At 39.4% G+C, this 136,244-nt stretch overlaps 1 protein-coding gene and 3 pseudogenes across 1 annotated transcript; all 4 read right to left on the bottom strand.

The window, feature by feature from the left end:
* Nucleotides 1-41,897: 41,897 nt before the first annotated feature.
* On the bottom strand, nt 41,898-87,341 carry LOC110214275 (butyrophilin-like protein 2). Its single transcript, XM_078151806.1, is given in 10 exon segments — nt 41,898-41,911; nt 42,484-42,825; nt 43,193-43,285; nt 73,176-73,283; nt 76,299-76,401; nt 76,403-76,641; nt 77,025-77,117; nt 77,475-77,498; nt 77,501-77,535; nt 87,286-87,341. Coding segments are annotated over 10 exon segments (1,107 nt in total).
* Nucleotides 87,342-87,659: 318 nt separating this feature from the next.
* On the bottom strand, nt 87,660-94,341 carry LOC110214276 (large ribosomal subunit protein uL30 pseudogene; annotated as a pseudogene).
* Nucleotides 94,342-99,766: 5,425 nt separating this feature from the next.
* Nucleotides 99,767-100,296, bottom strand: LOC110214388 (ADP-ribosylation factor 1 pseudogene; annotated as a pseudogene).
* A 28,199-nt stretch (nt 100,297-128,495) lies between these two features.
* The window catches only part of LOC144456587 (myelin-oligodendrocyte glycoprotein-like), a 16,916-nt pseudogene continuing 9,167 nt past the window's right edge, over nt 128,496-136,244 (bottom strand).

The raw sequence follows: 136,244 nt of genomic DNA, 5'->3' as shown, positions 1-136,244 counted from the left end.
TCTTGTTAATTGAAGAATAAAATAAAACGGAAGTATAAGCCTCATATAAAGCAGTTTGCAGGACTAGTAGTGAGACATTTTACACTTTACACTGGCTCGGCACTATCCAAACGACTCCTGATAAAATATCCAGTGTTGGGCCATTTTTTTGGTTTTTTGGTTTTTTGCCAATGGCTATCTGCTCCAAGTGTGCTGAAATAATTTCCAGGGATTCCTTTCCTGACAGCATTTAGTTCTGCCTCAATGGAATCCAAGAAGAAAGGAAAGAAGGGAGGAAGGAAGGATGGAAGGGAGGGATGGAGGCAGAGAGGGAAGAAATGGGATTTATTAAGTACTTATATTTTCATTTTATTTTATTTTTCAATTAACAAGAATTTGTTTTTTCTCCCTCTCATCCTTCCCAATATAAAGGGAAAAAAACTTTAACAAATATACATAGTCAAGCAAAACAAGTTCCCTCATCGTCCATGTCAAAAAATAGATGTTTCGTTCTGCACCTTGAATCCATTTGATGAGGTTTAAAGACCAGCTTCAAAGCAGATTGGAATATGTTATCATACTTTCCTGAGTCTTCTCTAAGCTAAACACTACCAGTACCTTGAAGTAGTCACCACATGACATAGATTCAAGGCTCTTCATTAACCTGGTTGCATTTTTCAATGTACATCTTAACCCACATTGTCCAGAATTGAACATACAACATTCCAGATGACATCTAACCAGGGCAGAGTACGGAGAGGCCTCTCTATTCCTAGAAGCCACGTCTCTCTAAATACAGCCCAGGATCACATTAGCTGCAACATTAATGACTATATGTATATATATATATGTATATGTATATGTATGTATGTATGTATGTATGTACGTATGTATGTATACACACACACACATATATAGCTTGCAATTCACTCAGATTCCTAGGTCTTTTTTTCAGTTAAACTTGATAACTCCTAGTCATCTCATACTTGGGAAGTTCATTTTTTAAAAATCCAGACCAGGTTTAGCTCCCTCTCTGGGGGAGCTTAGGATCAGGTCTGTTCCTCCAAGGGTCCTTCCAACAATAGCCTTGGGATGGGAAAAGGACATGGCTAGAACTAGGGTTTGAAGGAGACCTTGTGTCAACAAGTACAGCTTCCTCCCCCTCTCAATCTGATTCAACTTTGACTTGCTGCAGATTAAAGCCTTCTGTTTGGCCATTTCCTTAGCTATAAGAATGAAATTCTTGCAGCAGAGGCTGCATGATGTCTCCAGAGATATAGGATTAGGGATAGTCACTGGAAAATGCAACCAATGTCCCCTGCAGCAGGTTCCCACCCCTGATGGCCCTGCTTCTCTTAGCATTCATAACTCTTCCTGGTTAACTCCCATCAGCACATATGACCATATGCCAAAATTAGAATTAAAGGAAGGAGGAGGGTGGGGGCAATTGCTGCAGCTGAGCTGTGGGAAGAGGGTGGGGTGCTGTGTCAGTGGGTTGGTTTCTGTGGTGGTAACTTCTAGCAGATAAGAACAAGATAGGACTCCCCCACTTATACTGTAGTTTCTAGGTAAGATGGAGGAGCTGGTGAATACATGGGATGGGAGGCATGGGACACTTACCTATGATTCCATAGTTCCATGGGGTAGAGTGAAACTGAGGTCACTATGAATAACTGGCATTGTCTCAGTCATCAAAGGCTCATGATGGGTTATTTCAAGGTCTAAGTTACAGTTCCACCTCCCTTTTTACTCAGGCTCAGGCTGAGGAAGCACATGTCAGGGGTTCAGAAACCAAAGTTATTCTCCTTTCCTTCTCAACCTATGCGATATTGCCTCCTTTAGAAAGAGAGGCTCTAGGGACAGAGAGAAGGCCAAAGAGACTAAGAGATAGGCAAGAGATTGGGAGAAGAATTAGAGAGTCTGTGGGGACAGAGAAACGATTATGATGGAGGGGAAGCTGAGGAAAGGCTGGTCAGGAAGAAGGAAATCTTAAGGAACAGAGAAGAGACCAAAGCAGAGGGAAGTCTGAGAGATGTGACATGAAGAGGGAGGCTTTGGAGATGAAGTGTAGCCTGAAGGGACAGATAAGACCAGGCTACTAGGAAGGCTGAGAGAAATTGAGGGAAGCCAGGGGAATATATGGGTGTCTGAAGGATCATAGAACAGACAGGGAAGGCTGGGGCAGCTGACAGAAGGTCTACAGAATTCAGGGATAGCCTGAGGGAACAGAGAGGAACCAAAGGTGAAAGGGAGGTCAAGACAGCCAGATGGTAAGAAACAATGAATATGAAAAATACAGAGATGCATGGGAAGACCTGTATGCATAACAAATAAACTACAGGGGATATTGACAAGGAGTGAGGGGTGTAGTGGGGAGTCATCCTTATATCCTCACTCCCACTATCATGTCAAGTCCCCCAGAAGGCAGTTATCCATTCCTCAAGGTTCTAGGGATAATTCTGAGAAGATGGAGTATATAATGCTTTTGGCTCAAGCCCTCATTTTTTTTTAAACATGTGCCCTTTCATTTAACTTGTTTTAAGTCTGTGTACAGGTAAAGCTCCTCCCCTACCCCAGGTATTGCCACCAATCTCGCAGAACTACCAGGGAGACTATAAAAAGCATTCCTTCACATCTATACTTGGGTGTAAGGGGAGAATTGTTGTTCAGTCGTTTTCAGTTGTGTCCAACTCTTCATGACCCCATTTGAGGTTTTCTTGGCAAAGATACTAGAGTGGTTTGCCATTTCTTTCTTCAGCTCATTTACAGATGAGGAAAATGAGGCAAACAAGGTTAAATTACTTGCTCAGGGTCACACAGCTAATAAATGTTTGAGACCGGATTTGAACTCAGGAAGAGGCAGTCTTCCTGAATCCAGGCCCAGTACTCTATCCACTGTACCACCTAGCTGCCAGCAGGGTGTGTGTGTGTGTGTGTTGAAAGATTATTTAATTTACATGTAAGCAATATTACTACCTCCTCTCTCTTCCCCTCCCTCGTCTGGATTTATGTTAAGTAGTTTCTGTGTATAGAGGAGGGCAGCCTTCATAGAGGCAAGTGACTCCCTATAACAATGCTAAATCTTACGTGACTCTGACTGTGGCTCCTCAGTATTTGAATTCTTTCTGGCTATGTACAGTATTTTTCCTTTGATCTGGAAACTTGAATTTTGGCTATGACTTTTCTGGGAGTTTCAATTTTAGGGTTTCTTTCAGGAGGTAATTATACAATATTTAGAATGACTACTTTATTTAGGCAATTGGGGTTAAGTGACTTGCCCAGGGTCACACAGCAAGTAAGTGTCTGGTCTGAGGCCAGATTTGAACTCAGGTCCTCCTGACTTCAGGGTCAGTGCTCTATCCACTGTGCCACCTAGCTTCCCCTTAGAATGACCATTTAAAAAATGTACAGAATGTACAACTAAAGTCCTGAAGACACACTGTAGAACTTTGGAGATGTTTGTTTCCAACAGACTTAGACTGTTCCAGTTTTTATATCCTGAGTCAAGTGCCAAAATAAATAAATAAAGTCATACCAGTCTCCTCTCTTTTTTGAGGGCAATTATCATGTCACTCCCTTTGACAAAAAACCAACAACAACAAAAAACACAAACAGTTCATTTAAGAACCATTTGCTGTAGACAATGGAGAGACTCTGTTTATCATGCTTCTGCTTACTTATCCACATCTACTGGAAGGTAGAAAGAGAAACCAGGATGAAGTCTCCAATCCAGAAACTTGGATGGGGCAATGATCTTAACTTTTATTGTACTGAGGGCTAAGGCTATAATCTTTTCCATCCTGTCAGTAATGCCTGGGTATATGCATGGTGGTACCTCCAGACAATATGGAATTGGCCTATAAATCCTTTTGGATGCCAACGTCTCAGTTCATGACTGAGTTGAAAGTAGTTTCATGGATTTCATAGGATTCCATTCCTAAGAAATTAGGTTGGAAGAGAGCTTCTGGGCACTTGAATCTCTCATCGCCAATGGTGATAGCATGACTACCAGGGAGCTCATTGCTCACTTCCAGAGAAGACCTAGATGCAGTGGTGGCCATTATCTGCTCAAAGTCTAGGGCTATGTAATCCAGCTTCTTGATGTCACACACAATTTCCCTCTCAGCTGTGGTAGTGAAACTATATTGTCTCTTTGTCAGAATCTTCATGAGGTAGTTTGTCAGATCATGGCCAGCAAGACCCAGATGAAGGAAGGCATGGGGAAGGGCCTAACTTTCATAGATTGGGACAGAATGGGTCACACCATCACTAGATTCCATCATAATACCAGTGGCATGACCTGAGTCATATAAGGTCAGCACATCCTAGATGGCAACATACATGGCTGGGGTGTTGAAGGTCTCAAACATAATATGTGTTATCTTTGGTCTATTGGCTTTTGGATTCAGGGGTGCTTCTGTGAGAAGCACAGCGTTCTCTTCAGGGGTCACACAGAGCTCATTTTAGAAAGTATGGTTCCAGATCTTCTCCATGTAATACCTCTCTTGCTTTGGGCCTCATCCCTCATGTAGCTATATATCTGACCATATCCACTATCATATCCTGATGTCTGGGGTGCCTGGCAATGGAAGAGAAGACAGCCCAAGGGACATCATCTCCTGCAAAGTCAGCTTTGCATGTTACAGAGCCATTATCAATGCTAAGGGCAACAATATCATCATCCATGGTGAACTTTGAAGTGGCAAGTTTAAACCCTTAAGAAAGAGAGGAGGTGGTGCTGTACCTAGAGGAAGGGGAAGGCAAGTGCACACTGGGTGGAAGAGATCATAGTTCTCAAGCTCTCATTGCTCTAGGATTCAGTGTCTTGTTAACTGGGTAGACCAGAGTGACCTGCTTAGTCCATCTCACAGATTAAGCAGGTCACTCTGTTGAAGCAGGCTCACCTGCCAGGAAACTTCAATATGGACTCCAAGTCTTGGGTCTCTGGTGCTCTCCTGACCTTTTGAAGTTAGCAAAGTCATAGCTAGTGCATTCTATTTCCACCTAAGAGCAGGTAAGAATGAAACATGAGAGACAGAAAAACAGTTGCACTATACACACACAAATAGACCTGGTAGGGATAGTAAGCTCACAGCTCTCAAGCCCTCATTTTGATGCATTCTCCCCAATATCAATTACTAAGGTCAGATAATGTCTCTTCAGTACTGTTGATACAGCTATCTGTTCAATCAGTTCACATAAATGAGCTTTTACCAGGAGATATTTCCTGAAAAGATATACTAAAAACAGAAAAAAACCACAAATGCATCCCCTGAGCCAGAGTCACACCCTTTCCTCTACCACCTCAGTCCCTGAGGAGAGTGGGCTCAAACTTAAAGCAATTGCTATAAAACATTTGACCCAGCAAACTCAATTCCAAAAGCAGCAGCTACTGGACAAGCTGCTCTCTTGCTCCAGGATTCAGTGTCTTGTCTCCTGGAATACCAGAGTGACCTGGTTAATCCATCCTACAGATTAAGCAGATCACTCTGGTGCATCAGACTCAGCTGCTAGCAACCTTGAATATGGACTTCAGTTCTTGGGTCTCTGGTGCTCTTCTGACCTTTCAAAGGTAACAAAGTCATAGCCTAGTCCATTTTATCTCCACCTAAAGCAGGTAAGAATGAAACACAAGAGACAGGAAAATATTTGCACTATACACACACAAGTAGGGAACAATTAACCCCACTTAGAGGCCTACAACAGTCCTTGCCTTGATAGTCACCAGGAAAGAGAGATAGAATTAGCCAGTTAGTGCCTTTTGTATGCACATTGAGTTTTATCTTGGTTGCCAATCAAAAGGCTTTTTTTTTGTTTACTACTGATGGGATTGTTTGTTGTTACTGTTATTCATCCTTCATTCTCAAAGAGGACTAATGACATCAGGAAGATGATGTCTTGCCTTGCAAGTGAATTGGATTTAAAGGAGGCAGGGCTGTGTAAAGTCAATCTGTCTCCTCTCCCCCAGAGCCATCTGAGTCTAGTAAACAAGACATAGGTCAGGATAACTGGAGATGACCCCAGATGCAGTGAGAAACCTTGGCTTGCTTTCCCATTGAGGCAACACCCATTCAGTGATTTAAGGCTAGGTAAGAAATGAGGCAAAAGATGGCCTACTTTGTCTACTCAAAAAAAAAAATCTATCTGGGTGGGGAAGACTTTCAGATTTTCTGGCCAGAACAGAAACAATTGCTATTTATATTTACTGTGAGCCATTTAAAAAAATGGCCAATCATGAGAGCCAGAGTGATTTGGGTTTAAGGCATAGTCAAGATCTAAAAACTGATAGGAAACAGTACCTGAATACCTGAGCCTATTCCGAAGAGAAGAGCCGAACTCTTCCTTCACACATCATTATGAATTTCCAGAAGCAGATTCCCCAAGTTATCAGGGAGAGTTTCTTGTGAATGCTTATCCTTATTGGTCAAAACACTAATTACTAGGTTAGTAATTAGTGAGGTTGCTAGGTTGCATTCTAACAGGGCCATGGAAGTATACAGTGGCAGCATTAGTCAGGGAATTAAGGAGAAGTAAGGGCTCTATTGCTGGTAGATAATCTGATTGGATGGCTTTAGAACCTTAAGGAAGTCTGGATTGCTCGCAAAGTGAGAGTTAGCCTCTGGGATCATGTACAGGTTATAGTGTCATTATCTGGGGGTCTAAGGAAATGACCCTAATATTCAAGATTGTATGACTTCTCCAGGAAATTACTTTTATCACTTGGGCCTTTCCCAAGCATCTTGTACCTTGTGGCAGTGCCTATGCTTTCCCTGATGGGGGAAGGGATCAGTTTATGTGAGTGCTGAGAAAGCCTTTCATAGAGAACCTCAACTACATTTGTGAGATAACTCTTCCTCCTGGGTTCAGTCCCATCACCTAAGACACATGTGATAACCCAGGTATAACACTACCAGGCAGTGTTTAACCAGGGCCATAAGAACCTAGAGAGGCCACAGTGCTGTGGAGGTCCAGAGACTGGATAGAAGCCATTAGTATCAGTTTGGGGGCATTAAGGAAAGGCTTCATTGAGGAATTTGACATGAATTGTAAAGGATAAGGGTGAGGACATTCACAGAATCTCAGAATTAGAAGGGCAATTGGAGACCTTCTAGTCCTGGGCATACTGGAATAAGAACCGTCTCCACGATATACAAGAAACAGAGTTCCAGTCTTCACTTGAAGACCTCTGGTGAAGGGGAAGCCATTGCTTTCCAAAGTGATCCATTTCAGTTCGTATTGCTTTAATTGTTAGAAAGTTTTCCCTGACAAATATCTACAATTCCTCCACTGCTTCTAGTTCTGCCCTCTCAGGTCGTGGTCAAGCAGAATGAGTGTTAGATGGCATCTTCTCATGTGGAGAGGTGTCTAGAGAGACTATCAGATCATCTACAAAAAAGCTATCATTTTCTTGTCTCTTCATCTTTTTCTCAATTTCCTTTTTCTTGTTTCATTGGGTCCCTCAATGTAGCAAGGCATTCCTTTCATACCTTCCTACCCTAATTTATTCACTATTCCACTCACCACAGCAGCTTTCCCAAACCTTTTTCATCTCTCCTCAAGCATCCTATATATCTCCCCAACACCTCTTACCGTCTCAGCTGAGAATCTTGACTTATATTTCACTGAAACATTGAAGTCACTTGCTTAGAGCTCCTTGTTTTCCCCTCCCCCTCATCTCATTTTACTCAGATGTCTTTTCCCACTATCTGCTTTTTCACTCTAGTTTCATGTGAAGACATGACCCTTCCTCTTACCTGTCACTTCTACTTTCACTACATCTCTTATATGACATAACCACCACACTGGCGGTTACTTCAAGATGACTTTTTCAATTGCCTACTACAGTTGGCTTCTTTCTCTGCCTCAAGTCTCACCTCACTCTAATCCATCCTCCATTCAGGGGTCAAATTGATCTTCCTAAAGTTCAATTCTGACCATGTCATCCCCCTACTCAACAAACTCCAGTAGCTACCTATTATCTTCAGTTTATATATAAAACCCTCCATGTGGCTTTGCAACCTGACCCCTTCCTACTTTTCCAATACTCTTATACTTTACTCCCCTCCATGTAATCTGCAATCCACTGATACTGGCCTTCCTTCCATTCCTTGCAAAGGACACTCCATCTCCTGTCTTCAAGTCTTTTCACTGGCTGTCCCACTTGCCTGGAATGATTATTCATCTCTACTTCCCTGGCTTCTGTCAAGACTCAGTTCAGTTCCAACTTTCTGGAAGAGGCCTTTTCTCATTCCCCAGGGTCTCCCCAACTTTATTACTCTACCACACCCACTTAGTGCTTCCTTCTGGGATTACCTCCCATTTACAGTCTATATATCTTATATACATTTAAAATATTTTTTCCCCTACTCAAATGTAAGCTCATTAGCAGCAGGGATAATGTTTATTACTTTTTTTTGTATACTCAGCACGTAGTATAGCGATTGGCATATAGTAATTGTTCAATAAATGTCTATTAACTCCTCTTTCCTTTTTATATGAATAATTTGGTTTTTCTCTCTTTTTCAAACCAGTGTAGCTAATTATTTATCTATTTTGTTATTTTTTTAAAAGCTTCTAATTTTATTCATAAACTAAACGGTTGGGTTTTTTTTTTTTTGCTTTCAATTTTGTTAATGTCTGCTCTGATTTTCAGAATGTCTACTTTGGTCTTTAGTTGGGATATTCAATTTATTGCTTTCCTAGGTTTTTTAGTTGCCTGTCCAATTCATTGATCTGTTCTTTTTCTTGTTTATGAAAGTGTTTGGAGATATAAAATTTCTCCTAAGGACTGCTTTGCTGCATCCCATAAGTTTTGATATATTTTCTCATTGTTGTCATTTTATTCCATAATTTCTATTGTTTCCACATCCTTTCCTAAGTAGTCACAAATTATCTCCTTAATAACATGCCTACAATTTACCTGGAATTAAGTCATGTTCAGTCTCTATTCTGGAGATTTTTCCCTTTTCTGCCCTTTTCAAAATCAGGACAATTGCCCATCTCCAATATTATAGTAGCTACCCCATTCTCTATTGCCAAATTCTCTACAATTTTTCAAAAATAACTGGCAGTAGGTGATCATAGGAAAGAACAGGGCAGCATATGAAAGGCACAACCCAAGTGTCTGGAGCTAGGGTAGCAGAAGACAGAGAAGTAGTTAGAGGGAATAGATCAGTCACTTATTCATTTATTCATACCCTTATTTGATTCCACAAGGTTTTGGTGGGCAAGCAGTTCAAATGATTAACCATTGATACAATGAGAACAGTATTAGGCATTTATGGAATCAGTAAATCTATCATGCTATAAGTGGTACTACAGAATTAGACACTTAAGATCAGGAGGGTCCATAGAAGTCACTCACTCCTGCATTACTGTCAGGTCAAGAACATATTCCACTGCCTTCTTGACAATTTTCAACCTCTACTTGAACTGTAGGAATGGAGAGCTCATTCCCTCACTAAATAATTTTTTTAGAGACATTGACTATGCAAAAGCCTCAGTTGTTCAACTGTAAAATGAGAGAGTTGGACTATGCTTCATTATATTAATGGAAGAAAGATCTGAGGTAGAGAAATAGAGACTTGATCCTTACCAGGTGGTTAGAGAGTAGAAGAATGTTACGAGGAGTAGTAAGGGAAGGAAAAGGAACAGATATACAATTAGAGCTAAGTAGCAAATGTGACTGCTGGAAGTAAAGGGAGATGTATGTTCTCAGAGAAAGCACCTGTTTGACCTCCGAAGAATAGCATAGCAGAACCACAGAAGTTATCGGGTGAGAAATCAACCAGTAAACATTATGGTAGGGTAATTGTGGGTGGAGATTCCCAGCTCAGAGATTGTAAGGCAGTTGTTTAGTGACCTGATAAAAAAATGCCAAAGAGGTGTGCTGTCTTTATGGGAATGTAAACCATGCAAAACAGAATCTCCCAAGCCTTATCAAGACAGATGACTTCTTGTTTCACAACATATCCCAGCTAAAGTCTCATCATCTATAAGAAGCCTTTCCCAGTCCTCCTTAATCTTAGTGTTCTCCTGCAGAGACTATCCTCAATTTACCCTGTATATATCCTGCTTGTATGCAGCTGTTTACAAGCTGTCTCCTCCATCCAACTGTGAACTTCTTGAAAGATGGGATTTTTTGTGCCATTCATTGTATCTTCTTAGAACAGTGCCTGCCATATAGCAAGTGTTAAATAGTGAGAGTTGACTTGACATCTTTTGTTTGGTACCAAAGGGCAGAACTAGCAGCAATGGGTAGAAATTGCAAAGAAGAAAATTTAGGTTTGATTTCAGGAAAAATTGTCTAAAAATTAGAACTTTCAAAAATTGAAAGAAACAGGTTGGAGAGAGGTAGTGGAGTTCCTCTCTTTGGTGTTCTTTTAACAGAGACTGACTGACAACTTATAAGGCATATTATGGTGGGGATTCTGTTTGGGTATGGATTATATTGGATGGCCACTGAGATCTTTTCTAAACCTCAAATTTTGTGATTCCTTGACTAGATGACATCTAAGGTCCTTTCCACTTGTTAAATCTATGATGCTGTGATGATATTATGCCTTAACGTCATTACTGTAGTTGTTGAACAGAACTCTATTGTGCACAAACTCCCATTTCCTACTTTATATATTCATGCAAGGAATTTTCAGTCCCCAAGCTCCTAACACCCTCTTCATACTCTTAAACTTGACTGCCATTCACACTACTGTTTTCTGTACTGGTTTAATCACTGACTGAAAACACCATACTTTTTCCTTCTATGCATTCAGGGGCTAATTTCTACCATCAATGACTCTAACACCAGCATTGAAAATACTTTTTAGTGTATTCTAAATAAGCTCAGAGAATGCTTGAAATTTTTCAAAAGCTTCATACTACATAGCCTCAGGTACACAGCCATTCCTCCTTTGTTGGCATTCTAGTATTCTATTCTGCTCATTACTTTTGCTGTGCAAGACATAAATTCATAATTCTTGTTTCTCTTTCAAGACACTCAGGAACAGGATATTGTGGTTCCATGTTCTCCTTATATTTTCATCTACAGCATCCTCTGTCTTATCAAGTGTTGGGTGATTTTCCTTCATTTGGAGTATTTATTCTTAGATGCCTGAACTCATTTACTGTAGGTGAAGGCTATATTTCCATATGTTGTTATGGTGTTTCCCATTGACTTATCTGTTTATGTTCAAGGTCTTTGAGATTTCTTCTTGGAATCTTTAGTATTTTCATTCAGTCTCTTTCTCTGTCTTATTTTCCTTACTGCTTAATTCTGATTCTCTTCCCTCTGGTGGTGGTTTCCTTGAGGGCTGGATCTCAAAGTGTCTCAGCCACCTCCCACACTGGGCAATTCATGGTTCACTAGCCTAGGTCTCTGTCCCAACTGACTTTTGGGTGATCAAAAGTGGCCCTAGACGGATGCTGTACTCTTCCCTCAGGCGTGATGGAGTGCTGGATGAAATAAGATACAGAGGAAATAATAAAGGTGCCCAGGGCACAAACTTCTGGGATTCAAGAGAATTAAGAGGGCAGCTAGGTGGCACAGTGGATAGAGCACTGGCCCTGAAGTCAGGAGGACCTGAGTTCAAATCTGGCCTCAGGCCAAACACTTGACACTTAATAGTTATGTGACCCTGGGCAAGTCACTTAACCCCAAATGCCTAAAAAGAAAAAAGAAAAAAAAAGAAAAAATCAGATTAAGAGAATTGAGGAGAATAAAAAGGAAAAGATATGCCAATGTGTTGGCAAATTTGAGTTTCACATCATAGCTGCTAAAGGCTGAAGTAAATAGCTGAATTTTATGACCTCACTTTCATGCTGGAGGAGATCCAAGAGAAAAAGAGTGAAATTATTTTAATTATTAATTTGTTGCCACAGTACAGACAACGTAAATCATAAAATGTTGGTTAAGTATTGACTTAAAGGTGACCTTAAAAATACAAATTGTACTTTGGTTTTTATTTATTTTTAACATTCTTTTTTAAAATTTTGATTTAATATTTTATTTCCCCTCCAATTACATGTAAAATAATTTTAACATTCTTTTTTTTTTCAAATTTTGAGTTCCAAATTCTTTCCCTCCTCTCCCTTCTTATTGAGAAAGCCAAGCAATTTGATAGATGTGTAGTCATGTAAAACATATTTCCATGTAAGTGATGTGGCAACAGAAAACACAGACAACCCCTTCCCCCCCATAAAGAAAGTTTTAAAAAAGTATGCTTTGATCTGCATTCAGACTATGTCAGTTCTTTCTCTGGAGATGGATAGTGTTTTTTTTTATCACAAGTCCTTTAGAATTGTCTTGGATCATTGTATTTCTGAGAACAGTTAAGTTATTCACAGCTGATCACCACACAATATTGCTGTTACTGCACACAATCTTCTCCTGGTTCTGCTCAATTCACTTTGCATCAGTTCATATAAGTCTTTCTAAGTTTTTCTGAGAGCATCATGCTTGTCATTCCATCAGTCACATACAACAACTTGTTCAGCCATTCTCCAATTGATGGATATCCCTTCAATTTCCAATTATTTGTCATCACTAAAAGAGCTACTATAAATATTTTTGTACATATAGATCCTTTCCCCCCTCCTTTTTTTTTTATCTCTTTGGGATATAGGCTTAGAGGGTATTGCTTGATCAAAGGGTGTGCATGATTTGATAGCCCTTTGGTCATAGTTCCAAATTGCTCTCCAGAATGGTTGAATCAATATACAACTTCACCAACAGTGCATTAGTGTCTTCATTTCCCAATATCCCTTCCAGCATTTACCATTTTTCTTTTCTGTCATATTAGCCTATCTGATAGGTGAGGGATAGTAGCTCAGAGTTGTTTGAATTGGCATTTCTCTGCTCAGTAATGATTTGGAGCATTTTTTAATATGAACAATGGTAGCTTTGATTACTTCATCTGAAAACTGTCTGTTTTGAAATGTCCTCTGACATTTTATCAATTCAGGAATGGCTTTTATTTCTATACATTTGACTCAGTTGTATATTTGAGAAATGAAGTCTTTTTTGGAGAAACTTGATGTAAATTTTTTCAGTTATGATTATTATATACTTCCTTCCATCTTATTTTCTTCCTGTGTATCCTACTCTCTCTCTCCTTTCAACCTAACCATTCTTAAAAGTCTTTTGCTTCTGACTTTTAACTTCCTTAATCGATCTTCCCTTCTATCAACTCCACCTCCTTCTCTTAATCCCTTCCCTTCTGCTTTCATTTATGGTAAGATAAATTTCTACACACAACTGAGCCAATTCTGATGAGAGTAAGGTTCACACCCCTCTCTCACTTCTACCCTCTTTCCCTCTGCTGTAAAAGTTCTTTCACACCTCTTTTATGTCAGATAACTTACTCCATTCTACTTCTCCCTTTCTCCTCCTCCCAATGCATTCTTCTTTCTAACCCCTTAATTCTATTTTTTAGACAACCATTGCATCATGTTCAAATCACACCACTGTCCTCTGTCTATGTATACTCTTTCTAACTGCCCTAATACTGAGAAAGTTTTTTAGGAGTTACAAATATCATTTTCCCATGTGGGACGTAAAAAGTTTAATCTTATTGAGTCCTTTATGGTTTCTTTTTGCTGTTTACCTTTTCATACTTCTTTTGAGTCTTATATTTGAAAATCAAATTTTCTATTCAGTTCTGGTCTTTTCATCAGGAGTGCTTGAAAGTCCTCTGTTTCATTGAATATCCATTTTTTCCCCCAAAGCATGATGCTCAATTTCATTGGGTAGGTGATTCTGTGTTGTGATCCTAGTTCTTTTGCCCTGCAGAATATAATATTCCAAGCCCTCTGAGCCTTTAATGCAGAAATTGCTAAATAATGTATTATTCTGACTGTGGTTCCGTGATATTTGAATTATTTCTTTTTGACTGTTCACAATATTTTCTCCTTGACCTGGGAACTCTGTGACTTAGCTATAATATTCTTGGAAGTTTTCGTTTTGGGATCTCTTTCAGGAGGTGATCAGTGGATTTTTTCTTTTTTATTTTCCACTCTGGTTTTAGAATATCAGGGCAGTTTTTCTTGATAATTTCTTGAAAGATGATGTCTAGGCTTTTTTTTTTTGATCATGGCATTCAGGCAATCTGATAAATCTTAAATGATCTCTACCAGATCTATTTTTTCAGGTCAGTTGTTTTTCCAGTGAGATATTTTACATTTTTTCTATTTTTTTCATTCTTTTGATTTTGTTTTACTGTTTCTCAATGTGTCATAAAGTTATTAGCATCCACTTGCCCAATTCAAATTTTTAAGGAACTACTTTCTTCAGTGAGCTTTTGTACCTCCTTTTCCATCTGTCCACTTCTACTTTTTAAGTTCTTTTTTCTTTTTCTTTTCTTTATTTATTTTTAGTTTTCAACATTCACTTCCACAAGATTTTGAGTTCAAAATTTTCTCCCCATCTCATCCCTCCCCCCACCCTAAGACAGCATGCATTCTGAATACCCCTGAATACTCCTTCCCCTAATCTGCTCTCCCTTCCATCTTATCCCTTTCTATCTCTTATCCCCTTCTCCTTCTATTTTCTTGTAGAGTAGGAAGATTTCTATACCCCATTGCCTGTATATCTTATTTCCCAGTTGCATGTGAAAACAATTTTTAACATTTGTTTTTAAGACTTTGGGTTCCAAATTCTCCCTTCCTCCCTCTCCACCCACCCTCATTGAGAAGGCAAGCAACTCAATACAGGTTATACATGTGTAGCCATGCAAAGCACTTCCATAGTAGTCATGTTGTAAAAAGATAACTATATTTCCCTTTATCCTATCCCCCCCATTTATTCTATTCTCTCTTTTGACCCTGTCCCTCCTTAGAAGTGTTTGCTTCTGATTACCCCCTCTCCCAATCTGCCCTCCCCTCTATTATCCTCTGCTCTCTTGTCCCCTTCCCCCCCCACCATTTTCCTGTAGGGTAAGATAGATTTCCATACTCTATTGAGTGTGTATGTTATTCCCTCCTTAAGCCAAATCTGATGAGAATAAGATTCACTCATTCCCTCTCACCTTCCCCTGTTTCCCCTCCACTCTAAAAGCCTTTTCTTGTCTGTTTTATGTGAAATAATTTACCCCATTCTACCTCTTCCTTTCTCCTTCCCCCAGTATAATCCTCTCTCACCTCTTAATTTTATTCAAGGAGTTCTTTTCTTCAATCGATTTTTGTACCTTTTTTTTCCTTTTGGCCAATTCTGCTTTTTAAGGACTTCTTCTTTTCAGTGATTTTTTTGTATATATTTTTTTCCATTTGGCCAACTCTACTTTTCAAGGCATTCTTCTCTTCATTGTGTTTTTGTGCCTCTTTTATCGTTATGCCAATTTTGTTTTTTAAGATGTTTTCTTCAGTATTTTTTGGTGCCTCTTTTATCAAATGGTTAATTCTTTTTTATGGTTTTCTTGCATCACTCTCATTTCTCTTCTCAATTTTTCCTTTATCTCTCTTATTTGATTTTTGAAATCCTTTTTGAGCTCTTTCATGTCCTGGGGCCTTTTTTTTGTTTGTTTTTTTGAGGCTTTGGATAGGGGAGTTTTGACTTTGCTCTCTTCTCTGGAATGTTTTGATCTTTCCTGTCACCAAAGTAACTTTCTATAGTTAGGACTTCTTTCTGCTATTTGATCATTTTCTAGCCTATTTCTTGATTTTAACTCTATGCTAAAGTGGGGCTCTCCTTCTGAATTGGAGGGGGTACCATTCCAAGCTTCAGGGTTTGTTTTTGGGGGGTTTTTTGTATAGCTGTTTTCAGAGTAATTTGGGGCCTGTAAGTTTTTTGGTTCATCCAAAGTGGTATGATTTAATTAGAGGTGTATTTACTACTCTCCTATACTGTGCACTGGTATGTGAGTGACCCCAGACACTCTTTTCCACCCTGGAACTGTGACCAGGGTCTCTCCTCATCTGTGGCCCCAAGCTCTGGTATGCTAGTGCTCTTCCTTCTTGCCTTGGGACTGAGACCCAAGACTGCGACCCAAGATCCAAGTATGGGCAAAGCAACAGAGTCCTTCTCCATGTGCCAGCAAAAGAGATTTCTGTAATCTCCTTCTGATCCCCTTACCATCTATGGGCTGAGAGCCCTGGAAATCATCATTGCTACTACTGATTCAGTGGCCCCCAAGGCCTATTGCTGGGGCCTGGTCTGCACTGGTGTGGCCTGCACTGGACTACACTCCACTTTCACCCTGCTGCAATAGACCTTTCCTGACAACCTTCTAAATTCTTTTGGGCTGGAAAAATTGTTTTGCCCTATCCTTTTGTGGGTTCTGCTGCTCCAGAATTTTTTTTGAGGCATTAATTAAAGTTTTTCAGAAGAGATTTGGGGAGAGCTCAGGTGAGTCCCTGTCTTTTCTCTGTCATCTGGGCTCTTTAGGTTCCAAATTTTCTCCTTCCCTCTTGTCCCTACCTAACCCACTGAGAAGGCAGGCAGTATGATATTAATTATACATGGGAAATCATACAAAATATATTTCCATATTAGCCATGTTGCAAAAAAGCAAAAAAAAACAAAGTGAAAAAAATTATACTTCAATTTGCACTCAGAGTAAATTAGTTCTCTATTTGCAGGTGGATGACATTTTTCATCATGAGCCTTTTGTAACTGTTTTGGATCATTGCATTAGTCAGAGTAGCCAAGTCTTTCACAGTTGATCATCATTACAATATCATTGTTACTATGCACAGTGATCTCCTCTGTTCATTTCACTCTGCATGAATTCATATAGGTCTTCACAGGTTTTTCTGAAACATTCTGTTGGTCATTTCTTATAGTACAATAGAATTCCATCACAATCGTATACCACAACTTGTTCATCCATTCCCCACTTGATGGGAATCCCCTCAATTGCCAATTCTTTGCTACCACAAACAGAGCTGCTATAAACATTTTTGTAAACATGGCTCCTCTTCCTTTTCCTTTGATCTCTTTGGAATACAGACATATTAGTAGTAATGCTGGGTCAAAGGGTATGCACACTTTTATAGCCCTTTGGACATAGTTCCAAATTGCTCTTCAGGATGCTTGAACCAGGGCAGGTAGGTGGCGCAGTGGATAGAGCACTGGCCCTGGAACCAGGAGGACCTGAGTTTAAATCTGGCCTCAGACACTTAACATTTACTAGCTGTGTGACCTTGGGCAAGTCACTTATCCCCATTGCCTAGCGGAAAAAAAAAGAAAAAAATCAACTAGAACTAAAATATCAACCAGAATGCTTGAACCAATTCACAACTCTGCCAATATTGCATTAGTGTCCCTGCTTCTCCATATACCCTCTAGCACTCATCATTTTTCTTTTCTGTCATGTTAGCCAAATGATGGTGTGAGATGGTATCTCAGAGTTGTTTCAATTTGCATTTTTCTAACCAATAATGATTTACAGTATTTTTTCACATGACTATAGATAGCTTTGATTTCCCCTCTTCTCAAAACTCCCTATTTAAATCATTTGACCTTTTGTCAATTGAGGAATGGTTCTAAATTTTTTTATGAATTTGACTCAGTTCTCTATATATTTGAGGAATAAAGCCTTTATCAGAAAAAAAAAACCTTGCTGTAAAATTATTTCCCAGTTTCCTGATTTCCTTTCAATTTTTGACTACATTGGTTTTGTTTGTGCAAAACCTTTTTTTAATTTCTTGTAATCAAAGTTGTCATGGTGGGGACAGGGCTTGCATAGCTCAATGAAACTCTGAGCTGTGTACGCTATGCAAGGTTACTCAAGATGGACAGGTCATAGAGTAAAGTTCTAACAAAAGGTGATCCACTGAAGAAGGAAATGGCAAACTACCCAAGTATCTTTACCAAGAAAACCCCTGGCTAGTATTGAAATGATAAAAGATATGACACTGGAAGATGAGCCCCTCTGATTGGAAAGTGTTCAACACAGTACTGGGAAAGAGCAAGGACAACTACAAGTAGCTCCAGTACTAAAGAAGTGGCTGAGTCAAAGCTGAAAGGAAGCTTAGCTATGGATGTGTCTGGTGATGAAAGGAAAGTCCAAGTGCTATAAAGATCAATATTGCATAGGAACCTGGAATGTAACATCTATGAACCAAGGTAAGCTGGATGTGATCCAACAGGAGATGGAAAAATTGAACACTGATATCTTGGGTATCAGTGAACTTACATGTATGGGAATGAATGAATTTAGTTCAAGCAATCATTACATATACTACTGTGAGCAAAAAGCCCTTAGAAGAATGGAGTAGCCCTCATAGTCAATAAAAGGGGGGAGAAAAGCAATACTGGTATATGTTATCAAAAACAACAGAATACTATTGGTTCTAATCAAAGCAAACTGCTCAACACCACAGTAATACAAGTCTATGCTCTAACCACTGATGCTGGGCAGTCTCTAGTTGTCCTGAACTATATCTGGCCATGGGACCCAGATAACTCTGGAGGAGAAAGTGAGGCTGGTGACTTTGCACAGCCCTCCCTCACTTAAATCCAATTAACTTGCAAGTCATGTCATTATCTTCCTGATGCCATGGTCCTCTTCAAGAATGAAGGACAAACCATACAACCACAACCACACAACCAACTACTGATGATCAGTTCTATGAGTATTTACAACATGTTCTAGAAATAACATTTTAAAAAAAAGATGTCACATTCATCACTGACAATTGGAACGCCAAAGTAGCAAATCAAAAAATAACTGGAATAACAGGCAATTTTGGCCTTGGAATACAAAATGAAGCAAAGCAGAGAATAATAGAGTTTTGTCAAAATAACTTGCTAGTCATAGCAAACACTTTTCAGCAACCCGAAAGGCAACTCTACATTAGTCAACAAAGAAATCAGATTGATTATATACTTTACAGCCAAAGGTGGAGAAGCTCTATACAGTCAGTTAAAACAAGACTTGGAGCTGACTATGTCTCAGATCATGAGCTTCTTCTTTTTTTTTTTTTCAAAATTCAGACTTAAATTGAAGAAAGTAAGGAAAACCATCAGACCATATAGGTGTGTTCTAAATAACACCCCTTATGTACGTGAAGAGGAAGTGAGGAATAGATTTAAGGGATTAAATCTGGTAGATAGAGTGAGTGAAAATTATGGACAGAGTTCACAATATTGTCCAGGAGGCAGAAAAAACAAACAAACAAGCAAACAAACAAAAAAATTCCAAAGAAAAAAAGCAAGAAAGAAAAATGGGTACCTAATGAGGCTTTACAAGTAGCTGAGGAAAGAAGGAAAGCAAAAGGGAAAGTAGAAAGGGAAAGATACATCCAATTGAATGCAAATTCCAGAGAATAGCAAGGAGAGATAAAGTTTCCTTAAGTGACCAATGAAAAGAAATAGAAAAAAAATAATAGAATAGGGAAGACAAGTGATCTCTTCAAGATATCAAGATATTAAAGATACCAAAGGAACATTTCAAGCAAAAATGGGCATGACAAAAGAAAATAGTGTAGACTTAACAGAAGTAGGAGAGATTAAGAAGAGGTAGCAAGAATATGCAGAAGAACTATACAAGAAAGATCTTAACATAAATGATAACTAAAAATGGATGGTTATTGATCTGGATCCAGGCATCTTGGAGAATGAAGTCAAGTAGGCTTTAGGAAGCATTGCCAACAATAAGGCTAGTGGATGTGACAGAATTTTACCTGAGCTATTTAAAATCTGAAAAGATGATACTGTTGAAGTACTGCACTCAATAGGCTAGTAAATTTGGAAAACTTAACAGCGTCCACTGAATTGGAAAAGATCAGATTTTGTGCCAGTCCTAAAGAAGGGCAATGACAAAGAATGTTCAAATTACCAAACAACTGCACTCATTTTACATGCCGGTGAGGTTATGCTTAAAATTCTTCAAGCTGGACTTCAGCAATATGTGAACTGAGAATTACCAGAAGAGCAGACTGGTTTTTGAAGAGGCAGAGGAACTACAGACCAAATCACCAGCATTCTTGGGATTATGGAGAAAGCAAAGAAGTTCCAGAAAAAAATCTACTTCTGCTTCATTAACTATACTAAAACCTTTGACTATGTGAATCACAACAAAATGTGGCAAGTTCTCAAAGTGATGGGATTATCAGATCATCTTGTCTCCTGAGAAACCTGTGTGGGGGCCAAGAAGCAGCAATTAGAACTGAACATGGAACAACTGATTGGTTTGAGATTAGAAAAGAAATACAAGCCTGTATGTTGTTACCTTATCTACTTAACTTACATGCAGAGCACATCATGTGAAATGCCCGGCTGGATGAATCGAAAGCCAGAATTCAGGTTGCTGGGAGAAATAACAATCTCAGATATTTAAATGATACCATTTTGATGACAGAAAGTGAAGAAGAATTAAGAATTAAGCTTCTTGATAGAGGTGAAAGAGGAAAGTATAAAAGCTGGCTTGAAGATTAACACAAAAAATTAAGATCTTGCAGCTAGTTCCATCATTTCCTGGCAAATAGAGGAAGAAGAAATTGAAGCAGTGTCAGATTTTATATTTTGGGGGCTCAAAATCACTGCAGATGGTGACTGCAGCCATGAAATTAAAAGGTGCTTGCTGCTTGGAAGGAAAATATGGATAGCATACTAAAAAGTAGACACATCCCCTTGCCATAGAGGTCCATATAGTCAAAGCCATGGTTTTTCCAGTAGCAATGGATGGCTGTGAGAATTAGACTGTAAGGAAAGCTGATGATCAGAGAACTGATACTTTCAAATTGTGGTACTGGAGAAGATTTTTGAGAGTCCCTTGGACAGCAAGGAGATCAAATCAATCAATGCTTAAAGAAATTATTTCGGACTATTCACTGGAAGGTTAAATACTGAAGCTGAAACTTAAATACTTTGGCCACCTAATAAGAAGACAGGACTCATTGGAAAGGACTCTGAGGATGGGAAAGATTGAAGGCAAAAGGAGACGGGGATAGCAGAAGTTGAGATAGATAGTGTCATGGAAGCAATGAGAATGAGCTGTGACAGACTTTAGGAGACAGTGGAGGAAGACCTGGCATGCTGTGGTTCATGGAGTCATGAAAAGGACTGAATGACTGAACAAAAATAATAAAATTATCCTTTCTACTTCCTTTGATCCTCTTTATCTCTTGTTTCGTCATAAAACTCTGCCCTTTTCCAAAAATCTGAAAGGTAAAAATTTCCATGCTGCCCTAATTTGCCTGTGATATCACCCTTTATGTCCAAATTACCTGCCCATTTTGACCTTACTTTGGTATATTGTGTGAGAGGCTGGCCTATTTCTAGTTTCTGCTGTCTAGTTTTCTTAGCAGTTTTTGTTAAATGGTGAGTTCTCATCCTAAACACTTGGATCTTTGGGTTTATCAAACACTGGATTATTTTGGTCATTTACTGCTGAATATTGTGTACCTAGACTATTCCACAGATCTATCACTCTACTTCTTAGCCAGTACCAGATTGTTTTATTTACCACTTTGTACTATAGTTTGAAATTTGGCACTACTAAGCCACCGTCCTTCACTTTAAAAGAAAAAAACTGATTCCCTTGATATTTTTAGCCTTTTTTTCCTTCCAGATTTTGTTGTTATTTTTTTCTAGATGTATAAAATAATTCTTTAATAGTTTGAGTTGGGGCAGCTAGGTGGTGCAGTGGATAGAGCATTGGCCCTGAAGTCAGGACGACCTGAGTTCAAATCTGGCCTCAGACCAAACACTTGACACTTACTATCTGTGTGACCCTGGGCAAATCACTTAACCCCAATTGCCTAAGGGGAAAAAAAATAGTTTGAGTGGTATGGAACTGAAAAAGAACATTAATTTGGTTGTACTAGACATTTTATTGTATTGGTTTATGTCCAGGTGGGTCATTATATTGGTTTATATATGAACCCATTTATGAACTCATACCCATGAACAATTAATATTTCTCTACTTGTCTAAATCCAGCTTTATTTGCATGAAAAGTATTTTGTAATTGTGTTCATATAGTTCCTGGGCCTTGGCAGGTAGACTCTCAAGTATTTTATATTGTAGGCAGTTATCTTAAATGGAATTTCTCTATCTCTTGCTGCTGGACTTTGTTGGTAATATATAAAACTGCTGGTGGTTTATGTGGGTTTATTTTATAGTCTGCAACTTTGCTAAAGTTGTTAACGTTTCAACTAGTTTTAGGGTTCTCTAAGCATACAATTATATCATTTGCAAAGAATGATAGATTTGTTTCTTCATTGCCTAGTCTTATTCCTTCAATTTATTTTCTTTTTGGAGGGGGGGGTCTTATTGCTACACCTAGCATTGAATAATAGTGGTGATAATCGACAACCTTGCTTCACCCTTGATCTTACTGAGGAGACTCTAATTTATTCCCATTACAGATAATGCTTGCTTTTGCTTTTAGATAGATCCTACTTATCATTTTTAGGAAAGCTCCATTTATCCCTATGCTTTCTAGTGTTTTTTTTAAAAATAGGAATGAATGTTGTATTTTGTCAAAAGTTTTTTCTGCATCTATTGAGATAATCATATGACTTTGGTTGTTTTTATTATTGATATGGTCAATCTTGCTGATAGTTTTCTCAATATGGAACCAATCTTGCATTCCTGGTGTAAGTCCTGCCTGGTCAGAATGTATGATCTTTGAGATATATTGCTGTGATTCGCTTTTAATTAGTTCTTCTTCTACCTCTTATATTATTTTTAAGCTATTTTTTGAGCTCTTCCATGAGTTCTTTCTGGGCTTCAGATCTCTTCCCACTTTTCTTTGGGATTTTGCCTATATGTGTTTTGACATTTTTGTACTGTTCTGAGTTTGTGTTTTGGTCTTCCCTATCACCATAATAACTTTCTATGGTCAGGTTCTTTTTTGTTGTTTTTTTTCCTCATTTTTTTTTGGCCTTATCCTTTCTTTTAAATTTGATCTCTGCTCCCAGGGTGGAAAGGGTTCTATCTCAGACTTCTTGTGCCAGTGGCTGCAAGCCCTAGCTGTTTACTCGTGTTTGCTGGGTCGAGTATTTTTGGTTATAATCCTAGCTGCTTTACTTTCTAAAATATCATTCCAGGCCCCCCACCCCTTAATATGGATACTGCTAAATCTTGTGTGATCCTTACTGTGGCTCCATGATATTTAAATTTTTTTCTGGCTGCTTGAAATGTTTTCTTATTGACCTGGGAGCTCTGGAATTTGACTATAACATTCATGAGAATTTTCATTATGGGATCTCTTTCAGGAGCTGATTGGTAGATTCTTTCAATTACTATATCACACCTCTAATGCTAAGATGTCTAGGCAGAGCCAAGATGGCAGAGAAAAGGCAGCTACTCACCTGAGCTCTCCCTAAAACCCCTCCAAACATCTTTAAATAATGCCATAAAACAATTCCTGAAGAGGCAGAAGCCACAAAAGGACAAGGTGAGATAATTTTCCCACCAAAGACAATTTAGAAAGGTCTGTTGCACTTGGGTGACTGGAAAAATGAACAAACAGAAAATTATTCTGACCATAGAAAGTTACTACGGTGACAAGGAAGATCAAAACACACACTCAGAAGAAGATAACAAAGTCAAAACTCCTACATCCAAAACCTCCAAGAAAAACATGAATTGGTTTCAGGCCATGGAAGAACTCAAAAAGGATTTTGAAAATCAAATAAAAGAGGTAGAAGAAAAATCGGGAGGAGAAATGAGAGAGATGTAAGAAAATCATGAAAAAAGTCAATAGCTTAGTAAAGGAGACACAAAAAGTACTGAAGAAAATAATACCTTAATAAAACAGAGTAGGCCAAGTGGTAAAAGAGGTATAAAAAGCCAATGAGGAGGAAAATGCCTTGAAAAGCAGAATTGGCCAAATGGAAAAAGAGGCACAAAAAATCACTGAAGAAAAAAATCCTTAAAAAGTAGAATTGTCCAAATGAAAAAGGAGATCCAAAAGTTCATTGAAGAAAGTAATTCCTTAAAAATTAGAATGGAGGAAATGGAAGCTAATGACTTCATGAGAAATCAAGAACAATAAAACAAAACCAAAAGAATGAAAAAATAGAAAGCAGTGTGGAATATCTCACTGGTAAAACAACTGACCTGTAAAATACATCCAGGAGAGATAATATAAGAATTATTGGACTGCCTGAAAGCCATGATCAAAAAAGGAGCCTCAACATCATCTTTCAAGAGATCAAGGAAAACTGCCCTGATATTCTAGAACCAGACAGGGAAAATAGAGATGGGAAGAATCCATTATCACTCCTGAAAGAGATCCCAAATGAAAACTCCCAGAAATATTGTAGCCAAATTCCAGAGCTCCCAGGTCAAGGAGAGAATATTTCAAGCAGCCAGAAAGAAACAATTCAAGTTTTGTGGTGCCACAATCAGAATAATACAAGATTTAGTAGCTTCTACATTAAAGTCCTGGAGGGTTTAGAATATAATATTCTAGAGGGCAAAGGAATTAGGATTACAAACAAGAATCACCTACCCAGCAAAACTGAGTATAATCCTTCGAGGAAATACTTAATATTCAATGAAATAGAGGACTTTCAAGCATTCTTGATGAAAAAAACCAGAGCTGAATAGAAAATTTGACTTTCAAATACAAGACTCAAGAGAAACATAAAAAGGTAAACAAGAAAGGAAAAAGATAAGGAACTTAATAATGTTAAATTGTTTACATTCCTACATAGGCAAATGATATTTGTAACTCATAAAAATTTCTAATTATTAGGGCAGTTAGGAGTTTATATATAGAGAGGGCACAGATGTGAGTTTAATATGAAGGGATAATATGTAAAAAAATAAAATTAAGGAGTGAGAAAGAGGAATGCACTTGGAGAAAAGAAAAGGGAGGGGTAAAATGGGAGTAAATTGCCTCACAGAAAAGAAGCAAGAAAAAGGTTTTACAGTGGAGAAGATAGCAGAGGTTAGAGGGAGTGAGTGAACCTTACTCTCATTAGAATTGATGAAGGGAATAACATACACACTCAACCAGATATAGAAACCTATCTTACCCTACAGACAAGTAGGAAGGTAAATAGGGGGAGGGGGTGATAGAAGGGAGGGCACATTGGGAGATGGGGTAGTCAAAAGCAAAACACTTTTGAGGAGGGACAGGGTGAGAGGGAGAATAGAATAAGCAGAGGGGAATTGGGTGGAGGGAAATACATTTAGCAATCATACCTGTGTAAAAAAAAATTGAAACAAGTTTCTCTTATTAAGGCCTCCTTTCTCAAATATATACAAAACTGAGTAAAATTTATAAAAATAGGAGCCATTCTTCTACTGATAAATGATCAAGAGATATGAACGGTTTTCAGATGAAGTAATCAAAGCTATGTACAGCCATATGAAAAAGTATTCTAACTCACTATTGAACGGAGAAATGCAAATTAAAACAATTCTGAGGTACTACCTCACACCTATTAGACTGACTAATGTGACAGAAAAGAGAATGACAAATGTTGGAAGGGATGTGGGAAAAATGAGGCATTAATGCACTATTGGTGGGTTATGAATTGATTCACCCATTCTGTAGAGCAATTTGGAACTATGCCTAAAGGGCTATAGAACCGTGCATGCCCTTTGACATAGCAATACCACTACTAGGTCTATATCACAAAAGAGATTTTTAAAAAAGGGAAAGGACCTACATGTAAAACATATTTATAGTAGCTCTTTCCTGGGGGGCAGGGAGTTGGAAATTGGGAGGATGCCCATCAACTGGGGCGTGGCTGAACAAATTGTGCTATGTGATTGTATTGGAATATTATTGTGCTATAAGAAATGATGAGCAGGATGCTCTCAGAAAAAAAAAACATAGAATGAGATGATGCAAAGTGAAATGTACTGTGTGCAAATTAACAGCAATATTGTAAAATTATCAGCTGTGAAAGACTTAGCTATTCTCAGCAATACAATGATCCAAGACAACTCTGAAGGACTTATGATGAACAAGGCTATACATCCCTAGATAAAGAATTTATGGTGTCTGAATATGGACTGAAGCATCCTTTTTTTGCTTTCTTTATTTTTCTTAAGGTTTTTTTTTTTGGTCTATGTTTTCTTTTACAATATGATTAATATGGAAATATGTTTTATGTGACTACACAGGTATGACCTGTATTGAATTGCTTGACTTCCCAATGAAAGGGCAGTATGGAGGGAGGAAGGGAGAAAATTTAGAGTGCATAGTTTCAAAAATGAATGTTAAAAATTGCTTTTACATGTAAATGGGGAAAAATAAATTACTAAGATGTCTGGACAGTTTCCCTTTATAATTTCTTGAAATGTGATTTCTAGGTTCTTTTTATCATGGCTTTAATGTAGTTCAATAATTCTTAAACTATCTCTCTATTTTCTAGATCACTTGTTTTTTGAATGAGATATTTCATACTTCTATTTTTTCATCTTTTAACTTTGTTTTTTTGTTTTAATTTTTTTTTGCAAGGCCATTGGTGTTAAGTGACTTGCCCAGGGTCACACAGCTGGTAAGTGTCAAGTTTTTGAGGCCAGATTTGAACTCAGGTCTTCCTGACTCCAGGGCTGGTGCTCTATCCACTGAGCACTTAGCTTCCCCACTCTCTCATTGTTTATTGATGTCTTATGTAGTCATTAATTTCTATCTGACCAACTGTAACTTTTAAGTTTTTATTTTCTTCAGTGAGGTTTTGTACCTCTTTTTTTCACTTGGCCAATCCTGCTTTTTAAGGAGTTTTTTGGTATTTTTGTACTTCTTTATTGAGATGTTAAATCTCTTTTAATAATATTCTTGCAAGCTTCTCATTTTTTTTGCCAATTTTCCTCTACCACTCTAATCTCTTTCTTTAGTTCTCCAGGAATTCTTGTTGAACTTGTGTTAAACTGGCATTTTTTCTTTGCTTTGTTTTCATGTCAGCATCTTATTCTGAGTTTGTGACTTAATCTTCTGTGTCACCATAGTAGTTTTTATGGTCAGGTTCCTTTTTTAGTTTTTTGCTCATTTTTCCAGCCTATTTCTTTCTTTCTTTCTTTTTTTGATGAGGCAATGGGGTTAAGTGACTTGCCAAGGGTCACACAGCTATTTCCAGCCTATTTGTTGACTTTGAACTTTATGTTAAAGTTGCTTTCTGCTCACATTGGGTGGTGAAACACTGTCTCAAACTTCAGGCTATTTTGAGTTGCTGTTTTCAGGGCTAGTTCTGGGAGTCTGCAAGTTTTCAATGCTTCCAAGGTGGCATGATCCAGGAAAAGGTGTGTTCGCTGCTTACCTGGTCTGTGTTCTGGTTTTTACCCAAGAAGGGCCCCTGCTTGCCTGAAACCACAAGCGCTAGTATTCCTCAGGAACTTGGAACCAGGGCCAGGGACCCTGCTGCCTTGTGATTAACCATAAACATTCCTCTTTAACCTAGAACTGTTACCAGGGTCCCGACTCCCCTGTGAGTGACCCCAAGCACTCCCCTCTGCCCTGGATCTGTGACCCAGAACTGTCTATGAGCAATGAAGGGGTGTAGGGGTGTTCAGGGAAGACTAGTACCTCTGGTGTGAGGGCAGCTGAGCCCTTTTCAGGGAAGCTTTCCCACCTTTGGTGTTCACCTGATCCACTCAACTCTCATCTGTGGCTCCAAGAAGCTATAGTATATGCAGTGGCCACAACCTGGTAAACCATTTGGGCAGACAGACTAACCAAGTTAAGGGTAACTGAGGGGTCTCAAACCCATCAGTGAGTTAGGGGAGTGTCTACCCCAAACATATGAAGACTTCCCCCAGCAGAATTGTTGAATGAGAACAATTTGTTCCAACAGCCATGAAGGTGGCTGAAGCAGGTGCTGTGGAGAAATTTTGAATTCTGTGAATAAGTTCACTAACTTTAGCAGCATACCTGCCAGAGATGTCCACCTAGTTGATGAGATTGGCATACACACATTTCCAGAGCAAGCTCAGTGTTTTGGAGGCTGTGAAGCAAAGTGTGGGAAAGAAGAGGTATTAGGTTGCTTACCAAATTGAAGGTCTACAGTTTACCAGTGCTGTGCCAGGAAACTGAATCACTTCCATTTGAATTGTCTTAGGTAGATTCTGAAGATCACCTGGCAAAATAAGGTCCTGGACACTGAGGTCTTTTCTTGAGTTGAACTATAAGGCATTCAAACTCTGCTGCAGAGAGCACAACTCTAATAGGCTGGCCATGTTATTTGAATACCAAAAATATGTTTGCCTAAGAACCTGTTTTACAGATAACTGACACAAAGCAAGCACTCACATGGAGGTCAGAAGAAGAAATACCAGGACGCTCTCACGGTCTCTCCGAAGAACTTTGGAATTGATTGTGAGACACGGGAAACACTAGCGCGAGACTGTCCAGCATGGCATGCCTGTATCAAAGAAGGTGTTGCACTTAATGAGCCAAGCAACGTAGCTCAAAAGAAATGTGAGAGGTAAAAATTCAGACATCTCCACTCCAAATGTTCACATGGACTATTTGTGCCAGACCTGTAGTAGAGCCTTCCAAGCTCATATCAGTCTGATCAGCCACAGACGGACACAGTGTGCCTTGACCCCAACATAGTAATGCCATTTTGGGCCTCTTTAATAATGAAGAACAGCTATGGTCCCCTGTCATCTCTTTCTGAACAACTGTCTGTCCTCCTTCTGGAGGACACTCTGGGCTGAAAGTTTCAGATGCTATGGCTGCTCCTATTGCTCCCTTCAAGGCCAATGTTGCTGTAAAGCGTGTTCCAGGCCAGTCCCTCATTTCAATATTGATGACCTTTCCTGCCAATCTCCTAAATTATTTAGGGCTGGAAAATGTCTCACCCTGACCTTTTGTTGGCTATGTCATTCTAGAATTCAATTTGACTTGTTATTTTAAATTTGTTTGGAGGGGAATGTTGGGAGAATTTGGCTAGGTTGCTGCCTCTATTTTGCTATCTTGGCTCCATCTCCCAAAGTGTCCTTTTCCATACCTCAAAATGACACTGATCCATACTTGATTCTTATGGGAGTTCAGTATCTTGGTTTTGAGGTCATCAAGCAAAAAATATAGTTGTGGAATCTGCAAGTTAAGGATATTTCCTTCTGTCTCTACATGTTTCAGGAATGACCCCACTGGTCCTTACATAATCTTCCAATAGTCTCCAAAGAATTTTTTGTAATTTCTAAGTATCAACTTTCAATACTCAAAAACCAGTCACATACAAATGTATTGATGGGTCAAAATGTCCTGCTGCTATTTTTACTTCAATCAGTGCTCTGTCTTCAAATAGGGCTTCTCAGTATATTCATCTGAAGGTTCTCTATCTGGTCTTCAGAATAGTCTGTGTCTCTCCTGAACATTTTATCTGATAAGTTCTTTTCAATTTGATTTTTATCATTTTTCTTTATATAAATTTTTTTTCCTGCCTTTTCAGAAACCAAATGTCTTCATATGAAAGAGCTGGAAAAGACCTCAGATGTCACCTACTCCAGAAGTATCAAACATGTGGCCCATAATATTCCCCAGTGCAATCTGAACCAGATTAAAATGTTATTGAGAAATATTTAACAAAATAAATAAAAATACAATAGGTCATAGATAATGTTAACATGTGGTTTTCTAAGTCAATGTGTGGTCACAGAGAATCTTATATGTGGTTGTTTCTTTTTGAGTTGGACACAACTGACCTACTCTAGCTCCCTTATTTTGTCATTGAGGAAACAGCGTCCTTGAGAATTTTAATAACTTGTCCAAGTCACCCAGGTGGTAGTCAAAGGCAGGATTTGAGCACAGATCCTTTGCTCTTCACCCTCATTTCCATCTCCTGGCTTCCCTTGGTTCCTCTAAGTCACAGATAAAATCCTATCTTCCATAAGAAGCCTTTTCTGATCTATCTTAATGCTAGTGCCTTCTTTCTCTTGATTATTTATGATTTATCTCTTAAACGGCTTGTTTGTACAGAGTTGTTTATATGTTGTCTCTCTCATTAGACTATGAATTCTTTAGAAACAAGACCAGTGCTTTACCTTTCTTTGCATCCCCAGAATTTAGAAGGGTGCCCGGCACATAGTAGGTGCTTAATAAGTATTTGATGGCTTGATTGAACCAGACTCTTGTTCTGAATATGGTTCTCTTTCCACTACAATATGGTGTCTTTCAAACAGAGTAGATTTCCCCCAAAAAATATAGACTAGTAATACACAAAGTGAGAACTCTTTTCTTTATTTTCGTCTGGAATTATGATTTTCATCAGCTTAGGAAATGCCTGGTAAAGAAACTTCCTCTGCTAATTCAAAAAACTTGAAGAATGACCTGGGGTACTAAGAGGTTAAATAACTTGCCCATGGTTATAAATTTACTGTGTGTCACAGTCAGGACTTGAATCCAAGTCTTCCTGACTTTAAGGGTGACCCTCTAGCCTCTATATCCCATTGCCTCTTAGATATTTTCTAACAGTCAGTTCTAGCATAACTCAACATATGAATTCCCAAAAAGCTCTTCACTATGCAAAATCTTGTAATGAAAACCACAAGGCTTAAAGGGAAGTGGGGTTAATGAAAGATACAATACTAAAAAATTTATCAGATAGGAATCTAATAAAAAGCCTCATATATATTAAGTGGCTAAAAATATATAAATGTTACAATAAAATGTGATAGCGTCTATAACCTTAGGGTACTCTGTTCAGCCTAAACCCCAGGTGGCAGGCTGGCAAAGTACGGAGCAAATGGGCAAGAACACTCTGGGTCTGGAGACCATGGCTAAAAGAGGGAGGGAGCGGACCAATCCTCCTCTGCCACACTTCCTACGGCACCAGAAGAAATACAATAAATACTGCATTTTGACAAACACCAGAAGTTTACTTGCAAGAGTGCTTGTCAGAAGGTTTGCAGCTTGTAAGTTATCATTAAGGGGCACTGTTTCCTGAATTCTTGCTATTTCTAATGGAAGAAATCTCCCATAACATATTCCCTAACATATTCATTGCATAGAAACAAATTAACATTTTTGAAACAAGTGTTATAGCAGAATTGACTGGATTTCATTTTTGTCTTACAAAGGGAGGAATGAGGCCTCAAATGAAGCATGAATGGGCAGGAGCATGGATGACCAGAGGTGACAAGAGAAGGATACAACAATGGCTGTCACAATGAGACTAGGAGTGCTAGTCTTAGGGACACCATAGGAGGAAGAAGAGCTGTGGGAGAGGAGGTAGCAATGATTCTTAAGGGAGACGCATCTAGCTGTGCTGAGTTCTCTTTCTTTCCTCCAAGTTACTAGGTTACAGTCATAGTCACAGCAGGGTAGTTCACTGAGCAGGCAAAGATCATGAGATTTATGAGAACAGTCTTCCCCAGGTCCCTATAATTAATTTCCCACCCCAGATAATATAGGAAGGGAGAAGCTAGGTATGACCTTAGATGCATTGGCTCAAACCACAGGTGAAGGGGCACTCACTCCTCATGTACTTAACCTGAGTTGGATTGAATCCTGTGTAGGTGGTCTCTAGTGAGAGTAGGCTTGCTATTTTTTCCCCACATGCATTGGCTCACTAACAAACCTTTACCCTGAGGATTATAAGAAACGAGATTATTTTTTGCAAGTTTTGTTCCCCTCAAAAGGGCAATATAACATAGGTATTCAGGGTACAATATGAATAATAGCACAAGCAATTTATTCCTTCTCAAAAAAAAAAAAGGGAATGCTAAGTATAGACAAATCATAATATGTATTAATTGAATGATTAGAACAGAATCCAGTAACTTATTATTACTGGTACAATGGGCTGGGAGGCTAATATTTATTATAAGAGTTGAATTTCTTTTTTTTAATAACATTTTATTTTTTTCTAATTACATATAAAGACAATTTTTACCATTCATTTTTCTTATTAATTTAATATTTTATTTTTCCCCAATTATATGTAAAATTTTAACATTTTTTTCAAATTTTTATTTCAAATTCTCTCATTGAGGAGATAAGCAATTTGAGTAGGTTATACACATGAAGTCAATGCAAAACATATTTCCATGTAAGTCATGTTGTGATAGAAAATACAGACAAAATAAAACCCAAGAAAAACAAAGAAAGTAAAGAAAAAGTATCTTCAATCTGTATTCAGATCTCACCTATTTGTTTGGTTTTTTTTCTCTGGAGATGGAGAGCACTTTTCATCACAAGTCCTTCAGAATTGTCTTGGATCATTGTATTGTTGAAAATACCTAAGTTGTTCACAGTAGATCATCATACAATTTTGCTATTACTATGCCCAATGTTCTCCTGGTTCTGCTCATTTCACTTTGCGTCAGTTCATGTAAGTCTTTCCAGGTTTTTCTGATAGCATCCAGCTCATCATTTCTTATAGCTCAATAGCATTCCATCACAATCATATTCAACAATTTCTTCAGTCATTCCCCAGTTGATGGAGAATCCCTCAATTTCTAATTCTTTGACACCACAAAAAGAGTTGCTATGAATATTTTTGTATGTATATGTCCTTTTCCTTTTTTGAAAAATCTCTTTGGGATACCCACCTAGCAGTGCTATTGCTTGATCAAAAGGTATGTATGGTTTTATAGCCCTTTGGGCATAGTTCCAAATTGTTCTTCAGAACAGTTGCAACTGCCACCAACACTGCATTAGTGTTTTAATTTCCCCACATCTCCTCCAACATTTGTCATTTTCCTTTTCTATCATAGTAGCCAGTCTGATAGGCATGAGGTGGTACCTCAGAGTTATCTTGATTTACATTTCTCTAATCAATAGTGATTTAGAGTATTTTTTCATATGACTACAGATAACTTTGATTACTTCATCTGAAAACTGCCTGTTCATATCCTTTGACCATTTATCAATTGAGGAATGGCTCTTATTTATATAAATTTGACTCAGTTTTCTAAATATTTGAGAAATGAGGTATTTATCAGAGAATCTTGCTGTAATTTTTTCCACAGTAAATACCAACTATGTATTTCCATTCCTGTTTATTCTGTTCTGTCTCCTTTCACCCTGTCCATTCTCAAAGGTATTTTGCTTCTCATTTTCACTTCCCCCAATCTGCCCTTCTATCAGCATCACCATTTCTCTTATCCTCTTCCCCTTCTGCTTTCCTTTGTGGTAAGATAGATTTCTACACCCAACTGAGTGTGCATGTTATTTCCTCTTTGAGAGAACTCTCATTAAAATAAGGTTCATATGTTCCCTGCCCCCACTTCTCCTATTTTTCCCTCCACTCTAAAATCTCTTTCTGGACTCTTGTCTGTCAGAAAATTCTCCTTATTCTACCTCTCCCTTACCCCTTCTCCAAGTGCATTCTTCTTTCTAGTTCCTTAATTTTATTTTTTTTAGATAAGCATCTCATTATATTCAACTTACACCTGTGCTTTCTGTCTACATACACTCCTTCTAACTGCCCTAATAATGAGAAGGTTTTAGGAGTTAAAAACTTTTCCATGTAGGAATGTAAACAGTTTAGCCTTATTGAATCTCTTATGATTTCTCCTTCCTGCTTACCTTTTTATGCATCTTTTGAGTCTTGTGTTTGAAAGTTAAATTTTCTATTCAGCTCTGGTTTTTTCATCAAGAATGTTTCAAAGTCCTCTGTTTCATTGAATATCCATTTTTTTCTCCTGAAGGATTATACTCAGTTTTACTGGGTAGATGATTCTGGGTTGTAATCCTAGCTCTTTTGCTGTTCAGAATATCATATATCAAGGGCTCTGAGCTTTAATGTAGAAACTGCTAAATCTTGTGTTATGCTGACTGTGGCTTCAGGATATTTGAATTATTTCTTTTCGGCTGTTTGCAATATTTTCTTTCTGACCTGGGAGCTTTGGAATTTGGCTGTAATGTTCCTGGGAGTTTTCACTTTGGGATTTCTTTGAAGGTGATCAGTGATTTCTTTCCATTTCTATTTTCCTCTCTGGTTTTAGAATATCAGGGCAGTTTTCCTTGCTAATTTTTTGAAACATGATGTCTAGACCCTTTTTTAAAATCATGGCCTTCAGGTAATCCAATAATTTTAAAATTATCTCTCCTAGATCTATTTTTTCAGGTCAGTTGTTTTTCCAATGAGATATTTCACATTTTATTCTATTTTTCATTCTTCTGATTTTGTTTCATTTTTTCTCAATGTGTCATAAAGTCATTAGCATCAACTTACTCAATTCTAATTTTTAAGGAATTCTTTTCTTTGAGTTTTTGTACTTCCTTTTTCATTTGGCTAATTTTGCTTTTTAAGTCATTTTTTTCTTCATTGGATTGTTGTGCCTCTTTTACCATTTGGCATATTCTGTTATTTAAGATATTGTTCAATATTTTTTGTGCCTCCTTTACCAAGTTGTTGGCTCTTTCTTCATGATTTTCTTGCATCATTCTCATTTCTCTTCCCAATTTTTCCTCTACCTCTCTTACTTGATTTTAAAAATCCTTTTTGGGGCAGCTAGATGGCACAGTAAGTAGAATTCTGGCCTTGGAGTCAGGAGGACCTGAGTTCAAATCTGGCCTCAGACACTTGAAATTTACTAGCTGTGTGACCCTGGGCAAGTCATTTAACCCTGATTGCCTAAAAAAAATTCTTTTTCAGCTCTTCCATGGCCTGGGTGAATTCATATTTTTCTTTGAGGCTTTGGATGTAGAAATCCTTGATAATGAAACTTTTAGGCCTAAGATCATGAAAGAATAAACATAAAAGATGCAGAGGTAGCCATATGATCCCTGTGGTCATAGAATCTGGTAGTAATAGACAATCACCTCTCTCCTGATCTAACTTTCCCAATGCAATATGAAACAGTCTTCATGCTTCAAAACTAGAATGGAAGAGAGAGAATTCTCATTTTTAGGCTCAGCTCAAGTATCAATACTTTGTGACATTTCTCTGATCCCCTCCAGTGCTTAGTGCTCTCCCTCTAAAATTTCCTTTTGTCTGTGTGATGGCAGAGAGGGTCAAGGTATTCTGTCTTTCTTGACATTAGTGAAGCCATATTAGAATACACCTTCATTTTAGAGTAAATAGGTAGTTACATCTAACTCGTATTTTTCCTTCTTTACCCCAGATCTTTGGCAAGGCCAACCAAATAACCGAGTCTGACTTATCTTGGGCACCTGAGGTCAACAGCAGACCAGCATATTTGGAAATCTGTCTCTCCCCTGAAAGACAGTAAACTTTCCCCAAGGCCAGTGGTTGACTATACTTTAGGAAGTGGAGGATGCTTTGCCAGCTGAGTGGAAGATGGACTGGAGTGAGGAAAAGAGTTGTAGTAAGGAGACCAACCAGCAGGCTATTTCAATAGTCCTGGTGTGAGATAATTGGAGCCTGCTCCAGGATAGTGGCATTGTCAAAGGAGAGAAGAGGTTATATAGGACAGATATTATGAATGTAAAATAGACAAGCCTTGGCAACAAATCAGATCTGCTGGTGGTTAGAAGGATGAGAGAGAGAAAGGAGATGAGGATGACAGTTTGGGGTGTATGATTGGGAAGAGGTGGTACCTTCTACAGCAATAGAGAAGTTAGGAAGAGGGAAGGATTTTGGGACAAAGAAAATGAGTTAAATTTTGGACATGTTAAGATCAAGATGTCTATAGGACATGTACATTTCAGATGTCCATAGACTACTGAAGATGGGACTGTGGGTGAGCAGGTTAGGGCTGGATAAGTAGATTTGAGAATCATTAACATAGATATGATAATTGAATCCATAGGAGCTGATGAGATTGTCAAGCAAAATAGTAAAGAGGAAGAAGAAAAGGTCAAGGTCTAGGACAGAGCCCTGTGGGATAACCCATAGTTATTGGGCAAGGCCTGAATGAAAATCTAGCAATTGAAATTGAGAAGGAGCATTCTGATAGGTAAGAGGAGAACCAGGGAAGAATAGTGTCCTGAAAATGTAGAAATAATAGAGTATCAAGGAGAAGAGGATGAGTGATAGTCTCAAAGGCTACAGAGAGGTCAAGAATGATGAGGATTGAAAAAAAAAGGTCATTATATTTGTCAATTGAAAGAACATTAGTAACTTCAGAATAAGTAGGTTCAGTTGATTCATAAAATCAGAAGCCAGACTACAGAGGTAAGAAGAGAATGAAAGGAAAAAATGTTGAGTCACCTCTTGTAGGTGACCTTCTCAAGGATTTTAGTGACAAAAGGAAGGAAAGATATGGAACAATTATTAATAGGGTTGGACAGATCAAGGGACAGTTTTTTGAGGAAAGGGAGACAAACACACGAACTAGCTGTGGTCAAGACTGTGTGGAGACTGTGAGACTTGGGTCAGTTTTTAAAAAGATTGAGGGAAAATTCAGAGTCTGGGCTGCAAATGGGCCACTCTCGGAATTTAAGGCATACTCAGAAGGATGGCTGCATATGGATTGGAGGACACAAAGGAGTCAGAGCAGTGCTGACACTGGAGCCCAACAAGGGGTCAGGGCAGTACACAGACTGAGGAGTACATAGGTGAGAAATACTTAATGATTGTAGGCTATAGAGAAGCAGCCAATAGACAGGGAAAGACTGAAGATAAATGGGAGAATGGCAACCAGAGGGGTAATACACTGGATGAGATGGGGGGAATGGGCTATTATTTGTACATGAAGAGGAGTTGGCCTTGGCAAGGAAAAGGTCACTTTATTATATGAGATGGGGTTAAGGAGGAGTAAGCAGCAAAAGGCATGTGAGTGAATTGATAAAGAGCAGAAGAGAATGGGAAGAAAAGTGGGAGAGTGATCTCTCTTTGAATTCCTTATACTGTCCTCCTCCCAGCCCAGTCTGTCAGGTCCACTGCTTTCCTCAGCCTATCTCACATTCCCAAGCTTCCCACCAAGCTCATTGTTTTGAGTCTCCCCTTTCCTTTCATCCTCTTCTACTCCTATGCCACCCTCAACTCAGAATCAGTGTCCCTTGGTTGTCCCTCACTAGTTGGCTTTGAAGATAACCCTGCCTGTCATTGAGGCAAAGGCAAACCCTTATTTAAATTACCTTATTGTCAGCCCTGGGGACTGGTTGGGTCCTGTGATAGAGGCTTTGTTGACAGAAGTATTTTGTTAGAAGAGTAACAGGAATGATCTTTGTAAGTACCAGCGAAATGATTGCTAATGCGAATTTCCATTCTTTCTGAAGTGATGTTTCATCATAAAGGAATCCTGTATATAAGAAAGGACCTATGAGCTAATGTTTAGAGAAAACAAGATATCCCTTCCCAGCTCTCCTGGGGAAGGAGGGCTGGGATTATCTGTTTCTGGTCTCTTGGCAGCCCTGGGCCCTCAGTCCTTTTCCATATGGGATGCAAATGTGCGTTATGCACCATACTCTATTTTAATCCATACTCAGAAGAGTTCCAGGACTCTATATTTCAGTTAAGGACATAGAAGAGGGCAAGGGAGACATAGCACTGAAGGTAACATATGAACTAGCTGTACTCAGGGGGTCAAGACTGTGTGTGTGGAGAGCAGGAGGCTTGGGTCAGTTTTTAAAAAGAGTGAGGGAAAATTCAGTCTGGGCTGCAAAGTAAATGAGCCACTCTCAGAATTCAGGGCATACTCAGAAGGATGACTGCATATGGATTGGGGGACACAAAGGAGTCAGAGCAGTGCTGACATTGGAGCCCAACAAGTGGTCAGGGCAACATACAGACTAAGGAGAGCATAGGTGAGAAATACTTAAGTTTGGGGACTGAGGGGCAAATACAGGTGAGGCTATATTGAACAAGGAAGGGTAAAGATCGCACAAAGACTGAGGGATACTCAGATTCTGGGCTGCTTAGGGACTGCACAATTGGAGTTTTATTATCATCCCATGCTTTCATAACATTGCTGCCCACCCTTCCCTTCTTACCTCTGCATCTGTGCCGTATCCACAAGTAAAAAATACACATTCCAATTTCAAATGCAGAAGTCAGAACCAGCACCCCACTAATCTCACCCATCCAGGGTCTGGACCTGCGAAAATATACTGACAGAAGCCCCCAACCCAGAGAGGATGACTGTGATTTTGTTTTCTCTGCTGTCCCCTCCCCATAGTATAACTTGGTTGCTCACATGGATATAGCATCCTTAGCAGCTGCACCACACCCAAGATGGGTTTTGACCTGTGAAAATATACCGATAGAAACCCCCCAACCCCAAGAAGATTACTGTGATGTTGTTTTCCTTGCTGCCCCCTTCCCATAGCAAGGTTCAAGTACAACTTGGTTGCTCACATGGATGTAGCATCCTGAGCAGCTGGATAATAGATGAAACATGGTCCCTGTGGCACCCTAAATTGAACCTCATGTATAAAGTTGGTCTACTCACCTTTCCATTGTGTCTTCTGAAATTCCTGCTCCTTAATAACAAACCTTCCTTCATTTTGAACCTATTTCTTGTTTCCTTCTCCTTAGTTAATTCACAAAATTGTTTTCATTTTAGACCTTTTTCTTTCCTATTCCTTCCATTACCTGGCACTCAGTGAGAACTGCCTACATCTCAGGGAAATGTTATCCCTTGGTTGTCCTTGCCAATACTGGTTGTGCCTTCTCTCATATCCCCCATACACTGGTCCTTGAGAACAAGTCAGAATACTATTCACTCTCATTGCCACTTCCAGAATTCCCCTCTGTTGCTATCATTCAATAATCCTTTCTTCCTTTGAGGCTCACTCCATCTAAATACACAATTCAATCCATTGACAGTTTCCAATTAACCCCTAGATCATTCTTCTTCATTTCTCAAAGAGTTCAATACCTGGCTCACAGAATTACTTTCCACTCCAAATCTTGGCATAATAGGGCATTTATTATTACTGTTGTTATTCAGTTGTGTACAATGACACAGTGGACCATACCATCCATAGGGTTTTCTTGGCAACATGCTGGAATGTTTTTTTCATTTTCTTCTCCAGTGGATGAAGGCAAACAGAAGTTAAATGGCTTGCCCAAGGCTGCACAGCCAAATCTGAATTCAGGTCTTCCTGACTACAGGCCCAGTGTTCTACCCATCTAGCCAGTTAGTTGCCTCTTCTATGTTAATATTCCTTGAAACACACTAGCTTCTCAGTTTCTCAATCTCCTCAGATCCCATGATTTAATCCTCCACTCCAACTCAGCCACACAAAGGTCACATAGTCAAACCCTTGACTTGCCCACTACTCACAATTTTTAACTCATACTATTTTTCCCTATGCTTCATTATTTTGGAATCTAATCTTTTCACCATGACCTCCAATCCTTCTACCCTTCATATGTTTTCCAGATCATCATCCCTGATATGGTGTCACTTTCCTCTATGCCTAATCTTAACTCCTAATAGTAAACCAGTTAAATATTAAACTCTTCTTTTATACCCCAAATCCCACCCTCTTTCAAACTCCCATAATCCTCTCAAAAATGTTACCATTCTTCCAGTCACACAGATACAAGACTGTAGTGTAATTCTTGGTCCAGCACTCTGCCTCACCCCTTAAATGTAATCAGTTGTCAAATCTTATTAACTTTACTTCCAACATATATCTCATATTATTAGTATCTTTCTCTGCTCACATGGCCACCTTCTAACATAGGCCTTTGTCAATCCTTACTTGGATTATTACAATAGCTTCTCAATTGGTCTCCATACTTCAAGGGTCTTCTCTTTCCAATCCATCACCCACTTAGCTGCCAAAGTGATTTTGCAAGCTCCTTAAAGGCAAGGATTTTTCCCCTTTTGTCCCCCTAGTACCTAGTACAGTGCCTGGCATAAGTGAATATTTAATAAATGCTTCTTATTTTTGGATTGATTCAAGTGTGCTAAATTTCAGCCAAACTCTACTAGTCTTTTCCTTTCCTCTTCATCCTGTCCTCTCCCCTTTCCTTGCTTCACTTTCAAGGCAAGAATTGTCTCTAACCTGCCCCCATTTCTATCTAAGTTTATTCTTCCTTCAAGACCTATCTCAGGGGTCATCTGAAACATTTGAAAATGTCGAAACATTTCTTGGCCCCATTCTCACTGCCAGATAAAAGTGAGTTTTTTCCTCTTCAGATTTCTCACAATATATTACCCAGATCCCTCCTTTGTACTTATCTCACTTTTATATCCATGACTCACTGTCATAGAGATTGTCAGCTTGATAGGGCAAGTACAAGTTATCAAATTATCAAGGGCAAGTAACAAGTGATCAAAACTTCATCTTCTTTCTTTAGCCCATAGTACAAAGTAAAGCATACAGCCAACTTTTTAAAATGTTGGTTAATTGAAACTTTTTTCAATTGGTTTAAAAAGTCAAAGATGATCCTTATTCAGATCTTGTCTATCCTACCCTGGGGCAGAGATTGTAACTGAGGGAGAGGGAGGAAATAAGTTTTTTTTTTTAACACCATAAAGCCTAGTACATGCTTGGCACACAGTAAATTGATCAAGATATGATGAATGAATGGTTGGGGAAAGAAGGCCGTGGATAGACAGGGCCCTCTTAGAAGCCAACAGAGAAATATAAAGAAAGATATGGACGGAGGAGGGAAATTCATGCGGTCACAAAAGAAGTTGGGAGAATCAGAGTTCTAAAGGTGGGTATTGAAGAGCATGGAACATAAGGCATCCTGGGGAGCAAAAGGCAAGTGATCAAGACTGGGCAGAAGTCAGGCTCCCAAGACTCTGGGTTCCAAAATCCCTGTTCCCTCCCTGACCTGATGAGTCAGGACTAGGGAACTCTTGCTCCAGTTTCCCCTCATAGTTACCTTGGAATAACAGCATCCAGAATAAGATTAATAAAAATGCCAGGACTGAAGGTATAACAAGGACCAAAAAGGATTTTGGCGGCAAAATCTGTGACTCAAGTTCTTGACCTAAAACACAATTGCACATAAGTGTCAGGACCAGAGTAGTAATGAGGATCCTTGCAGAACCTTCCCTCCCTACCTCCCATCCTCACATCCCCACTGCACAGAGGACAGGACATAGCTGTGGCTAAATTCTGGGCCCCTCTGGCCCCTGCTACTCCCTACCCCAACTTTGCATCCCACAACAGACACTCCTCCCCCTTCCACCAATAACATTACCATGCTTATATCCCCCTTCTCCATTCCTACCTCAGGCCACATCACCTGGTTTTAGCCCCACCTATTTGTGACATACATCATAAGGCTGCATTGATTGTACCAGTGAGTATAAATAGAACTGGGGGCCAGTTCTGTGTACTTTTGGATGGATGTTATACCCACAGGATCAAAGAGATGGAAGGGAACTCAGAGGCCCATCTCATTCAACACAATCAGACTCTGCCTTGAGACTCTCCCTGCAAGGGGTCATCCTGCCTTTGCTTAAAGTCTCACAGGGAGGCATAGCCAACTAAGTCCTATGGGAGGGGCCCCTTTCATTTTGGTATTGCTCTAATTGTTAGTTTTTCCATACATCAAGCCTAAATCTACTCTTTTCAACTTGGTGTTCAAAGAAACAAGCTACTATGAAACCAAGATTTTGTGGGCCTCTGAATGGGAAGAGGGACCTTGAGGTGTCTTTCATCCAGAGCCAGCTTGAAACTGAGAAGACTTGACCATGCTGTTACTTCTGTCTCTAGTGTAGGCATTTTCCCTGTTTCCAAGTAAAGAGTCTTTGAGATGGCTGTGACCTTGTAAGCTTCAAAAGACACCATCAGAGCATCTGGGGGCTGGAGTCCTTGCAAGGATTTGCTAGTAGCCAGCTCAGTCCAGTAGAAGCATGGGGGCAGACTCACCCATTCATAGGCTAAGGTACATTTGCATCAATGCTATGTAGAAATTTCCATTGGTTTTAGCCGACTGTCCCTAAAATCCCCAGGGACTGAGATGATATAGGGGAGAGTGGGCCCCAAAGAAGAAATATTTGTAATTCTGTTCATGCAATATCTTAGTATGCACTCCTTTGTAAAAGCTAATTGACATTAATTGATTAAATAGAACTGGAGTGCTAATCACTGGCAGTTAACAATGGGAGAAACACAATAGGATGGTGGCTCTGATAGCATTAAAGAAAGGTAACCTCATTGTTCCTCCTAGTTTTCTGAGAAGGGATGCAACCAGCTTCATTCACTCTGGAAGACTAAGGAGAAAATTGCTACATATTTATCATAAGATCATGGCTTTAAACCTAAAAGAGACAAAAACAACTGTCAAGCCCTCTCTTATTACAGATGAGGAGACTGAGGCACAGAAAAGTCAAATGATTTGTCCAGGTTTACATAGACAATAAAAATGGAAAATAGGGTAAGACTTGCTCCACTTGTGCCTCTGGTCCAGAATTAGAAACAATGGGTGAAAGCTTCAGAGAGGATGATTTAAGCTTGATGTTAGCAAAAAATTCTTAATGACTAAATTTATCCAGAAGTAGAAAGGGCCACCTCCCCCATGATGCAAAAGGACTTCTCATTAGAAGTCTTTAAGCAAAGGCTGGAAGCTCTATAAAATTCAACAAGCATTCGTTAAACATCTTCCATGTACTGGGCACCAGGCTAGGGGCAAAGAATACAGGGCAAAGGAAAATAGGTACCTGCAGGAATGTAGACAGAGATTTCTTGTTCAGAGATGTTTTGGAGTACATGACCTTTGAGTTCCCTTCCACCTAGGATATTCTGTGATTCTGTAATAACAGAGCTGAGAAAACATCTCTCTTCCCCCCATATGTGTGCATGAACATATCGAGTCCAGACCCCAGCTCCTCACCTAAGACTTTAAGCTCCATGTCAGCTTGCTCTTGGTGAAAACTGTCCTCAAAGAGACAGTTGTACCTTCCTGCATCTAAGAGTCTCACATCCCGTATCTTCAGGATGATATTCCCATTTGTGATGGCATCTCTCACCAGTTCTGTCCTTGCATGGTAATCAGGGGCCTGGTCTTCCAACTGATCCTCCCCATCTTGATAGAGATGTACCAACTGAGTGGAGTGCAACCAGAGCACCTCCATGTGTTGAGCACTCTGAGGTGGGGACAGGTAACATGGTAACTCTGCCTCTCCCCCAACTGAGGCCTGGATGGGTCTTGCAGGTCCAATCACTGAGAATTGTCCTATTCAATCAGGAAGGAAGAAGAGACAGAGGGTCAGAGAAAAAACAGCAGAAGATGGAAGGACATGCAAGGTTTATACAAGAAGGAGGTAAAAGACAGAATGCTAAAATGGGATGGGAAGGGAGAAAAAGGAAAGTAGAGAGTAAGGGAGGATGAGGAAATGTTAAGGAAGCAACTCGTGGAGGGGATAGTATATCAGGACAATGTGTAGACCGTAGGAGAAAGGAAAGGAGAAAGTTGAGAAAATCTTCAAAAGAGACTAGGAGAGCATTGGGGAATGGGTTGGGAGGGTACTGGGGTAGGATAGAATCTCTATATGTTCAACTCTCAGTGTCTGAAGCCCATTCCTAGCCCCCAAGAATCTTACCTGAGGCCAAAGTTGTTATCTCGAGAAAGAGGTTGAAGGTAATCACAAAACTGGAGAGAAAGGAGCCTGAAAGACTGAGAATCTCCATCACACCTGGGAGAGGACGCAAGAAGAAGGGAGTTTTTATCGATTGATGTGAATTTGGGCATGTGATGGTAAGTGACTATGACAGAGAGAGTGGGGACATTGTCTGTGACAAGGAAACAGGAAGCCAATGACTAATAGTGATCAGCATCTCTGATGGGGACACAGAAAGACTGTGATTGCTAAGAACATTGGAGATCATTGGCTATGACTGGAATATAGGACATTAGCTGCTATGAAAAGGACGTGGGGGAGGCAGCTAGGTGGCACAATGGATAGAGCACAAGCCCTGGACTCAGGAGGACCTGAGTTCAAATCCGGCCTCAGACATATAACAGTTACTAGCTGTGTGACCTTGGGCAAGTCACTTAATCCCATTGCCTAACCAAAAAAACAAAAAGGACATAGGGAATCATCAGTGTGATGATTATCAGTGACCTCTAACAATCCCATTCAAGGCTGCCTGTCTGTGACTCTTCATTCCAAAGACTACCTAAAAAATCCTGTATCAGCCTTGGACCCAGAACCAAATCTGTGCCCCTTCTTCTCCCCAGAGCCTTCACCAGTGCTCCAGAGAATTTTCTCAGATTATATCAACCTCCTATTTCCAATTCTTGCCTCCTGTCTAGACTCCCCCTGGTCACATCTTCTCCTGCTCTGAGGTAAGCCTCCTGAGTCTCACAGGACTGAAAGTCTCCACTTGTTATAAGGTTTAACTTAGAGGAACAATCTTAAATAGAATCATCTGTCTGCCTCAGCAGACCTCTCTCCAGCCACTGATATTTGGCTTGGACTGATTTTTCAATGATTAGCATAGTCCCACCCTCTCTCTTTCCAGTCTAGTGATTCTGAAACCCTGTCTGTCAATGTATAAACTCTACTCTCCTTCCCTTACTGCTGATTCCCTTATTCCTGTTGTCTTCAACACTAACTCCTAAATGTCCTACCCCAGATCTACCAGTTCTTTCCACTGTGCTCTCTAGAATGCTTGCTCCATAGTTAACAAACTTGCTTTCATTTAAACCTTTCCTTTCTTTCCCTGAATCTCCTCGCTCTCACTAAGACCCAAATCCCTTCTAGTTACCCTTTCTATTACTGCACGTAAAGTCACTCATACTGAACTCTATGTACTGATGAAAATGTTGCAAACTCTGAGGCAAGAAGAAAGGGAAATCAATATGATCATTTTTAGACATATATAAAATTCCACACGGAATGATAATATAAGCTTTACACTATCCTTGCTTATTGAGTTCATGTAAGTCTTTCCAGGTTTTTCTGAAGTCTACCTGCTCATCATTTCATATAGCACAATAGTATTCCATTACATTCACATACTACAACTTGTTCAGCTATTCCCCAATTGATGGGCATCCCCTCGATTTCCAATTCTTTGCCACCACAAAAAGAGCTGCTATAAATATTTTTGTACATGTGAGTCCTTTCCCCATTTTTATGATCTCTTTGGGATATAGTCTTAGAAGTAGTATTGCTGGGTCAAAGGATATGCACATTTTTATAACCCTTAGAGCATAGTTCCAAATTGCTTTCCAGAATGGTTGGATCAGTTCACAACTCCATCAACAATGCATTAGTGTTCCAATTTCCCACATCTTCTCCAACATTTATCATTTTCTTATTTTGTCATGTTAGCCTATCTGAGTGTGATGTGGTACCTAAGTTGTTTTGATTTGCATTTCTTTAATCAATAGTGATTTAGATAATTTTTTTCATATGATTATAGATAACTTTAATTTCTTCATCTGAAAACTGCCTGTTCATACTCTTTAACCACTTATCAACTTGGGAATGACTTGTATTTTTATAAATTTGATTCAATTCTTTATATATTACAGAAATGAGGCATTTAAATTTGTAAAATATCTTTCCCAGTTTTCTGCTTCCCTCCTAATATTGGTTGCATTGGCTTTGTTTGTACAAAAACTTTTCGATTTAATGTAATTTAAATCATCTATTTAGCATTTCATAATGTTCTCTATCTCTTGTTTGGTCATAAATTCTTCTATTCTCCAAAAACCTGACAGGTGAACTATTTCTTGCTCTCCTAGTTTGCTTTATATCTAAATTGTGTACCCATTTTGACTTTATTTTGGTATAGGGTATGAGGTAGTAGGAATAACAATAACTAGCATTTATATAGCACTTTAAGGTTTGGTAAGTAATTTACATATATTATCTCATTTAACTCTCATAATAATGTGTTGAGGCAGGTGCTATTATTATGGTCATTTTATAGATAAGGAACTTAAGTGATTTGCCCAGAGTCAAATAGCTAGCAAGTATCTGAGGCAGGATTCAAATTGAGGTCCTCTTGATTCCAATTACAGTGTTCTGTCCATTATATCATCCAACCTTTATTTTTTATATATAGGTGTGTTGATAGCATTATTTTTGCAGCAATCAAGGTTTAATTTGTTAGCCATTCTTTGCTTCATTGTTTGTGATTATCTGATGTACATTGTGGATATTCATTTTCTGTTAAGCTGTACATGTATTATGTTCTGCCTATAACTTATCTATGTTGTCACAGGATGCTTTACTTAGTTCTATTCTATTGCAAGTACTGTTAATTAATATTGATTTTCTTGTAGGTTTTCAACAATGCTGGAAGCATATAAGGATGCCACAGAAATTATCCTTATGTTTAAAGCCCGGGTATTATTTCTTCCATAAAGTTGCAGGTTTCAAACTTAGCCTGCATGATTTGTTCTTCAAGGGACAGCGTAAAGTTTCATTCCAAGGGAGATATATAGCCTCTTCTGCACCACCACTACTTCTTTGGTTAGTCTGGCAGTTCCCTGAAAGATAGTCCTGTAATTCTGCCTATGTACAGAGATGTAACTCTTGATTGGTGGAAAGACTTATGAAAGAAAGACATGGAGATGGGTGTGAGATAGGATTAGAAGAAAGAATAGTGACTGGAAGCCTCCCTGTAGCCTCTTGTGGGTAACTGGCTAATGGAAAGTATGACACATGCACCAATAATACAAAGTGAAGCAGGAAGGACAGAGAGGACATGTGAGGAATAGAATATAAAAAGGGCAAAAGGTACTGAGGTGGGAGAGCAGAAGACACACGATACAGGGGCAGAGAATAGGCAAGTTTGGCCAGGTGGTAAAATGTGTGGAGAATAAGAGGATGTCAGGCCAGAATGGTTTCTGATTGTGGAGGACAATTCAATGCCAGACAAAGGAACTGACACTTTGGTCCCTAGTCAATAGCTCACCCAGAAATGACTTTCTAGCCCACTGGGAAACAGGCAGAAAAAGCACCTCTACACCATCCTTGAAAAGGAACCATCCAGCATTTGCTTGAATACTTATTGGGAGAAGAGAACCTATTGCCTCTAGATGCAATCCATTTCACCTTTGGATAGCTCTAATTGTGAAGAAACATTTTTCTTTGATTGAGCTGAAATCTGCCTCTGCCACTTTTCCCACTGCTCTTAGTTCTGACCCTCTTGGCTTGAGGCCAAGGATATCTTCTCATTTCTTTCCTACAGGAGAGTCCTTCAAATATTTGAGGATACCCAGCTTCCCCCTGACGCAAATTTCTTTTTCTCCAGGCAAAATTTAATTCAACTCAAATATTTTTCACATTTATTGACTTTTTTTTCCGGACATTTCTTTTATTTTTAATTTTTTTAGGGCAGGTAGGTGGCGCAGTAGATAGAGCACCAGCCCTGAAGTCAGGAGGACCTGAGTTCAAATGTGACCTCAGACCAAACACTAACACTTACTAACTGTGTGACCCTGGGCAAGTCACTTAACCCCAATTGCCTAAAAGAAATAAATAAATAAAATTTTTATTTGTTTTATTTTTAACTTATGGGATAAAATAAACATTTCCATAACAAATATAATAAAAAAAAGATAATTGCACATGAAACTACAAATCTATTATGTGTAATATGCTATTCCTTTTAAATATATAATAGTTATCATGTAAATTTCTTTTTCTTTTTTTCTTCCCTCCCCTCCAACCTAGAGAAGGCTACCATTAGACACAAATATGTATTGTGCTAGCTGAAAGATTACAACAATATATTACAAGTGCAATTTATACCAGTATTGCAGGAATGGTTTAAGGAAAAGTATTAACATGATGGATTATATCAATAATAAAAGTTCAAAAAATCATATGATTATATCAATAGACGCAGAAAAAGCTTTTGATAAAGTTTAACATTCAAATCTATTAAAAACACTTGGAAGTATAGGTATAAATGGATTTTTCCTTAAATTGATGGAGTGTATTTACCTAAAACCACCAACAAACATTACTTGTTATAGGGATAAGTTAGAAGCCTTCCAGTAAGATCACATGTGAAACAAGGATGCCCACTATCATCATATTATTCAATATTATCTTGGAAATCCTAGCAATAGAAATAATAGAAGAAAAAGAAATAGAAGGAATCATAATAGGGAATGAGGTAATAAAACTATCTTTTTTCAGACAAAATGATGATATACTTGGAAAATCCCTAAGACTCAACTAACAAGGTAGTTGAAAGAATAATTTAGCAAAGTAGCAAGATATAAAGTAAATCTACGTAAACCAGCAATATTTCTATATGTCACATGCAAAACTATGCAAGAAGATATAGTAATAGATACCCCATTTAAAATAACTCTAGACAATATAAAATACCTGAAAGTACACCTGTCAAAACAAACTCAGGAACTATATAAACAAAATTATTTTTTAAAAAACCTTTTATACAGATAAAATTTAGACTTAAATAATTGGGGAAATATTAGTTGTTTATGGGTAGACAAGGCCAATGTAATAAACGTGACAATTTTACCCAAACTAATTTGTATTTTCATTCACATTTAGCAAGCATTTATTTAGTGCTTTTTACTTGTCAGACATTGTGCTAAGCACTGGCATTACAAATACAAACAGAAAAACAGTTCCATCCCCCAAGGGGCTTTCATTCTATTTGTTACTCCCTATTCTGTATAAAGTCCCATGTGGAAGTATTTGCAAGGTTCCATGCTGGCCTGAGGATAGGAAGACTGAATTTTGCCAGTTTCTGAATCTCTGGGCTCTTTACCAACCCAGTCATTCTCTGAATGCTTTTTCGCTTGGCCACGGCCTTCCTGAAATACAGCACCCAGATCCAATGATGATGCTCTAAGACATTGTCTGAGCCAGACGCCTCTCAATGACCCAATCCCTTTCTATCCGCTGGGCACAATGCTGCTCAATGCAGCCTGGTTCCATCCCATCCACTCTATCTTGTGCCCTCTATCCCATGCAATCCTTTCTAGCTACTTTATCTCCTCAATTTTGTAATGTTCATGGCACTTCTTCTAGTCTGTCCCATCCACACACACCCATTTCCTCTACCCTACTCCATTCACCCCTCCTCACTGAGCCCACTCTGGTTGTGACAGAACGTAATGAACTGTTCCACCTCTGCCCCCTTAGGTCTCATCCAGCACAAGACAACTAGGGTGACTAGAACAGTTGTTCAGGCCCAGGAACTATGCAAACCATGATTTCTATCTGATCTCTGGCATTATGCTGACTAGAAGAGACTTTCTGCCCCCTTCCGCAGGGTTTAGGGACCCAGAAAGAGAAAGAGCCAGAGTTAGCTGAGGGTGGTTGGGGGATGGGGAGAGTGGAGAAGGAAGAGTGAGGCTAAGGATAGAAGCCAGACTTAACCTCCTCACCTGTGCTAAGCTGAGTTGAGCTAAGCTGAGGGACAAGGCAGAATACCTGTGGTTGCTGACTTGTATGCAGTGTCTCTTTTAAGTTTTGTCACATGGTAGGAGGATTTCTCCTAGATGTTATCTGAGCTGGGAGCCAGTCATGGTATGGGAAACAGATCTCTTCTCCACCATTTCACTTCGGTCTCCTCCATCCATTCCCCAAGACCTCCTCCTTTCCTCCAGGCAAGTCATGAGCAAACATATTTATTCTTAAAAGTGAGATTCCCCCAGGAAAGACCACAGGTCTCTCCAGTTTCCACTCCACCTTCTAAAATCTGCTCCATACCTCCTTTGGTGTCAGTATGATGTAACCCAGACTACTCCCACCCCAATACACAAACCCATTCACATTCCCTCCAGGGCTTATGTCCTGTGACTTTTTTTTTTTTTTGTGTAACCCCAGCCTTTAGCAGGGTGCCTGGCATATATTGAGTGCTTAAAAAATTGTTGATGATTTACTCAACTAGACTCCTGCTCCAAATCTAGCCCTCTTTCCATTATAACCTGTTGCCTTCCAAACTTAGAGGATATTTCACAAAGAAAAAGATAGACTAGTCATGTATCAAGTGAAGACCTTTTATTTTTGGTCCGAAACTATGATTTCATCTGTTTATGGAATGACTGATATGGAAATGCCCTCTACTAATGCAGTTACCTTTGAGAGTGGCTTGGGGCAATGAGGGATTAAATGACTTGCCCATGGTCACATAGGTGTTGTGTGTTAGAGGCAGGACTTTCTGAGCCCACTGGCCACTACATCATGCTGCCTCTTAGATCCTTTATCATTACATTTTGACTTCTTACTCTTAGAGTTTTGACTCTAACACTAGCCTACCAACCCTCTCAGTTTCAGGCTCAATGCTGGGACAAAATGAGGCACTTGCCAGTCACTGAATATTTAACACTACACATGTAAAAACATTTGCCCTAACATAGCAAGGATATGCAACAAGAACACAGTAGCACTTGGCTCCTCGGGACACAGTCTCCTTTGTCACCTCTGGAATTGCATTTGATCAGTCAGTTGCCAGGATATGGTGACTCACATAGTTTCAGGCACCCACCAAGTCTGAGAGGTGCTGACTACACATAGCTGGGACCTTTTGTGCCCCAAGACTAGGAAGTTGGCTCAGGGAAGCCAGGCCAATCAGGATTTGTGGAGGGGAGGAAGCGAGGTTGAGAAATTGGGGAAGCTGCCTCAGGAAACTGATGTCATAGCACACTTACAAAGGAAAGACTGGGACCTAAAAGGGAACATGAACGGACCAGAGCATGGGCAGGCAGGTGTATCAAGAGATGGACAAAACCAGAGCCATCACTGGGAGATAAGGTGTTCTGGTCTTAGGGTCACCATAGAAAGAAGGAAGGTGGGAGAGGGATCAGTAATTGTTTTTAGGAGTGGCATATCCAGCTCCACTGAGTTCTCCTCCTTATTTTCCTCCCCCCCTCCTGAGTCACAGGTATATTCACAGGAAGGTAGCTTCCTGAGCAGTCAAAGGTCAGGAGGTTTATGGAACTATCTTTCCCCTGGTGACTGTTATGAGTTTCCCTTCTCTGAAATCACAGGTAGAGAGATGCTAGGTATAACCTAGAAGTACTAACCACAGATGCTGGGGCACTAATCCCTCTCCATCCTGTACCAAGCATGTGGTTGAATTGGCTTCAGTTCTGTGCAACTTTGGCCTCTGGCAAGAGGAGATTTCCTTTTTTTTCACATGCATTGGCTGGCTAACAAATCTCTACCCTGAAGGTCAAAGAAAATGAGATTATCTCTTACAAGTCTCAGTTTCCTCCAAAAGGAGAAAATAACAAAGGTATTTAAAGTACAATATGAATCAGGAATGGGACAAGTAGTTTATTCCTACTCACAAAAAGAAATGTTAAATATAGACAAACCATAATATACTTTAACAATGGGATTAGAACAGACTTCAGTAACTTATCCTTACACACACAATAGACTAGGAGGCTAATATTTAAATCTTATCAAAGCATAAGGCAGTTTTTGTTTTTATTGTTCATTTTCTTGACTCTTGAGACCCCATTTGGGGTTTTCTTGGTAGAGATACTGGAGTATTTCCTTCTGCATCTCATTTTATGGATGAGAAACTGAGGCAAGCAGTGTTAAGTGACTTGCTTAGGACCACACAGCTAGTAAATGTCTGAGGCCAGTTTTTAACTCACAAAGATGACCCTTCCTAACTTCAGAGCCACACTCTATCCACTGAGCCACCTAGCTGTCCTGTAAGGCAGTTTACAATACATTAAGCAAGCACTTTACATTTTACCTCTGACATTGTCAGATCATATGCCCAGCTTGGGTCAGGCATCTTTCTGGGGGCATCTTCTCTGATGCAGAAATGGTCCCTTTTGACATCCAATTGCTCACTGGAACTTAGGAATTTCAGACCTTTCAAATCACAAGGTCCCAGCCAGTCCTTGACAAATCCAGAAGGGAGGAACTTATTTGACAAAGTCAGGACAACATAAACAAACAAGAGTCAGAAGTGGCCATGTGATCACAGATACATGGTGGCTGGGTGGAAAACAGGGCAATCATCCTTTCCCCAACCTGATTCTCCTATTGCAGCATTAAAGAGACCTCAAGTTTCAAGGCTAGAACGGAAGAGAGAATCAGGGAGGTTAGTAGCTTGATTTTTGTACATTTGATGAGGCATCATCTGTTCTGGCTCAGCAGTCATCTACCATGGTGAATCCTTCAGAGATCAGTCATCCATGGCTGGATGCAGCAATGCCCCAAGCTTCCATGTAGTCACCTAGAAACAAGAGTAAATAGTGAATGTGATACCGGGGCGGGGAGGAGAGTCAAAGGGCCCCTGTTCCTTAGGTATTGACTAATGAGAGGAAAGTATCTAAATTAAATAGGAAGCACAAGCATGGTGTATAAAAGTTGTCAGGAGTAGGAAGAAAAGAGAAGTGCTAGGGAGGAGGAGGAAACATGACAGTTGTTCAGAGTGAAGTATCATCCTCATCTCCTAAGCCTCTCTCACCTCACACAGCCTATGTGTTGGTGGCTGGTGATTGTGACATCTCTAAATTTTAGCTAGAACTTGAAGGAAGCCAGGGAAGGCAGGAGGCTAAGGTGAGGAGAGAGAGAGAATTCCAGGCATGGAGGACAGTCAGTGGAAATGCCCAGTGTCAGGAGATGGAGTGAAGAGTGCAAGGAACAGCCAGGACACCAGGTTCATAGTATTTCAGAGGACATGGAGGAAAGTAAGGTAAAAGAAGATTGGAAAGGAGGAAAGTCAAGTTTGGAAGGGCTTTCAAAGCCAAACAGAGAATTGTATGTTTGATGCTGAAGGTAATATGGAGCCACTAGAATTTATTGAATTTGGTGACTTATATGTTTTAGAGTAGCATGATAAGAGACCTAAAGCAGGGAGATTCACTAGCAGGCATTTGTAAGAGTCCAGGTGTGAGGTGATAAAGACCTGTCCCAGGTGGTAAGAGTGTCAGAAAGAAGGAACCATATATAAGAGATGTTACAAAGGTAAAATTGAAAGGCCTTAGCAAGAGATTGGATATGGGGGAAGGGTCAGAGAGAGTGAGGAGTTAAGGATGACCCCTAGGTTGTTAACCTGGCTGCCTAGAAAGACAGTGGTACCCTCAAATGGAGAAGGAGGTTAGGAAAAAGGAGTATTTGGGGCGATTAGTTCAGTTTTCAGCATATTGATCTTAAGATGTCTATGAGACATTGGTTTTGAGATGGCTAATGGGCTATTGCAGATGTAAGACTGGAGATCAGGAGAGAGGTTAGGACTGGACAAATAGATAGAATTACCAGCATAGAGATGATATTTTAATCCATGTGAGATGATCAGATCACTGAATAAAATAGTGTAAAGGAAGAAGAGAAGGCCCACAACAGAACCCTGTGGGACACTCATGGTTAGTAGACATGGCCTGAATGAAGATCCACTGAAGGTGATTGGTCAGATATGGAGTTGGAGAACCGAGATAGAGCAGTATCACAAAAATCTAGAGAAAAGAGGGTATTAAGCAAAAGAAAGGCTGCAGTGGATAGAACACTGGGCTTGGAATCAGGAAGACTCATGGAATCAGGAAGACTCATAGAATCAGGAAGACTCATTTTCTTTCTTTTTTTTTTAAGGCAATTGGGGTTAAGTGACTTGCCCAGGGTCACATAGCTAGTAAGTATCAGGTGTTTGATCTGAGGGCGGATTTGAACTGAGGTCCTCCTGACTTCAGGGCTGGTACTCTATCCACTGCGCCACATAGCTGCCACCTAAGGAAGACTCATTTTCATGAGTTCAAATCGTACCTCAGACACTACCTGTGTGACCCTGGACAAGTCACTCAATCCTGTTTGCCTCAGTTTCCTCATTAGTAAATATGAGCGGGAGAAGGAAATGGCAAATCATTCTAGTATCTTTGCCAAGAAAACTCCAAAACAGGGGTCACAAAGAGTTGGAAACAATTGACTCATAACAGGCAAAAGAAAAGGCATCAATAGTATCAAAGGCTGCAGAGAGATCAAGAAAGATGAAGTCTGATAAAAGGTCATTATGACAATTAGAAAATTGTTAGTAATTTTGTTAGTAATTGTTAGTAATTTTGAAGAATTTTTTAGAATGATGAGCTGAGAAGCCAGACTGTAGAGAGTTAGGAAGAGGGAGAAGAAAGGAAGTAGGCACCTATTGTAGATGCCTTGTCAAGGAGTTTAGTCACAAAAAGGAAGAGAGCTATGACAAAAGCTAGCAGAAATGGATGGATCGATTGGTGTTTTTTGAGAATGGAGGAAACATGTTTATGTTCATAGGCCAAAAGGAATCAGCAAGCAGAGATTGAAGATAAGTGGGAAAGTGGGGGCGATAAAGGGGAAAATGTGCTAGAGGAGGCAGGATGGAATAGGACCACTTGTACATGTAGAAGGGTTTGCCTTGGCAAGGAGAGCCACTTCTTTGTATGAGACAGGGGCAAAGGACGAGATAGTGGCAGGAGGCACCTGAGTGATGTAAGATAAAAAAGAGGGGAGAAGAGAAATCTCTTAGCAATTTTGTAAAAAGACATATCTCTCAAATTTTTAGTTAAATATGAGGCTAGGTTTTCAGCTGAGAGGGTGGGGGTAGGGTTAGTCATGGGAGGCCCATGGAGGGATGAAAAGGTTCTGAAGAGCCACTGTGGTGAAGGGGATAGTGAAATAATTGGGAAAGTTTAAAAGGATTGCCTTGCAGCAGTAAGAGCCCCAGTGGAGACAATGTAACACAAATTTATAGTGGAGCCAGTCAGCATGGCTTTGTGATTTTGTCCAGCTTCTGTCAGCTGCAGGTGTGTAGGAGCAAAGGTATAAGACAGTGGGAGTGATCCTAAGCTGAGGATTTGCAAGGCAAGTTAGGAAATAAGGTAAGGAGACAAAGGACTCAAAAGAAGAGGAAAAGAAGAGGAACTGGTCTCCCAAGGAGTCAGAATAGGGAAGGGAAGAGTGCAGCTAGTGTAGGAATGATGGCCTGGGCAAGAACTGAGGAGCTGATGGATGGAGGTGATAGTGAGAATGAAGAACAGAGTTTCAGGTTGCAAGGAAGAAAACCTAATATGAAATCCTCTGTTTGGTATTCAAAGCCCTTTATAACCTGTTACTCTATTTCCAATCTTCTTAATTTATGCCCTCTACCCCACGTACACAGTGATCCAGTGATACTGACCTTGCTCTTCCTTGAACAAGACACTCCATCTCCCAACTCCAGGGATTTTCACTGGCTGCCCTTCATGTCTGGAATTCGCTCTCTTCTCATCTTAGCTACCCAACTTTTCTGGCTTCCTTCAAGTGCCAGCTAAAATCACACCTCCTATGAAAGCACATTCTTCCTGCCCCTTAATTCTAGTGACTTTCCTGCACTGATTATCTCCCTATATGTCACTTGTTTGTGCACAATGGTTTGCGTGTTACCTCCCCACTTCCTGAGACAAGGACTATCTTTTGCTATTATTTGTATCTCGAAGGCTTAGCAGAGACCTGGCACATATTAGGTGCTTAACAAATATTTACTGAGTGGCTGACCACCATGAGCTATAAAACTTGACCCATAGGGAGGCAATGCAGATAGTGAATGACAAATAGTGTTAGAGCTGACTATCCAGGGCTTTAAGCAGATCAAGGACTGGGGAGCCTCACAGATGAAGGTGGTCCCCAGCCTCTAGCCTGGAAAGGGAAGATAAATGGGTTTCATCTGCCAAACAACCCTACCCTCAACTCCCACTACAACTCAGAGACCTGGACATGGCATCTGCCTCCTTGATCTCACTCAGGAACAAGAAAAGGAAACAAACTTGTGTACTGGATCAGGTTGATTTATCTCAGTGATTAAGCATGTTTAAGAAGAGGATGCATAGAAAAAAGAAGAGAGGAATGAGGAAAGAGAGGGGGAAAGAGTGAAATGTATAGAGGGAAATAGAAAAGAGAGACACCAGAAGGAAGCAGAGAAGGAGATGAGAGGGAGATGGAAGGGAGGAGAGGGGACAAAGGGCCTAGGGAAAATGGGAGGAAAGGAAAGTGGGAAGAAGAGAGGCAAAGGGACCTCTCTTTGACCTCCTTCTACTCTCCTCTTCCCAAACCCCTCTGAGGTAAGTCTACAGTCTTCCTCAGCTTATTCAATGCCCCCAAGCCTCCCACTGACCTTCTTGTGGTGATTCTTCCCCTTCCCTTCCACCCTTTTTCACTCTTACACCAACCTTCCTCCACCCCCACTAATCATGTGTTCCCTAGGCTTAATTTGGTCTCTCATCAGCTGTGTGTGGGGATAATCACCTGTAATTAAGTCAAATGTACGTCCTACCTGAAATTACCTTATTATCATCTCAGGGACCTGGCAAGGTGTGGTGACATTCTTGATATGTATGGTTTCATAATAAATATGATTTCCATTACAACCAGAACACCCTTTAAAATTACCAGCGTAAAAACTGTCCCTATAAATTTCCAGTCTTGCCAAACGGATAGTTCTCTATAAAGAAATCCTGTAAGCCAAAAAAGACCCATGAGCTGATGTTAAAGAGAAACAAGATGACCCTTCCTAGATCTTTCCCAGGGAAAGAGGGCTGAGAATATCTGTTTCTGGCCCCTTGGCAACCCTTGGGCCCTCTGAATCCACTCCTAATCCCTCCCTGGGTTCTAGACATGAGTTCTTATGCACAACACTCTATTTGAATTAATCCAGACTTAGTAGGGTCCCAGTGCTCCATACTTTAGATAAGTGCATAGAAAAGGGTGGGGGAACACTGAGCTCAGGGCTATACAGGGACTAGGTCACACTGGATGATCAAGACTGCGTGAAGACCAGGAGATTTGGATCAGTTTTAAAAAAGAGAGAAGGAAAAAAATTCAGGATCAGGAAACACTTAGAAGGATGCCTACACATAGAATGGGGGACTGGAACCAAATCAGAGTTCAGACAGTACATGAACTGAGGGGTACATAGGACTGAAATGTTCAGAGTTGGGGGTGGATGGGGCAAATACAGACCAGGGCTACACTGAGGGGTCAGGATGGCACAAAGACTAGTGGACCCTCAGGATCTGGGCTGCTTAGGGACTGCCCAGCTAGAGCTTTATTATCATCCCATGATTCCATCACTTTGCTATGCTACTTATACCCTTCTTACCTCTGCATTTATGCCGCCTCCACAGGTAATAAAGGGCCACTTCAGCTTCAAATGCACAAGTCACAATCAGGATCTCATTGATCTTACGCAGCCAGGGAAATGACCTGAGAAAATATACTGAAAGAAGCCCCTATATGAAGCATTCTGGCAAGATGGCAGAGAAATTTCCAGGCTCTTCAAATTTCCTCCACAAACAGACAGAACATCACCACAAAATAAAGGCAGAGCAGCAAAAATAAAGGGATAAAGCAGTTGCCTTACTAAGACAACTTGAGAGCACCTTAGGAAAGACAGGACCTCCAGAGGCTGAGGCTTGGCCAACTCTGCTGAATCAACAAACAGCAGGCCCTGGGGGCAACCCATTCAAGAAGCAGACTAGGCCTCCACAAATTTCACCTTACAAACTTTCACCTCACAGACTTTCATCTAACGAACAGCTTGGGGAATCAGATGGCTAAGTGGGGCAAGAGTGAAGGACCCATGCTGTTTCCGGACACCAGGCCTTGCAGTGCTGACCAGAAGTGATGCTGGACTGTGACTGTGTGCAAGCAGGAGCAAGCATATGCCAGTGAGTGAGGTACCATAGGAAGCAAGAACATTGTCAGGATGTGACTGGGGGCCCTAACTGTGGCTTAGGGGAGGAAAGGAATGCCTGAGGTTGAACCTCTGGACAGAATTCAGAAAATAACAGTAAGGAAGACCTCAGGTCTGGAGCACAATTACCCACAAGTCAGGATTAACCACTGATTACAATAATAAGCTGCTAAAAATAAAATAAAACAGAATAAAAATAAAGTTGATTAAACAAAGGAAAAAGAGTTCCACCATAGATAGCTATTATGTTATAAAAGAAGACCTGGGTTCTTATTCAGAGGAAGATAGTGAGGTTTAAAAAAAGCCATTCCTACCCCAAAGAGTTACATCAAATGGTCACAAGCCCCAAAAGAGTATTTGGAAGAGCTTAAAAAAGGCCTTCAAAAATCAAAGAGAGATTGATGAAAATTAGGGGGAAAAAAAGCAATCCAAGAAAATTATGAAAAAAGTTAACCAATTGGAAAAAGAGGTCCAAAATCTTAAAGAAGAAAATAACTCCTCGAAAACTAGAATTGTGCAAAGGGAATCAAATGACATTATAAGACACCAAAAGATACTGAAACTGGGGTGGGGGGGAGAGTCCCAGAAGAGAATTTTAAACATCTTATTAGAAAAACAAATGATCTGGAGAATAGATTGAGGAGAAACAGTAAAAGGATTGTAGGACTACCTTAAAGTATGATAAAAAAAAGTCTTGATATAATATTATAAGAAATTATCAAAGAAAAATGCCCTGACATTCTAGAAAAAGAGGGTAAAGTAAAAATGGAGGGCGGGGGGAATCTACTGTTCACGACCTGAAAGAGATTCTAGGAAGAAAAATTACAGGAATGTCATGGTCAAGTTTCAAAACTCCCAGATTAAGGATAAAACATTACAAGCAGCAAGAAAAAAATAATTTAAATACTGTGGAAACACAGTCAGGATCTCACAAGATCTCACAGCTTCTACACTAAAAGACCACAGGTCTTAGAATATTGTATTTTGAAGAGCAAAAGAGCTAAAGTTATCACCAAGAATAACTTACTTAGCAAAGTTGATTATAGTCCTGAATGGGGAAAAAAATGAACATTTGATGAACTGAAAGATTTTCAGGTATTTCTGACAAAAAGACCAGAACTAAATGGAAAAATTGATATATAAGATCCAAAAGAAACGTAAGGGAAATATTAAAGACTAATTATAAAGGACTCATTAAGGTCAAACTGTTTACTTCTAATATAGGAAAATGTTATCAGTATTCTTAAGATTGTCATCATTACTAGGGTAGTTTGAAAGAAAGGTTGGGGATGGATTGAGTATTAAAGAGTGATTTTAAAAAACAAAATTGGGAAGGCAAAGGCAAGAAAAGCAATTATCTCATACAAATGGGGTATGAAAGGAAGAACTGACACAGAGGATGCAGTTTGAAGTGGAGGGCTAGTAGTGCTGGAATTTTACTCTCATTAGATCTGAGTTAAAGAAGGAATAACATATGTATCTAAAAGAGTATAAAAGTTTTCTAAACTTACAAAGAAATAAGAAGCCTAGGGGACAGGATAAAGAAGAGACTTTTAGAAGTCTGTAGATTAAGACTGAGGAGTGTGGTGGGTAAGAATAAGGGAAGGATCCTTAGAAGTTTAGGTAAAATAAAAAATAGGAGAATAAAGGGAGAGAATAAGATAACAGGGATAGGGTAAAAAGAGAAGATGAGAAGGACAATAGTGAGCAAAAATAGGATGGAGGGAAATTCACAAATAATATAACTTTCAATATGAATTGATGAACTCACCCATAAAATGGAAACAGACAGCAGAATGGATTGGAAATCAGAATCCAACAATATGTTGTTTGCAGGAAACACATTTAAGAATGAGAGATACACAGAGAGTTAAAATGGAGGGACGGAGTAGAATTTATTATGCTTTAGTTGATGCAAAAAAAGCAGCAGTAGCAATTATGATCTCAGACAAAGTTATGGCTAAAATAAATTTCATTAAAAGAGATAAACAGGGTAACTATATTTTGATAAAAATTACCATAGACATGAAACAATATTAATACTGAACCTATAGCCTCCAAATACTATAACAGCTAAATTGTTAAACGAAAAGTTAAATGAATTACAGGTAGAGATAGATAGTAGTACCATAATAGTGGTGGAGTAAAATCTTCCCCTTTCAGAACTAGATAAATCTAACCAAAAAAAATGAGTATGAAGTCAAGGAATTGAGTAGAATTTTAGATAAGCTAGATATGATAGATATCTGGAGAGGACTTAATGGAAATAGAAAAAAAATACACCTTTTTCTCAACAATCCATGATACCTTTAAAACATTGACCACATATTTGGACATAAAAATTGTATAGTTAAAAGCAAAAAAAGCAGAAATGTTAGAAGTGTCCTTTTTAGATCCCAATGGAGGCTAAACAAGTTAATCTTAAAGGATGAGTGGGTTAAAGAATAAATCATAGAAACAATAATTTCATTAAAGAGAATGGAAATAAAGGGACAACATATCAAAACCTAGGGGATGCAGCAAAAGCAGTGATTAAAAGAAAATTTATATCTCTAAATGCCTACATCAATAAAATAGAGAAAGAGCAGACCAATGAATTGGGTATGCAATTTTTAAAAACTAGAAAAAGAACAAACTAAAAATCCCCAATTAAACACTAAATTAGAAATCCTAAACATTAAAGGTGAGATTAATAAAATTGAGTGTAAAAACATTAAATTAATAAATAAAACTAGGAGTTAGTTTATGAGAAAACTATAAAATAGATAAAACATTTTTAATTTGATGAAAAAAAGAAAACCAAATCACTGGAATTAAAAATGAAAAAGGTGAATATACTACTAACAAAGATGCAATTAAGGCAGTTATAAGGAGTTATTTTACCCAATTATACACCAATAAATTTAGCCATTTAAGTGAAATGCAAGAATATTTACAAAAATTAAACTTGCCTAAGTTAGCAGAAATAGAATGTGTACCAAGACCTATTTTGGAAAAATAAATTGAACAGGCCATAAATGAGCTTCCAAAGAAAAAAGCCTCAGAACCCAACAGATTTACAAGTGAATTCTATCAACCATTTGAAGATCAACTACTTCTAATATTAAAGAAATTATTTTGAATAATAAGCAAAGAAGGGATCCTACAACTCCTTTTATGAAGCAAATATGATACTGATACCTAATCCAGCAAGAATAAAAACAGAGAAAGAAAATTATAGAGCAATTTTATTAACGAATATGGTTGCAAAAATCCTAAATAAAATACTAGCTAAAAGATTACAACAATATATGACACAGTTACACATTATGACCAAGTAGGATTTATACCAGGAATGCAGGGATAGTTCAAGGAAAACCAGTAATATAATTGATTATATTGATAATAAAAAAATTTTTGAATCATATGAGTATATCAATAGACGCAGAAAAAGCTTTTGATAAAGTACGATACTAAGTTCTATTAAAAACACTTGAAAGCATAGGTATAAGTGGATTTTTCCTAAATTGATGAAAATCTTTTATCTAAAACCAACAGCAAACATTATTTGTAATGGAGATAAGCTAGAAGCCTTCCCAGTAAGATCAGATGTGAAACAAGGATGCTCATCATCACCAATATAATTCAATATCGTATTGGAAATCCTAGCAAAAGTGATAAAGGAAGAAAAAGAAACAGAATCAGGATAGGGAATGAGGTGACAAAAATGTATCTTTTGGCATATGATATGATGACATACTTGGAAAATCCTGAAGACTCAGCTAAAAAGTTAGTTGAAACAATTAATAATTTGAGCAAAGTAGCAGGATATAAAGCCACGTAAATCCTTAGCATTCCTATATATCACAAACAAAACCCTGCAAAAAGAGATGGTAAGATATACTATAGACATTATAAAATACCCGAAAGTATACCTGTCAAAACAAACCCAGGAGCTACATTTAAAAAATTATAAAATAATTTTATAAAAATGGAATTAGATTTTAAAAATTGGAGAAATATTAATTGTTCATGGGTAGGCAAGGCCAATACAATAAGAATGACAATTTCACCTAAACTAATTTATACATTTAATGGCATCACAATTAAATTTTTAAAAATTATATTACTGTATGAGAAAAACTAATAACAAAATTCATTTGGAATAACAAAAAGTCAAGAATATCAAAGGAAACAATGGAAAAAACAGTGTAAAAGAAAGAGGTTTAGCAGTATCTGATTTTAAACTACATTACAAGGCAGTAATTATCTAAACTAACTGGTACTGGCTAAGAAATAGGAAGCTAGATCAATGGAACAGAGTAGACATAAAATTTACAGCAGCAAATACATATAGTAACCTTGTATGTGACAAGCATAAAGACTTAAGATTTTGGGATAAAAATTCATTATTTGGTAAAAAAAATCCTTAGGAAATCTGGAAAGCAGTACGGTAGAAATTGGACATGGACCAATATTTTAACCATTTGCCAAGATAAGGTCAAAATGGATACATGACCTTGGCATAAAGAGAGATATTACAAGAAAATTTGAAGAACACTGGACATATTATGTATCAGACTTACGGATAAGTGAACAATTTATGAATAAATAAGAGATAGACAGCATAGTGAAATGGAGAATGGATAATTTTCATTACATTAACTTAAAAAGGTTTTGTACAAATAAAACAAATGTAGTCAAGATCAGAATGAAAACAGAAAATTGGGGGGAAATTTATAGATAGTTTCTCAGATTAAGGTCTCATATCTCAAAATATAAAAAAAAAACTTTGTCAAATCTATAAGAATATGAGTCATTCCCCAATTGACAAATGGTCAAAGGATACAAACAGGCAGTTTTCAGATGAAGAAATCAAAACAGTTTATAGTCACATGAAAAAAAAAGCTCTAAATCATTATTGGTTAGAGAAATTTAAATGAAAACAACCTTGAGATATCATTGTATACCTATCAGATTGGCTAAAATGATTGAAAGGAAAAGCAACAAATACTGGAGGGGATGTGGAAAAATTGGAACATTAGTTAATTGTTGGTGAAATTGTGAACTGACCCAAACATTTTGGAGAGCAATCTGGAATTATGCTGAAAAAGTTATTCAACTGCCTATACCTTTTGACCCAGTGATACCACTACTAGGTATATTTCCAAATATGATTAGGAAAAAAGGAAAAGAATTTATATATTCTAAAATCTTTATAGCAGCTCTCTTTATGGTGACAAACAACAGGAAATTGCAGAAATGCCTGACACCTGGTGAATGGCTGAACAAGTTGTGGTATATGATCATGGTGGAATACTACTGTGTTATAAAAAATGATGAGCTTGTTGATTTTAGAAAAAAAAATATGGAAGGATTTGCATGAAATAGTGAAGAATGAAATGAGTAGAATGAAAAGAATGTTATATATAGTATCAGCAATCTTGTTTTAAGACCAACTTTGGTGACTAAATCATTTTGGCTATTATAAATACCCAAATTAACTACAAATGACATATGAAGGAAGATATTATCTGCATCCAGAGAAAGAACTGATAAATAGATGCATGTCTAGAATGATTTTACACATGTATACATATTTGTGTCTAATGGTAGCCATCTCTAGGGTGGGAGAGAGGGAGGGAAAAAAGGAAAAAAAAGAAATTTTCGTGATAACTTTATTATATGTTTTAAAGGAATTACAAGTTGTACACAATAGATTTGCAGTTTCATGTGCAATCATCTTTATTATACTTTGTTATGGAAATACTCATTTTATTCCATCAATTAAAAAGTAAAATTAATTAATTTAAAAAAAGAATCCTCCAGCCCTCAGAGCATGGCTGTAACCTTGACTTCTCTGCATCTTCACCTATGCCCCTGTCAATGTGTAATGGAACATTCCTGGTTGAAGAAGGAAGTAACTAAAGTGGAGAGAATTTGGGATCCCTGTGACTTGTAGGAAAACTTTTTATATGCTTCTAGCCACCATAAACCCACTGGTAGCTTCTATGTCTCATCTACAGAGACTAAAAGAAGAGAAGGTAGGAGCCCGTGAAGGGGAGGCCAGGAACAACATGGGAAGGGAGAAGAAAAGGACAAAGGTCTAGGTAGGATTTAGAGTTTAAGAGAGAGCCAAGGACCTCAGAAAGATACATCAGACTATGAGACTTCAATTCTACTTAATTATTTGTAGAACACCTTTGTGTCAAGCATTAGAAATACAAAGACAAAAATAAAACCATCCCTTCTCTCAAGCAACTCATATTTTGCAGAAAAAGACTTATAATCTGTCACTTTCCAGCTATCAGTGTTATTCATAAGTTGGTGCCAGAGAAAATCATAATACTTCAAATGTGGTCTAACCAGAGTGCTATACTATAAGCCTCTGACCAAAGGGATTTTGAGGAAGGGGAGAGGAGGAAGTAAGAGTAGGTGTAGCAGAGGCAGAGAAGCTGAACCTAGGAGGAAACAGGAAATTGGAAGTAGTGCCATGAGATTACTAGCACCATGCTCCAAGATGAGGGCTGTGTGGGCACATTTTTCTTGAAGACAGTGGGGATTGATACTATTTTGTTGATCTCCACTCCTAGTTCCCAAGGTGGTACTTTTTAATTTCCACTGTCCATTTTAGGGTCCCTGACTGCTCTTAATAGTTTCTCTCTCTCTTCCTTAGAAGTATGTTTACCTTTCTGTTTCCTTCTCTTCCAACTGTCTAACTATTGCCTTAATAATCTATATGGGTCATTGTTATATTCAATTGACAGGGGACAAATGTGCTATTCACAGAAGGAGCTGGGAGGTGAACCAAAATAGATAGCTATAGTATATTCCTTATAAGAACTAGCCTGGGAAAGCCATGGTCAGCAGCAACAGATACCACCTGAGATGGAGCCAATTGGCCACTCCCCTAGATCTTTGGAAAAGAAAAAGAAGAGACAAGAGTTGGTATAGGACTAAAGGAGCTTTTAATAATTGGAAGTCCTATACATACTGAAGCCATAAAATAGGACTAAGAGTTGAAAGGAGCCATAGGGGCAATCTATCCCGCCCTTTCATCTTACTAATGAGAAAACTGAGACCCTGACAAGCTAAGTGACTTCCTTGTCCAATGTCATAGAGGAAGTAAGTAGGAAATCCTGAATTTGATCTCAAGTCTATGGATTCCAAATCCATGCTGTTTTCAGAACTTCACACCCTGGCTCATGAAAGATTGAAGATGGAAACCTTGTATGAAGGGGCTTTCAGCTTCAGATGGAAGCTGTCTTCCCCCTGCATATGGAAGGTCTTTAGAAGCCAAAGAGAGATGGAAGCCCAAGGACATTCTGACAACATTCAATCTACAAAAGGCCATGTATGTGCTACACTTTCAGGTAGGACTTTTTAAAAGAGTTTGAAGTACTTCTTCTTATGGGAGGCTTTTAGCTCATCTGTTTGCAATTTGCTCTGAGTGTTACTCACAGACACAGCCACAAAATGAAGATTCAATGGTATAGTGGATAGAGTGCTAGACTTGCAGTCGGGAAGACCTGAGTTCAAACCATACCTTAGACACTTACCATTGGTGTACTACTCTGAAAGTCCCCTAACCTCTGACAGTAAAATGGGGATAATAATTGCACCTACTTCACAAGGTTGTTGTAAGAATCAAAATACGTACAATACAAAAAGTATTTTATAATCCTGTAACTCTTTAAAAAGCTAGGAGTTAACTATTATTATCTAGCCAAATGCATCTTACCATAAGGGTGGCCTATGGGACCCTAGGGCCACTCCATGAGCAATTGAATCACCTACAAGCAGCCACATGTGGGGTGAAGTTAGGGAGATAGAGGTTAAGATTGTGTGGATAAGAGTGGGGCTTTTTCCAGAGCCTATCTTCTGGTTTATTGATCAACCTGCTAGGGCACAGAACAGAGAAGCAGTCACTGGATGGAGAGCCAGGAACTAAATTCACTTCTTTGAGAGCAGTAAGATGAGGCAAGTTAGAACATGCTGTGATGATTTCTCTCCCCCTATGACTTTGAGGAGACTTGAAAGGGTTATTTTTCAAAGATCTCCCCCTCCTCTGTGAAAGCTAGAGAGAAAATGAAGTGGAGAAAGGTGTGGAGATTCAGAAATTCATCTTTTGCATGAGTGGATATGACAGACTGCTTTAAAATTTTTATTACATTTCATTTTTGGTTTTTATGAAGTGCTGGCATCTTAGCCTGTAGGCTGATTGGCTATGCTGAGAGGAGATGGGGTTCAAGCAGGTGGGAGCCATGTAACCAAAGAGAGTTAGGAGTTGTTACTAGAATATCCAAACCCTTTGACAGGAACTCCCAGGCATAGAAAACTCTTGTAAGGAAAAGCTGGGGACAAACTGGAACTGGTAAGTAGAAAGTCAATGTAGTAAGGTTTGAGTACCACCTGGTGTCTCACACAGATATAGCACCCTGAGCAACTGATCTGAACCCACCACCAAAGTTAAGAGATGAAACCTGGTCCCCATTGTACCCCAAAATGGATTCCATACATAAAGATGGTCTACTTCAGCTCTGCTTACCTTTCCATTATGCCTTCTGGAATTCCTTTTCCTTAATTAACAAACCTTTTTTCTTTTAGACCTCTTTCCTGCTTCATGTTCCATAATTAATTCACAAAATGACTATGATTATAGACGTCTTTCTTCTTCTATCTTCTGGCACTTACTGAAACCTGACCTTCCCTAGAGGACAATGCATTTTTTGGGTGTCCTTTTCAATACTTGTTATGCCTTTTCTCATATTATTCAACCTCACTTGTCCTTAAGAGGGAGATAGAATTTTACTCACTCCCATTGCCACTTCCAGATGCCATTTCTGCCGCTTAGAACACTCAATAACCCTCTCCTCCTTTGAGTCTCAGTCTGTCCAAATGCACAATCCAAGCAGTTGACAGTGACCTGCTGGTCAGATCATTCTCCCTCCTTTCTCAAGAAGTTCAGTATTTGGCTCACATTACTTGTGTCAGCTCCAACTCCTGTCATACTAGGGCATAGTATGTGTATGTTGATATTCCTTCAAATACTCTAGCCTCTCAATTTCTCAATTTCTCAATCTTCTCATCTCCCATGACTTAGTCCTTCATGCCAATTCAGCCATGCAAAGGCAAAGATTGGAATACCTTTGACTTTACCATCACTCGCAAATTTCCACATCCATGATCAAGAATTCTGATATTCCATGATCAAGTCATAACTATCATACCATCTCTCTCTATACCTCATTCCTTCTCACCCCAAAGATCTTTCTTCTCAACCTAATCTTGGTCCCTATCATGAGTTCCAGACCTTCCACCCCTTAGTACCTTCTCAAGCCATCACCCTTACCCTAGCTTCACTTGCTTCCCCTCCTAATCTTGATTACTGTAATGGGTTAAATAGTACACTGTCTTCTGCTCTTTAATCCTTTTCCCTTGTCTTATTGGTGATCATACTTTACCAAACTTCATCTCTACATTACTTCCGCTATCTACCTCTTCTGTTATTACTCATGTATTGATGAACAGGTCTGAAGGAAGTTATGAAAAATTATTGAATAAATCCACTACAAATTTTTGTTATTTGCAATGACCAACCATTATTCCAGATGACACATGGAGAAACATGCTACCCATCTATCGATGGAAGGATGATGGACTCGGGGGGGGCAGATTTAGACATTAATTTTTGCACAGAACCAATGCAGGAATCTGTTTTTCTTAACTATACTTTTTTGTTACTAGGGTTTTATTTTTTATTCTTTTTTTATTCTTTTTAATGATAGGAAGGGAAGTGAGGAGAGAAGATGGATATTGTTAATTGAAGAAATTGAAATATATTTTCCTAAAAACCAAATGTATGTTATAATAATGTTACATAATCTCATCTATGTCCTCCCCATAGCAACATAATATGTTTTTAAAAACTAAGTTCTAATTGTTTCTCCATCCCCCTTCCTGTTGTGGCTATTTCAAACCTTCATTTCTCTCAAGCTTCCCATATCACCTCTTATCATATCTGAAGACCTTGCCTCATATTTCCTGAGAAAATACAGATCATTCCACATTAACTCTCTCCTTCTTTTCCTCAACCTCTCTAATTTCTTGACATCTTCCTCCATACTCTCCTCCTTTTTTCAGCCCCTGATGAAGAGGTAGCCCTTCTCCATGCCAAGGCCAACCTCTCTATGTAAATCTTTAAACTCATTCTCTCCTATCCTCTCCGCAGATGGCCACCACAGTCATCTCTCTGTCTTGTATCTAATCAGTTGCCAAATCTTGCCAAGTTTACCTCCAAACACCTGTTTTGTTAATCTCCTTCTCTGCTCATTTGGCTAGTCAATGCAGGCCTTTGTCAACTTTTACTGGGATTATTACAATAGACTTCCAATTGGTCTCCTTACTTCATGGGTTTCCTCTCTCCAATTCATCCTTCACTCAGCTTCCAAAAGGATTTTGCTAAAGCACATATCTAACCATATCTGCCTTCTGCACATTAATAGTGGCTCCCTAGATGGCACAGTGGATAGAGTGCAGGTCCTGAAGTTATAAAGATTCATCTTCCTGAGTTCAAATCCAGTCTCAGACCAGCTGTGTGACACTGTGCAAGTCATTTAACCCTGTTTGCCTCAGTTCCTCATCTGTAAAATGAGCTAGAGAAGGAAATGGCAAACCACTCCAGTATCTGCATGAAGAAATCCCCAAAATAGGGTCACAAAGAGTTAGACATAACTGAAATGACTGGATGACAGCAACAATTCCATATAGGCTCAAATATAAACACCTTTGTTTGGAGTTTAAAATCCTTTACAACCTGGCTTCACCTTTAGAGCATTATTATACATGACTCCCCTTCAAACACTCCAAGGTCGAGTCATTTGCCTTCCTGCAGTTCTTCCCACTCTATGTTCCATCTCCATGCCTTTGCATTGGCTGTCACCCTTGCCTGCAATTCCATCCCTTCTAGATTCTACCTTTTAGAATCTACAGTTTCCTTCAAGTCTCAGCTCAGCTTCATGTTATCTTTCCAGATCATGTTGACCAGATGCTAAAATACCACCTCTCCAGAATTATCTTGTATTTTGTGTGTTTAGGTTTATGAGGCATGTAGAATGTAGCTCCTTGAGGGCAAAGACTTTTCTCTTTTTCTCTTTTTATCCTTAGTACCTAGAATAAGGCCTGACTTACAGTAGATACTTAATAAATACTTCCTGTTCATTGATTGATTGATTCTTGTATACTATGTTCCCGCCAAGCTGTACTAGTCTTTGCCCTTCCACTTCATCTGCCCTTTTCTCTTTCCTTGTTATTCTCCCAAGATGAGAATGGTCTCTATACCACCCCAATCTCTAAGTCCATTCTTCATTCAAGACTTATCTCAAGGGCCACCCCTTCTTGAAGTCTTTCTTGACACCTTCTCACAATCAGGTAAAAGTGATTTCTACCTCCTCAGATTTCTTACAGTATATGGCCTGGATCTCCCTTTGTACTTATCTCATATTTTGTATCCATGTCTCACTCCCACTTAGATAATCAGCTTCCTGAAGGCAAGTACAGAGTCTTACCTAAATACAAATTCTTTCTTCAGCCCAGACTATAAAGCAAAGTACATAGCAGACTGTTAAAAATGCTCACTGATTTAAAGGGGTTTTTTTTGGTTTTCAATTACTTTAAGGAGTAAAAGATGATCCTTATTCAGACTCCTACTTCTGCAACCCTACTCAGGGCAGGGATTGGGACTGAAAGAGAGGGAAGAAATAGTTGTTTGTATTTCAATATGGCAGGGCAGCTAGGTGGTGCAGTGGATAGAGTGCTGAACCTAAAGTCAGGAAGAGCTGAGTTCAAATCAGACCTCAGATACTTAATAGCTGCCTGACCCTGGGCACATCACTTAACCATGTTTTCCTTAGTTTCCTCACTTGTAAAATGACCTGGAGAAGGAAATGGCATACCACTCCAGTATCTTTGCCAAGAAAAGCCCAAATGAGGTCATGACTGTATGCCTGAACAACAACAACCATGGCCTGGCACATGATTGCACACATTAAGTTCTTCACGAGCATATGATGAATGAACGAGGAAAGAAGTCCATGAATGGGAAATATAGAGTAGGGAGGAAATTCGTGTGGTCATGTAACTACAAAGGTAGTTGGAAGGAGCAAAGTTCTAAGGGTGGACATTTGGAGATGAGTAACCTTGAAGGGCAATGAATGGACTGAGGGACAAAGAGTCCCCCAGAGCAAGTGACCAAGGACTGGGCAAAAGTCATGAAACCAGAACACAGGGTTCCAAAATCCTTATCCCCTTCCTGATCAGCCATCCCTGATGAGCTAGATAGGAAGCCCTTGCCCCTATTTCCCTTCATAATTACCTTGAAATAAGGTAGTAAGGGGCAAATAGGTGGTACAGTGGACAGAACACCAGCCTTGGAGTCAGGAGGACCTGAGTTCAAATCCAGCCTCAGATGCTTGACACTCACTAGCTGTGTGACCTTGGGCAAGTCACTTAACCCCATTACCTAGCCAAAAAACAAAACAAAACAAACAAAAGAAATAGGGGGGGCAGAGCCAAGATGGTAGAGTAAAGGCAGGGACTCGCCTAAGTTCTTCTCCAAAACCTTCCAAATACCTTTAAAAAATTACTCTAAACAAATTCTAGAGCAAAAAAAACCCATAAAAAAAGGGGAGTGAAATAAATTTTCAGCTCAAGACAACTTACAAGGTTGGCAGGAAAGGTCTGTTGCCCCAGGCTGAGAGAAGAGTGCAGTCCAGCACCGACTGGGCCCCAGTGAGCCCAGAGCAGGCTTTGGGGTAACTGAATTGCTGACAGCTGGGACGGTTTCAGACCTCTTGGCCCACAGACACCAGGAACAACTTAGAAGGTTAGCAGAAGTATCTGTTTCACCAGAATGGGAGTGGAGTACAATCTAGTGCCAGCACAGCCCAGCCCCAGCAGGCCAGGAGCAGGCCTTGATTGTGACTGAATCAGCAGTGGCAGTGGCAATGGCAGTAGCTGTGGCAGCGGCTGCTTCTGGGGTTCCCAGCCCACAGATGGTAAGGGGAGGTTGAGCAACTTGTCAGAAGGAGATAAGGGTCTCTTTGCTAGCACTGAGGCAGGACTCTGTTGATTTTCCCACACTTGGATCTGGGTCCCAGTCCTGGGTGGCAGTCCCAGGGCAAGGAGGAGCACTGGTATAGCAGAGCTGGAAGCAGCAGTGGCCCCTCACAGTTCCAGGGCAGAAACAAAGTGCTTGTGGTCATTTACAGACCAGAGCACAGTGCAGGAAAGTAGTAAACACCTCTCCTTAGATCATACCACCTTGGAACAGGTCTCCAGAAGTATTTCTGAAAACAGCTGCACAAAACCCCTGAAACTTGGGACAGTGCTCCCTCCACCCTAGAAGCAGAGCCCTATGTAAACAAACAGTTAAAAGTCAAGTAATAGGCTAGGAAAATAAGCAAATAATAGGAAAAAACTCTTACTGTAAAAAGTTATTATGGTGACAAGGAAGATGAAAACACATGTTCAGAAGACAACAAAGTCAAAATTTCTACATCCAAAGCCTTCAATAAAAATATGAATTGGTCTCAGGCCACGGAAAAGCACAAAAAGAATTTTGAAAATCAAGTAAGAGAGGTAGAGGAAAAATTGGGAAGAGAAATGAGAGTGATACAAAAAATCATGAAAAAAGAGTCAACAGCTTGGTGAAGGAGACACAAAAAAATATAAAGAAAATAACACCTTAAAAAAATACTAGGTCAAATGGAAAAAGATGTGCAGAAAGTCAATGAGGAGAAGAATGCCCTAAAAATCAGAATTGGCCAAATGGAAAAGAAGGTCCAAAAGCTCAGTGAAGAAAATAATTGCTTAAAAATTAGAATGGAACAAATGAAAGCTAATGACTTTATGAGAAAACAAGAAGCAATAAAACAAAGCCAAAATAATGGGGGGGGGGAAGAAGACAGTATGAAATATCTCATTGGAAAAACAACTAATCTGGAAAATAGATCCAGGAGAGAGAATTTAAAAATTATTGGAATACCTGAAAGCCATGATAAAAAAAAAAAGAACCTAGACAAGATCTTTCAAGAAATTATCAGGGAAAACTGCCCTGATATTCTAGAACTAGAGGGTAAAATAGAAATTGAAAGAATCCACCAATCACCTCCTGAATGAGATCCCAAAATGAAAACTCTCAGGAATATTATAGCCAAATTCCAGAGTTCCCAGGTCAAGGAGAAAATATTGCAAGCAGCCAGAAAGAAACAGTTCAAGTATTGTGGAGCCATAGTCAGGATAGCATAAGATTTAGCAGCTTCTACATTAAAGGACCAGAGGGCTTGGAATATGATATTCTGGAGGGCAAAGGAGCTAGGATTACAACCAAGAATCACCTACCCAACAAAACTGAGTATAATTCTTCAGTGGAAAAAATGGGCATTCAATGAGACAGAGGATTTTCAAGCATTCTTGATGAAAAGACCAGAGCTGAATAGAAAATTTGATGTTCAACTACAAGACTGAAGAGAAGCATAAAAAGGTGAACAGAAAAGGGCAAATCATAAGGGACTTAATAAGGTTAAATTGTTTATATTCCTACATGGGAAGATATTTGTAATTCATAAGACCTTTCTCATTATGAAGGTAGTTTGAAGGAGTATATAGAGACAGAGGGTGCAGGTGTGAGTTGAATATGAAGGGATGATATCTAAAAAATAAAATTAAGGTATGAGGGAGGAATGTCCTGGGAGAAATAGAAAGGGAGAGGTAGAATGGGGTAAATTATCTCACATAAAAGAGGAAAGAAAAAACTTTTACAATGGAGAGGAAGAGAGGGGAGATGAGGGAGAGTGAGCAAACTTTACTCTCATCAGAATTGGCTCAAAGAGGGAATAAGATACATACTCAATGGGGTACAGAAATCTGTCTTGCTGTACAGGAAATTAGAAGAGGAAGGGGATAAAATAAAGGGGATGGTCATAGGAGGGAAGGCACATTGGGTGAAGGGGTAGTCAAGAGCAAAAACACTTTTGAGGAGGGACAGGGTGAAAGGAGAGAAAGAATAGAATAAATGGGGGAATAGAATGAAGTGAAATACAGTTAGCAATAGTAACTGTGAAAAAAATTGTGAAGCAAGTTTCTCTGACAAAGGCCTCATTTCTCAAACATCTAGAGAACTGAGTCAAATTCATAACTTTTCAGATGAAGTAATTAAAGTTATCCATAGCCATATGAAAAAATATTCTAACTCACTATTGATTGGAGAAATGCAAATTAAAACAATTCTGAGGTACTACCTCATACCTATTAGATTGGCTAATAGGAAAGAAAAGGTAAATGACAAATGTTGAAGGGGATGTGGGAAAAATGAGACATGTTGGTGGAGTTGTGAACTGATTCAACCATTCTATAGAGCAATTTGGAACTATGCCCAAAGAACTATAAAACCATGCATACCCTTTGACCTAGCAATACCACTACTAGGTGCATATCCCAAAAGAGAGGGAAAAAGAAACCAAAAAGGGAAAGGACTTATATGTAGAAAAATATTTATAGCAGTTCTTTTCTGGAGACAAAGAATTAGAAATTGAGGGGATGTCCATCAATTGAAGAATGGCTGAAAAAATTGTGGTATGTAATTATAATGGAATACCATTGTACTATAAGCAATGATGATCAGGATGCTCTCAGAAAACCTGGAAAGACTTGCATGGGTTGATGAAAAGTGAAATGCACTGGGTATAAAGTAACAGCAATATTGTAAGATGATCAGCTGTGAATGATCTAGCTATTTTCACAATACAACAATCCAAGACAATTCTGAAGGACTTAGGATAAAAAATGCTATCCATCTCCAGAGAAAGAACCGATAGTGCCTGAATACAGATTAAAGCATACTTTTTAATAAATAAGCAAACAAATAAACAAATACATAATTACCTTGAAATAGAAGCATCAACACCAAAAAAATCGAAAATAGCAGGACCCAAAAGACAACAAGACATACAAATAATTTCGGTAGCATAGTAAGTGACTCAGGTTCTTCACCTAAAACAGAATTACATATAAATATCAGAACCAGGGCCGTCACAAGAACCCTTACTACATCTTTCCTCCCCATCTCCAACTCCCATGTCCCCACTGAGTGCAAAGCCATAGATGTGGCCAAATTCTCAGCACCCATAGTTGTGGCTGCTCCCTGTCCCAACCTGGGCACCCTATACCAGACATATCTCTCCCTTCCACCAATACCATTATCATGTCCATAGCCCCTTTCTTTATCCCCAGCTCAGGCCACATCACTTGTTGTTAGCCCCACTCCCCATTTATGAAATAAAACCTTAAGCTGTATTGATGAGGATACCATGGAGTACAAGTAGAATAGGGGGCCAATTCTGTGTACTTTTTAATAGGTTTATACTGAGAGGATATTACAGATACAAGGGAATTCAGAGGTCCATATTGTTCAACATACATTTGAATCAGAATCTCCTCTAAGACTTCCTACAAGTGGTCAGCCAATCTTTTCTTAAAGACTCACAGGAAGGGGTAGCTCACTACATCTCACAGGGCCCCTTTCACTTTGGTATTGCTCTAATGGTTAGGAAGTTTTTCCATACATCAAGCCTAAATTTGTCCTTTTGCAACTGGTGTTCCAGAAGAAGAAAGAGTTACTGTGGGCCTCTAGGTGGGATAGGGAATTGGGGCTGTTTTTCACTCAGAGCTGGCTTGAAACTGAGAAAACCTGGCCATGCTACTGCTTCTGTCTCTGTAGTATGCTTTCCTTTTCTCTTTCAGGTGAAAGAGTCTTGGAGATGGGTACAATCTTGTGAACTTCAAAAGACACCATCAGGATGTCTGGGGGCTACAGACCTTGCAAAGATTTACCAGAAGTTATACAAAAAAAAAAAATCCCAAAGAACCTAAATGGCCCAGGCCAGTTGTAGGACAGATGCAGACTCATCCATCCATAGGCTGTGCCATATTTGGAAGTCAATCTGGTGGGAACAATGCTACGTAGAAATTGTTTTAAGTTTGATTCTACTCCTCCTAGGGACTGAGGTGGGATAGGGAAGATATTACTCCAGGTGTTGGGAGGAAATATTTGTAATTATGTTCATGAAATATTTTAGTGAACATCATTTTCAAAAAAGCTAATTGATATTAATTGCTTAAATGGAACTGGGGCACTAATCGCTAGTAATTAACAGTAGTGAGAGCATAATGGGATGAGGAGTCAAGCTGAAAACCTTAGGAAAAGATGCTTTCATTGTTCCCAATGGTACCCTAAAATCCTGAAAAGAGATGAAATCAGTCTCACTCTAGAGGACTAAGATGAGAGAATAGCTACATACAAAATAGTCATACTTATCATGAGATCATAGATTTAGACCTAGAAGAGACCTTATGCTATCAAAGCTATCAAGTCCAAACTTCCAATTCAACAGATGAGGAAACTGAGGCACAGGAGGCAAAAATAATTTGCCCAGGAATATGCAGCCAGTAAGTGCTTGAGGTAGGACTTGAAACCATGTTTTTCTGATACTGGATACAGTTCCCTAGCCACTGTACGCTGAAGGTTGGTCTTTTATTAAGAATAAACAAGAACAAGAAGGGACCTTAGAGACCAATTGGTTCAACTCTCTCCCTTTACAGATGAGGGACTGAGGCCTGTGGAAGTGAAATGACCAGTCTAAGACCACTCATGTAGTAAATAAGAGAGCCAGGACTTGAATCCAAGTCCTTTGACACCAAATCCAGTACCACATTGCCTCCTAAAATTAAAGATGTCCTCATGGGATTTGGATTCAAGCCAAGGGTGACTCAGTCACAACACAAAATGCAGTGTCGAAATAGGCTTGATTTTCCTCATTGTGCTTCTTCTCCTTGCCTGGAACTCACCTTACCTTAGGGACGTCCCAGGCCCACAGGTCCGTGGGACCAGAATTTATAGATTCTGTCTACATTTCTCCAGGCCCAAAGTGTTCCTTGGCCAGATTAGAGAAGTACTATTCTTCATTATCCCCGTATCCACCCATCTGGTAGTTTTGTTCCAGTCTGTCTATTTGTGCTTGACTGCTATGGCCTTGAGAAGTAGAGGCCTAGATATAGAATATGTGTGTGGAGGAAGGAGAGAAAGGAGAAGAACTAAAATGGTGTTCCCCTTTAAACAATCCCCCATTCTCAATTCCTTCCCTTTGTAGCTTTCTTTTTTTTCTCCCATTTTCCTTCTCCTCTCCCTTCTTTTCAGCAAACCCTCCTAAAGAGACCATCTGGAATTTCTCTGTTTGTGTGCTCCCCAAATCTTAGCAATGCCTATCATGCTCCTTCTGTTCCATGCCCCAAGGCTGTAGAGCCTGAGGTCTTTGGAATGGAATGAATATGGAGATTCCCAAAGAAAATCTAGCAGATAATCCAAGGGAATCTAGAAGAGGATGACCAGGACTGTGAACAGCTTTGAGCTTGTGCCATAAAACAAAACTGGTAGAGTTTAGCATTCTCATTCTTCCAGTTTGGCGGTTGTCATAGCCTGGAGAAAAGAAGACTTAGCCAGAGCATGATCATTGTTTGCAGGTTTGAAGAACCATTCTTTAGAAAATGAATTATACTTCTTCTGATTGTCCCTCTGGGACAGAACTAGTAGCAGTGGGTGAAAGCTGCAGAGAGGATGATTTAAATATGATGTAAGCAAAAACTTCTTAATGATGAAATTTATCCAGAAGTAGAAAGGGCTGCCTCCCCCAGGGAAGTAGCGTGACTTCTCATTAGAAATCTTTAAGTAAAGGCTGGAAGCTCTATTAAATTCAACAAGCATTCACTGATTATCTTCCATGTGCAAGGCACCAAGTGAGGGGCCAAGAATACAGGCCAAATGAAAATAGGTACCTCCTAGGCATGTAGAGAGACATTTCTCATTCAGAGAAGTATTAGAGTAGATAGCCTGTGAAGTCCCTTTCAACTGGAACATTCTGTGATTCCAGGAATCACAGAGTTAGGAAGCAAGCCCTTCCCCATCCCCATATATGCCCACAAACATGCCAAATCCAGGGCCCAGCTCTTTACCTGAGACTTTCAGCTCCATGTCAGCTTGCTCTTGGTGAAAACCATCTGCAATGAGACATATATACTTTCCTGCATCCAAGAATCTCACATCCAGTATCTTCAGGGGTGACATTCCCACTTGTGATAGCATCTCTCACCAGCTCCGTCCTCCCTTGGTAATCAGGGTCCTGGTCTCCAAACTGATCCTTTTCATCTCGATAGAGATGTACCATCCGAGTGGATTGCAACCAGAGCACCTCCATGTGCTGAGCACTCTGAGGTGGGGACAGGTAACATGGTAACTCTGCCTCTCCCCCAAGTGAGGCCTTGATGGGTCCTGCAGGTCCAATCACTGAGAACTGCCCTGTTCAATCAGGCGAAAAAAGGACATAAGCAATCAAAAATGAGAACACCCGAGGGTAGACGGGGTCAGATTTCAGTATGAAAAAAAGGAACAAAAGAAAGGAACTTTGAAGTAAGATGGGGAGGGAGGAAACACAGTGGAAGATTTCAGAGAGAGAGAGAAGTAAAGAGGTAGGGGATAGATTATGAGGATAAGGAAAAAGCCCTAGCAGGGAGAGAATAAGGAAGTTAAGAAAATCCCAAGAAAAGACTAGAATATCAGGTGTATGACTTGGGAGAACTTGAGGAGTAGGGCAGGACAGAATCTCTATAGGCTCAACCATCAGCCTTCAGAGCTCTTGTTCCAGGCCAGAAGAAGCCAAATAAACAGAAGCAAACACTTACCTAAGGCCATTTTGGGCATCATGAGGAGGAGGAAGAAGGCAATGGGAGAATTGAAGAGACAGGATCCTAAAGGACAGAGAATCTCCATCACACCTGGGAGGGAATACAAGGAAGGAGGAAGAGGGATTAGTGACTGTGGTAGGGAAATAAGCATGGGAGGACAAATAATGGGGAAGTGGGATACTGTCTGTGAGAGGGACACAAGGGCCCAGTGACTTTCTGTGACATAGGAACACATGTAGATGACAAGGATATAGGAGAACTATGACTGTGATAAGAATATGGGCATTGGCTGTAACAAGGACACAGAGCAGCAGGAGCTATGACAAGGACATGAAGGAGGTTCAATATAACAAAGATACCATACCGTTATTGTGACATGGAGAGTGGTGGTGGTATCTATGAAAGAGATGGAAGTGATCATGTGAGTGGGGAGTGGTGATCACTCACCTTGAAATGACACCAGATCTCCTTATGGAGGGAGGAGCCTGAGGACTCCTTAAGGATACCCCTTTACTCCAACTTACATTCATTCTTCTGTCCCGTGCATAAAGAGGTCCATTCATGCCAAGGAACATTTTGGGTAGATAGAAACCCAAAATAGTGGAGGTATTTAGTGAAAAAAAATTGAGAGGGGAATTGTTCAGTATGAGGCTCCCCTTGTTAACTAGGTATGGGAGGAGGCTCCTGAGTCCCAGGTCCCCCTTTAGGAGGAAGACAGGATGCTATAGTGCTACTTCTTCCTCCTGACTGCTCCACACAGGACCAAGGAGGAAAATGTGACATTGGGAGTAAAGGAAAGAGTCTTCTTATGAACTCACCCCAAACTCAGGCCACCTACTTACTCATTCCAGAACTGGCCTGAGCTCTATCCTCTACTCCTGGGATTCTAACAGTATCCCCCACTCCCTCTCTTTGCTGTGCACTTGGGGAAAAGTGACTCATGACTCGTTGAGAGATCTATGAGCCCTGTAATCCTTGACTATGTATCCTGTGGCTTGATTTCTGATTGGAGGAAGAAATAAGAAATAGGCAAAGGAAAAGGAGAGCAAGGTGAGAAAAAAGAAGGCACGGATTTGAATGATGAATAAGAGACCACTGAAGTCGCAGGTATGAGGGGAGGGGAGCAGATATACCAGTACATTGTTCAATTGCCCTAATACACTGCCAAGAGTAGACATACTGAGTGAAATCATTCTTTCTCTGGTTAACCTTAGATTTTGTTGTGCTCCTGGGCAGCAGAACCCCCAATTATTGCGTATTTTATCACCTAAATTAATCGCATGGCTTTCTCAATTACTCTTTTATAACTTGATTTGAAAAAATGTTTCCTTCTATCTGTCAATGTCTTGTGTAAATAGTATAAGAAAAGAAAACATTGATTTTGTATTCTATATTTGATTTCACTCAGTTCTGAAACTGCCTAACTCACAGTTCTGTCTCTGTACTTTGTTCAGAAATTCAACTGGTCTGTAATGAGTCAAGTTTACAAATCCAGTTCTCCTGCTAATTGCTGTTCTTTTCTCACCTCAAGGAAATCTGCTATCTTTGAGCAATATGGAAGGACACCAAGTAGTCTGGTCCAGTGTCTATATACCACCAAGCTATCCTTCAAGGATATTGGTACATTATCTCTGACCTTGTAGGTGTACTCAAACAACGAACATTTCTTAGTCACAGAAGGGAAGGAAGGGGTTGTTGCCAACTCCTCACTCCTACTTTTCAACCAATTATATTGTTCCCCATGCCTCAGGCATGTAACCAATCATGCTGTCTTCAACTCCATCATGTTATCAACTCTATAGCAAATTATTTTATTTCCTCATCTACCCTGTTCTGTTCTTTGTTCTATGCTTATAAAAAGGAGATGTGTCTTTATCTAGGGGTCTTTGGGCTAACTGAGGCAGTCATTAGACACACTGTATTGGCAGGTTTGCACCCTATTCATAAACTATGTGCCTCAGTTTGCCTTCATTGAATTTTACTCATAATAAGTGCATGGTAGGAGGCAAAGCTAAGCTGGCTGAGATTAACCTCTTACTCTGCAGATCTAGATAGGAACTATTTCCCCACCTCACCCCCAGCAACCAGAGAAAGTATTTTTTATACTGAACCCCAAAAGAATCATGTCCTTATAATTGAGATATCTGACTGTAATAGCTAGATATAACTCCAAGCCCAATACTTCTCTTAAAGATAGTCATGAATAAGCACACATCGACTGCACTCCTTTTACTATCCACAAAGGTAGAGCTCCAGTCTCCTAGGAGTTGTGAGGTGGGACATCTCTATATCTATTGATATATCCCTGGCCTAAACCAAAGGCAGTAGCCAAATGACCTTTATTGCATGTTCTACTTTGTTATTCATAAAAGCTCATCCACAGTAATAGTTTCACACTGTGGTTGTTTATTTTATTAAAATTTTTTTAAAATATGTTTTAGAGCATTTACAATTTAGTGGTGATTCTGAAGTTCCACTACTAATGAATATTTATACAAAAATTTTTAAATAAAATACTAGCAAGATTATAGCATTATGTCATCAAGATCATACACTATGACCGAGTGGGATATACACTAAGAATGCAAGGCTGGGTCAAAATTAAGAAAATATAAACATAATTGACCATATCAATAAGAAAAGCAACAAAAATCATACAATTGTATCAATGGGTGCAGAACAAGCTTTTGATAAAACACAGCACCCGTTCCTATTAGAGACACTAGAAGGGCACAGGAATAAATAGAGCTTTTCTTAAAATGGTAAGCACTATCTATCTAAAAATAAGAATAAACATTATCTATAATGGGGATAAACTAGAAGCCTTTCCATAAGATCAGGGATTAAGCAAGGACGTCCATTCTCCCAATTACTATTCAATATTGTATTAGAAACAATAGCTACAGCGGTAAGATTAGAAAAAGAAATCAAAAGTATAAGAACAGACAATGAGGAAACAAAAGTATCACTTTTTGCAGATGATATGATGGTTTACTTAGAGAACCCTAGAAAGTCAACTAAAAATCCATGTGAAACAATGAACAACTTTAGCAAAGTTGCAAGATACAAAATAAATGCATACAAATCATCAGAGTTTCTATATATTACTAACAAAACCCAGCAGGAAGACATAGCTTGGTTAATTTATTACATTTCCATAAAATAGAAGAAATATGAAAATAATATTAAGAATAAACAGTTTATCTCTGAAATATTCTTTGGAAACCAATTCCAAGATTCAGGGTACTAAATTATATCTTTGCCCCAAAACATCAAAATTAGAAGAAAAAATAACTGAAAAAAATTGAGAGAAAATTGCATTTAATTAATGGAGTCAACAACAACAAAAATCCATTGTTGCAAATAGGAAGTTTTTTTTTTAAAAAGTAAAAGCTTCCAGGTACCACTTTCAAACCTAAGATGAAACATTTTCCTGCAAGGCAAGTGAATACCAATAAATCCTAAAATTGACCACTGTTGCATAGTGTTCAACAAACACAAAGATCATAGTTTCTAGGAAGAAGACTCATTCGACAAAATCTTCAGGGGAAATTGGATAGCAGTTCAGCAAAAATTATGGTTAGACCAAAAACTCATACACAAGGTAAATAAACTCCCAATGGATTCATGATCTAGATATAAAGGTAGCATCATTTTTTTAAAAAATAGAGGACCAAAGAAGAAATTACCTTTTGGATTTCAGGATTGGGGAATGGTTCATCACTAAGTGATAGAGAGGATTTCTTGATATGAAATTGAGAATTTTGGTTATGTAAAATTAAAACATTTTTATCTAAATCTAATATAAAGTTGGAAGGGAAACAGATGAATGGGAAAAAAGCAACAATAAGTTATTCTGATAATGATCTCATATTAAAGATATATTAGAGAACTGACTCAAATTTATTAGACTAAAGAGCCATTCTCCAATAGAAAAATGGTCAAAAGATAGGAAGAAGCAATTGTCACCCCTCTCAAGATTTCACTCCTGACTCTCCAAACATTCTCTACCATGCCACAGCAGCCTTTTTCACTTGGGAAGTTCATTCTACCTCTGTGGCCTCTTCATTTTAGAAGTTCACTCTACCCCCAACCTACTCACACTGGAGGTTCCCTCTACCCCTCTGGCCCCTTCCTATGATGTAGTGGTTTCTCCTAGGAACTCCATATTAAGAAAAGTATGGTCAGCCATGTATGTCTTAATTCTTCTCCTGGATGTACCTTCAAAAGAGTTTTAGAACTCTAATCAAATGCAATGATAAATCACAATTCCAAAATAATGAAAATTAAGTGATTATTAGGTGGACTAAGAATTGACTAAATGGCTAGACACAAAGAATAGTTATTAGTGGCTTCAGGTCAACTTTCAAGGTCTCAAGTGGGCTGGCTCAGGGATCTGTGTTGCAAAACCTCAACATTTTGAGCTGATGACTTGAATAAATGCCTAGAAGGCAACAAAGTAGATGCCCACCAATCAGTACACAAATATAATGAAATGCTATGTTGCTGTGAGAAATGAGAAATAGTTGAATACAGTGAATCTCAGAGGAAGAAAGAGGCCATAGACAAGCACCAAAGGAAGGAGTGGGTGTCCTGAGAAACTGACTTGTCAGTGAAGTTTAAGATCCAATGTTTCCTTCACACACACAAAAAGATTAAATTCAATTCTACATTCACTTTACTGTTGGAAAAGATACCAAATTTAGACTTGTCTGCATCTCTGGCTTTTTCCAGGTCTAGTGAAGGGTTATGATGTGTACAATAATATGGAACAAAACATAAGAGGGACAGGAAGGACATCTGAGAGGTAGGAAATAGCAAAAGCAAAAGCACCCCCTGGGAGAACAGAAGGCATACATGGTTCAGAGATAGAGAGTTGGCCAGTTTGGTTAGAGGGTAGAATATGGAGAGGAATAAGAAGATGTCAGGCTTTAAAGGGACTTGATTATGGAGGATAATTTAATGCCAGGCAAAGGACTTGAAATGTGGATTCCTAGGCTATAAGGATACTCTAGGGCATAAAAGGTCTCTAGTTTGGTGGGTCTGGGGAATATTCCACAGATAGCTGAGGGCAGTATCGTGGAGATACGTGCTATCATAGTAAGACATCTTAAAATTCAGGATCAAATTCCCAGACTCTGAGAAGGCATACTTACCTCCTTATCTGTGCTAAGTTTTTTTTTTGTTTTTTGTTTTTTGTTTTTTTTTTAGCTAAAGCTACACTGGGTGCCTGTGGTTGGTGATCTGTGTATGGAGTCTCTTTACTGAGGATCTTACTCTACAAGATGATGCCTCCTGGATGCCTCCTGGGTTGGGAGTCAGTTGTGGTGTGCAAATCAACCCCCTTGTCTGCAGTTCCACTACTATCTCCTCTGCCCAATACCTACAATTCTCCCCTTTCCCCAAAGCAGGGCATGGACAGATACTTTTGTTCTCAGAAACTAAAAAAGTCCCCTGCAACTGAGCCTAGGCCTTTACAATTCCCATTAACACTTTTTAAACCTGCTCCAAACCTTCCTTTGGTATCTGCAGGATGTGACCCAGAATATCCCTCATGTCCTCCTCCCTGAGTCTATATCCTGTGACTGCTTTTTTCAGATCTTTACAGGTGCCTGTTCTAGGCATCCCTCATTTCCTTCCCCTTTTTTCAAACCTGCCCCTCACTCCCCTGTCCTTCAAACATATTTCTCTCTGTCTCTGTCTCTCTTTGTCTTTCTTTGTCTCTCTCTGTCTCTCCTCTTCTCTTCCTCTTTCCCCCCTTTCCCTCCCTCATCCCTCCTTCCCTCCTTCTCTTTCTCTCCCTTCTTCCCTACCCCGCACCCTGCATTTGGATGTAGGTCTTACCTCTACTTCAGTTCCAATTACCTTTCCTCTCATTCCTGGGTGTGAGGCTGAATTTCCCTTTCTGTTACAAGGGCAAGGCACTTCTCCTTGGGTATCTGGATGATAGGAAGCTATGTGTGAGACTGACTCTTCCCTTGCTCCAAGCTACCTATTTTCCCCTCCTCAGTGGCCTTGGAGTACTTCCCACATATTTCTGTGGTCTCTCCCTGGCTTTCTTTCACGTGGATCTGGGTATAATGCAGACCCTCCCTTTCAGTATATCTTTGTTGGAATCCTGGACAATAACGAGAGGGACAGGTTATGAGTGACAAATTTTCTCTCCCAGCCTTTGCTGCCTTCCCACACTGCCTTCATGCCCACACCTTTCACACCCCAAGCCTGGAAGTTCCAGTTGCTCCTCTTTTCTTGGAATAAATCTCTCAACACCTTACTCATCTCCCAACCTCCTGTCATCCTCCTCCTCCTCTTCCTCCTGGGAAATCCTTGATGACCACATCCAACATCGCAGATACGGTTCAATATAAGGAAGATAATGGCGACACTCTCACAGTAGCTGCAAGTGGGACTTCCATTAGTTTCCTTCTCATTGTTTTCCATGGCCACTTAGAAAGAAAAAAAAAACTCTTAGTGAGTTGGGAGCGACTGAGATAGTAAGTGGATAAGCAGAATGAAATTCTTGTCCAAAGATAGGAGTAGTTCCACCAGTATAAGGGTGAATAAATGAGGATGAATACCAGGGAGTAACAACCCAGCCCAAATGAATTGTCTCCACTTGGACAACACCACTGTTATACTTTGCACTCCCTACAAGGTCCATATGCCTTCTTTTCAGTCATAAAAATTTCTTTTGCATGACATCTTTTACATCACTTTTACACAATTCCTCATTTTTAATACGCTGCTCACATCCCTACCTATCCTTCATGTGATTCTTCATTAACATTTGGGTAATGCTCAACTTCAGTGCTTCAGAGACTTATTCCATGACTTCTAGTCAAATATCACCAAAGAATACTACTGTTTAAAAAGAAAATTGGGCCTTGATTTAGGGGAACAGCTTGGAGTCACTGGAATGTAAGCTCCTTGATAACACAGACTGTTTCCTTTTTTTTTTCTTTATGTATCTAGCACCAAGCACAATGCCTGATAAAGAGTAGGTGCTTAGTAAATTTTTGGTTGATTAATTGATTTGATTGATTAATTGATTGATAGGTTAATTCAATTGATTCAAAGTACTACATAATTTCCCAGACACATTTCAATCTACTCTCTTCTCTTTCTGGGTCCAGCTCATTGACTTTATGCAGTGGTGTCTAAGATGCATTGATGTACCAGCTCTGTGGGTTGTCCATCCAATCCTAAATCATATTCTGGATAATATTCATTCTTCTTATACTTTTTTGTATAGTGATTTATGTGAAAATTTTGAGTAATTGTGCATCTCTTGTACAAGGATCTACGATATTCTTGAGTTTGATGTAATCAGCACAATTCATCTACAAACAGTAAAATCAAGAGGACCACATGGCCTATAGATAATCCTTTTTCCTTTTAGGTAATTTTTTTCTTTTCTCAAATTAATTTAATTTTAATTTTCAACAGTCCCTTCCATACATTTTTGAGTTTTAAATTTTTCTCTGCCTCTCTCTCTCCTCCCTCCCTAAGATGGTATGCAATCTGATATAGGTTCTACATATACATTCCTATTAAACATATTTTCACATTAATCACGTTGTAAGGAAGAATTAGAACCAATAGGAAGAACCATAAGAAAGAGGAAACAAAACAGAAGGAAAAAAAAAGCAAATAGTGTGCTTCGATCTGCATTCAAACTCCATAGTTCTTTCTCTCGATGTTAATGGTATTTTCCATCATGAGACTTTTGGAGGTGTTAGACAATCTTTATGACAATGCTAAACACCTTTGACAGCTCATGTCTCATCTCTATTTCCTGCTTGAAAATAATAATCAGAGAGTTTTCAAATAACTTGTTTTCTCTTTCAAGGAGTCTCATATAATTATGCATGACACATACATGGGAGATACATTGGTGGGGGAGAGTCTTGAAGACACCATGTTGCTCTACTGAGTCAAATGCTTCTTTTTAAAGTCAATAAACAATAAGCATAATGGAAATCTGTATTCTCTATCCAGGGTTGGGGAACCTGTGCCCTTAAAGCCATGTGTAACCTTAGTTAACTTTAAAATTAACAAATAGTTTTCATTTTTTGAAATTATTAAGTATACAGTAGTTAGATTTTTACAAAATAATGTACATTTTTAAATGTATCTAATTGAAGTTTCTTGAATGTGGCCTTATTTGATTACAGCTAAATTTTCAATATGAAAAGGTTCCCTGCTTCTGCTCTACATCTTGCAGTCAACTGTGTGACTATAAAGATGTTGTCTGCTGTAGAATATGGTATGTGAAAGCCTGCCTTTTTCCTTCTTATACCTTCATCAATGATTTGTCAATGGCTGTGTAAATTATTCTCATAAAAATCTTGTGGAAATGGGAAATAAAACAAATGGATTGATAGTTATTGATATATCCTTTGTTGCTTTTGGGGGGCTAATAATAAAGTCCATGTACTAGGCAGTTGTGCCTGCTTCATTGATTCCCTGTGCCATTCCCCACAATGGCTGTTCCAAATCTTTTATTTCAAGTGTCCCCTATCAAATCTCCCCCACCTCCAGAGCTGAACACTTTGTCTCAGACTATACTGAGAAAGTAGAGACAATGCACATGAACTTTCCTTTCACTTTTCTCCATGCCCAAGCCCCCTGAAATTATCCTTCCATACTCTTCTTATTTACTCTAGTCTCTGATGAAGAGGTGGCTCTTCTAGCTAAGACCAATCCCTCTATATATACACCCTTGTTCCCATTCTTCCTGCAGATTACCTCCACAGTCATCTCCCAGGTCTCCTCATCATTTAAAAAGAACTGTCACTTAATTCTACCAGCCACTCTAGTTATCATCCTACCTTTTTCTTTCACAGACTCCCAAAGAAAGCTGTCTATGACTCATTGCCTTCACTTCGCCTCCTTTCACTCAGTTCTTAGGTTCTCTGAAATCTGGCTTCCAACCTCATCACATAGTTGAAATTTCTCTGTCCAAATTTATCAATGATATTTCAACAACCTCATCCATCTCTTCTCATTATCTTTCCTCTCAAACCCATCTCTATTCCAAACTTTCCTAATTCTGTCAAGGACACCATTATCCTAAAAGTCACACAGGTTTGTAACATTGAGTAACCTTTGATTCCTCAATCACCACATATATCACATTGGATCATTTATCAAATCTTGTGAACTCTACATCCAGAACTTCTTCCACATCAGTCTTCTTCACCACTCACCTGGCCATCACCTAATTCAGGCTTTTGCTGCCACCTGCCTCGACTATTACAATTGCTTCCAATTGGTTTCCCTGTCTCAAGTCTCTTCTCTCCCCAATCTGGGGAGAGTGTCTGGCTGAATTTTCTTTTTAAACAGTAATATTTCTTGGTAGTATTGTTTGACTGCAAGTCTTAGGAAGATTTTGAAGATCACCGGGCAGAATAAGGTACCAGACACTGAGGTCCTTTCTTAAGCTAAACTGCCAAGCATTCAAATCCAGCTTCAGAGAGCTCAATGATGGGCTGGCTACATTGTTTGAATGCAATATGTACACTTGCCAAAAAGAATGGGGGGTGGGGTGGATCAAGGAGGGGAAGGAAGGGAGGAAGGAAGGAAGGAAGGGAGGGAGGGAGGGAGGAAGGGAGGAGCAGCATTAGCAGTGGTATGGTGTGTGGTCCTAATGGAGGCACTACTGGTTTGGGCAGGGTTGTCACACCATTTTATTCATCCTCCCCACCCTTGTATATGCGGAACTATTGTGCTTACTATCTCACACCCTGCCAACTCTGTAGGAGTGGTTTTTTTTTCTTTTTAAGTGGAGATGGAAAACAGTGGGAAGGAAAATTTCCAATTTTGTGGGTGTGAGGAGGAACATCCAAAGTACTTTAAGTTACATTTCTCTGAGTGAAGCTAGACTGTGTGCTAGCTTGCATGCTTCTTAGCCTGATGCTTTTAGCAATGCTGTCAGACTCCTTCAACAAGGACCAAAATGCCATAAAAGTCAGCTACCATACTGATAATAAATTATTTAACTTGAAAAGACTATAAGCCAAGACTAAAGTAGAGGGAGAGTTGGTACACGATTGTTTGTTTGCAGATGATGGTGCACTTCAATGCAGCCTCTGAAGCTGAGATGCAACAAAGTATGGATCAATTCTCTGCTGCTTTTGCTGACTTTGGCTTGAGAAACAACATCAAGAAGGCACACGTTCCCTACCAGCCAACACCACACCATCCATACAGTTACAGCAAATGGAGAATTTTGAATACTGTGGAAAAATTCACTTACCTTGGCAGTATATTTTCCAGAAATGTCCACATTGATGATGTGGTTGATGCATACATTGTCAGAGCTAGCTCAGTGTTTGGGAGGCTCTGACCGAAAGTGTGTGACAGAATAGGCGTTAGACTGCCTACCACACTGAAGGTCTACAGAACCATGGTGCTGATCTCATTGTTGTATGTCTGTGAAAGCTGGATAGTTTACCAGCACTATGCTAGGAAACTGAATCACTTCCACTTGAATTGTATTAGGAAGATTCTGAAGATCACCTGAGAATATAAAGTACCAGTTGCTGAGGTCTTTTCTTTTCTTTCTTTTTTTTTTTTGTCACAGACATTTTTATTGACAGACCATTAGAAAAATAATCATGGTACAAACCTTTAGTTCATTCTTCTTATAAGCCTGTTGATCTGGTCTTCCCTGTTAGCAGCATCTCCACCTTCCACAAAATGTGTAGTGTTTTTCTTCATTCCACCTTGTGGAGAAGATCATTTGAAGGGCCACAGGAAGTTGTTGGCAGCCTTGAAGTGCTTGCCAACAGTGTAGATCTCATGGATCAAGTCCTCCATGAAGATAATTCCATATTTACCAAGAGATTTTGCAATAAGGGCATTATCCATCAGAGCAATTCTCTGTTTCTTGATCTTGCTATAACCACATTTGTAAATCAGATCATTCACAGACTTCAGGTTTGGGTAACCCCACGCAATGTATGGTTCCACATTCCTCAGCATGTTAATCAAAGCCTTATTAAGCTAACAAAAATGCCATTGAAGATTTGTTGAAGACAAAGAATCTGCAAAACTTTTTGGACCTTTGAGCTAACATCATTGATACCTCTGTTTCTGATCACAAAAGCTAATTTGGGTTCAGCAGGTACATAGTAGTTGCCAACTTTGTATGCCATTCTAGCCAGCTGAATTTCACTTCTGTACATCTGTCTTTACTCCTTATGGTAGGTTTTAGCTTTTTCATAGATAACTTTCCTCCATATTTTATGGAACTTTTTTACAGCCATCTTCTTCTTCAGGCATTTGACCTTCAGTATTGCAAAAGCCTCTTGCTTTTTCAGAAGGGATCTTTTCTTCTATGCCCAACATCATTCCAAATGGAAAAAGAGCACTGAGGTCCTTTCTTGAGCTGAACTGCCAAACATCCAAACTTTGCGGTAGAGAGTGCAACTCCAAATGAGCTAGCCATGTTCTTCAAATGCCGAACCTACCTTTACCTAAAAGAGTATTTTATGGAGAGCTCACATAAAGCAAGTATTCACATGGAGATCAGAAGAAGTGATGCAAGGACATTCTCAAGGTCTCTCTGAAGAACTTTGGAATTGATTATGTGACATGGGAGACACTGGCACAGGACCACACAGCATGGTGTGCCAGCATCAAGAAGGGGCTGTATTCTATGAGCAAAGCAGAATCATAGTAGCTCAAAAGAAATATGAGATTCACATTTAGAGACTGGAGATTTAGATTTAGAGACATCTCCACTCCAAATGTTTGTGTGGATTTTTGTGCCCAACCTGTGGTAGAGCTTTCTGAGCTCATATAGGCCTGATCAGCAACAGCTGGACACACTGTACTGTGACTCTAACATAGTGATGACATTTTGATCCTCTTAGAGAATGAAGGACAACCACTACCACTAGCTGAATCTTTGGCAAAATCTTTAAATTTGAAGTCTGTGGATCCTGGTTCTGCACTTACTACTTGTGTGACCTTGAGCAAATTAACCTCTCCAGGCCTCAGTTTCCTCAACTGCAACATCAAGAGTTTAGGCTAAATGACCTCAGAGATCTCTATCATCCTACTATTCTGATTTAGGCACTAAGTCCCCAGCCAAACTGTTAACTATCAGGATGAGGAATTAGGTGAAATAAGGCTGGAAAGAGAAGTGGGGGAAAGACTGTGGAGGACTTTAAAACCAAAGACTTTCTATTTTATGCTACATGCTATTGGGAACCACCAAAGGTTCTTAAGAAGTAAGGTGCCACAATCAGGGGCACCTTAGGAAGGCTATTTTGGCAGCTGTATAAAGGGTACTTTTAAGCAGAGTCAAGAGAAGCAGGGAGATCCCAACAGTCCAGGTGAGAGAGCATGAGGGCCTGAAGAAGAGTGGTGGTTATGGAAGTAGAGGGAAGAAGCAATATGTAAGACATATTATAGAGGCAGAATCAGCATGATTTGTGACTGATTGGAGAGACACAGAGACATATGTAGAAATAGAGACAATGAGGCAGACATGGACATAGACAGTGATATAAAGAGAGAAATGTACACAGATAGAGAGAGATAGATTCAGGCAGAGACATAGACAGTGGTGGAAAGACATAGAGAAACAGATAGAGAGGGGAAAGAGTGGAAGAATAAAAGAGAAGAGTCAAGGATGACTCTGAGTTTGTGAACCTTGGGGTCTGGGAGCAACTGAAATGGGGAAGTCTGGAAAAAGGAGAGCAGGGTGGGCTGGGCTGAGTTTTTCTAGAGAATAATTATACGGCTCTCATTGTCTGTCTACTTGGACCAGGTAGGGCCTCAAGACCTTTCTTGGGTTGGGTCTTCCCCTTTTCTGGGGCCATTCTATCCTACCAATAAGTCACCAAAAGCAACACTCTCTCAGATCCATCAGAACTCCTATCAGTGTGAAGAATGATCAGAGCACAAGACTACATATGGTTGCTCACTCACATGGGTAGAATAACCAAACTACCACAAATCATTATGGGACCTATTTTATGCTCTTCCATATGAAGGGTTCCCTGTAGGAATCTGATGCGAGAGGGAAAAGAGTTAGAAATAGAGCAAACCTGATTCTATCTCTCTAAGAGTGTCCAGGCTAAGAGGAGACTCAAGAATCACAAAAGTGGCCCTCCTTTGCAAGCACCAGAATTCCCAGAATTCTCAGCACTGAATGTTTTGAAGAGGAACTCTGGGACCCTGAGTAAGTAGTTGAATGGATTGTTTTGTGGGGTATTCTGAGAAGAAGGTGGAAGAAGAGAGGGAGAAGTGGAGCTCAAGAGGAGTAGATGCATCCAATTTCTCCTGGGGGGATTCATATTTAAATGACTCCAGTTATATCATCAAAACTACCTGAATTGTCTCACCTGCTTTGATGTCTGTTACCTTAACTGCACAATCTTTGAAACCCTTCACAGTCCTGCATGATTTTCTTTAAAATGTCATTTTCCTTATAATTTAGGTCTGTCTCTAACATTAGGAGAGCTTTATGATTTCCTGGCACCAAAGCACACCATTGTTTCAACTCTCATATCCTTTACGAATTGTACCATGTGTGATAATCACCTATACAAGATTTTCAGCAATAAAATTGCTCACTATTACAGCCAGCCAAGTTCTATGTAATTAATTAACTTTACAGAAACAATAATACTCTGTGCAAGCAATATCAAAGCAACAGCATGGACTCAAATCATGGAAACTATCAGTAACTTTTTTCCTGTACTAACATAGCAAATAATTTGGTATACAGCAGGCCTTCAAAACTTGCTTATAAACACATAGCAGTATGTCAACAAAATTCAGCTTTAGACAAATCACATACAAATTTTCTTTAGTAATATCAGTTAAATAATAGCAGAACAAGCTAATGGGAAAAAAACATGAAGCTTTACTAATTTTTTTTTAAAAAAACAGTAATAAATAAGGCTTTCCTGGAATAATAACTGGAAGAACAATTCCAATCTACAAATAGGAAATGAAACAAAATTATTTGGACCTCAAAAGAAAAGTCTACCAGAAACACAACCAAAAGTGATTTTTACAGTGGGAGGTGACATGCCCTTTGGATTCAAAATAACAAGAGTAAAATATATAAAACTGATAAGTGCTAAAAAATAAACAACTATAAACAAACAAACAGAAAACAGTAGAACTCATAAATAGTCTTGTTGGGGGCAGGAATCGGGAAGGGAAGCCAATTACAATTATATCGGTGTATAATCACATGAGCAAACCGGAATTCAGAAAATCAACCAGAACAAAAAATTCCTGCCAGCCTTACAGCAAAGACAGAAAATCCTGATGCAAGAACCAGTTTCAATTCAAATCACTGCTGAAATTCCAAGGCTAAAGACAGTAGGAGACTCAATCTAAAAAGAAGTGGAGGAGAGGAGGAGGAAATCAAGTCCCAGAGATCAGCCCCGCATATATCATGGGGTTTAGTTCCAGCAGGAGAGTCCACAAGGTGCTCACTCTCCTTTATTCCCCCTTTTCTATCTTTGGCTACTGGGATTATGTATACAGAATACTTGCATAGAGGCTGTCAATGGGGAATTTGGGTTTGATTTGGTCTTTATTTCTCCTGCTTATAACCTTTCATGAGGTTAGTCACAGTCAGCCCCACAGGGTTGGAAAATTCTTTGAAGGCATCCCACTATTTGACAGTTGGGTCCCCGTTTGAGCCTAACTGCCGCCCTGCATGTGAAGGGAGTATTGCATTTTTTCCAGACAAGTTCTAGCTCCCAGACTCTCCAGGGCCAGTGTCCCAAGTAATCACATAACCAAAGTTAGTAGGCTAAACTCCTTTCATGTATCAGGGAGGATGAATTTTAACACAAAGTGCAGAGGGAACAGAATACTCAATAAGGGAAGGAATTGATCAGCAAAGAAGAAATAGGACAGCTAGTGACTTCTTGACCACAAAGGGCAGGAAAGGGCTTCCTGCTTAGACACCAGAGATGGGAAAGTTCATCAGCAGCTTGCCCCTGTGCTCCAGGAAGGAAGGAAGTCACCTCTGATTCATTCCACAGCACAGAAATCCCTCACCCAGGTGCACCTGCCCACCCTGTAGTTCTCATGATCTATCTGGATGCAAGTACCTGGGAGGAAATGTCAGGCATATCCACCCTGCCTCCCCTAGGTCTTTCCCTCAAGATGAAAAGCTCCTGTCTCTAACCTATTTCTTCCTATAATGCTACATGAACTAATGCCATCCATATCCCATCCCCAAAATCCACCTTCAAGAGTTTCACTACAAAGCATCAATTGCTGTGAATGCTAAAAATGAGAGAGAGGGAGAGATATTTATCTTTATCATTTTTCTTTATCATTAAGCACTGATTATGTGCCTTGAGTGCTCCAAAGGCTTTCAAAGTGAGGGGATCAGTGAATAACCTGGAAACTTCGGAAAGGAGACAGGACTGAAAGAGGAGGTGAGATATGGAAAAATAGAGGAGTAGGCTAATTTGTACTAGGTGGGCTAGGACATACACGAGGACAACCCATATCACTGAAATAGGAGTGGATTCCCAAGATTGCCCCCAGAGGCTGGTGAGGTCTTCCTCATTTCTATGCCTGCACTTTGAGAAAGGCTGCCCCAAAATTGACAGAGGTGCCAGTTAGAAATCTTTCCCAGATGTGGCCATTGCATTTTCAGGAGGGCCAGTGTATAATCCAGGCCAGGGGTGAGGAAACTGCGGCCTTAAGGCTGCATGTGGCCTTAGTTAACTTTAAAATTAACAAATAGTTTTCATTTTTTGAAGGTATTAAATACATAGTAGTCACAAATATATGTACAAAAATATGTACATTCAGAAAATAATTTTTTTACAAAATATTGTACATTTTTAAGTATATCTAATTGAAGTTTCTTAAATGTGGTCTTATTTGATTACAGATAAATTGATAACATGAAAAAGTTCTCCACCCCTGATCCAGGCAATATGTTGTGAAGGAAAATGCAGTTTAACATTAAAGTCCTTCATAACCTAGCCCGCTTCTACCTTTCCAGTTTTCTTACACCTTATTCTTCTACACAAATTCTTCAATCCTATAATTCCTCCTATATCTAACTAGTTCCTTCTATGTGTAATTTGGCTCCTGTCTATGAGGCAGATTTATAAAATACAGTCCTGCATTCATAGTGATTCTGCACTTAGAAGGGTAGTCATGAAATGGCTCATGCTTATGCTCCTAATTAGAGAGCAAAACTCTTTGATGCTGTGGGGTGAAGGGCGGCAGTAGGAAGGAAGCAGTGAGCTCCCACCCTGAGCTTTAAAGGTCCCTCTCTTCTATGTGGCTCCCATTATGCCCTCATACCACAAACAAAGTAACACCCAGCATCATAAGGACAGGATCCACCACATGTGATTGTGGGAGATAATGTGAAATTCAGGAAACATATTCTTTAACAGAATAAATTTGAGAAAACACAAATGAAAGAAAGGCTGGGACAGGGGAGGCTCACTGCTACTACTATAAAACTAACAGTCAGGTTCACCTCCCATCTTGTCCATTTAAATAGAGACCATGTTTCATGTTTTCACAAAAAGAAATTGCATAGCACAGACGTGGCAGGCACTCACTACTCTTGCCCCCTTCTATACTGCTGCCCTGGGGCCACTGCCACCTCTCCCTTCTTTTCTTCTTGTCTTTGAGGATCTCCCAAACTCCCACCAAAGCAACTGATGAAAAAAACTCTGCCCCTTCCTCATCCTCTCTTCCCAAACTGGAAAGAACTACAAAGGACAGGGGGAGTTGTGGCCAGCCAATCATTTTCCAGGGGTTGTAACATATACAAATGTGACTCTTAAAAAAATGACGCTATGAATCCATTTCCTACTATTTATAAGCTAAAACAGAGATCGTTGGACACAGTGTGAAAGAAGTCGAAGCCCTGAGGCATCACACAGGCACTTCCACAGCTCACCCTCCAGTCTCTCAGTTGGGCTCCCATGTTAATACCAAGAAGTCCTTGTCTTCTCTGCAACAGTGGTCTCCAAATGAGGATGCAAGCACCCAAGGGAGTAGGCAAGAACCAGTGCTTTGGGTTGTGGGAAGAAGCTGAGACCTGAGGAGAGCAGCTCAGCTGCCCTGAGCACTCTTCGACTCTGCCTGCCTCCACCTGCTCTCTTCCTTGCTGCTTCACTGGGCTTGTCTGTCAACTCACCCTCAAAAGAAGAAGAGCTCGGGCCAGGCACAGGAAGGGCGGCAACAAGGAGAAGCCAAAGGCAATGGGCACAGTAGGGGCCGAGTGGGAGCAGCGGCAACTAGCAAGAGGCAAGAGGTGCTGGAACTTACTGCTCCCCGTGGACTTAATCATCAAGTAATAATTAAGAAACATTTGTAAAGTGCCTACTATGTGCCAGGCACTGTAAGCTTACACTCTAATGAGGGAGACAAAATGCAAACAAATATATATATAAAGCAAATTATATACAGAATAAATAGAAAGTAGTTAACAGAGGAAAGGCTCAAGAATTAAGAGGGGCTGGGGAAGTTTTGCTGAAGAAGGGGAACGTGAGTGATGCATTATCTTGTTTGTGGAACATCCAGGAGGTGAAGATCACAAGATCAAGAGTACATGTGAGAAAGTGAGGTATAAGAAAACTGGAAAAGTAGAAGGGGGTGAGGTTGTGAAGGATTTTGAATGCCAAACAGAACATTGTAGTTTTGCTTCTAGAGGCCATAGAGAGCCCTTGGAGTTTAATGAGTGGGGGTGGGGTGGGGGTGACATGATCAGATGCTTTGGGAAAATCACTTTAATGGGGGCAGCTAGGGGGCGCAGTGGGTAGAGCATCTTCCCTGGATTCAGGAGGAGCTGAGTTCAAGTGTGGCCTCAGACACATAACACTTACTAGCTGTGTGACCCTGGGCAAGTCACTTAACCCCATTGCCTAGCCAACAAATAAATAAATAAATAGACAAACGAGTGAATGAGTAAAAGTGAATGAGTGAATGAATGCATGAATAAATAAATAAATAAACAGATGAATAGATAAATCAATAAATAATCACTTTAATGACCAAATGGATGATAAATTGGAGTGGGGAGAGATTTGAGGCAGGCAGATCCACCAGCAGGCTATTGCAATAACCCAGGCATGGAGCTCATGTAGCCAGGCATAAAATGTTTTTTTACACATAGAAGTATGGGGCCAAAAACAAATTGGAGAGCCCTGCTCTGGAGAGCTGCAAGTCATTGGAGAGCAGTCCCAGACCTGTTTAAGAAGAAAGGTAAGGTCCTGTTCATTCGGAAGGCATGAAGGGTCCTACTGAACATGGAATCTTGATACCCTAGGGGCATCTCCAGTGCATATGCTGTGGAATAAGACCCTTGAAATTCCTGGCCCCCAAGACTTTTCTCCTCAGCAGGTACAGACTGCTACATCCTAAACAAGATTCTGAGAGAATTGAGGGCGTAGCACAGCAAGTGGTTAATTGTGGGGATTGAATGAACCACACTGACTCCATCTTGTGATCCAGTTCTGGTGCTAGCTCAGTTCCTTTTCTGTTGAATTATGAGTCTAGTCCACCTTCTAGCTTGTGAGAGAATTTTATTCAATTGTGTGTACCTGTCACAGACACTGACCTCTGATTTTTTCGCAGACAATGTCTTATGAACCCATACAACGCTGTTACAGTTACTGAGTTTCCTGAATCAGAGATCCCGGCCCTCCCTGCTCCACTGAGACACTGAGCAACTATATGGCTGTCATCCACTCTACACTAGTAGTTGGGAAGATCAGGAATGGCTAGAAGATGTGTTTGTGCTACATCTTAAAGAAGAGAGGGAGTCAATGAGGCAAAGGTTAGGAATAGGTGCATTTCAGGCACGGGTGATGATCTATGCAAAGACATGGAAGTGGCAGATGATGTGTTTTGTATGAGGAACAGAGAGAAGAGTGATTTGACTCTATTTCAGAGTTGGAGAGGAGAACAGCACAGGGAAAGGCTGGAAAGATAGGTTGGAGCCAATTGCACAGGGCTTTAAAAAGAATGTTTTTATGTTATCTTAGAGCTACTAGAAAGTCACTGGAATTAGCTGAATAGGACAGACACATAGTCAACTCTGCATTAAAAAAAATTATTCTGGCAGCTAGGTAGCAAAGTGGAGAGACAGCTGGACTGGCATCAGGAAGACCTGAGTTCAATTCCAACTTCAGACAATTACTATCTGTATGACCTTGGACAAATCACTTGACCCTTATCTTCCTCATTTTTCTTACCTATAAAATGTGGATAATATTAGCAGCTACCTCACAGGGCTGTTGTGATAAAAAAAAAAAAGCCTATAAAGTGCTTAGTACGGTTCCTGACACATATTGGGCACCATATAAATGCTTATTCCCCTCTTTCCTAGTAATGTGTATGATATATTAGAATGATTAGAGACTTGAGGCAGGGAGACCAGTTACGGATTTGTTGCAATAATCTAGGCAAGAGGTAGGTGAAAATGGCATAAAATAAGGCGGCAGCTGTGTGAATGGAGAAAAAAGGTTCTGATGTAAGAGATAGTGAATATAGTTGAACACAATTGTCATATCTACCTCCCACTCCAAGTCTATTTTCTCTTCTACAGGCCGAACACCCCCAATTCCTTACATTGTTATTCAAATAGTATGGTCTCAAGACCCTTCAGAAGGTTAATTTCCTTCCTTGGGTCCCTCTCTAACTTATCAGTGTCCTTTCTAACCTGAACAAAATACTTCAGTTGTGGTCTGATCAAGGAAGCTCCTGGATATGATGTCTCTCAATGTAACTCAAGATCAAATGAACTATTATGGTGCCACGAGACATTGTTAACTCATGTTGAGCTTGCAGTCCACTAAAACTACCATTTTTTTTCAGTCAAATGCCATCTAACCATACCTCCATATTCTGTATGAAGTTGAAGTTGATTCTTTGAACCCATATATGGAAGAACTTACATTTATCTCTGTTATTTTACATTTGTTGCTATGAACATTCTTATTACTAGATTCATCCTAATTCTCTACTTCAGGGGTTCTCAAATATTTTTGTCTCAGCACCTCTTTTATTGTTGCTGTTATACTCTTAAAAATTATTGTTGTTCAGTCATTTTGGTAATGTCTGAGTCTTCATGGCCCCATTTGGGTTTTTCTTGCCAAAGATACTGGAGCGATTTACCATTTCCTTCTCCAGTTCATTTCTTCAGATGAAGAAACTGAGGCAAACAGGGTTAAATGACTTCCCCAGGGTGACAGAGCCAGTAAGTGTCTCAGGCCAGATTTGAACTTGGTCTTCCTGACTGACTCTAGGTCTGGTGCTCTATCCACCTTGCCACTTAGCTGCCCTTAAAAGTTATTGAGGGCTACACAAAAAGCTTTCGTTTTGACCATTTTGATGTTGATATTGTATCAATAGTTTGATGTTGACCATATTAAAAATTAGAATGCCATTATTATTATGAAAATAGTTTTGACCTATCAGACCCCTTGAAAGTGTTGCAGAGACCTCAAGATATCCCCAGACCACACTTTGAGATCCATTGTTCCATCCTGTCTAAGATCTTTTGTAGGCTTAACTCAGACATCTAGTTTATTAACTAAGGTTCCTAGCTTTATGTTGACCAACAAGTGTGTCATTTGTCCCTTTATCTAACCCATTGATAAAGATGTAAGAAAAAAAAGCATAGGACCAAATAGAAATCCTTGGGGCGTTCCTCTAGATCCTTGCATCCAAGCTGTCTTTGGGCGGTAACCATTCTTTGAGTTCTACTACTCAAGCAGTGCCAAATCCGACCAGTTGTACTATTTATTGAGTATCCTACACCTGTTTATCTATTCCACAAGAAAAGCAGAAAGTCCTATATCTTTTTCCCTCCTAAAAATCTACGTAAATTATGTTTTCAGGATTCCCCTGATCTACCAGTTATAGTAACCCTATCAACAAAGGCAGTAAAGCTAGGCTTTGACCTACCCTTGATGAAGCCATAAACACACTGGATGATCACCACTTTGAGTTGTAGATGTTCAATAACCATCTCTCCAATATCTTAGAGTTCTAGAATTTTTCTAGCAATTGATATCAAGATAATTGGCCTGTAGCCGGAAGATCCCATCCTCTTTTTTTTTTTTAAAGGAGGGGAGCACATTTGCCCTTTTCCAAGGTGGAGGTCACTCTCCCATTTTCCAAGTTTGGTTTTTTTTTTTTTTTCAGATATCACTGAGAGTGATTCAGCAAACATGCCGGCTAATTCTTTCAATATCCAAGCATGTGGTTTATCTATAATTTTAATTTATCAAGAGTATTAAAGAATTATTACTAGTATTATTATTTGCTTTTTGGTGAGGCAATGAGTGTTAAGTGACTTGCCCAGAGTCATATAGCTAGTGTCATGTGTCTGAGGCTGGATTTGAACTCAGGTCCTCCTGACTCCAAGGCCAGAGATCTATCCACTGCACCACCTAGCTGCCCATGAATTATTTTAATATCATAGGATTATACAGATTTGGCTATGATGTTCCTGGAAGTTTTCATTTGGGCTTCCTTTCAGGAGATGATGACCACATTCTTTATATTTTCCTATGGCCATCTTGATCTGATGGATCTGGGCAGTTTTCTTTTCATAATTTCTTGAAAAATCATGTCCAGACTCGTTCTAGTCATGTCTTTCAAGAAGTCCACTGATTCTTAAATTATTTCTCATTGCCCTATTTTCTTTTTTTAAATAGTTCAGAGATTTGATTCTATTAGCTTTAATTACAGTGCTTGTCTGTCAAAATGAAAAGTGAAAACAAGTATACAAAACAGTTGATTACTAATTATGTATTGAAAGTAGTAAGAGTTTCCACAACACCAAACAAGCCAGTTCTGAGCTTTTCCCAAGATGAAGTCTAACAGCCCCAGTTTCTTCAGTGGTTATCAAAATACAAAAGTAAAACTCTTTTTTTTCAGCAGCAAATCTGACTCTTGTAGTAATGAGAGGTAGTAAAGGACATTTCACATTTATAGGGGGATTGTTCCAAAATGCAACCAAATACTTCTAGAATGGAATGACTCCCCAAGCTCTCATGCTCAATTTATTTTCTTTCAAAATCTAGACACCATAGAGAGATGCCTGGTGTTCTTGACTGTATTTTTGAAATATCTCCAGTCAAGCATTGGGGCTAACATAGGCTATGCTTACTGTGGAGAGGTTTCAAACAGAAGCACCACACACTTGCCCAAAATTAAAAGGCTAGCTTTTTTGCTGTCCAAATATGTCAGAAAGCTCTTATCAGTGTTTGTAATAAGCCATTTTTATGTCCTTCCAAAGAGTTATTCAAGTATGATGGAGAACTAAAAACCAACCACCAAAATGGATCTCAACATAGATCTCACAAGCCAGCAGGAGTAGCATTCAGCTCTGCTGCTGCACATTAATCACTCAGCAACCCAAGTGTCAATGTGCTTAAAATCCCTTCCCAGTACTAAATGGTGAGTTAATTTTTTACAATAAAAAAAGCTGACTAATATTACATCAGAGTGCCAAAAACTGCCCCCATTGGAAACAAAAACTATTTACGTTAAATAAGAAACCTGTTTTCAGGCCTGTATTTGCCACATTTACAGCATGGTGCAATACGTACTGTGACAAGGGATAGGAAAAAACAGCTTCCAGTACTTGACACCACAAAGAAGCACACTTTGCCACATGAGAATAAAGCAAAGGGTGAATAGGAGGAAATAAGAGGGTGAGAAGGAAAGAGGGAGGAAGAACTTGTGTTACTTCGTTTCTGGTTTTAGAGCTGATTGGATAACCAGTCTAGTCTTTCATAGAGCCCATCCCCATTATTGACACAGGTGGCTTGGATGTACCAGTTTCTGTGATGAAGAGAATGCAGTCCAAGTTCATCTGTGACTTCAGTTACATTCATGGCATTGAGAAGATCCTATTTGTTAGCACACACTAATAAGACAGCTTCTCTAAGCTCATCCTCTGTCAACGTTCTCATCAGTTCTTCTTGGGCCTCATTCACTCATTCTCTGCCATTCCTGTCAACCACAAAAATAAGCCCTTGTCTGTTCTGAAAGTAATGGCACCTAGGGTCAAATCTTGTCCTGCCCACCTACATCCCACACTATGGAGCTAATGCTTTTGTATTCTACAGTTTCTACATTGAAACCTATAGTGGGAATAGTACTTACTATTTCACAACTTCAGTTTGTACAAAATAGTTGTCCTTCTTGCAGCATCCAGACCAACCATTAGAATCCACATTTCTTTTTTTGAAAAGAGCCCCTTGAAGAGATTGGCAAATACATTTCCCATGTTCCAAATGTGATGTGTTAAATGTTGGCAAAATAAACCTCCCCGCTCCTGAGCCTCGGGCTTCCCATTTCCACACCCGAGTGGCTGGTGCTCTCTTTTTTTTATTGGCTCTCCCTCATTTCCCTATCTTTAAGTCAGCTTTTTATTTGAGATGCCTTAATTTTTTCCCCTTTTTTCAGTGTTTTGAATGATTTTTAAAATTTCATGTTGTCTCCTTAGCAATTGTGATTATGTTTGTTTGATTCATTCAAATTTTTAAGAAATTTGTTACATGGTTAACGTTCTATAATTCTTCTACTAAATGTTTAATTTTCCTTCCAAGTCTTTCCTCCAAAGATCTCATTACTCCTCTAGACGTCTCATTTCACTCATAAAAATCAATTCAACTCTTTTCAAAACTGTTTCTCCATCTCTTTCTGGAATTCAGGTTGATCTTCTTTCTTTCTTACTTTCTTCCTTTCTTCCTTCCTTCCTTCCTTCCTTCCTTCCTTCCTTCCTTCCTTCCTTCCTTCCTTCCTTCCTTCCTTCCTTCCTTCCTCTCTTCCTCTCTTCCTTTCTTCTTCCTTTCTTTCTTCCTTTCTTTCTTCCTTTCTTTCTTTCCTTTTAGGCAATTGGGGTTAAGTGACCTGCCCAGTGTCAAGTGTTTGGTCTGAGGCCGGATTTGAACTCAGGTCCTCCTGACTTCAGGGCCAGTGCTCTATCCACTGCGCCACCTAGATGCCCCTAAGTTGACCTTATTTCAATGTTGTATTTTTCTCTGACGCTTTGCTTTTGCATATTTTGAAGGCATTCTATTTTGAGTTTGTACCTTGACCATCCCTCTCCTTACAATGGTTCATTCTGGTGGGCATCTTAACTACTCATTCACTAAGCCTTACTTTCTAATTTGATTCTTTGTACTAGCCCAAAGCTCTGCTCACTTCTATAAGGTATTGGTGGTATGGTTTGGTCATGGTTTGTATTTCCTGTGTTCCTAATGCAAAACTTTACATGTATAAGTGATATCATATTACTTACTTTCTCAATTGGTGGGGAGAGAGGAAATGAATTTGGAACTCAAAACATCTTTAAATGAATGTACAATAATTTTTAAAAGAAAAGCTCTATTGTAGGGGTAGAGGTAGGGAGCAGCATCCCACGATGGTTTCCCCAACACAGTGGATTAGAGGTCTGGCTCAGGGGACTGACTCCAATTAATAATAGTTTTGGTTGATGATTTGTAATAACTGAGGAAACATAATCTGAGCTATATGATTTACTAGTGCAAAAAAAAGTCGTTGGATTCCCTAATCAACCAAAGATCCTGAAAAAGAATGAGACAGATTTTATGTATTAAAAACAATTAGTTAAATAAGAACAATTGATTAAAAGAAAACAATAGGATACAAACCAGAATACAAAATTAGGTAATCTGATATCTAATTGAAGGAAAAGTTGGGGACTTTTTAAATTGGGAAGAGGGTAGAGTAAATTTTGGTTAAGTGGAGCAGGGCAAGTAGGTTTTATGGTCTTTTTTTTTTCTCAGAGTTGAGAGGTACTGATTAATTATGTACATTTGCATTTATGAAAAGTGAATTTAAACAACTCTGAAATTCCACCTTATTTCCATTCCATTGGCACATATGACAAGATAGGAAAATTGCAGTAGCTAGATAAATAATGAGAAGATAAGCATTGTTGCATGGTTGGTGGAACTGTGAATTGGTGTCACCATTTTAGAATGCAATTGGAAACAAATTGTCAGTCAGTCAATAAGGATTTATTAAGTACCTACTATATGCCAGGTAGTGTACTAAGTGATGGGGATACAAAAGGAGGCCACAATCCCTGTCCTCAAGGGACTTACTTATATGCATGGAATAGAATATTATTGGCCAAACAACAGGGCAAACAGGACACATTCCGAGAAGCCTGGGAAGATTTATATACTCTAAGGCTGAGTGAAATGAGCAGAACCAGCAGAACAATTTCCACAATGACCTTAATGTTGTAATGAATAACAACTCTGAAACAAGGAGTTCCAATTATTACTTTAAAGAAGAGGTCTCAAAGTAGCAACCAGAAGAGGTCAGCAAAACTCCCTCTGCCCAAACCAAATTAAAATGTAATTAGGAAATGTTTAACAAAAAAAATTTTTTTGATACAATACAATATTGTTGTTGTTCAGTTGTTTTCATTCTGACTCTTTGTGAATCCATTTGGGGTTTTCTTAGCAAAGATAATGGAGTGGTTTGCCATTTCTTCTCCAGCTCATTTCATAGATGAGGAAACTGAAGGAAACAGGGTTAAATAACTAGTTCAGGGTCACACAGCTAGTAAGTGTCTGAGGCCAGATTTGAATTTAGGAAGATGAGTCTTCCAACTCAGGGATGTGCTCCATCCACTACACCATCTATCTGCCCTTCAATACAACACAGATAGTGCTAATTTGTGATTTTCTAAGTCCATATGTGGTCACAGGTTTCTATTTGAGTTTAACATCATTATTTCAAAGGACTGATGATGAAGCCTTCTTACATGTCTTGGCAGAGAGGTGATGGCCTATGTATGCATATACTACTTCTGCGGGATAGAATGAAAGAAAATCCTCAAGGGTAAGGATTGTTTTCTTTTTGTCTTTGGATCCCTAGCACATAGTAGGCACTCGATAACTACTTGTGGATCAATTGATGGTTTCAGACTATTCAATGTATTGCTTTGCTTTGTTGCCTCCTTTATGCTCCAAGGAAGAGCTGAGGAGAAAATTAGTTAAGGTGTAGAGATAGATACAAACACAATAGATAAAAATAAATACAAAACATTTATTTAAGGTAAGCTAGGTGACACAGTGGATAGAGTGCCAGCCCTGAAGTCAAGAGGACTTGAGTTCAAATCCAGCCTCAGACACATAACACTCACTAGCTGTGTGACTCTGGGTAAGTCACTTAACCCCAACTGCCTCACTAAAAAACAAAACAAAACAAAACAAAGCACATTTATTTAAAGGAAATGAAAGGGTACCAAAGACATTAACAGAATACAAAGAGACATTAGGACTTCTGGGAGCCAAGATGCTAGAGTAGGCAGTAAATTGTAACTCTTCCATGTTTACCTCCAAACAACCAAACATATTCTGGAACAGCAGAACCAGCAAAAATACAGGGTGAAACAATATCTTAGACCAAGAAATTTCAAAGATTGGCAGGAAAGGTCTGTCTCTGGTTAAAAAAAAAAAAAAAGGAGCACAATCCAGGATAGGAAGTGTCCCAGCACACCAGCAACAAGCTTAACTTTGGCAAACCAGCAGGAGATCCTGAGCCCCAGTGTGGTGAAGCAGGCAGATGTCAACATCAGGACTCCCCAGGTGCTTCTGTATAGCTAGGGAACAGACAGACTCCAGTTCTAAGAACCGCCATACGCTTCAGCATAGCCCTGGACAAATAGATAACTGCCAGCAGCTAGAGCACTGCATGCTTCAGTGTAGCCTGGGGAAATGCAGGAACACTCCACCAGTCTTACCACATGCCAGACACCAACAGTTGGACCCTAACTCAGAACCCTACAGCCTCCAGCAGCACTAGCCACCCTCTCACCCCACCCCTCAGGACAGCATCAGTTACTAGGGTCCCCTGTGGGCTCAGGGCAACATCAGTGCAGCACCAGGTAAACAGATAGGGCCTCTAACCCCTAGCACAATAGGCCTGAGACAGTACCCTTTCTATCCAAGGAGGAGAGCTCAAATTTAAAAGTAAGGAAAAAGGCCAGAATAGACAAGCAAAAAATAACAAAAAAAAAGAATCTGGCCATAGAAAGATATTATGGTGACAGGGAAGATCAGGACACAAACTCAGAGGAGGACAACAATGTCAAAACACCTATGGGCAAAGCCCCAAAGAAAAATGGGAAGTGATCTCAAGCCAAGAAAGAAATCATGGAAGAGCTGGAAAAGGAGCTTAAAATTTTTTGATCTTTAATATCAAGACCCAAGAGAAGTCTAAGAAGGTAAAAAGGGAAAAGAAAACATAAGGGATTCAATGGAGATGAACTGTTTACATCCCTATATGAAAAGATGATACATATAACCCTTAAAAATTGTACCACTAATAGTACAGCTTGAAGGAATATACATAGATAGAGGGTATAGACACAAGGTGAATTTGAGGGAATGACATAAAAAACAATTAAGGAATGAGAAAGTGGAGTTCACTGGGTGCAGAAGGAAGGTAGAGGTAGAATGGGATGAATTATTTCACATGAAGAGGCATGAAAAACCTATTCCAGTGGAGGGAAAGATAGGAGAGTGGATGATGGGCTCATCAATATTGGTTCAAAGAGGGAATAATATACACAATTAGGTGAATATAGAATCTGTCTTACCTGACAGAAAAGTAGGAGGGGAGGAGACTAAGTAAATTGAGGCAGGGGGACTTGACAGAGGAAAGAGCAGACTAGGGGAGGCAGAAGACAAAAGCAAAGCATTGTTGAGGATAAAAGGAGAGTGAGGACAAACAGGGAAAAATAAGATAGAGAGAGATACACAGTTAATAATCATAACTATGAATGTGAAGGGGATGAACTCTCCCATAAAAAGGAAGCAGATAGCATAGTGGATCAAAAACCAGAATCCCGCAATATGTTGTTTACAAGAAACACAGTTGAAGCAGAAAGACACACACAGAGTAAAGGTAAGGGGCCAGTGCAGAATCAATTATGCTTCAGCTGAAGTAAAAAAAAAAAAAGCAGGGGTAGCAATCTTGATCTCAGACAAAGCAAAAATAGACCTAATTAAAAGAGATAAGGAAACTACATCTTACTAAAAGGTCAGATCCATGAAGAAGGTAGAATTCATGATCAAACAAGAGACAGAGAATTATAAAATGCAATATGGATCATTTTGATTATATTAAATTAAAAGGCTTTTGCACAAACAAAACCAATGCAAACAAGATTGGAAGGAAAGTAGAAAGCTGGGAAACAATCTTTATAGAAAGTGTCTCTGATACAGGCCTCATTTCTAAAATATATAAAGAAGTGAGTCAAATTTATAAAAGTACAAGCCATCCTCCAACTGATAAATGATCAAAGAATATCAACAGGTAGTTTTCAGATTAAGAAATCAAAGCTATCTATAGTCATATGAAGATATGTTCTAAATCACTTTTGATTAGAGAAGTGAAAATTAAAATACCTCTGAGGCACTACCTCACACCTATCAGTTTGGCTAATCTGACAAAAAAAAAGGAAAATGACAAATGTTGGAGAGGATGTGGGAAAACTGGGACACTGATGTACTGTTGGTGGAGTTGTGAACAGATCCAACCATTCTGGAGAGAAATTGGGAACTATGCCCAAAGAGCTATAAAATTGTGCATACCCTTTGATCCAACAATACCACTTCTATGTCTGTATCCCAAAGAGATCATAAAAAGAAAAAAGGACCCATATGTACAAAAATATTTATAGCAGCTGTTTTTGTAGTTGCAAAGAATTGGAAATTGAGGGGATGCCCATCGATTTGGGAATGGCTGAACAAGTTGTGGTGTATGAATGTAATGGAACGCTATTGTGCTATAAGAAATGATGAGTAGACAGATTTCAGAAAAATCCGGAAAGACTTACATGAACTGATGCTGAGTGAAGTGAGAAGAATCAGAATGACATAGTATATAGTAACAGCAACATTGTGCAATGATCAACTTTGATGGACATAGCTCTTCTCAGCAGTACAATGATCTAAGACAATTCCAAAAAACTCACGATGTAAAATATTATCCACATCAAGAGAAAGAATTATGGAGTCTGTATGTAGATCCAAAGCACATTATTTTCACCTTTTTTGTCTGTTTTTTCTTTCTCTTGATTTTTCCCTTTTGTTCTGATTCTTCTTTCACAATATGACTAATGCATAAATATGTTTAATAAGATCAGATTGCTTACTTCTTGGGGAGGGGAGAGGGGAGGGAGGGAGAAAAAATTTAGAACTCAAAATCTTATAAAAATGAATGTTGAAAAATTCCTTTACATGTAATTGGAAAAAATAAAATACTATCAAAGTTAAAAAACAAAAAAATTAAATAAACTGAGAGACAATTATCTGAGCATGAGCAATTGATTAGTTAGGCTGGCAGCAACCAATAAATTGAGTCAATGGCCTCACTCTATGACCAAAGACCCTAAGGTAGGACTTGCTAGCTTTTGTGTTGTTTTGGGAACTATTGGAGAACAAAGAACAGAGCTGGATGGGTGGGGAAAACGATGAAATTCATGGGGGTCAAGACCACACGCACCCACATAGGGCTGGTCTCCACTATTCTCTGTCCTAGAGGAATACTTGATTGATTTATGGGACCCGTCTTCATCCTGAGGCTATTGATAGAGGACCAAGGATAGCATACTCCCTGAATGTAAGAAGGGAGATAGGATCCTCCTTAATTGTACAAGGACAGGCAAGGATGAAAAACGTATCTCTTAGAGCTAACTTCAGGACTTGAAGACAACACCAGATGTCTTTGTATTTTCAAAAGAGCTGAAGGTAGGATAGATAACAGTTTTTATATTAATCATAACTTTATATTTATAATTATATTATAATTAATTATAACTTTAAACTAACTCAGAGGGAAGCTAAACTGCTTTGACTAAAATATTCATTATTTGACTCCACCTGCAAGAGACAGTGGACCAGACTTCTTGGTATCCACCTTCATCCCTCAAGGATAATAGATTTACTTGAGTCAGAGACAAAGAACCTTGACTTAGCACAAAATTAATCAGCTGTAAGGAGACATAGCCTTGCTTCAGGACTTGAGACCCATCAGTGAGAATGGTAGTTGGGATAAGAACCTTTAGCATTTACATGAGCTGGGCTAAACTGTCCAAAAAAGGAAACAACATTGAATTTGTGGTCTGATCAGGGAAAAGATGGCTGCACTATCTGTTGAGGGCCGATCTTAAGAGTCTGATATGGGTTTAATATCTAGGACAGAGTTTGACCTTTGCCCAGGCTTTTACCCAAAGGGCTCTCCAATCTCTCCCTGTTAGGAGGTTCCTGAGACTTTCCTTCTCACTCTTTGAACCTTACATTTACATATTCACTCCTCTATACAGTTGCCAGGAAAAAGCCTTGGAATTTACAACTCTATCTAGGAACTCTGAGAAGGAGGAAATGTGTGTTATCACATTCTTAGCAGATGTTTGGGGTAGTGTCTCATGGGGAGAACTCTTTGAAGTTAGGATGGATTTTCTCTATATATCCTGTACCCTCAGAAAAATAAACTGAGTCAGTTTGGCTGCTTCACCTGGCCCACTTTATTTCACGCTTTTCCATTCAGTGTACTATCTGGTTGCAGGCAACAGCTATCTTTTTTTTTTTCATTCTGGTCATTATGCTTCTAAGATCCAGTTAGTTTTTACTCTGGATCTGCAACATGTTTCATTTCTATGGAAGCCAGAGGGGGCCCTAGCCCTCCTACAGGGGAAACTGAGTCAGTAGTACACAAAAGTAAGATTATTTGAGCTCAAATTTCAGACAGAAATTGAGAGGTTGGAAGGCAGGGTGAATTTTTTTCATGACTATTGCCCCTTTCGGAAGACAGCTGGTCTGCCCTCCATTTCATTTCTTTCTAGTACCTGGATACAGTTTCTACTGCTACCATTAAACTCCTGAATAGCTAAAACAGCTGGGATAAATCTTAGAGACCTGCAGTGGTTGAGGCAGAGACCCTGGCATGGAGATGAGACCAAGGCATTAGGCTGATAATATTGGCCAGAGAGCAGAGTGAGAGATGGAGATGGATCAGACCACTGGCAGTTGCTGTGAAATCTCACTTGCCATTGACTTTAGGTCAGGACACTCATCCCAATTCACTGGCATTTTCCCCCCTTATTTTCTCTGATTTTTTGTCATTTTGAAATGACTGGGATTTATGCCAGGCCACAATTGTTTCATTCTGCTTCTGGATTAGGCACCACAAGACTGAAAGTGAAAGTGGTACATAACTGGCTCCAGATTAGGGGTAATAATGAATGTCTTGAAGTGGTAGCATGATTCAAATCTACATTGCACATTTCCATTGGGCTGGAACCAATGACCGTATTTTGCGTAACTGTAACTTCAAATAGCACAAACTTGAATGCACTAGACCACTTCAGAGGAGGCATTATTTGCACTAATTGAGACCTAGGTGGAGTTGGATGATTCAGCTGCTTTGAAGGGCCAGACCAAAAGGGGTTAATTTTGTCATTCAAACATGAAGTCTTGACCTTCCCTCCCAGAGACAGGACACATTCAGGGGCCTGGATGGGTCACCAGGCTAGAGATGCATGTTGGAGAGACAGTACATGGCAGCAAGATGGTTGCAGTATCAATCATGCTGGAAATACCTAATGGAGGCCTAATGGAGACCAGTTGGAGAAGGTACAGACAGTCTGGCCCGAACTGAGCACAAATTCTAAGGGCAGAGCTTTGAATGTAGAACGCCTGTCCTTGAGAGAAGAAGGAGATGGCTGTTGCCCTTGAATTCTCAGATGAATTACTTAACCAGCCCCTTGGAGTTAGACTGCATGTTAAGAAGACTTTCACTGTTCAGTCGTTTCAGTCTTATCTGACTCTTTGTGACCTCGTTTGGAGTTTTCTTGGAAAATATACTGGAATGGTTTTTGCCATTTCCTTCTCCAGATCATTTAACAGATGATTGAAGCAAACAGGTTTAAGTGACTCACCCAGGATCACACAGCTAGTAAGCCAGATTTGAACTCAGGAAGATGTAACTTCCTGACTTCAGGCCTGACACTCTATCCACTTCATCACCTAGCTGCCCTGTAAAGGACACTAGTCTTTCCCTTTTCCTGCTTGACTATTAATGTGGAGCTAAGGAATGTGTGCTCCTAAAAGGTCACTCAGGTTCCAAGTGTATTCTTAGCTAAGGACTGTGGAGTATAAAGGGAGAGGTTCTTCAAATCTTTACCAGGGTCATGCAGTGGCTTAAGGTTGAATACTATATCTTTGTGATTCCAATTTCATGCATTAAGTGTATTTTAACCTATAAAGTGAATGTTTTCCTTTCTAGTCCCAATAAGTTGTGAAGGAAATGAAAATCACAATGAGAAATGGGGATAAACTATTCTTGGAGGTTTTCTTTGAGCCTAAACTCTGGGTATGGGGCAAATGAGCCAATTTAGATTAAACAAATGAAATATGGCACACGAATTATTATATATTTTAAAACCAAGATATGAAAAGAACCTAAGCCAAGATTGGTGGCAGGTGCTTCAGCATACAGGAAAACTTCCTGGACTCCCAGCATCTATAGTAAAAACTCCTTACTTGTGGAAGGCTTATTCACTAGCCTCTACATTAGAAGGAAGCCCACATGGCCGTGTGTTGTTTCTCTTCAGTGAATTTTTGTACCTCTTTTTCCATTTGGCCAATTCTGCTTTTCAAGACATTCTTCTCTCCATTGGAATTTTGTGCCTCTTTTACCAATGTGACCATTCTGATTTTTAAGATGTTGTTCAGTATTTTTTGTGCCTCCTTTATCAACCTGTTCACTTTTTTCATTATTTTCTTGCATCACTCTCATTTCTCCTCCCAATTTTTCCTCTACCTTTCTTACTTGATTTTTAAAATCTTTTTTGAGCTCTTTCATGGCTTGGGGCCAATTCATATTTTTCTTTAAAGCTTTGGATATAGGAGTCCTTGACAAATTCAACACAGGAAACTTATTGGCCTATGATCAGGAAAGAATAAACATAAAAGATGCAGAGGTGGCCATGTAATCCCTGTGATCATAGAGGCTGGGTGGGAAATAGGCAATCGCTTCTTTTTTTAATAATTTATTTATTTTTAGTTTTCAACATTCACTTCCATAAGATTTTGAGTTTTTAATTTTCTCTCCTTTCCTCTCCTCTCCCCTCCCCAAGATAGCATGCAATCTGATACAGGCTCTACTTATACATTCATATTAAGCATATTTTCACATTACTCATGATGTAAAGAAGAATTAGAACTAATGGGAAGAACCATGAGAAAGAAGAAACAAAAACAACAAAGAAAAGGAGAGCAGATAGTATGCTTCCATCTGCATTCAGACTCTATAGTTCTTTCTCTGGATGTGGATAGCATTTTCCATCATGAGGTCTTTGGAGTTGTCTTAGATCCTTGCATTGCTGTGAAGAGCCAAGTCTATCAGAGTCAGTCATAGCACAATGTGGCTATTCTTGTGTACAATGTTCTCATGGTTCTGCTTACTTCACTCAGCATCAGTTCATATAAATCTTTCCAGGTTTTTCTGAAGGCTACCTGCTCATCATTTCTTATAGCACAATAGTATTCCATTATTTTCATATACCACAACTTGTTTAGTCATTCCCCAATTAATGGGCATCACATCAATTTCCAATTCTTTGCCACCACAAAAAGAGCTGCTGTAAGTACTTTTGTACATGTGGGTCCTTTTCGTGTTTTTATGATCTCTTTGGGATACAGAACTAGAAGTGGTATTGCTGGGTCAAAGGGTATGCACAATTTTATAGCCCTTTGGGCAAAGTTCCAAATTGCTCCACAGAATAGTTGAATCAGTTCACAACTTCACCAACAATACATTAGTGCTCCAATTTTCCTACATCTTCACCAACATTTATCATCTTCCTATTTTATCATGTTAACCAATCTGATAGGTTGATATGTTATCTCAGGGGCGTTTTGATTTGCATTTCTCTAATCAATAGTGATTTAGAGCATTTTTTCATATGACTATAGATAGCTTTAATTTCTTCCTCTGAAAAATACCTGTTCATATTCTTTGACCATTTATCAATTGGGGAATATAGGTAATCACCTCTTTCCCAATCTGACTCTCTCAATACAAAATGAAACAGTCTTCATGTTTCAAAACTAGAATGGAAGAGATAGTCAAGGACATCATTAGCTTTCTTTTGTTCTTTTGATGAGTGATGAGTTCTTCCAACTCAGCAGTCAGAGGACTCATCCTTATTTACCATTGCAAGCCCCTCAGTGATGAGTCATCCATAGCTTGATGTAGCACTACTCCCAAAACCTCCATGTGGTCTCCTAGAAACAAGAATAATTACTGAGCATGCTACATAGTGAGAGGTGGGGAACACAAAGGACCCCTGTGGCCTGGCTATTGGCTAATGTTGTAGAAATGACTTAAATAAATAGGAAGCACAAACATAAATGAAAGTTACCTGGAGCGGGCAGGAAGGTGTGTTCATTAGGAACAGAGAACATGACAAATGTGCAGAGCAAAGGCAACCTGCAGGAAAGTGAATCTTTTGGGTCTCACACACTCCTTTATATACTTGTTCTCTATATTACAGTCAAATTGGACTACCACCAGCTCTCTGAACCTTACATTGCCTCTCCCGTTGCCACAACTTTACTCAATCTATCCCTTTTGATTGGAATGTACCCTTTTCTCTTCTCTGCCTCTCAGAATTCTTATCTTTCTTTAAGGCTCAGCTCCAGGATCAACATTCTGCAATACTTCTCTGATCCCCTCCAGTCATTAGTGCTCTCCCTCTCAAATGGCCTTTTATTTCTGTGATGGCAGAGAGGGTCAAGGTATTCTGCCTTTCTTGACATTAAGTGAAGCCATATTAGAATATGCCTCCATTTTAATATAAATAGGTAGTTGCATCTGACCCCTGGTTTTTTGTTTTTTTGTTTTTACCCCAGATCTTTGGCAAGGCCAACCAAATAATCGAGTCTGACCTATGTTGGGCACCTGAGGTTGACAATAGACCAGCATATTAGGAAATCTGTCTCTCCCTTGAAAGACAATAAATTGTCCCCAAGGCCAGTGGCTGACTATACTTCAGGAAGATCGCTTTGCCAGCTGAGTGGAAGATGGACTGCAATGGAGGGAAAGCGTTGTAGCAAGGAGACCAAGCAGCAGGCTATTCCAATAGTCCTGGTATGAGACAATTAGAGCCTGCTCCAGGGCAGTAGCATTGTCAGAAGAGAGAAAAGGTTATATAGGACAGATATTATGAATGTAAAATAGACAAGTTTTGGCAATAAATCAGATATGCTGGTGGTTAGAGGGATGAGAGAGAGAGAAAAAGGAGATGAAGAGTACACTTAGTTTGTAAGGCTGTATGACTGGGAAGATGGTGGTGGCTTCCACAATATTAGGGAAGTTAGGAAGAGGAAAGAACTTTGGGGCAAACATAATGAGTTAAAATTTGGACATGTGGAGATCAAGATGTCTACAGGACATACACGTTTCAGATGTCCAATAGACTATTGGAGATGAGGGACTAGGGGTGAGCAGGTTAGGGCTGGATCAGTAGATTTGAGAATCATTAGTACAGAGATGATACTTGAATGCATAGGAGCTGATAAGATCATCAAATGAAATAGTAAAGAGTAAGAAGAAAAGGTCAAGGGTTCTGTGAGATAACCCACTGTCATTAGGCATGGCTTGAATGAAGTTCCAACAATGGGAACTGAGAAGGATAATTTTGATGGGTAAGAGAACCAAGAAAGAGTAGTGTCCTGAAAATGTAGAAAGAATAGCATATCAAGGAGAAGAGGGTGAGTGAGAGGCTCAAAAGATGGAGAAAGTTTAAGACAGATGAGGATTGAAAAAAAGTCATTAGATTTGTCAATTTAAAGATTAGTAACTTTAGAATAAGTAATTTCAGTTGAATCATAAAATCAGAAGCAAAACTGTTGTGGTAATAAGAGAATTTAAGGAAAAGATGTAGAGGCATCTCTTGTAGGTGACATTCTCAAGGATTTTAGTGACAAAAGGAAGGAAAGATATGGAACAATTACTAATAGGGATAGACAGATCAAGTGACAGTTTTTCAAGGAAAGGGGAGACATGAGCATAATTGTAGGTTGTAGAGAAGCAGCCAATAGACAGGAAAGACTGAAGATAAGTGAGAGAATAGCAATTAGAGGGGTAATACACTGGATGAGACAGGGGGGAATGGGACCACTTGTGCATGAACAGGAGTTGGCTTTGGCAAGGAGAAGCCACTTTACTGTATGAGATAGAAGTTATGGAAGAGATAGCAGCAAAAGGCATGTGAGTGAGTTGATAAGGAGGGGAGGAGAATGGGAAGAAAAGAGGGAGAGTAGTCTCTCTTGGACTTCCCTATTCTGTCCTCCTCCCAACTCAGTCTGAGTCAGGTCCACTGCTTTCCTCAGCCTGTCTCATATTCCCAAGCCTCCCACCAAGCTCATTGTTATGAGTGTCCCCTTTCTTTTCATCCTCTTCTACTCCTACACCACCCTCAACTCAGAATCAGTGTCCCTTGGTTGTCCCTCACTAGCTGGCTTTGAAGATAACCCTGCCTGTCATTAAATCAAATGCAGACACTGACTGAAATTACCTTATTGTCACCTCTGGAGATTGCTTGGGTGCTGTGTTTGAGTTTTTGTTTACAGTAGCATATTGTTTGAAGTATAACAGGAATTATCTTTATGATCATCAGCATAATGATTGCTATTGCAAATTTCCATTCTTTCCAAAGTGATGTTTCATCATAAAAAAACCCTGCATATGAGAAAGGACTTATGAGCTGATGTTTAGAGAAAACAAGATATCCCTTCCCAGCTCTCCTAGGGAAGGAGGACTGGGATTATCTGTTTCTGGTCTCTTGGCAGCCCTGGGCCCTCAGCCCTTCTTCACAAATGTGTCTTATGCACCACACTCTATTTTAATCCATACTCAGAAGGGTCCCAGGCCTCTATACTTTAGGTAAGGACATAGAAAAGGGCAGGGGAGCACTCTAGCACTCAAGGTTATGTACAAACTAGCCATACTTAGAGGGTCAAGACTGTGTGAAGACCAGGAGACTTGGATCAGATTTTTAAAAGAATGAGGGAAAATTCAGAGTCTGGGCTGCAAAGAAAATGGGCCACATTCAGAATTCAGAGCACACTAAGAAGGTTGGCTACATATGGATTGGGGGACACAAAGGAGTCAGAGCAGTGCTGGTATTGAGGCCCAATAAGGGGTCAGGGCAGTACATAGACTGAGGAGTACATAGGTGAGAAATACTTAAGTTTGGGGGCTGAGGGGCAAATATAGATCGGGCTATACTAAGCAAAGAGGGGTAAGATTGCACAGAGACTGAGAGATACTCAGATTCTGGGCTGCTTAGGGACTGCACAATTGAGCTTTATTATCATCCCATGCTTTCATAACATTGCTGCCGACCCTTCCCTCTTACCTCTGCATCTGTGCCGTGTCCACAAGTAAAAAATACACATTTCTATTTCAAATGCGCAAGTCAGAACCAGGACCCCACTAATCTCACCCATCCAGGGTTTGGACCTGTGAAAATATACTGACAGAAGCCCCCAACCCAGAGAGGATGACTGTGGTCTTGTTTTCTCTGCTGTCCCCTCTCCATAGCAAGCTTCAATTACAACTTGGCTGCTCACATGGATAGAGCATGCTTAGCAGCTGCACCACACTTAAGACAATAGATGAAACATGTCCCTGTGGCACCCAAAACTAAATTTCATATAATGAGAATGGTCAGTTCACCTTTACATTGTGCACTCTGGAATTCCTGTTCCTTAAAAACAAACATTCCTTCATTTTAAATCTCTTTCTTGCTTCCCGCTCCTTGCATAATTCACAAAATTGTTTTCATTTTAGACTTTTCTCTCTTATTCCTTCCATCTTCTGGCACTCAGTGATACTTGGCTGGCCCTCAGGGACACTTCATCCTTTGGATGTCCTTTCCAATATTTGTTATACCATTCCTCATGTCCTTGCGAGAGACTCAGAAAGCTATTCACTTCCTTTACTACTTCCAGACTCCAGCTATCACTGTTGCTATCACGCAATAATCCTTTCTTCCTTTGAGGCTCACTCTTATCTAAATATGCAACCCAATTAGTTGACAGTGTCCTATTGGCCTCCAGATCATTCTTCCTTTCTCAATGAGAAAGTACTTGGATCACAATATTTCTTTCCATTGTAACTCTTGTCATACAAGGATGTGCCTACATCTGTGTTGATATTCCTTCAAACATATTAGCTTCTCAGTTTCTTAAACTCCTAAGGTCCCATGACTTAGTCCTCCACTGCAACTCAGCCAATAAAAGTCACATAGTCACACCCTTGCCTTTCTCATCACCCACAAATTTCTACTCATACTATCTTCCCTTGTGCCTCATTCCTTCTAAATCTAATCTAAATCTAATCTTTTTCTTCACCATGACCTCCCATATTTTCATTTCTTAATACTTCTTATAGACCATCACCTCTGACATGACTTTGCTTAAATGTTAAATTGTCTTACCCTCAAAATACAACTCTCTTTCAAACTGCCCTAATTCTCTCAAGAATATTGCCATTCTTCAAGTCACACAGATTCAAGACTGTAATGTAATCCACAGTCCCTTACTCTCCCTCACTACATATATATAATCAGTTGCCAAATCTTATTAATTTTATTTCCAACATATCTCTTACATTACTAGTCTCTTTCTCTGCTTACATGGTCACCTAATATAGGCCTTGGTCAATTCTTTCTTGGATTATTACAATGACCTCTCAGTTTGTCTCCTTGCTTCAAAGCTCTCCTCTCTCTAATCTACTCAGCTGCCAAAGTGATTTTGCTAAAGCACAGGTCTAACTATGTCTCTTTTCTGCACAACAAACTCTAATGACTTCCTGTTCTCTCTAGGGTTAAATATAAACTCCTTTGTTTGGCATTAAACCCCTTTACAACCTGGCCTCACGTTTGGAGCCATATTGCACATGACTTTTCTTCAAACACTCTCAGGCCTACTAGAGTCACCTTCCTGCTGTTCTACCCAGTCCATTTTTGAACTCTATGCCTTTGTACAGTCGGTCACCTTTGCCTACAAAGCTCTTCCTCCTAACCTTTACTTTTAGAATTCCTAGTTAGTTTTTTTTTTCAAATATTAGCTCAACTGCCACTTTCCACATGCCATCTTTCCAGAAGACATTTAACAGATGCTGGTATGTCCCCTCCCTAATTATCTTGTATTTACTTGTTAGGTTTATGCACTTTATCTCCCCTGATAGAATGTAAGCTCCTTGAGGGCAAGGATCTTCCCCCATTTGTCTTTGTATCCCCAGTACATAGCACAGTGTCTAGCAGATGGCGGATACTTAATAAATACTTTGTATTTCTTGATTAATTTATTCAAGTATGTTAAATTTTAGTGAAACTGTACTAATCTCTGTATTTCCTCCTTATACTGTCCTCTCCCCTTTCCTTGCTTCACTTCCAAGGCAAGAATTATCTCTAACCCACCCCCACTACTAAATAAGTCCATTCTTTCTTCAAGACCTATCTCAGGGACCATCTTCTCATTAAAACCTTTCTTGACCCCTTCCAATTTATTTCTCTCTTTTCAGATTTCTCACAATATCTCACCCATATCTCCACTTTGTTTTGTCTCAGTTTTGTATCCACGACTCACTGTCACAGAGATTGTCAACTCTATGAGGGCAAGTACAAGTTGCTGAATTACCAAGGTCAAGTACCAAGTTATGAAAATGTCGACTTCTTTTTTCAGTCCATACTACAAAGCAAAGCGTAAGTCAGCCCTTAAAAATGCTGGTCAATTTAAATTATGTTCAGTTAATTTAAAAGTCAAAGATGATCTTTATTCAGACCTTTACTTTGCCTACCTTACCCAGGGGCAGGGATTGGGACTCAGAGGAAGAAAACAGTTTTTGGTAATTCCATAGAGCCTAGTACATGCTTTTCATACAATAAATTGACCAACATATGATGAATGAATGGTTGGGGAAAGAAGGCCATGGATAGACAGGTCTAGTTCTTCTCAGAGGCTCCCAGAAAATATATACAGTAGGGGATGGGATGAGGGGAGAATACATGTGATCACATAACTACAAATGTAGTTGGGAGGAGCAGGGTTCTATGGGTGGACATTGAAGAACATGAAACATAGAGTGTCCTAGGGAGACAAGGTATAACCTCTAGCAAGTGAACAGGGAGTAGGTAAAAGTCAGGATCCCAAGACTCTGGGTTCCAAAATCCTTGCCCTCTCCCTGACCAAATATGCCTAATGATCCAGATAGGAAGCCATTGCTCCAATTTCCCCTCATAATTACCTTGGATTCGCAGCATCCATAATAAAAATGTTAAATATAACACCACACAAAATATAAAGATGAATACAAAGTAAATTGGTGGTAAAATCTGTGACACAGTTTCTTCACCTAAAACACAATTGTACATAAGTCTCAGTATCAGAATAGTAATGCACCAATCCTTGTACCATCTTCCCTCCATACCTCCCACTCTCACACTCCACCTCAAGCAGAGGGCAAGGCCATCTCTATGGCCAAATTCTGGGCCCCTCTGGCCCCTGCTGCTCATTACCCTAACTTTTCACCCCACAGCAGACATACCCCCCCCCTTCCACCAATAACATTACCATGCTTATATCCCCCTTTATGAATCCTCTGCTCAGGCTACATCACCTGGTTTTAGCCCCACCTATTTGAGAATTTATATCATTCGGCTGCACTGATTATACCAGTGAGTATAAGTAGTACTGGGGGCCAGTTCTGTGTACTTTTGAATGGGTGTTATACTCACAGGATCTCAGAGATGGAAGGGAACTCAGAAGTCCATCTCGTTCAACACACACTTGAATCAGACTCCTCCTTGAGACTCTCCCTACAAGTGGCCATCCAGCCTTTGCTTAAAGTCTCCCAGATAGGGGTAGCCTATAGAAGTACATTTTACTTTGGTATTACTTTAATTGTTAGGCAGTTTTCCAATACATCAAGCCTAAACTTGCTCTTCTGAACTTGGTGTTCAAAGAGGACAAGCTTCTGTGAAACTAAGATTTTGTGGGCCTCCGAATGGCAAAAGGGACCTTGAGTTGTCTTTCACCCAGAGCCAGCTTGAAACTGAGAAGACTTGACCATGCTGTTACTTCTGTCTCTAGTATAGGCATTTTCCCTGTTTTCAGGTAAAGAATCTTTGAGATGGCTATGACCTTGTAAGCTTCAAAAGACACCATCAGAGCATCTGGGGGCTGGAGTCCTTGAAAGGATTTGCTGGTAGCCAGACAGTGAAAGGCAAAGTCCCAAGGAACCCAAAGGATTCAGTCCAGTAGAAACATGGGGGCAGACTCACCCATTCATAGGCTAAGCCACATTTGGATCAATGGTATGTAGAAACTTCCACTGGTTTTAGCCGACTGTCCCTAAAATCCCCAGGGACTGAGGTGGTATAGGGGAGAGTGGGCCTCAAAAAGGAAATATTTGTAATTCTGTTCATGCAATATCTTAGTATATATTACTTTATAAAAGCTAATTAACATTAATTGATTAAATAGAACTGGAGTGATAATCACTGGCAGTTAACAATGGGAGAAACACACTAGGATGGTGGCTCTGATAGCATTAAAGAAAGGTAACCTCATTGTTCCTCCTAGTCTCCTGAGAGGGGATGTAGCCAGCCTCACTCACTGTGGAATACTAAGAGGAGAAAATTGCTACATGTTTATCATAAGATCATGGCTTTAAACCTAAAAGAGACAAAAACAACTGTCAAGCCCTCTCTTATTACAGATGAGGAAACTGAGGCACAGAAAAGTCAAATGATTTGTCCAGGTTTACATAGACAATAAAAATGGAAAATGGGGTTAGACTTGTTCCACTTGTGCCTCTGGTCCAGAATTAGTAACAATGGGTGAAAGCTTCAGAGAGGATGATTTAAGCTTGATGTCAGCAAAAAATTCTTAATGACTAAATTTATCCAGATGTGGAAAGGGCCACCTCCCCCAAGGAGGCAAAAAGACTTCTCATTAGAAGTATTTAAGCAAAGGCTGGAAGCTCTATCAAATTGAACAAGAATTCATTAAGCATCTTCCATGTACTGGGCACCAGGATAGGGGCAAAGGATACAGGGCAAAGGAAAATAGATACCTCCAGGGAACGTAAACAGAGATTTCTTCTTCAGAGAGGTATTGGAGTACATGACCTTTGAGTTCCCTTCCACCTAGGATATCGTATGATTCTGTAATAACAGAGCTGAGAAAACATCTCTCTTCTCGCCATACACGTGCACAAACATATCAAGTCTAGGCCCCAGCTCCTCACCTGAGACCGTTAGCTCCATCTCAGCTTCTTCTTGGTGAAAACCATCCTCAAAGAGACACTTGTACTTTCCCGCATCTAAGAGTCTCATGTCCTGTATCTTCAGGGTAACATTCCCATTTGTGATAGCATCTCTCACCAGTTCTGTCCTCGCGTGGTAAGTAGGGGCCTGGTCTCCAAACAGATCCTCCCCATCTCGATAGTGGTGTACTACCCGAGTGGATTGGAACCAGATCACCTCCATGTGCTGAGCACTCTGAGGTGGGGACAGGTAGCATGGTAACTCTGCCTCTCCCCCAACTGAGGCCTGGATGGGTCTTGCAGGTCCAATCACTGAGAACTGTCCTATTCAATCAGGCAGGAAGAAGAGACAGCGGGTCAGAGAAAAGAACAGTAGGAGATGGAAATGATATGCAAGGTTTATGTAAGAAGGGGGTGAAGGACAGAACACTAAAATGGGATGGGGGGAAAGGAAAGTAGAAAGTAAGGGATGATGGAGAAAATGTTAGGGAAGCAATTAAAAGAGGAGACAGTGTATCAGGACAATGAGAAGACCATAGGAAAGAGAAAAGGGGAAAATTGAGAAAATCTCCAGAAGAGACTAGGAGAGTATTGGGGAATTGTTTGGGAGAGTACTAGGGTGGGATAAAATATATTTTAAATCTTTAGTATTTAGAACCACATTACTAGCCCCTGAGAGTCAAAGAGAAGTAAATACTCTTACCTGAGGCCAATGTTGGCTTCTGGAGAAGGAGGATAAAGGCAATCACAAAACTGGAGAGAAAGGAGCCTGAGAGATTAAGAATATCCATCACACCTAGAAGAGGACACAGGAAGAGGGCAGGTTTTATTGATTGATGTGAACTTGGGCATGTGATGGTAAGTGACTATGACAGAGAGAGTGGGGACAATGTGGCAAGGAAACAGGAAGTAATGACTAATGATCAGTACCTCTGACAGGGACACAGAAAGACTATGATCAGTAACACTGGAGATCATTGGCTGTGACTGGGACACAGGGCATCAGCAGCCATAAAAAGGACATAGGGAATCATCAGTGTAATGATTGTCAGTGACCTCTATCAATCCCATTCAAGGCTACCCAAAAAATCCTGTATCAGCCTTAGACCCAGAACCAAATCTGTACCCTCCTTCTCCCCAGAGCCTTCCCCAGTGCTCCAGAGGATTTTCTCAGATCACATCAACCTCCCACTCCCCCAGGTCACACCTTCTCCTGCTCTTGCCTGCTCTGAGGTAACCCTCCTGAGCCTTACAGGACTGAAAGTCTCCACTTGTTATAAGGTTTGACTTAAAGGAATGATCTTCAACGGAATCATCTATCTCCTCAGCGGACCTCTATCCAGATGATGATGCTTGGTTTGGACTCATTTTTCAGTGATTAGCATAGTCCCACCCTGGGTCTCCCTCTCCAGTCTAGTGATTCTGAAACCCTGTCAACATACAAACTCTGTTCTCCTTCCCTTACTGCTGACTTCCTTATTCCTATTGTCTTCAACACTAACTCCTAAAAGTCCTACTCTAGATCTACCAATTGTTTCCACTGTGCTCTCTGGAATGCTTATTCCATAGTTAACAAACTTGTTTTCATTTAAACGTTTTCCTTTCCTTCCCTACATCTTCTGGCTCTCACTAAGACTCAAATCTCTTCTCATTATACCATTTCCCTAGCTACCTTTTTTGTTACTGGTGGTAAGGTCTCCCATACTATACTCCGCACACTGATGAAAATGTTGGAAATTCTAATGCAAGAAGAAAGGTCATGGGAATCAATATGTATCATATCTAGACATGCATACAATTCCACAGGGAATGATAATATAGGCTTTACACTATCCTTGTTCATGTTTGGGCGATAACCACACCTACCTATTGACTTGTGTTTAATATATAATGAAGTTATCATGTAAATTTCTTTTTTTCTTCCTTCCTTCCCACCCTAGAGATGGCTACCATGAGATACAAATGTGTGTGTGTGTGTGTGTGTATACACATATATATAGATATAGATATATGAAAAATTTTCTATGAATACTTCTGTTTATCAGTTCTTTCTTTGGATACAGAGAGTCTTCATATGTCATTTGTAGTTAATTTAGCATTTATAATAGACAACTTATTTGCTAAAAGTCATTCTTAAAAGAATATTGCTATTACTGTATACAATGTTCTCTTGTTTCTGCTCATTTTGCTCTTCATTATTTCATGTCTTTCCATGCTTTTCTAAAAACCATTGAGCTCATCATTTCTTATAGCACAGTAGTATTCCATCACAATCATGTACCACAACTCATTCAGCCATTCCCTAGTTTATTTTCCATTCACCTTCAAAGTTATAACTGCTATTTAAGAAGTTCCCTCTAACTTATTTTTCCTCATTATTTTCCTTCTCAGCCTGTTCACCTGTGTTCACCCTATGCCCATTACCTCATCTTCTCTCTTAACCCTCTTATTCCTTATTCTACCCTCCCCTCTAAAAGTCTCTCCCTTATCTATATAAGGAAATCATTAAAGACTAATTATAAGGCACTGATTAAGGTTTAACTCTTTACTTGTGATATGTGAAAATGTTATTAATATTAGTGAATATTACTTATTATTAGTCATAATAGTATCCTTAAAACTATTATTGTTACTAAGGTAATTTGAAAGAAAGGTTGGGGCTAAGTTGTATACAATGAAGTGATTCTAAAAAACAAAATTGGGCAGGAAAAGGTTAAAAAGAGAAATTAGCTTATAAAATAGGGCATGAAAGGAAGCACTAATACAGAGAAAGTAGGTGGGGATGGAGGGCTGGTAATATTGGAAACTTGCTCTCATCTGGATTGAAGACAAAACAATGTAGATGTCTGAAGAGTTTTAGAAGTCTTCTGAACTTCTAGAGAGGTAAGAAAATTGAGGCATTGGTTGGGGGAGGGACTTTTAGAAGGGTATATTGATCAAAGTTGTTCTTAAAACAATATTGCTGTTACTGTATACAGCATTCTCTTGGTTCTGCTCTTTTCATTCTTCATTATTTTTGTCCTAGTCTATACATGTTTTTTGAAGATTATTGAATTCCTCATTTCTTATAGTACAGTAATATTCCATCAAAATTATATACCAGAACTTGTTTAGTCATTCCCCAGTTGATAGGTGCCCCCTCAATTTCTGGTTCTTTGCCATCACAAAGAGAGCTGCTATAAATATTTAAGAACATAGAGGTTCTTTTTCTTTTTCCCTAATTATCTTTGAAAATAGACCTAGTGGTGGTATTTCTGAGTCAAAGGGTATAAGTAGTTGAATAACTCTTTGGGTATAATTCCAGATTGCTCTCCAAAATGGTTGGATTATTTCAGTTACACCATCAATGAATTAATATCCCAATTTTTCCACATAACCTACAACATTTGTCTTTCTCCTTTAATCAATTTAGTCAGTTTGATAAGTGTAAAATGACATCTTAAGGTTGTTGTGATTTGCATTTCTCTAATCAATAATGATTTAGAGCATTTGGGGGGGGCTAGGCAATGGGGTTAAGTGACTTGCCTAGGGTCACACAGCTAGCAAAGCATCAAGTGTCTGAGGCTGGATTTGAACTCAGGTCCTCCTGACTCCAGGGCCAATTCTCTATCCACTATGCCACCTAGTTGTCTCTAGCACTTTTTCACATGACTATGAACTGTTTTTATTTCTTCATTGGAAAACTGCTTATTCATATCCTTTGACTATTTATCAATTGGGGAATGACTCATATTCTTACAGAACTGACAAAGTTCTTTATATATTTGTGATATGAAATCTTTATCTGAGAAGCTATTTATAAAAATTTTCCCCCAGTTTTCTGGTTTCCTTCTAATCTTGGCTAAATTTGTTTTATTTGTACAAAATCTTTTTAAATTAATGTAATCAAAAATATCCATTTTATACTTTGCTTTCTATATCTTGTTTATTTATAAAGTGTTCACCTATCCATAAATCTGATAGGTAACATGTTCCATATTCTTCTAATTTTTTGTAATACATCTCTTTATATTTAGATCATATATCCATTTTTACCTTATCTTGGTAAATAGTGTAAGATATTGGTCTGTGCCCAATTTCTGCCATACTGCTTTCTAGCTTTCCCAATCATTTTTACCAAATAATGAATTCTTATCCCCAAATCTTAAGTCTTTACACTTCTCAAATACAAGGTTACTATATTTATTTATGGCTGTAAATTGTCTGTCTATTCTATTCCATTGAACTACCTTTCTATTTTTTGGCCTGTATCAGATAGTTTGGATAATTACTACCTTATAATATAAGATATGGTACTCTAAACCTCCTTCCTTTGCATTTTTTTCACTAGTTCATTTGACATTCTTGACTTTTTATTCTTCCAAATGAATTTTGTTATTATTTTTCTAATTCAGTATAATGATTTTTAAAAACAGTCTAGAAATTTTTTTAAATGATTAAATAAATTATTTGGAATAATAGTCAAAGAAGGAGTCCTACCAAACTCCTTTTATGAAACAAATATGATACTGATACCTAAACAAGGAAGAGTAAAAACAAAGAAAATTATAGACCAATTTCACTAATAAATATAGATACAAAAACACTAAATAAAATACTAGCTAAAAGACTACAACAATGTATTACAAAGATTATACACTATGAACAAGTACAATTTATACCAGGAATGCTGGGATGGTTTAACATGAAGAAAACTATTAACATAATTTATTTTATCAATAATAAAAGTTTAAAAAATAATATCATTATGTCAATACAGTTAGAAAAAGCTCTTGACAAAGTTCAACACTCAAGTCTATTAAAACACTTGAAAAGACATACGTATAAATTGATTTTTCCTTGAATTAATAAAAAGTATTTTAAACTACCAGCAAGCATTTTTTTTTTTGTAATGGGAAGTAATTAGAAGCCTTACCAATAAGATCTGGTATGAAACAAGGATGCCTACTAGCATGAATATGACTCAATATTGGCTTGGAAATCCTAACAATAACATAAGAGAAGAAAAAAATAGAAGGAATCATAATAGGGAATGAGGTAATAAAACTATCTCTTTTTGTACATGATATGATTATATACTTAGAAGATCCCAAAGACTCAACTAAAATGTTATTTGGAACAATTTATAATTTTAGCAAAGTAGCAAGATATAAAGCAAATCCCCATAAATCATCAATTCTCCTATATATCACAAACAAAACCCTGCAAAAAGAGCTAGTAATAGATACCCCATTTAAAATAAATCTAGATAGTATAAAATACCTGGGAGTACACCTGCCAAAACAAACCCAGAAACTATATAAACAAAATTATAAAAAATAGTTTTGTATGAATAAAATCAGACTTATGTAATTGGGGAAATAATAATTGTTTATGGGTAGACAGGGCCAATAAAATAAAAATTACAATTTTACCTAAACTACTGTGTATTTTTATTCACATTTAATAAGCATTTATTTAATGCTTATTACTTGTCAGACACTGTGCTAAGCACTGGCATTACCAATACAAACAGAAAGAGCTCCATTCCCCAAGGAGCTTTCATCCTATTTGTTACTCCCCATTCTGTATGAAGTCCCATGTGGAAGTATTTGCAAGGTGCTATACTGGTCTGAGGATAGGAAGACTGAACTTCGCCGGTGTCTGAATCTCTGGGCTCTTTACCAACCCAGTCATTCTCTGAATGCTTTTTCGCTTGGCCACGGCCTTCCTGAAATGTATCACCCAGATCCAATGATGATGCTCTAAGACATTGTCTGAGCCAGGCAGCTCACAATGACTCAATCCCTTTCTATCCTCTGGGCACAATGCTGCTCAATGCAGCCTGATTCCATCCCATCCACTCTATCTTGTGCCCTCTATCCCATGCAATCCTTTCTGACTATTTTATACCCTCAATTTTGTAATGTTTATGGCACTTCCTCTAGCCTGTCCCATCCACACCCCACATCTACTCTACCCAGTACCTTCACTCTTCCTCACTCAACCCACCCTGATTGTGCCAGCATACAATGAACTGCTCCACCTCTGCCCCCTTAGGCCTTATCCAGCACAAGAGAACCAGGGTGACTAGAACAGCTGCTCAGGCCCAAGAGCTATGCAAGCCATGATTTCTATCTGAGCTCTGGCATTATGCTGACTGGAAGGATTCCCTGCCCCCATCCCCAGGGTTTAGGGACCCAGAAAGAGAAAGAGACAATGTGAGCTGAGGATGAAGAAGGAAGAATGAGGCTAAGGATGGAAGCCAGACTTACCGCCTCACCTATGCTGAGCTGAGCTGAGCTGAGGGACAATGTTGAATACCTGTGGTTGCTGACCTGTATGCAGCATCTCTTTTAAGCTGGAGGATTTCTCCTAGATGCTGTATGGCCTGGGAGCCAATCACGGTATGGGAAACTAGTCTCTTCATTTCACTTCTATCTCCTCTATCCACTCCCCATGAACTCCTCCTTTCCCCAAGGCAAGGCATGAGCAGACATATTTACTCTCAGAAAGGGAGATCCCCTAGAACAGAGCTCAGATCTCTCCAGTTTCCACTCCACTTTCTGAAACCTGCTCCATACGTGCCCCACTTTGGTGTGGGCATGTTGTAACCCAGACCACTCCCACCCCAATACACAAACCCACACACACTCCCTCCAGGGCTTATGTCATGTGACGGCTCCTCTCCATTGCTATATCTGTCTGTTCAGGAGATATCCCATTAGGCTGAGAGGGTTTTTTTGGTTTTTCTTTTTGTTTTGGGGTTTTTTTTTATCTCCAGTCCTTATCAGGGTGCTTGGTGCATGTTTAGATGCTTAATAAATTCTTGATGACTTTACTTACCCAAACTCCTGCTCCAAATCTAACCTTTCTATTATAACGTGTTGCCTTCCAAACTTAGAGCATATTTCACAAAGAATAAGATAGACTATTCAGGTATCAAGTGAAGACTCTAATTTTGGTTTGGAACTATGATTTCATCTATTTAGGGAATGACTGATATGGACATTCCCTCTGCTAATGCAATTACCTTGGAGAGTGGCTTGGGGCAATAAGAGGTTAAATGCCTTGCCCTTGGTCACAGAGCTGGTGTGTATGTCAGAGGCAGGACATTCTGAGCCCAAGGCTGGCCTCCCGGACACTGCATCATGGTGCCTCTTAGATCCTTTATCATTACATTTTAATGTGTTATCCTTAGCAGTATGCCTGCAACACTAGCCTACTAACCCTCTCAGTTTCAGGTTCAATGTTGGGACAAAATGAGGCACTTGCAAGCACTGAACATTTAACATTACACGTTTAAAAACATTTGCCCTACCATAGCAAGGACATGCAATATGTGATATGCAATAAGGACATGGTGACACTTGACTTCTCTGGACTTAGTACCCTTTGTCTCCTCTGGAAATGCTTCTGGTCAGTCAGTTACCAGGATGTGGTGACTCACAGGGCCTCAGGAACCCACTAATTCTGAGACATCCGACAACGAATGGCTGGGACCTTTTATGCCCCAAGACCAGGAAACTATATCAGGGAAGCCAGGTCAATCAGGATTTGTGGAGGAGAGGAAGCTTGATCAGGAAGTTGGGGAAGCTGCCTCAGGAAACTGCTAGTTCTATCACACTCACAAAGGAAAGACTGAGACCTAAAAGGAAACATGAATGGGCCAGAGCATGGGCAGGCAGGGGCATCAAGAGATGGACAAAACCAGAGCTGTCACTGGGAGATAAGGTGTTCTGGTCTTAGAGTCACCATAGAAGGAAGGAAGGTGGGAGAGGGGATCAGCAAGAATCTTAGGAGAGGCATACACAGTTGCACTGAGTTCTCCCCCCTCCCTCTAAGTCAGTGGATCACGGATGTATTCAGAGGAAGGTGGCTCTTTGAGCAGCCAAAGATCACGAGGTTTATGCGACTATTTTCCCCCAGGTGACTGTGGTGGGTTTCCCTTCTCTGCAATCACAGGTAGAGAGATGCTAGGTATAACCTAGAAGTACTAACCACAGATGCTGGGGTACTAACCCTTAGTACTGTCCTGCACCAAGCATGTGGTTGATTTGGCTTCAGTTCTATGCAGCCTGGCCTTTGGTAAGAGGAGGTTCCCTTTTTTTCACACGCATTGGCTGGCTAACAAATCCCTACCCTGAAGGTCCAAGAAAGTTAGATTATTTCTTACAAGTCTCAGTTTTCTCCAAAAGGAGAAAGTAACAAAGCACAATATGAATCAGGAATGGGACAAGTAGTTTATTCCTACTCACAAAAAAGGAATGCTAAGTATAGACAAATCATAATATGCTTTAACAATGGGATTAGAACAGACTTCAGTAGCTTATGCTTACATGCACAATAGGCTCAAAGGGTAATATTTAAACTGTATCAAAGCATAAAGCACTTTCTGTTTCTGTTCAGCCGTTTCAGTTGTGTCCAACTCTTTGTAAACCCATTTGGGGTTTCCTTGGCGGAGGCACTGAAATATTTCCTTCTCCAGCTTATTTTATGGATAAGAAATTGAGGCAGAGTTAAGTTACTTGCTGAGGGTGACGCAGTTAGTGTCTGTGGCCAGATTTGAATGCAGAAAGAAGGGTCTTCCTACTTCAGGCCCAGTAATCTATATACTGTGCCACCTAGCTGTCCTGTAAGGCAGTTCGCAATACATTAAGCGGGCACTTTACATTTCACCTCTGACATTGTCAGATCAAATGCCAACCTTGGATCAAGTATCTTTCTGGTGGCCTCTTCTCTGATGCAGAAATGGTCTCTTTTGACATCCAATTGCTCATTGGAACTCAGGAATTTCAGACCTTTCAAATCACAAGATCCCAGCCAGTCCTTAACAAATCCAGCAGAGGGGAACTTATAAGACAAAGTCAGGACAGAATAAACACACAAGAAGCAGAAGTGGCCAGGCAAATCACAGATACATGGGGTCTGGGTGGAAAACAGGATAAGCATGCCTTCCCCAAACCCGATTCTCCTAATGCAACATTAAAGAGACCTCAAACTTCAAGGCTAGAACAGAAGAGAGTCAGGGAGGTTAGTAGCTTGATTTTTGTACATTTGATGAGGCATCATCTGTTCTGGCTCAGCAGTCATCTACCATCTCAAATCTCTCAGTGATCAATCATCCTTGGTTGAATGCAGACAGGCTTCCATGTAGCTCTGCTCATGGTTACAGTGACAGAGCTTTCTCAGTAAGGTTGGTCGCTTAATAAATATGATTTCCATTAAAACAGGAACACTCTTTAAAATTACCAGCATAAAAATTGCCCCTATGAATTTCCAGTCTTGCCAAACTGATAGCTCTTTATAAAGAAACCCTGTAAGCCAAAAAGGACACGTGAGATGATGTTAAAGAGAAACAAGATGACCCTTCCCAGCTCTCTGGGGAAAGAGGGCTAGGACCATTTATTTCTGGCCCCTTAGCAGCCTTTGGGCCCTCTACATCCTCCCTAAATCCCTCCCCACATTCTAGACATGGATTCTAGATACGGGCTCTTATGCGCCACACTCTATTTGAATTAATCCAGACTTAGAAGGCTCCCAATCCTCCATACTTTAGGCAAGTCCATAGAATAGGACAGGGGGACACTGAGCTCAGAGCTACACAGGGACTAAGTCACACTTGGGGGGTCAAAACTATATAAAGACCAGGAGATTCGTATCAGTTTTGCAAAGAGAGTAGGGAAAAATTTAGGGTCAGGGAACACTTGGAAGGATGCCTATACATGGATTAGGGGGTTTGAAGGGGCCAGAACTATGCAGAGACTGAAACCCAATCAGAGTTCAGGGAAGTACATGGTAAGGGGTAAATAGGCTTGAAATGTTAAGAGTTAGGAGTGAATGGGGTAAATATAGACTAGGGCTACATGTAGCTAGAAGGGATCAGGACTACACAAAGACTAGTGGACCCTCAAGATCAAGGCTGCTTAGGGACTGTCCAGACAGAGCTTTGCTATTGTCCCACAATTTCATCATGTTGCTACCCTACTTATCCCCTTCTTACCTCTGCATTTATGTCTCATCCACAGGCCATAAAGGGTCACTTGAACTTCAAATGCACAAGTTACAATCAGGATCCCATTGATCTCACATAGCCCGGGAACTGACCTGAGAAGATATACTGAAAGAATCCCTTAGATGAAGCATTCTGGGAAGATGGTAGAGCAGATCAGAAATTTCCAGGCTCTCCAAATTTCCTCCACAGATAGCACATCACCACAAAATGAATGCAGAGCAACAAAAATAAAGGAGTAAAGCCGTTGTCTTCCAAAGACACTTAAGAGGACCTCAGGAAAGACAGGACCCCCAGAGGCTGAGGTTTGGCCTAAGTGCAGACACCTCCAGGCCAGCTCTGCTGAATCAACAAACAGCAGGCCCTGGGAGCAACTTCTTAGGGAAGCAGGATAGGCCTCAAGAAATTTCACCTCATGAACTTTCATCTAACAAACAGTTTGGGGATCAGATGGCTAAATGGAGGAAGACTGAAGAATCTTTGCTGTTTCTAGATGCCAGGCCCAGTTGTGCTGACCAGACATGATCCTAGGGTGAGACTGTGGGCAAGGAGGAGCAAGGACATGCCAATGAGTGCCAACCATAGGAAGCAAGAACATTTTGGGGATGTGACTGGGGGCCCCAACTTAAAGAAGAAAAGGAGTGCCTAAAGTTGATCCCCTGGACAGAATTCAGAAAATAACAGTAAGGAAGACCTCAAGCCTGGGTCACCATTACCCACAAGTCAGGATTAAAACCTGATTTCAATAGCAAGCTGCTGAAAATAAAATAAAATAAAATAAAAATGAGTAAGCAAATGAAAAACAATTCCACCATAGATAGTTACTGGGTTCATATTCAAAGGAAATCAATGAAGTTTAAAAAAAAAAAGCCACTCCTACCTCAAATGGTCACAAGCCCAAAAAGGGTATTTGGAAGAACTTTTAGAAAAATATCAAGAATCAAATATGAGAAATCAAGAAAAAAATAGAAAAAAAGTAAAAACATCCAAGAAAATTATGAAAAGAAAGTTAACCAAAAAAGGTCCAAAATCTTAAGGAAGAAAATGACTCCTTGAAAACCAGAATTGGGCAAGGGGAATCAAATGACATTATAAGACACCAAGAAATACTAAAACTAAAAATAAATAGAATTTGAAACATCTAATTAGGGGGGAAATGATCTAGAGAACAGATTGTGGAGAGATAATATAAGAATTGTAGGACTACCTGAAAGTTATGATCAGAAAAAGAATCTTGATACAATATTACAAGAAATTGCTAAATAAAATTGCCCTTAAGTTCTAGAAGAAGGTAAAGTAGAAATAGGGGGAATAAATCTACTGTTCACCACCTGAAAGAGATTCCAGGAAGAAAATTATAGGAATATCATAGTCAGGTTTCAAAACTCCTTGATGAAGGAGAAAACATTGTAAGCAGCAAGAAAGAAATAATTTAAATACTGAAGAGATACAATCAGGATTTTACAAGACCTAGCAACTTCTACACTAAAATACCACAGGTCTTGGAACATTGTATTTTGAAGAGCAAAAGAGCTAAAGTTGTGACCAAGTACAACTTACCCAGCAAAGTTGATTAGAATCCTGAATAAGGAAAAAAAATAGTCATTCAATGAACTGAAAGACTTTCAGGTATTTCTGACAAAAAGACCAGAACTAAATGGAAAATTTGGTACATATGATCCAGAAGAAACATAAGGAAAATATTGAAGACTAATTATAAGGGACTTATTAATCTCGAACTCTTTACTTTTAATATATGAAAATGTTATCAGTATTCTTAAGAGATTACTAGAGTAGTTTGAAAGAAAGGCTGGGGCTCAGTTGAGTATGAAAGGGTGATTCTAAAAAACTAAATTTGGAAGGAAAAGGTTAAAAAAAGCAATTCTCTCATACAAATGGGGCATGAAGGGAAAAACTGATACAGAGGAAGCAGGAGGGGGTGGAAGGCTGGTAGTGCTGGAATCTTTCATTGGATCTGGGTTAAAGAGAGAATAACATACATCTAAAAGGGTATAAAAGTCTTCAACACTTATAGAGAAATAAAAGGACTAGGGGATATGGTAAGGGAGGGACTTTTAGAAGGCTGGATTTAGGATTTAGGAGTGTGGGGGAGAGAATGAGGGAAGGACTCTTAGAGGGGTGGGTAGAATAAAAAATAGAATAGTAAGGAGAGAGGATAAGGTGTCAGGGATAGGGTAAAAAGACAGACTGAGAAGGGCAATAGTGAGTAAAAATAGGATGGAGGGAAATTCACAAATCGTTATTATAACTGAATAAGAATGGGATGAATTCACCCATAAAATGGAAACAGCAGAATGGATTAAAAATCAGAATCCAAAAATATGTTGCTTATAAGAAACGCATTTAAGAATAAGAGATATACACAGAGTTAAAATTAAGGGATGGAGTAGAATTTATTATGCTTCAGCTGATGCAAAAAAAAAGGCAGAGGTAGCAATTATGATCTCAGACAAACTTATGGCTAAAATAGATTTCATTAAGAGAGATAAACAGGTAACTGCATTTTGATAAAAGTTAGCATAGACAATGAAGCAATATCAATACTGAACCTATATGCACCAAATACTATAACATCTAAATTTTTAAAAGAAAGAAGCTTGCAATTCTATTGCTTTCCAATTGTCAATGTCATTCCTAAGTTATGGTGCCAACAAAAATCATGATATCTTAAATGTGGTCTAACCAGGGTACTGAACTGTGAGCCTCTGACCTAAAGAGATTTTGAGGAAAGAGAGAGAAGGAAATGGGAGTAGTGGTAGAAGAGGCAGAAAAGCTGAGCCTAGGAGGAAACAGGAAATTGGAAGCAGTGCCATGAGATTACCAACACCATGCTCCAAGGTGGGGGCTGTGTGGGCACATCTTCTTTGAAAACAGCAGAGATGGATACTGTTTTATTGGTTCCCACCCCTCATACCCAAGGTGGTACTTTTTAATATCCAGTCTCCATTTTAGGGTCCCTGACTCCTCATAATGGCTTCTTCCTCTGTCTCTTCCTTAGCAGTATGTTCACCTTTCTGTTTCCTTCTCTTCCAACTGGCCATTGTGTCTAACTATTGCCTTGGTATTCTATATGGGCCACTGCTAAATGCAGCTGAGAGGGGGCAAATGTGCTATCCACTGAAGGAGTTGGGAAGTGGACCAAATTAGATAGCATGTAGCATATTCCTCAGGGGAACTGGCGGAGGAAGCCATGGCCAGCAGCAACACAGATTAGCACCTGAATTGGAGCCAATGGGCCACTCCTGAGATCTTTGGAACAGAAAAAGAGGAGGCAAGATGGTATAGGTGCTGAAAGGACTTTCAGCAGCTAGAAGTCTTGTACAGATTGAAGCTGTGAAATAGGACTCAGAGTTGGAAGGAGCCATGAGGGTCATCTGTCCTACCCTTTCATTTACAAATGAGAAAACTGAGGCCCAGACAGGCTAAGTGACTTCCTTGCCCAGTGCCATAGAGGAAGGAAGTAGGAGATCCTGGATTTGATCTCAAGTCTATGGATTCCAAATCTAAGCTATTTTCAATGCGTCACATCCTGGCCCATGAAAGGTCACAGATGGAGTCTCTGTCAGAAGGGACTTTCTGCTTCAGATTGAAGCTGCCTTCCCCCTACATCTGGAAGATCTTTAGAAGCCAAAGAGAGATGGAAACCCAGTGGAGAGGTGGGCTTTAAGGACATTCTGGTAACATTCTGGCTACAAAAGGCCATGTAGGTGCTACACATTCAGGTAGGACTTTTAAAAAGATTTTGAAACACTCCTTATTGTGGGAGGCTTTTAGCTCATCTATTTGAAATTTGCTGAGTGTTACTCATAGACACAGTCACAAAATGAAGATTTGATGGTATAGTGGATAAAGTGCTGGACTTGCAGTCAGGAAGACCTGACTTCACTCTTGCCTCAGACAACTTACCATTGGTGTACTTCTCTGCAAGTCACCTAACCTCTGTCAGCCTTACTTTCCTCTTCTGTAAAATGGGGACAAGAATAGCACCAACTTCACAAGGTTGTTGTGAGGACCAAATACATATTATACGCAAAGTATTTTACAAACCTATAGCTCTTTAAAGAGCTATATGGAGTTCACTATTATTATCTTACCATAAGGATGGCCTATGAGACCCTAGGACCACTCCATGAGCAACTGAATCACCTATAAGCAGCCACATGTGGGGTGAAGTTAGGGAGACAGAGGTTGAGATTGAATGGATAGCAATGGGGCTTTTTCCAGAGCCCATTTTCTGACTTATTGATGAACCTGCTAAGGCACTGAGCAGAGAAGCAGTCACCTGGCAGTGAGCCAGGAACTAACTTCACTTTCTTTGACAGCAGTGAGATAAGACAAGTTAGAACATAGTGTGATGATTCTCCTCCCCTTGTGACTTTGAGGTTGGCAGTCTCGAAAGGATTATTTTTCAAAATCTCCTCCTCCTCTGTGAGTGTTAGAGAGACATGAAGCAGAGGAAGGTGTGGTGATTTGGCAATTCCTCTTTAACGTGAGTAGATATGATTGACTGCTTCAAAAATTTTATTATATTTTTATGACGTACTGGCATCTTAGCCTGTAGGCTGATTGGCTATGCTGAAAAGGAAAAGAAGATGGGGTTCAAGTAGGTGGGAGCCATGTAGTCAAAGAGAGTTAGGAATTGTTATTGGAATATCCAAACCTTTAGATAGGAACTCAGGAGCACAGAAAACTCTTGGGGCATCTAGGTAGTTTAGTGGATAGAGCACCAGCCCTGAAGTCAGGAGGAACTGAGTTCAAATTTGGCCTCAGACCAAACACTTGACACTTACTAGCTGTGTGACCCTGGGCAAGCCACTTACCCCCAATTGCCTAAGAAAGAAAGAAGGAAAGAAAGAAGGAAGGAAGGAAGGAAGGAAGGAAGGAAGGAAGGAAAACTCCTGTAAGGAAAAGCAGAGTACAAACTGGAACTGGTAAGTAGAAAGTCAGTTTAGTAAGCTGTGAGAACCCCCTGGTCCCTCACACAGATATAGCACCCTGAGCAACTGATTCAAACCCACCACTAAAGTTAAGAGATAAAACATGGCCCCAAATGCCCCCCAAACTGGATTTCACACATAAAACTGATCTACTCCAGCTCTGCCCACCTTTCCATTGTGCCATCTGGAATTCCTTTTTCCTTAATTAACAAGCCTTCCTTCCTTTTAGACCTCTTTCTTGCTTAATGTTCCTTTAATTCACAAAATGCCTTTGCTTATGGATGTCTTTCTCTCTACTCCTTCCATCTTCTAGCACTTGCTGAGACCTGACTTTCCCTAGCAGACACTGAATTCCTTGGACGTCATTTTCAATGCTGGATGTACCTTTTCTAATACTGCTTAACCTCACTTGTGCTTGGGAGTGAGTCAGAATACTTCTTACTCCCTTTACCACTTCCAGATACTTTCTTTTTTTTTTAAACTTTGATGTAATTTAAAAATTTTTTTTTATTTTTAACATATGTTTTTAAAACTTTGGGTTGCAAATTTTCTCCCTCTCCCCCCCATTGAAAAGGCAAATGTCTCAATACAGGTTACAGAGGTGTAATCATGCCAAACACTTCCATAGTAGTCCTGTTGTGAAAAACTAAGTATATTTCCCTTCATCCTATCCTACCCCCCATTTATTCTATTGTCTCTTTTGACCCTGTCCCTCCTCAGAAGTGTTTGCTTTTGATTATCCCTCCCCATCTGCCCTCCCCTCTATCAACCCCTCTCTCTTGTCCCCTTCCCCCTTATTTTCCTGTAGGGTAAGATAGAGTTCCATACCCCATTGTGTATGTTATTCCCTCCTTAAGCCAAATCCTATGGGAATAAGATTCACTCATTCCCTCTCACCATTCCCCGTTTCCCCTCCACTGTAAAAGCCTTTTCTTGTCTGTTTCATGTGAGATAATTTATCCCATTCTACTTCTCCCTTTCTACTTCTCCCAACATAATCCTTTCTCACCCCTTAATTTTATTTTCCAGATATCACTCCTTCATCTTCAACTCATCCTGTGCCCTCTATCTATGTATACATACATACATTTTTTTCCCTCCCACTACCCTAATACTGACAAAGGACTCATGAGTTACAAATATCATCTTTCCATGCAGGAATGTAAACAGTTCAACCTTAATAAGTCTCTTATGATTTCTCTTTCCTGTTTACCTCTTCCATGTTTCACTTGAGTCTTGTATTTGAAAGTCAAATTTTATATTCAGCTCTGGTCTTTTCCTCAGGAATGCTTGAAAGTCCCCTATTTCATTGAATGACCATTTTTTACCCTGAAGGATTATACTCAGTTTTGCTAGGTAGATGATTCTTGGTTGTAGTCCTATCTCCTTTGCCCTCCAGAATATTATATTCCATGCCCTGCAGTCCCTTAATGTAGAAGCTGCTAAATCTTGTGTTATCCTGATTGTGTTTCCACAATACTTGAATTGTTTCTTTCCAGCTGCTTGTAATATTTTCTCCCTAACCTAGGAACTCTGGAATTTGGCTACAATATTCCTAGGAGTTTTCCTTTGGGGATCTCTTTCAGGAGGTGATCATGGATTCTTTCAATTTCTATTTTGCCCTCTGGTTCTAAAATATCAGGGCAGTTTTCCTTGATAATTTCTTGAAAGATGATGTCTAGGCTCTTTTTTTGATCATGGCTTTCAGATAGTCCAATAATTTTTAAGTTCTCTCTCCTGGATCTATTTTCCAGGTCAGTTGTTTTTCCAATGAGATATTTCACATTCTCTTCTTTTTTCATTCTTTTGGATTAGTGTTAGTGCCTTTATTTCTCAAATTGTCACTAGCTTCCAATTTCTCCATTCTAATTTTTAAGGAAGTATTTTCTTCAGTAA

The sequence above is a fragment of the Phascolarctos cinereus genome, unplaced genomic scaffold, assembly GCF_003287225.1.
Source record: "Phascolarctos cinereus isolate Bilbo 61053 unplaced genomic scaffold, phaCin_HiC Scaffold_4;HRSCAF=312, whole genome shotgun sequence".
In the NCBI taxonomy this organism is placed as follows: Eukaryota; Metazoa; Chordata; class Mammalia; order Diprotodontia; family Phascolarctidae; genus Phascolarctos; species Phascolarctos cinereus.
The sequence above is the reverse complement of the archived record's forward strand: the minus strand, read 5'-3'. Positions and strand labels throughout refer to the sequence as shown.